Source organism: Pelodiscus sinensis, chromosome 14 (genome assembly GCF_052426305.1).
Source record: "Pelodiscus sinensis isolate ZL-2025 chromosome 14, ASM5242630v1, whole genome shotgun sequence".
Lineage (NCBI taxonomy): Eukaryota > Metazoa > Chordata > Testudines > Trionychidae > Pelodiscus > Pelodiscus sinensis.
The window spans coordinates 36251340-36395518 of record NC_143065.1 but is presented as its reverse complement, the minus strand read 5'-3'; positions in this window follow the sequence as shown (position 1 = coordinate 36395518).

Here is a 144179-nt window from a genome sequence, read left to right as displayed (position 1 = left end):
ACCTACAGTTTTCAGACACACATTTTTTCTTCTACCACTGCAACACATTTGTTTAAATAACTTAATCGTAGAAGGGTGGGCGATGAAATTTTTGGGTGTAAAAAGTACACATAAAACATAAAACAAAAATTCAGTTTTCTCCAAATTTCAGTTGTGTTGACATATTCCCCAGACTTCTCTCGAGTACCCGTACAGGTACTCATACCACTGGTTGAAAAAAAAAACTGACTTAGTCTACTGAAACTCTCTAAACCCTGTTTTCAGAGTCATAAATCAACTGTAGCATGCCTGGTTACTACAATGACAGGAGCACTGTCATGGAGCAAAAGGGAAAGTTGCCCTGGGACCCAGTGATTTTAAAAGGCCATACAGTCCCTTTAACTCACTGCTGGAATCCCACACAGCACAGTCCAGTGGTGCTGAGGACTGGCTGCCCTTAGCCCTGCCACTTCCAGGGGGTCCAGCGCCAGCCCCCTCAATTTCCCAGGGCCCAGTGAAGTCTATAGCCAACCCTATAAAATGGATTTGCCCTATCAAAATAAAGCATTTTTTGGGAAGAAAATGTGTTAGGGAAGGAGGGTAAAATTCTGTCCCCATTGAAGTAAATTGAAAAACTCTCCTTGGTTTCAATAGGGCAGGACTTCACCAGTGGTAAGTAGGCTCCTGGACCTGCAATGATATGCTCAGAGGCAGATTCCATGCATGCTTGAGTCTGCTCACCCATATCACTCTTCTGGATGGGGATCTAATACTAGCGATATAAAATGTTAGCTTTGTTCTTAGAAATTCCTGATTGCTGAGAGCTGAAGCAGAAAGAAAACAATATAGCCAGAAAAAGTGCATATTTAGGTCTTGGTGGCCAGAAAAGTCCTCACATTGACTTCTCTGTAGCATGCTATGAAGCTGATTAGTGCTCCAAATTTAACCAAACAAAGACATTGCACTGAATCATGTCCTGAAGATGTTAGTCTTGTTTTCCTGTTGGCAAAGTGCCACGTACAATCTGTTGAACTATATAGCAAATCGCAAAATGTCCAGCTGTAGATGAGGAGGTTGTGGGAAGGGCCTCTGGGTTATTCTGACAGGGTCCTCTTTAGGGTCATGCTGTGGCCCAGCTTTGTGGCATAAGGAGAAGCAAGGGTTGAGTATTTAGTAGCCATCCCTGAGAAAACAAGTGGGAAGTGGGGAGAGAGTAGGAGGAGAATAGTCGGCTATGTCTAGACTACGCCAAAGTGCCAAAAGAGGATATGCAAAATTCGGTGGGAATTTGCATATCTTCTTCCAATCTCACTTCCAAAAGCAGAGATTTCAAAAGTGAAAGTAGTCGGGATGCATTTTTTTCGGCACCCCCTCTCACCCCCCGTTGAAAAGCTGCTCTTCCTCAAAAAATGAGGTTTACGCGGCTTTTTTAAAAGGGGGGGATTGACGAAAAATGCATCCCGACTACTTTCGGAAGAAGATATGCAAATTCCGCAGGACCCACTAAATCCTACTAGACCCACTAAATCCTCTTTCGACACTTCGGCATAATCTAGACGAGCCCTAGGTAGAAACTTGACTCCATATCATCATATGCACACAAAACTATATGTAAATTTAGAATCTTACTTGGGCCAGGTCTACACTGGGGGGAAGTTAACTTAAGATACACAACTCCAGCTACGAGAATAGTATAGCTGGATTCGAGGTACCTTCATTCAAATTTCTGCAGCATCCCCACTGCGGGAACTCGAAGGGAGAAACTCTCCTATCAACTTCCCTTACTCCTTGTGACCCTGTAGAGTACTAGGGTTGATGGGGGCACCATTAGTGGTCAATTCAGCGGGTCCTTACTAGACCCACTAAATCAGACCATGGAAGATTGATCTCCAGAGTCAATCTCGGGGTAAGTATAGAAAAGATCTTAGGCTGGATGACAAAGTTCTTGACTATTTGACATCATCTTTCCACCCCCTGCAATAATTATGTTATTTTCCCATCTTTTTATATAAGCCTACCTCAATAAGTAATAAGATTTCCCTTTTAAAATCTCTTAGAACCTATTAACATTATGTACTTTGTTTCCTGTTTCAAGAAGTGCTTGGGATAAAGCCAAGCCTCTTATTATAAAATCCCCTGCAACGTGATTTAAAACAAGGCCTGAAAATCTCTCTCAAGAAACATCTACCCTCATGGACATATATTAACAATCAAGATGAGTCTGTTGCATGCTGCCAACAACAACTTCCCGTATTTATGAAGATTTTTTTGATTTATAATAACCACAGATTATGAAGCATTCCCACATAAAAATAAAATCAATACCCCCTATGAAAAATGGCATTGGAAAAACTTAAAAAGAATTATTTGGTCTACGTCCTTTTTTGTCCAAAGATGGAAAATGATTCTTTTTTTCTTTCTTTAAGTTATGGATTGTTTACTAGAAGAACATTTGTCTCTGTTGTTCATGGAAAGATAAAATGCTGGAAATGTACAGTGCACTTATTGGACAATTTAACATGCTAGGGTCAGACACACTAAGACTATATAGCAGCACAACAAGAGCAGATACTGAAGATGTTTGAAATCCAGATTATGGCTTTCAGAAGACATGGTGTATTGTTCACCCAGGTTGAAAGCAGACGTATGTTTATATGCTTTAATCTTGGCTCAGATGTGAGCTACCATGTTAACAATTTTGTTGCCCAGGCTGCCCTGGTTTGGGATTTAAATAAAAACAAATTACAGGTCTTAACAGTGATAGATGGACTTCTCTTACCTTGGTGTAGAGTATTTTTGCCTTAAGATTAAAGGCTTACGCATTTATCTGCATAAACTAACCCCTGGAGTAGGGTACTGCTGACATTTTCCAAGAAAAATGAATATCCTAACTTATTCCAAAGAGAAGACTTGGTATTTGTATGGCCAGAGTGACCTTTGCATGTGCCCTTTCAGATTAGGTGCACTACATGGAAAATTGTGCTCTTACAGTACTCCATAAATCATACCTACCAATTTTCTTTAAAGGGGTATGTAAATATCAGTGTACCAGGTGGGTAAACAACACTAACCTCGTACAAATGGCTTGAAAATTGAAGAAAAGCACCTTATTTTGCTGCTGAAATTGCTTTTGAAGCCCAGCATCGTGGCTTGGGTTGTAGAATGCATGAAATGATTTGTGCACTGGGAATAGAAAATGGGTTGATGATAACTACACTCGACACAGTTCCTGTGTTTCTGAGTTCTTTCGATGATCAAAGATATCATTGCTGTATATTACTTTTCTTTGCAGATCCCAAATGCATGTGAATTTCAAGTGACATACACATTATCTGCATGTTTCCAAAATGGTCAGATGGCTTTTTAGTTTGTATTTCTCATTTGAGCTGGTTAATGTTTCTGGTGCAGTTTTCAGTGTGTCTCCTTTCTCTAGACACATACCATTCCATTAAAAAGAAGAAATGAAGTTGCAGCCTTTGAAACTGCCAGAGTGTGATCTGATTAAGTATCAGCTATGAAACTGTGTTAATTGTTACTAAGACAGACGGGTTAATAGAGTAAGTTGTAAAAAAATAAAAAGGCCTGATTTTATACACACTAATTTTACACACATGTGATATATACATTATGCATATCAGATCACACTGGCGTAAATTCAGGAATCTATTTTAGAGATACTCCAGACATGATTTTGGTATAACTTATTTCCATTTGTAATTTCCATTAATTTTTGAAGGTCTCATTTTTCTATGCATGTGTTGTTGTTATTATTGTGTTTCTTGACTACACCATTATTCTGCCATACCCCAGAGGTTTTAGCATAAATCTCGAAAGAAAAAAGTGGGTAGCTCATTCTCACATAGATACTGAAAAGGCAGAATTCATATTGGACTCAGTTCAGCCTGAAGCCTGAGCTTAGCAGTAAGCATGTGAAGAACCCCAGTGGAACTACTAACATGCTTAACGTTATGCTTTGCTGAATTGGCACCAGAGATGATGCAAGTTTAAAAGCATATTACTGAAATTCCTAGGCATTTGAGTCCAGCAACTGTGTACATCTTTGGCTTGTTCATCCAAAGATTTAAGTACTTTATCAATATTAATTACTTTCAGGATCACCCCACATTCATGTAGGTAATAAGTATTGTGCCCCTTTTTACTGAGGGGTAAATTAAGGCATTGAATGGTTAAAGCAAAAATCTTTTAAAATAGCCATTATTTTTGGCTTCATTTTTAAGTGCTCAAATTGAGAGGCTTTTTGCCTAACTTGCAAGTCTCGAGCTGACTTTGGTAGCATATTTGCTGATGCTCAGACTCTCTAAATAAACTATTCACTGAGGCTTTGTCTACACTGCAGGGTTTTTGAGCAAGAACCTTTTGCAGAAGAGATCTTCCGCAAAAATTTTCTGCGCAAAAGTGCGTCCATATCTCAAAAGCACATTGCAAAAGCGATGCGCTTTTGTTCAAGAGAGCATCCACACCGCATGGACACTCTTGCTCAAGAAAGCTCTGATTGCCATTAACAGAATGGCCATCAGAGCACCTGTGCTTTTTCTGGTAGGCTCTTTTTGCGCAAGAAACCCCTGTGGAGCATCGTCACATGCCTTTTTGCGCAAGAGCTGTAGCTCAAAAAGAAGTTATTCCTTGCGGGGAGAGGAATAACTCTACCGGCAAAAGCCCTCTGTCCTATCAATTTACTGTATTCTTTTTTCTTTTTCTTTTTTTTTTTTCGCGCAAAAACATGCTTGAAGTGTGGACACTCTGCTGGTTTTTGCATAAAAACCTTTTAGTGTAGACATAGCCTGAGTGCTTTTGAAAGTGTGGACTGTAGTGATATGACTGAAGTCACATACCCAGAAAAGTAAAGAACAAAAGCCAGGATCTAAATCTCCACTTCCCCACACCACACTAATGTACGTACTTAGTTGAAAATTATAATCACCCATGGGGAAAAAAATAAAAGAATCCTTGTTCAGCATATGCATAAGCAGGTGCCTCAGAGTTACACTGAGTTAAACTGCATATGAACATTTCCAATGTCCTGCTTCAAAATCTGTAGCAGAAAATGCCTTTGGGGCACATAGCAGAAGTCTCTGAATTGCTTGAAGCAAAATATTTGAAGCATTTTTGAAAATAGATTTTATTTTTCACAAAAACCCAACAGATATCTTTCACCGCCTAAGGAAAAACAATGCTGGAGAGGTAAACAAACTCTGCAAGATTGGCAGAAGTTCCACAAACTCACATTCTCTCCTCACTGAAGGGGAGGAGGGCATGGCCTCTCTGAATCATCAACCTACAGGCCTGTGGAGAAATTAGGGTCTATCTCCAGAGATCTCAGGATTTCTGCACTGCCTCTTGGACCTCTTTCTCCCTCAGATTGCTGAGGAGTCCTGCTCCCACCTGCTGAGCCTGTGCAAGGGGGGCAAATGTGCAGAGCAGAATTTAAAGTGACAAGTGGCAATGTAGCACCAACCGGCAGACTGGAACCTGGGACCTCTGGAGCTTAGTGCATGAGCCGTTTGAGCTTAAAACCAGCTGGCTCTCAGCTAAGGCGGTAGAGCAAACTCATTCTTTCTCTCTCTGTAAGTGGTTTAAGTGTCACTAGATGGGAGAGTGAACCACACCCAGCAGGGGTGTGAGTTACAGTAATATTAACATACCTAGAGCTGTCCTCTGTGTGGCTGGAAGAGTAACCCAATGAAGTAGCTGTTCATACAGTAGTCTGTTCCATACACAGACTCTAGCCTGACATGCCCAACAATATGTCGTCAACCTGGAGTGAAAAGGAGAAGGATTTAACTTCCTTTCTGCCAGGATTTTGTCTTTTTGACTCCACTCCAAACCTTGCAATCAAAGGGAAACCATCGGTAGAGTATCAGGTTTTGGACTTGGAGGAGAAGACACTAGATGGGGACTCAGGAGATCTTGGTTCAAATATGACAATCTCTTACGTAATCTTGGGCAAGTCCATTCATCCCTCTGTGCTTCAAGAAGGGAGGAAATAATATAATTAACCCTGGGAACTCATTGCCACAAAGTGTCACTAAGACAGTGCTTAGCCAGATTCAAAAAAGAAAGAGACTTCTATATGGATAAGAAGAATGATCAAAGTTAAAGTAGTAAACATATTCAAATTAAATAAGCATGATCTCTGGAGGACTGTAAATTCTGAAGCTTCGGGCAAAAGCCAACGTACAAATTTGAGTGAGAATTTTTTTTCCTTGGGTACAGATTATTCTATAACTTCATAATGCAACGTTGCTTCCTCTGAAGTTGCTGCTACAGACTACAGTCAGGGCAAAATCGTGGTCTCCATGGAAATACTGGTCTGATGCAATTTTGCAATTGCTATGTTTATATGTTTTTAATTTCTTTTCCAGTAAATTGCTTAATATTTCAGTCCATGTGTTGCCTGCACAAATTTCTCTAACCCTTCCACATTGTAGGGACACACACCTTTACCCAGTTTCTAGGGCTCAAGGTGCAATCCTATTCATTTACACACCCACCCCTACCCAATTCCTAGGGCTCAGGGAGCATCTTCTTGCGGGTTTTGCAGGATCTTTAGCCACTGAAAGAGCCTCACACAGTAATATCCTTATCCTCTATTTATTGACAATTCCCAAACAAGCAAAATACACATGCTAAGCACAATGTCATGCTTGCCAATCCTGATAAAGTCTTCCCCTCTTGACCAGGCACGGTCAGTCTCTCTGGATCTTATCTGCTGCATGTCACAGTTGTGCAGGAGAGTCCTGGCAGCTCTTATCTTTGGCTGGGTCTTGGAGGTGAGTTCTTCTTCTTGGGGTTCCATGTTACCCACAATTATTTCCAGTTTGAGAATAACATATACCTCCAGATCAGTGGCACAACTTATACCTCCAGATCAGTACACGCATGGCCCCACAGTATGCTAACATCTTTATGGCTGACTTAGAACAACGTTTCCTCAGCTCCCGTCCCCTTTTACCTCTTCTCTACTTACGCTACATCGATGACATCTTTATGATCTGGACGCATGGCCAAGAAACACTGGAGATATTCCACAGAGATTTTAACAACCTACACCCCACCATCAATCTTAGCCTGGACCATTCTACATGAGAGATCCATTTCCTGGACACCACAGTACAAATCACCAATGGAAAATTAGACACCACTCTATACAGAAAACCCACCAACTCATACAGTTACCTACATGCCTCCAGCTCCCATCCAGAACACACCATATGATCCATCATCTATAGCCAAGCCTTTCGATATAACTGCATCTGCTCTAATCTCACTGAAAGAGACCAGAAACTTCAGGATCACTACCAAGCATTTATAAACCTCAACTACCCACCCGGAGAAATAAAATAAAATAAAATAAAATTGAAAGAGCCAGACGAATACCTAGAAACCATCTACTTCAAGACAGACCCAAGAAAGCCAACAATAGAACACCACTTGTCATCACCTACAGCCCCCAACTTAAACCTGTCCAACACATTATCAATAAACTACAACCTATACTGGAACAGGACACTAAACTCCGAGAGGCTCTGGGAGACAGACCCATAGTCTCCTATAGACAACCACCTAACCTCAAGATGATTCTTACCAACAACCACAGGACATACCACACTAATACCAACCCTGGAACCTTCCCTTGCAACAAACCCCGTTGCCAGCTTTGTCCACATATTCACTCTGCTGATACCATTATTGGACCTAACCAATTGAGTTATAAGATCAAGAACACATATTCCTGCTCATCCAGAAATATAATTTATGCTATCATGTGCCGAAAGTGTCCGACTGCTATGTACATTTGACAAACATCTCAGACACTTTTCCAAAGAATCAATGGTCACAAAACAGATATTAGACAGGATCACAAAGAAAAAACAGTTTCTTGCCATTTCAACCAGAAAGGGTATTGTCTCAATGACTTGATTACCTGCATCCTGCTTTAAAGACCTTTTCACACCAGACTTGAAAGAGAATCCTCTGAACTGTCATTCATGCTTAAATTCAACACTTTACGCCTCAGTCTAAACAAAGACATTAATTATCTTACCCATTACAAAGATAGCTTCCCCAATTATCACCTCTAATATCATTAGCTCACAGACATTTACCTTCCCCCCCCCCCCCCCCCCGCCAATCCCCTTTCTATTCTGAAATTTGATTTGTGCTTTTCATATGTGTTCATTTTTTTGATTGTATCCTTTGGTATAAATGGTTGTGCCAATTTTCTTCTACTATTTGATCTGAGGAAGTAGGTCTGGCCCACGAAAGCTCATCACCTAATAAACCATCTTGTTAGTCTTTAAAGTGCTACATAGTCCTGTTTTTGTTTCAGCTACACCAGACTAACGTGGCTACATTTCTATCACTTGTCTTCCTTTGGTCTTCTTCCAGCCTTTTGCTTCCTTCTTTCTGCTGCTGTAACTTCTGTTCTTCTTCTTCCTAATCTCCTTCTTGGACCCCAGTTTATATAATGAAACTTGAGTCTTGCTTAGCTATACCTTAACCAATTATTTTAGTATAATTTGACTAACCAATCATAACAAAATTACCTAACCAATCATACCCCACCACCTTAATTGATTTACACCTAGCAAAATTAATTATACAACAGACAGAAACAGTTACAAACCAGACAGAGATCACACAGACAAACAATAGGAAAGTGTAATGACAATGATCATAGAATGAGGATTCCACAATATTCTCTATTGATAAGCAGTTTCTTGCCAGACAGAATGCTGGCACTTAAGTTTTCTTTACCCATCTTGAGATCTGTTTCTTTATCTGGTGACAGTGGGGGAGCTATCAGGGCAAAGTCCCCTCCTCAGAGCCTGGTGTGACACTTTTTAATACAAAATAGATGGAATGTGAGTATGTGACTCCAGGTCTTACATTTAATGGCTGCAGCTCTTCAGTCTGGCTGCAGAAGGTGGCTTTGGCCTAGCACAGGCCTTCCAACATGGCTACAGAAAAGCCATATTGTTACACATGAGCATTATTCTAGGCAGACTAGATCGGTATGAAATATTAGAGAGGGCTCTGGAATAGGAATTTGGATGTCTAGACTCTATTCCTGGCTCTACTTTTAACTGTGGACAAATCATTTCACTCCTCTGTCTCTCTTTCCTCTGGAAACATTTGTCTATCTAGATTGTAAGCCCTTCAGACCAGGACTGTCTCCTATTACGTGTATTTACAGAAGAATGGATCCCTGATCTAAGTTAGGGCTTCTAGGCAATATGCAATAACAGTAATCTGCTTGTTCTAGATCTTTGTTAGTCCTCACAAGTCATGCTGAAGTGCTCATCTTTTCCAAAATCCTTATTCATCCACCAGAAATTTGCCCACTATGGCCACTTCCTTTCTTAAAAAGTTAAAAATGAGTATTTTAGAAATCAGAATGAGGGCTGAGACAGACCCAAACTGTCCCGGAAATTCTATTTGTGAGAACACCTAATGTATGTACCCCCTCTCTCATCTGGTAGGCCTGTCCATTAGTTTGGGAAGGGGGAGGTGAAACAGACTTGCCCAACTCTTTTTTAGCTTTCTGAAGAGGCACTTTCAATCCTCGGATGCTCAAAGACAAGACATACGGAAAAGTAACAAAAGTTGTAATCCTGACCTGGGCTGATACTGCAAGGGCCTCTACCTGCCTCAGCAGCTCATAGTTCATTGCCTTTCCATAGCATATGCAACCTCATCCGGCTCCTGATCCTCTCACCTGACACCCACTTACACATTGAGGTTCTCGCTTAAATTTTCCAGTGGGGAATCAGAGCCAGTCATCAGCTGCTGCTCAGCTGGTGCCCAATATCTGTCTCTTGGATTTCTCCTTAAGCCAGGACTTGTTACTCACATGGCTACGTTTACACTGGCGGCTTCTTGCGCAAGAACTCTTTTGCGGAAGAATTCTTGTGGAAAAAATCTTCCACAAGAGCACGTCCACACTGCCATGTGCTTTTGCACAAGAGCATTCATGGCAATGTGGATGCTCTCTTGTGCAAGAAAGCTCTGATGGCCATTTTAACCATAGGGGCTTCTTGCGCAAGAAATTCATATTGCCTGTCTACATTGCCCTCTTGTGGAAGAGCTCTTGCACAAGAGGGTTTATTCCTCCTGGCTCTGGAAGAAGCCCTGTTTTAGAACGCTATACTGTACATTTACTTGTGCAAGAACGCGCGTGCAGTGTAGACAACCGGCAAGTTTTCACGCAAGAACGGCTGTTCTTGTGCAAGAAGCTGCCAGTGTAGACATAGCCACAGACATTACAAGCCTTTAAAGAGGGAGTGGGGGGAACCTCAGGCCCAGATGTGGCCCATGGTTTGCTTGGATCCAGCCCCCAAGGCTCAGGGTCCCCTCCAGCATTGGGAGACCACACTGGTGCTCCACCCCCCACCATCCCACCATGGGTCTGGAGCACACAAAATCTACTAGCCTGGGCCCCCCTAGGCTCTGGTGTGGAAGGGGAATGTGGGGGTGCCTTTCTCTTTGGTAGGGAGCCACATCAGCGAGGTGTTTTTTCTTCTCATGTGTGTGCAGCCCCTAACTGATTTGTCTGTGGGGCAGCAGCCCAGAACCCCCAAAAGGTTCCCCACCCCCATTTGAAAGGAAGAGCCAGCTCTGTTACACTCCCCTTTTAAGTCTTGTTTTTGGATTCTTGCAGAAAATAAAACGACATCTTGTTTTATCAATAATGTTTGCCTTTTTTCACTGTGGTTTGATTGTCAGAGAAGGAAAAACAAGAACCTCTCACATGTGATCAGGCCCATGGATGTGGGGATGGGGGGGGAGAGGACAGCTGCCCCCCAGACCTGGTGATTTAAAAGGGCCCAGGACTCCCAGCTGCCACCACAGTTACTGTGGCAGTGGTGGCTGTAGTACCCAGGAGCTGTCAATCACTGCCAGAGCCCTAAGCAACGTGCTCCAGGTCACACTGAAGGGCTGGCTGGGGGAAGCTAGCTCCTCACCCTACCCCTTCTGCTCAAGGCCCCTCCCTTTCCTGGGGCATCGAGCTGCCCTCCCCATCTTGCCTAGGGGCCCAGTAAATCTGTCAGCTGTTCTGCACTTCCAATGCATTATCCTTCTATCAGAACCTAGAAGAGCTGTGTGTATATTTAATATTAATATTTCTAAGTTCTGTTTTTTCCTTTGTACAATTTTACGGGGTTGAGTCAAATCACCAAGAAATGGAAAATTCTGAATGATACAAAAGACACTGTGAACTGAAAAAAAACTTTAGAAGAACATTTTTTTTATCAACCGCAGTGAGCTGTTGAACCAAACTGGAAACCACTTCAAGCCTGGGGTTTCTGCAGCACTCACGCGTTCCAGTGCCTGTGAACAACCCTACTTATGGTTTAAATAAACAAGACATAAAAAGCAGTGGAAAGGAAAATAGAGGCAAAGAGAAATTAAGTGGCTTACCCGTGGTCACACAGTAAATAATTGGCAGAGCTATGAATGGAAAACTTGTCTCCTAAATCCCAGGGAAGTATCCTATGAACTAGACCATATTGCCTTTCTGATAATGAGTTGATTTCTTAACAAGAAATGATATTGAACTAAAATGGCAGATTAAAACTCTCACATTACTAACTCAATATTAAATAATGGCACTAAATTACAGTATAAAAAGGAGTAAACTTTAGATTTCCTTGTGGCTTTCTCAGTATACAGATGAACGAAGACGTTAGCAGATGAATCCAATGAACAAGTAAAAAAAGACATAATTACAATTAGGTAGCATTGTATTATAATTGATGCATATAGGGTCAGGTTTTTTTATATGAACCAAGTGGAAACGAAATCTATTTCAGATTTGTTGGTATTAAAATCCAGCTGATTACCAAATAATTTAAAAATTTCTCACATTTTACCTGAATTTATGTCTGAGAGAGGAAAAAAAAGGTTAAAATGAAGAAATAAAGAGAAATATAGCATCTTATAATGCAAATTTTTCTGCTTATATAGAAACACTGGAACGGCTGCTAAAGTTTCATGAAGGAATTTCACTTTATCCATTTTAAGATGACTTTCCTAGAAAATACTATAAAACACAAGCTAAATATAATACTAGGCCAAATGTAACTTCCAGTAATAAAGAAAGCTCTCAGAAAAGGTAAGAGCAAATAATATGGTCAAGTTCATTCATGATTCGTAATGCCAATTTTGTGAATGAGGACTTGCCACGCAAAAGTTGAACACCTGGCTTTCTTCTGTTTGGAGGCACACTATTTGATGGCCAGCTAGCATGTTTGAGTTTGTCTAATCTAAGAATATCATGAGGATGTAAATAATCTAATTGAAGTACTTATCCATAAATTTGAGCCAAAACTTGCACTTGAATCAAAGCAAACTATCTCATTTCCAAAAATGTTTCTGAAATGAAGATTTTGTCCAAATTTATAAGTAATACTTATAAGTCAAAATGATGCCTGGATGTAAATGCTAAATTACAGTAGCACCTTAAGGTCCCATCTCAAAATGGAAATCTATTGTTACAGGGGTGGCATATACATAATGTAAAAGACAATCCTTGCCTTTAAAAAGCTTTACAAAGTTGCCAGTCGTAGTAGAAAGATTGGTAAAGTTTCCATTTTACCTAGCAGTTTCTATGGTCCCAGGTTTCCTGTCATTTAAGATGCAATCACGTAAAAGTGCCCTACTAAAGGGGATATCACAGCCCTATTTTTTCTACTGTTAATTTGAGGGTTTTTTTTATGACAATAAACACAATTAATTTAAAGGAAAACACCTTTCATCTGCATGCCCCTCCCCCTTTTTTTAAAGAGAAATCCTATTGCTCATCAATGCCTTAGTATAGATACTGATTTAGGGTATGATCCAAAGCTAATTATAGTCAATAGAGAAACTCTTATTAGTTGTCATACCACAAACTCAAATAGAGTAGTAGCAAAGTTATTTTTCAAAACAGCTATTATTGAGCACCACTAAGGTCCGACTACAGCAGCTTTGACAATTCCTGTGGCAAAATATTCTATGACTTTAGAAGCCATGAGAAAAGATGTGAAAACCTTTGCATCATGGTACTAACTGTATTTTGGATAAGATTTCAAATAAATCATTTTGATTTAGGAAAATACATCCTCTTAAAAGTCAGTGGGTGCCTTGTGCTTCTAAGGCCTTGTCTATACTAACCCCCCCCCCCACCCCCATCAATCTATGCTATGCATCTTCAGCTATGCAAATAGAGTAGCTATTGTTGACATACTTGCCACAGTGTCTTCGACATAGTAAGGTCGGTAGGAGCTACTCTCCTGTCGACTCCGATACTCCACCAGGATGAGAGGAGTAGACAGAGTCAACGGGCGAGTGCCTCAAACCACTACATCGTGGAAGCCAGGCCAAAATCCCCTCGCTGCTTTTGAAAACCCCACTTTTAAAAAATTCCTTAAGTCTGTAGCTTCAAAGGAGTATATGGGGGTGAGGCAGACATGCTCATTTAATATGTCTACGCTGATCAAAAAACACCCGAACAAGTGGTGCTGGAAGCTTTCGGCAATAAAGTGCCACCAATACTGGTGCTTTTCAATTACTTATTAAAATAGCTCTTCTGAAAACTCCTTGGTATGACAAATGATGCAGTAGTCATACATACAAAGAATGCAACCAGACAGATCTAGGCATTGAAATCCATTTGTTGTTTCCTTAGATCTCACACCATCACATTACCATGCCTCTACCCTGCAGAATAGGAAAAAAATAAAAAAGTAGAATTGAATTTGACAGGCAGTGCTAATAATGAAAAGATTTTTAAATATAAGCTATAGCTGTGTACCAATCACTGCCTAATCAGGGTTATGCTTTTCAAATTATATTATGTCTAATTTTCACCTCCTTGCCTATTACGTGAAATAAAAAGAGAAGTTCTTAAGCAAATCCTCGATCTGTTCACATATATTTTTAATATTAATACAGCAGCGTGGCAGCAATGATGATATTAGGCAAATGACGGAATTCTCCCCCCAGCTGGACATGTTAATTGAGAAGCCAAGTTTTTGAGGCAAAGTTCACGTCTGTGCAGATGGCGGGACAATGGAGAATGGCAGACCTAGGTCAGTGTCAATCTCAAACCGTACTTTAATGGCTCACTTCTCTGATTTTTCAACATCAGCTGGTCCCTGTGGGGTGTATAAGTTGGGGAAGTCTGTCTCTGCATTTTTTTTCTACCCTTGACTCTGGTACAGTAATTTCATGTAAAGAAGATGTCCCTATGTGTGACCATAAAACCAGTACATTTCACTTGCTTGTTTAAACCAAAATACATGTGAAAGTCACATTTTCAGTTCTCTTTTCAGCTTTCAGTGCCACCTTAGTTACTTTAAAACCTTTATCTACCAGAGCATGATCCAAAGACACTTAAGTCAATGGAAATTTCTCCATTAAACTCCGTGGGATTTGGATCAGGTCCATCATGCTGGCCGGTAACCTATTTTTCTTCATTTAATCATTTTGGTCATTTTTGTTCAACATTATGGTCCTGATTCTCATTTATAGTAAAACTTCTTTACATTGGGCTAGCTGTAAACTGTCTGTTACACTCAATTTAAGATCCTTTACATGATCTGGATGGTATCTAGGAGCCTCGATTCAAATAGGAATCAGGCCTTGTATATTGTTTACATTTACGTAGCAAATATATCTGTGAATCAGAAGCTGACTATGAATCTATATAAAGAAAAAAAAAACATAGCTCTATGGCTCAGCATCATGAGAAGACTTTAATAGTTTCAGTTTCCTAAGTGATATAATTATTTATTATCGCTAATTAAAATGCAGAGTTGGCTGTCTCCATGAGACTAGATGAAAAGCCTTTTTAATGAAAAGAGCAACTGTGAGCTCTAAATTTCTTTATGGGAGAGATAACTTATGTAATCACTAGTAACCTTTTTCGAGAATATTATCTCACTATTTATAAAACAATGCCTTCTTTACTTTAGAAATCCCCATTTGCATATGAAAAAGAGCTTTATTTTTGATGCTTGTGACTGATGTATACTCCTCTTTTGGGTGTCCTCTTTTTCAAGATTTTCATATACAGTAGTGCCTAATTTTCTTTTGAAACTACTGAAAATAGTATTTTTACTATTGCTTTCCTCCTCCAACAATTAATGAGAAAACACAGGGCTTTTACACCTAAGCCCCTTTCCTAGTACAATTTCAAAGTTTAAAGACTGCAAGGTTTCATGTACAAGGAGTAATTCTGCAATAAAAAGAAAAGCTTTTCATTTTCTCTCTCAAACTTCTGAATGAACAGTTCTCTAGTTAATGTATGGAGTAAGCTATTTTATTCATTAAAAAATATAAGCAACCCCAAAAATGGAAATAAATGACTGTGAAACACACCCACAAATCAAACATTAAAAAATCAAATCAACAAATCAGTCATATGATTTGCCATTGACAACTTGCCATTCAAGACTATTTTTGTATCATCAATGGAATAAAAAGTGGATTAAAAACACCTGACAGCTTTATGGGCAGATTTTGCCATCCTTCATAGCTATGTAGTACTGCTGGCGCTACTGCTGGCTGAATCTGACTTGTAAATCTATCGAGTATTGTTGACACTGGCCAATAAGTGCACAACAAAAGATTCCAGTAAACAAGTTTTATATTAATAAAATATTAAGGCAGCTGTGTGTGACAGCATGAATTTATGTGTGGACAGTGTATTATGTGTGATTTATGTGGCCTGATCCAATGCCCATCAACGGAAATGAAAGACTCCCACTGATTTCAGTTTGCTTTGGATCAGGCCCGCATGCCATTTCTTGATCTGCATTCTTTAAGGAAAAGCACAATTGAACTTCAATGTGGCTGGTGTAACTGAGGGCAGAAAACGACTTCAGGGAAAGTGGCTTGTGTGTATTTGAGAACAATATTTGATCTAGTATTGATAGGCTGGTGAAGTTGTAGGAAAAAAGGCCTAAGTGATTTGCTAAATGGTTACAAGAAACTGCTTTTGAATTTCACTTGTTAATGGCTGCGTAAAGCAAGAGCATATAGTCTGATAAACCTCAGTGTTAAGTTTACTTTCTTTTTACAGCTCCTATCTTGTGATTCTTTATTACACATGATTAACTTTTACCTATGCTCTTCCTCCAACCAGTACCTCAATACATTGCTGTGAATGGCTCCAACCTCAGGGCTGGCCTTATCATGAGGCGAACTGAGGCGGCTGCCTCAGGTGCCAGACTGTAAAGCGGATGCCACTAGGCCCCAGAGAATTAAGACCTTTCAAAGTTTTGGCCCAAGTGAGGGGGCATAAGGGTGTCATTTGAGCTCCCCGCCTCAGGTGCCAAAATGTTGTGGGCCAGCCCTGTCCAACTTTCACTCTTCTTCTCGTTTACAGTAAATTCCATCTTACCTGGCACAGGGCCTAATAGTTAGACTCCTGAGCCAGGGTCTCCCAGTTATCTCTACTAGCTTTTCTCCAGCCACTTTGTAAAATATTTGTGAGCCATTCTGGACTACTATATTTAATCAGATGTAATCGACTAATACACGTATACGTTCTCTTTGTTCTTTACATTCAGCAGAGGTGATTCCTGCATGAATCTATGCCATCCTATGCATGTATATCCCCACCTCTGCCCGCAATCCAGAAGTACTAAAGATGAAAAATATTTCCCCTTACATAACCATTAACCATTTTCATAATTTTCTGCATGGTTGAGGCTTTAAAAAAAAAAAAAAAAAGGCTTTGCAGCACACAACTGTACAGTTACTCTTGTATGTGTCTAATTAACACAGGCAAATTCCCAATGGGAGTGTGCAAATAGAGTCTCTGCACACATATGTAGCAAGTTAGGTGAGCATCTCAAGATAGGTAACTGTAAATATATAGAAGCTTCAGGGGGTAGCTGAGTTAGTCTAGACGGGATAAACTTAAAAAACAACAAATGGCCTGGTAAATATATATTTTGGAGTGTATACATCTCATTTGAAAATCTGTTCCAGTAAGTCTGGAAAATGTATGCTGTTCAAATCGTTGTTTCATATGAATTGGCTGTATTTGTCTGATCATTTATAGTCTCCTACATTTTGTGTGTAAGGATTTAAATAATTTGTAACCAATTTACTTAAGAAGAATCAATACATTAGAGCTACTCAGGTTTGAGTTAATCTCAAATGATGCAGATTTACAACATCACATTACAAAAGCTTAGAGAGGAACAGGCAACACAAGGAAATCTGGAGAAATTCAGATCATTCTTTTCATGTGTCATTCAGATAACATTACACAGGCTTCAGTATTTGCCGTCACCAGATATTTTTTCAGCCTTTTTCATCCTAGTTACTCTTGGCAACTGTGTTAAGCACTAATGCAGTTTGCATGTTATTATCAACAGGAAATCCCTGGCATCAAAGGATTAATTTTAGTCTTTGTCTCTGTTTTAGTAACAGGAAATAAATGTTACCTAGTCATTGTCCTAGTCAAGTCAAATAAAAGAAACTATATCTGCTGACGAGCCATTATTATCACAGCCAACTAGATTAACATTGATTTACTGTAGGTAAGAGCTGTTGAGGGGTCCATTCTGTATATGTTCAGTAGCAGCATGATTATTTACTGTAAACCTACCCTCTGATTTTCTCCTTAGGCTGCTCTTGTTGTTATTACAGCTAATTCACATGAAATTATGGTAGCTCTCCAAGTCTACAGTTCTTGGTCAGAGACCTAAGCAGGTGTTTGCTTAATAATTTGGTCAAAGATCAGTGAGTTAAAGGTTAGGCCATGGGTAGTGAGAGTGGAAGGGTCAGAGCACTTGAAGGAGGGGGCTGAGACTTGATCTTCCTGAGTCTGGAACGGTCAAACCTCAAGGTCACCCATTAGTGATCCTGCTTTAACGGACTGCGAGATGTCGACCATAAATTCACCGTGCCAGCACCTTTAACCCTATTAATCCTGTTAATATTGGAAGTAAAACCAAGGATTCAGAAGGAACCTGCCCATGGAGAATTATTCACATAACGTGATCTTAATAAATGTATACAGTAAAGCTTGCAGCTGTTAATATAATGTTTCAAGGAAAGCTTGTCTTTACTTGTACCTCTTTGGAAAGAGGTTTCATGTATACAACCAGATTAGATTAGGATAGATAGATAGATTCCCTCCACATATAATATACATGTGCATGTATAAATGGATATGTATTTGTGTATATATTGATACACCTACACATATAATTGTAGGAGTATTAAAAATTGAGAGACCAGTCCTTCCCCAGGCTCCAAAATATTGTATGTGTATGTGTGCTCAAAGATTTACTGTTATGCAGAATTAACAGACAAATGTGATAATTCATTCTATCAAGCCATCATCTGCTGTCTGGTTACCAGGACGGGATCGATCAAACAGATGTGCTTTGTCCTTGTTCAAGTTAAGAGCTCTATTTTAGCGGTTAAGTATTTTAGCACATAAGAACATGTAATCAGAGGTTCTAAGATGTTTTTAAAGGCTGTTCTCATGCAGGAACAGTAAAGTAGGGCAGTAATAAATATGGAGCTAGAAGTCATGCTTTGCAAACCATTTTTCCCCATGTCAGTCTATGTCGGTTTGTACTCCCTACATTCATCTTGAGCTTTTGAGATTTGAAAAGTCATGAAAAATGGATACAAAATTAACCAGATCTAGAGATCTTAGAATAATTTGGAGGTCTTAACCAGGTGAAGCTGCTATATTTCACCATAAGCCAAAATTTCTCCCAGGGCATCTCCCACACCTGGGCTGCCCACATCTTTTGCTATCTTTGGAGGGAGAAGACCTTGGCTTCCTATAACTCTCGCCAACATTAACTTCAGTGGATGTTCACCTGGTTGTGCCCTCATTCATAGATTCAAACATGCCAGAAGAAGTCACTGTAGGTATGTCTACACTACCCCGCTAGTTCGAACTAGCGGGGGTAATGTAGTAATCCACACTTGCAAATGAAGCCCGGGATTTGAATTTCCCAGGCTTCATTTGCATGAAGCCGGCCGGTGCCATTTTTAAATGCCGGCTAGTTCAAACCCCGTGCCGCGTGGCTACACGCGGCACGGAGTAGCTAGTTCGGATTAGGCTTCCTAATCCGAACTAGCTGTACACCTCGTTCTGCCCTGGGACAAATTCAAATCCCGGGCTTCATTTGCAAGTGCAGATGACTACATTACCCCTGCTAGTTCGAACTAGCGGGGTAGTGTAGACATACCCTGTGATACTCTAATCTGGCTTCCTGAATATAGGGTTGCTAAACCTAAACACCTTGCCCACACCTTTCCTGAGGTCCCACCCCGCCCTGATCCTTCCCAGAGGCCCTGCCCCACACACTCCATCTCCCCTCTCTCTGTTGCTTGCTTTCCCTCATCTTCGCTCCCCTCCACCGAGATGGGGTAGGGTTTAGAGTACAGGAGGGGGTGTGGGCTCGGGGCTGGGACTGAGGGTTGGGAGTGTGGGAGGAGCTCCAGGATGAGCCTGGGGAAGGAAGTTGGGGTGCAAGAGGGGGTGCAGGGTGCAGACTTTAGGAGGGAGTGTGGGTGCAGAAGGGAGTCCAGAGCTGGGGAAGGGATTGGGATGGAGGTGGTGAGTGGTGCGGGCTCTGGCTGAATAATGCTTACCTCAGGAGGCTCTTTGTTGACAGCACATAAGGGAGAAAGGGCTTCTGTTCACTGTCTCCACCTGCAGGCACCAGCCACACAACTCCCATTGGCTGACATTCCCCATTTCTGACCAATGGGAGCTGCGGAATCAGCACTCAGGGAAGGGGCAGTGCATGGAGATTCCCTGCCACCTCCTCCCCTCATCCTGGGGACCATAGGGATGTGCCAACCACTTCTGGGAGCCACACACAGTCAGGACAGCAGGAAGCCTGCCTTAGCCTCGCAGTGCCACCAGACTTTTAGCAGGCAAAAGTTTCCCAGATTTACTGCACGAGCCTCTGGGAAATCAAGTCTGATTCCAGGAGTCTCCTGACGAAAGTGAGAGGACTGGCAATCCTAATAACACAGGGTGCAGAACTTTCCCCAACATAATTCCTAGGGCATATATTTTAGTCTTGTCTTTATTTCAGAAATGTCAGTGATGGAGACTCCACCACAGTCCTTTGTAAATTGTTCCAATGGTTCATCACCCTCACTTTCAAAAAGGTACACCTTATTTCCAGTCTGAATTTGTCTAGCTTCAACTTCCAGGCTTCAGAACATGGTTTCCCTTTCTCTGTTAGTCTGAAAAGCTCATTCTTAAATATTTGTTCCCCAAGTAGATACTTTTAGCCTCTAATCAACCCACCCCTTATCCTTCTCTTTGTTCCGCTAAATACATTGAGCTCCTTGAGTCTATCACTAAAAGGCATGTGTTCTAATCGTTTATTCATTCTTGTGACTTTTTTTCTCTGAACCCTCTCTAATTTATCAACATCCTCTTGAATCGGGGCACCAGAACTGGACACAGAATTCCAGCAGTGGTAAAACCATTGCCAAGTTCAAAGTAAAGTAATCTTTATACTCCTATTTGAGATTCTCCTGTTTACATACTTTGGGATCGCATTGGGTATTTTGGCCACAGCATCACATTGGGAACTCATGTTCATCTGAATGTCCACCATGACCTCACAAATCTTTTTCAGGTAAGGCCCCCATCCTATATTCTTTGTTCCTAGATTTATTCAGTTACACTTTGCCTTATTAATATGCATATTGTTTGTTTGTGTCCAGTTTGCCAAGCAATACAGATAGCTCTGAATTCGTGACCCTGCCTTCTTCATTATTTACCACTCCCCCAATTTTTGGGTCATCCACAAACTTTATCAGTGAAAATTTTATGTTTTCTTCCTGGTCATTAACAAAAATGTTTAATAACTTAGGATCTGGAGCTAATCCTTGTGAGACCCCCCTGAAAATACAACGGTTGGATTTTGATTTCCTGTTTGCAATTGCATTTTGAGATCTACCCTTTAGCTAGTTTTAATCCAATTAATTTTATATTGCTCTAGTTTTCTAATCAAAACATCATGTGATACCAAGTCACATGCCTTACAGCAGTCTATTATATCAACCAAGCTTGAAATCTCATTAAAAAAAGCTACTAAGTTAGTTTGAGGGGATCTATTTTCCATAAACCCGTGTTGATTGACAGTAATTATCTTACCCTCTTTTAATTCTTGTGACAGGATAAGGCTAGATGGTTACAGGAGAGTGGTCCTACTGTGGTCCGGGCCCCCAGCCTACAAGGAGGACCCAAAGAGCCCTAGATGCCAACCTATTCTGGGAGACAAATAAAGAGAAAACAGGAATAGGTGTGGAGGTGAAAGGGCTAAAATGAGGGAATTGGATGGGGACACTGAGCAAAGAGCCCCAGACAGCACCCACTGCCCCTTGAAGGCCTCAAGAAAGCCAGTGGATGCCATTCAGTGGATACAAGAATGTGGTAGAAGGCAGGTATATTAGTTGCAGATTACTTAGGTTTCTTTTCCCAGGGTAAAATTAAAAAGAGCTAATCTAGAACAATCAGGAACTTACCAGAATCAATTAGGGCACATAGACCAATTAAGACCCCTGAAGTCAATCACAAACTTTCCAGAACCAATTAAGACAAACTAATCAGGACACTTGGAGCTCATGAAAAACCCATGGTACTGGTTAAAAAGATTCCCCTTCTGTTAACTCACTGTGCACAAGGAGTTGGGGGTAAGAAGTTGCTGTGGAAAGTCTGGGAGGTCCAAATGCTATCAGGTGCCAAGAGCCTGCAGCAGAGGAGGTTGTGGGGAAAGCCGTGGGAAAGTAGCCCAGGAAATTGTAGCTGTCACATAGCTGATACTGGGGACGTTCTAGACAGCTGCTATTACAGGGTCGCTGGTCTGGAACCTGAAGTACAGGGCAGGCCTGGGTTTCCACATTTCCCAACTCCCTATTTGCCTTGAGAGAGTTGATCTGGACAGTGCGATTCACCATGAGGGAAGGATTAATTTGGAAAAGGGTCTGTCCTGTCCTTGAACCACTCAGAGGAGCAGCAAAGCTATAGGGTTTGGCCTCCGCTCTGTTCCGATGATGAGGGTGGCTAAATAAATAGAAAGCTTGTGCCCCTGGGGAAAGTGTCTAAGCCAAGGGCTACCATGAGCCTCTGAGGTGAACAAGTGCAGGACTTAGTTACCAAGGCGGGGAAGACACCTTGTGGCATTATTTATTAATCTGGACATTCAAGGAGACGTGAGTAACTTTGTCCCTGCATCATCCTCTTTGAAGAGTTGGCAAATAAAACACTCTGCCTTCCACCCCCACAATATCTTCTAAAATTTGCCTTCCCGATCCACCATTTGCTATCTGCAGGATGCAAGCAGATTCCACTGGGTTCCACATGCAACTTCTTACTCCACATAGTGCAATACGTGTGCAGGGCACTTCCCAGAATAGATAAAGCAAATGCCTTGCCAAGAACAACTGGCCATTAAGACTGGATCTACATTAGACAATAAGGCAGAGCATGGAAAGTGAAGGGAAAGGGTGAAGGCATGGATTACAAAAGACACTTGGGAGGTGAGGGTATGTGTCCAGACTTTTAAGAAGCATCTTAAAAGAGGGATGAAACATAGCACACAGGGTAAAGGAAGGCGTAATTGCTATTGTTTATTACCGTATTGTATGGGTACAAGGACCTTTACAGAAGACAAAACGACAATGCTCTGTGCAAAAGCATTTACAATCTAAGGTTCTGGCTATGCAATGGGGCCCAATGCAGGATTGGGGATTAAATGAGTTCCAGGCACTGGAGAAACATGAAGGAATGGGAGTGAGAAAACACAAAGCCTCCATCCTGATGACTCACTTGGGCTGAATGAAGAGGTCACAGTGGAGCACAAGGAGATAAAGGCAGGCATTACCTGCATGGTTAGGGAACCTGAGTGTTACAGAATCAGTAGCCCCATCTCAGCATGAATGAAATACTCAGACACACCACATATACTCAATAGTGTAAAGGGGAGAACAATTGGGGTTCTCTGAACCTCACAGAGTCACAACCTTTTTACCATTCCCTATTGTCACTCCTATCCCCGCATTTCTGAGGTTTAAGCCTAGGGGAATATGTTGTGAGGGAAAAAGCTGGAGACTTAAGCAGTAACCAAGCACTTACTGAAATCACAATAAAAAGAGCTGGTAGGGGAGAGCCCGTTTCAAGAGAAAAATAGCTTTTGCATGAATACAAATGTCATAGGGATTTCAAATTGCAGGCCTAATCCTGCCAGATGCTGTACCTACCTGGTACAGAGTCACCAAATGACATCAAAAGTTCTGGGCACCACTCAGCACCCAGCAGAAGTGAATCCTCAGTCCAGAACACTTGGCTTCAGTTCATATCACTTGAACTCATGTTGTTTGACTGGGATTAAATCTTTATACAAACTGTTTGCTCAATTGCATTGCATACCGTGCACGATGCTGTGTGCACCTGTTCGTTTTGATAGCAAGCACAATAGGATATTTTTGGGTTGAACTCATCAGTGGTAACAAACAATTTTTTTAATTGAGAATAATTCTGGAATTGAAGACACAAGGAGAATATGTACAAAAAAAATTCCTTCGAAAGGACTGAAAAGTAAAATGTGTCAAAATATTTGTAGACCCTCAAGATGTATTTTGGTGACATAAAGGCAGTTTTCAAATAGGGGTTCCTCTTCTTTTTGAATGGGCACATGCTTCTGTCTTTAAGATTACCTCTTCTGAGTCTGACTTAACTGAGATGCTAAACATATTTTCTGCTTTAAAAATAAAGAGAACATAGTTGTAAAACATAAATTGCATACTTATTGCACTGGATGTGCTGCCTTATAATTGAAATGGAATACATGAGAAAAAATCAGTAGGCCACAGCTCTGAGCCTTCTGCATGTGGAACGCCCACTAATTCCAAAAGGCTTCCAAAACCAAGTATAATAAGATGTCAATCCTGAAATGAACTCTACACCCTTTACAGGATTGTGGCCTACATTTTGGGTATACTAAAGAGCAGCTTTATTCATTTCTTTTTAAGGATGATTTGTTACAAATTGTTGCGGTTTTACGTTTAGACTTTTACTTGTGTATGGTAGAACCCTGCTTCATAAGGCTTCTCACAGTTTTCGAGGGGCGTATTTGAGGAGTAAAACATAGCCCTTAATGTTTGTAGAAGGCTTGGACAGTGTTTTGAAGATGTAAAGCACTTTAAAAGTTCTGAATAATAGGATGATGGATCATTGATGAGGATCCCTTTCTTTTTGGCTGATATGTAGAGCCCTGCAAATCTGCAGATATCTGCTGTATCTGTGCAGGGAGCTACTTATATGCCAGAAAATCAGAGGGGTCTACAAAAACTTCTTTGAAAAAGCCAGCAAGATCTGTTTGGTCTGCTCTAAGGTGAAATCCACTCCTGGCAAAGAGCCGGCTCAAGACACATCAGCAGAGCAGATTTAGCTCTCTGCTATGTCTACACTACAATGAACAGTTGGAAAAAGGTACGCAAATTGCACTCCGCAATTTGCATACCTTTTTTCGATAGTTTTTTAAGAAGAGGCTTTTCTGAAATTTGGCCTGTCTACACTGGACCAAATTTCGGAAAAGATTCCTTTTGGAAGAGCCCGTCTTCCTCGTGGGAGGGGGAAGACAGGGCTTCTGAAACAGCGTGTCTGCTCTTCCGCCAAAAAAAAAAAAAGCAGAAGAGCAGACACATTCCGTGGACGAAGTGGAGTTTTTCCAGGATACCAGAGGTAGCCTGAGGTACTTATATGGCCTCCATTACCATATCATCTGAGCACTTCAGAATCTTTAAACTTTAACTCCCGCCTCTCCACCCCCAAGTTCCCTGCAGGATAGGGAATTGCTATTATCCCCATTTTATTGGCAGACAACTGAAGCACAGAATGGTTAAACAACTTGCCCAAGGTCACACAAGACAGTGGTAGTAGAGAAGCAAATTGGACCAAAGTCTCCCAAAACCTAGGCAAGTGGCTTCCTAATAATTAATTCTAATAAATAAACCAGTACCTAAAACACCACTTTATTGCTTGTTAAGACAGCCCAGATTTTCAAGCAGACATGCATAGAAGTATGCATAGATATTTGCAAACATACCATTTAACAGTTCAGTCTGTATCTCCCCATCTCTGCTTCCTCCTCCCACATATTTAAAATAATAATCCTTTATCTCCTGTACAAGGCTGAACAGGGGCAAGTAGCCCCAGCCAAAAAGAGGACTTAACATCCTGAGCAAACCAAATTCCATAGAGGTCATCACGGAATGAAATACTGTAGCACTCTGCGGATAAGGGCCATTGACACCACATAATCCCTTCTAATAGCATAGTAGGAGGATCAGCCATAGTCTGGAATAGCCTTTCCAGATGGGGCTGCTGTTCTGTTGCCTTCTAAATTTCAGCTTCTTTCTCCACACAGGGAGACATGTGCCAATGAGGTTAACATGGCTCAATTCACTTCCAAGAAGAAAGTGAAGGCAACAAGAAGACCTGTGCCCCAAAGAAGCCCTCAAACTAGGATTTCACTGTGACTTCTGTGGTACACGGGCCTCATTCTGGCTCTCTGCCCAAGGGTGAATTCCATCCCCACAGAATACTCCGGTCACATGTCCTACATTGTTGTTGTACCAGGGAGCACAGCACTTCTCCTTTCCTGGGGAACCAAGGCACTTAGACATTGACCTGAGCTACTTCCTAGTTGGAAAAGAATAAATCAGCTGGACTTATTTTCATACAACCTAACAAACTAGACCCCAGAGAAAATATTTGTTCATCAAACAGTGGAAACTTGATTTTATCAAGTCTTGCGGCGTAGGAAACTATGTATTATGGGGGTGCCAGAACTCCTTGCCAGAGGATGTTGTGAAGACCAGTACTTTAACTGGGTTAAAAAAAGAACCTGATAAATTCATGAGGATAGGTTCATCAATGCTTATTAGCAGGAATGGTGTCCCTAGCCTCTGTCACAGGCTGCAAATGGGTGACATGGAAGAGATCACTTGATGATTACCTGTTCAGTTTATTCCCTCTGGGGCACCAGGCATTGGCCACAGTCAGAAGACAGAATACTGGGTTAGGTGGACCTTTGGTCTGACTCATTATGGCTGTTCTTTTGGTTTTATGTTCCTGTGCCAGTTCCATGATTTACTTTTTGGAGAACAGCAGACAGATTTTGTTCATGTTTTAAGTTTTATCTTCCATTTTCTAAATTTCTTCTCATATGAGTATACTTATATATGCCTACTAGTAAAGGAAGGGAGCATAAAGATTTATGCATGTGCTCAACTTTAGGCATGTGAGCAGCCTCAAAGATTTCTCAGGTGTGTAAAATGAAGCCTGTATAAATATTTGGTACATCAGGACTCAAGTTGCAGTGGCAGGGATGAAATAGAGTCTGATTAAACATTTCAGTACTTGTATTTCTATTTAAGAAATATGGTTTCAAGCACTGAATCTGTCTCTTTCATGACTGACTAGTCTTCCTTTGAGAGTTGTTTAGATTGCTTTCCGAGAGGCTTAGGGAAAGACAAGAAACAAAAGTTTAATGAATTGCAAAAATATTCATGTTGCAAGAGAAAAACACACATTTTGGACATCTCCCAGACTGAAATAGTCTGAGTGTATGAAAAGGGGGCATGGGGAAGAGGAGAAGCTTCTCATGTCTCAGAAAGATTTGTAAATCAGTAGTTACTATTATAAATTCTACCAGCAGATCTTTAAAGTGACCACAGGTGAGCTTCTTTGATATAGAAGGATAGAATCCCTAATTGCTGACAAGCTTGTTTAAAGAAACCTGACTAACACTTTATATTATTTAGGAAATCATTGAAAACTTGGAACCCAATTTCCTAAGTTGCTCTGAACTTCTTAGTATCAGGCTTGTTTTTAATCTGATGATATTTTATGCAAGATGTGCCTGATGATTATCACTCATTGTTATTTAGTTAGCAGATGGCTTCTAGATGCAGTACCATAAAAGTTCCTTCATTTATAAAATATGAAGTGGCTGGCCTATGTTAAACCAATTAGTAAGTTCTTTATCATTTTTTCCAGGTGCTTTCTTCATTATTAGATCTTGGTCAACTCCAGGGCAATAACAAGCTAGTTCTGGAATTTGTGGAATGCTCAAATCATCAATTCAAGGACATGCAGTTCAAATCTGAAATATTAGCCGTTGAAAATTCCATTAAGATGAATGTGAGATGTGTTGTTACAATATCCATATTGAAATGTGAAGCAATCAGTGACACCTTGGTATCAAAAGAAAATATTTCCTATTATTAGGATATTCAGATACAAAAGTCAAGTAGATTGCATTTAGTACGCAAGGTAAAATATTTTCATCTAGAAAATACTCCCTTTAGTTAGATCCTCCTCATTAACAGAATCCATATTACATTCTTACAGCTGTGCTGCATGTGGAAATGATAGCGAGAAAAGCTAAAGGAGGAAATGCAACATAACTGAGAAGGGATTCTTACTTAGCTAAAATCCACAACTATATTACTTGGGTTACTTCAGTGCTATAGGGTTATAAGAAGATAGAATGAGTGTGTTTTATTCATAGTATTGTTTTTAAAATGAAATTATGACTATGGGTCATACTCTTACCTGATGTAAACTGAGGTAACTCCATTATTTTAGATCTGGCTCCATGTATGTTTTTATGTAGACTTGTATTCTACTTGTATATATAGATCCTGTAAAACATACTGGTAATTACGTTAGAGTAGGACATGTATGTTGGAGCTTATTTACATTAAGTGGGGAAAAACCGGTGTTCGGGGTATATTTTCTGGATTTGGGACTATTTGGACCTGATTCTGCAAATTTTCACTCTCACATAAGGGTTTTACGCATTGGAAGGATCAAGCCAACTGTTCACAGGACGTGTTGATATAATAAAATTAGTGTTCTGGAAAAACGGCAGGTTAAAATGATAAATGTCAAATATTAGTAAAAGAGATATCTCCCATGACACTTCACCCTCCACCTGCTCTCCTCTACAGCTGGCAAGAAGGTGCACAGTAAAAGAAATTAAGATACTGTGTTGACAGGAGCTGGGAGACTCCAGTTTTCATCACTTCAGACAACAGGCATGACATCATGTCTCCTCAAACTGACACATTAATGAATTGAGCAACACCTGAACTTTTCTAGAAAAGAGAACCTTTTACATCAGCAAGTTGTTTGGTGTCAGTAATAATAGGATTCTGTTTCCTACCCCACTCCATATTTGATGGCAGAATTGCCTTTTGGGCCCTAACAAGTTGACAGGGGTTCATTTTGCTTCCTCTTTTAATGACATCTTCTTTGCAGGTGAACTGCAGATGTAATGACTTCCTCTTTTGCCTTCAAGTACTGCCGAAATGTCATTATGACCCAAGATGTCTCAATCTGGCTTAATGCAAATGGGAAGCAAAGGGTTTTTAAAGGTGAAACTGATCTTGCTAATGAAGAAGTATCACTCTTCATCTGGACAGGGAGCACAAAGCTTGTTAGATCAAGTTAAGTGAATGTCACAGGTTAAAGTTCAAGCATAACACCGAATTGTGACTGAAGATTTTATCATCTATTTGTATAAAGAATCTAATTGAGAGATACTCAGTCAAAACCAAAGGATATACGTCTATATTCTAAAATATACATCTAGGTATTTTGGAAAGACCCAGCAAGATATACAATGAGGCTTTACTTCAGAATTCAAGTATTGTCAGGACCATAATTATGACAAGTTTAAAAATATAATCTGCTCCTTTAGTCCTGTGAAGTGAACTGCCTGTTCATCGAGGCTAGAAAATAAATCCAATCTGGGTTTTGTGTTTAGCTACAACATGAAACAGTTTGTAAAAATTATTTTACTCTAGTCATTAGATGTACGTGAGTTTGCATTTAGATTATTCACCAGCTTTTTTGGTGCAAGGCAGCGCTACTCAGGAGGCTAAAATAATCAGAGATCTGTTCTTCACTGCAAATGGGAAGCAAAGTAATCTTAAATTTTGATATTTCACTTTCTAGATGGTTGAAATACCATGAAGAGACTACAAGTCACTTCATTTCTGACCCAACAAAGGCTCCCTAATGCTATGAAAAGTCCATGGAAAGCATACATTGAGATACTGAAATAGTCAGAGTTGCATTGGCACTTGAAAGCTTCACCCAGATTTAGTGCAAAAAGGACGCTATCGTTTTAAGAAACCTAATCTGATATAGTAAACATTAACTTGTGAAGGATCACAAACTGAAAAGAAATGGCACTGATCAACAAAATGTAATTTGCCGCTTTGTAGCTGTTTCCTACATGTTTAAATCATTCAGAAATACTTTGTTTACAATCCAGTCCCTAGTGATACTCTTCTATTAAAAGCAGCCCACTGTTTGTAAGATTGCAGAGATGCTTGAGATGCACACACTGTGTGAAGGAGTCCAGATTTAAGTTAATGTAAAAAATTCAGTGATTCACCAAAAAACAAAAAACTTTAAACACCCTACTAGATCCCAATGCCTGACTGATCCAGGGAACATTTCCAAAACATTACATGAATATTTTAAATGAAGGGGGGGAGGGGGCAGAGATTGGAAGATACAAGCTGAAATTTTCAAAGGAATGCTTGCAAATATATATGCATACTTCTGTATATTTGGGCTGTTTGAACAAGCAATAACTTTATGTTTTATGTACAGGTTCATTTTAACTATCTTTATTCAAACTTTTAAAAACTCTTTCATGGAAAAAGCAGAAATGCAACTCTACCGTATTTTGTGTCCAAAACTGGCGTATTCACTATTTATTTTACTTTCCATGCTTTTGGTTTACATTTGCTTTACTTAACATGCTTTGCAGAATTCATTAACACAGGAGGTCACAAAATAAACTCTGTTTAGGAGATGGATCTAAAAAGGGGAGAGATAATTTGATAATCAATTATATCTGTGGTTAAATGTGATAAGCAAGATTTATGTAGAAAATCAGTAGGTTATGCCAGAGATGTATTTTGTACAGTATCAAATCTCACAGTTCAAGATATCCATTTTATTGATATGGTTCAGATATACAGCATTGTTCTCAGGGCCAATTGCATTCCAAGCTAAAGGGATGTCAGATTTGATGGTCTTCTCATTTTATGCAAGGTCACAAACCCTGTATTTCCTGTGTTTCACAGGTAGTATAGTAATTGTCTGCTTAATTTTAGTCTAGGTACCTTTAAAGAAAAAGAATAAGTATTTGCAAATAAGTTAGAATGAATTCTCAATTAAAACATTTATATGAGTCACAGCCTCTTTGTCATTTTAGCAAAAACAAGCAATTACATTTGCTTCTAACAGGTAGAATAATGACTTTTTCACCTGACAACTGCCAGCTTAAAATTCCCACACATGTAGACCATTTCTGTTTCATCTTTTCTTTGAATTTCAGCTGCTTTGCTTTTCAATGCCTATGCTTTGCTGGTGTCTCCTTTGTGTCTGAAACTCTCACACTGAGTTCTGCCTTTTTGGTGCTGGGTTTTCTTTTCACTGTGACATTTCAACATAAACAGTCAATATTCATTACCTCAAAGGAGACTTCTCTCCTATTGCTGACCAATTAAATACCAGCTGAGCTAGGCAGACAAAGGTAAAGAAGCGGTAATACATGGCAGTCTTGGAGCATACTTTCTGTTCCCATAAAGAGAAAAGAAAGGTAATCAAAACAAAGAACTGAGGATATTGGGAAAATCCCAATAAGCCCAAGACAGTTTCTGTAAATGTAATATTCCTCTTCTTTATCTTGCATAGTCCTTTTCTAGTTTTATTTAATCTGTAATCAGGGATACAAAAGATTCATACTCATTTATATACAAAAAGACAGAGACAGTAACCCGGGTATACTTATGAAATCTCTTTTGACTTCAATGAGATTGCATAGCTGGTTAGGAAAATTTAGTTTAATGTTTGGTGCCAAGAAATATATATCTTTTTATTGTTGAAATAACAAATCTGATTAAGATGTGTTTTAATGTTCCTATATGGTACACAGACCAGTACAGCTTAATTCAACCATATCATGAGCCTGCCTCAATATGGGAGAAGTCCATCCAAATCAGTCAGAAGTGGGAGAAGGGTAAATTAACTTAAAGCTAGTGGAAATAAGTTCCATAGAGATTGACACAGAGGGTGATAAACCTCTGTTTAGTCCACGAAATAGTTATGCATGAGCTGCAGAGTTACACTCTGTCCTAAACCTGTAGGCATCATCTTGAGGCACAGTTCCATATGTGGCTTATACACAGTTCCAACATTCTCACAGGGGACTGAACCTTCAAAAGTCTCCACACACACATCAATACTGTCTAGGTACAGGCCCAGCTGATGTTTTAGCCCAGACTGCATTTCTAAATCTGTATAAATGTTTACTGAAGATTGTGGGCAACGAGGATGTTTTAAAAACAGTTACAAAAATACCATCCTTTGGTTTTTAATTTGATAGCATTACAGCAACTTACTTATCTGTGTTGGCGTATGTATCAGTAAAATGTCGGTGCAAAGAGAGCTAAGCATTTATGAGCAAAAAGTTATGCACAGCTTCAGGACGGCCCAGCTACAAACATGGCACTCACACAAAATCAGACTCTTTAGAAAATGCACGTACATATTAAGGACCTGATCTTCTAGTCCTGCTGAAGCCAAAATAGGCAAAGAGGTTGCTTAGCAGCTTTTCAGAAGCTGGTTTTATAGATATAGTCCACAAATGGGATATAAGTTGTAAGAACATATTTAAAATTCTCTGTTATGAAATAACTGTATTGTTTTTATATTGATATACAGCAACCTCTGCACTTAAAGGGTTCTTTTTTTCTCATTCAATTATCAAACAGATTTGTATGGTACAGTTGGGCCCAATCCTGACCTCCCTACTCAGTGGATGGTCTACCTAAGCAAGGAATGAGGGTTTTTTTTACAATTAGTATAAACATAATGCAAAGAATTGGTGACTATGCCTTATGTAAAGATAACTCCGATTCTCTGAAATAAAACATTTTTACTTATATGGATGTAACACTGCTAAGACTTTATCCTCATGAGTGATCTTTATTAGGCAGCGTATTTAACCTTAAAGATGAGGAGAATTTAATAATCACGGGGTTGGGTGTGTTTTGTTAGCTTTATTTTTTTTTTCCATTTGTGCAACCAGCAGCTAGAGGGCACAAAAGAATACTTTTACCTGATATTTTCTCATATGAAGGAGCTCTACAGACTGAAAAAACAAAAATTCAATACTAATTTTTTGTATATCATATATTTTGTTCAGGATGTTAATTTCTGTCCTAGTTTGCAACCAGCCGTGAAAATGTAGAAAGATAATGTGTTGCAAAAAGAACAGACTAATCAAACCACTAAAAATGTGTATTTAAGCTACAGAGCATAACAAGTAGTCAGCACATAACCACTCTGATTTTGGCCATTATTACTCGCCTTAGCTGTTTTGTAAAGCTTTTTGTTTAAAACTTACATAAACATATGTTTAACCTCCTCCACTCATACGTCTTAAAAAACTAATGCTGGCTGTGATTCTGCATTAATAGCAGCTATTATTTTTGCATTCATAAGAAGCTTACAAGGATAAACATGGAAGTCATAGTACAGTCTTCCTGTCAATTAAAAAGAAAGTCAGTTGTAGTGGCAGAGTGCTTTATCTTATCATTTCACTCAGGACATTTCCAGGTTCATGGATCTGATCTGACTGGCACCAGTGATAATAAATGTGTAAACAAACAGACAGCACTGTAGCAAGACAGCCACAAAGGAGGTTATCAGTGATTACCAATTTTGGAGTCTCCCCATCTTGGAAAGGGTATTATCACTAGTGACTAATACTCAGGAGCTAAAGTATTATATCAGGACCATTTATTTGAAAGCATAGTAGTTGAACATTTTTTTTTCTACTAAAAATCCTACTAACCTCAGAAGAGTCACATCTGTTGCTGTAGTACAAAATGGGTTGGACTGAAATATTATTATATATAACTCTCCCCAGCCCTGCCCCCACCTCCATGAACTGTATCAACCCCTTAGGCACGAATGAGTTGGATCTGGATAGAGTGCCATTTGCCAAATTGTAAATTGCCTACATTTATTTTGGGAATGCACTAAACAGAGTGCTAATTGCCTTGTTTAGCACTTTCCTGTCTTTCATTTGCACTGGTGTAAAATCTTAGTAAATTAACTTCAGGATTTTATTATGTAGGTAGCATGTGAACATCTCTGAATCAGTGAGAAAGCAGCATCAAAGGACTGATAAAAGAGGAGTTGACTCTACCCACAATGCCATTTATATTTCCCTGAAATTAAAAAGGATGAAATTAACTTTTAATCCTTCTGCTTTTCATATAGCTGATCTTAGTGTAACATGTATTACTCAGTCATTTTATTTGCATTTATTCATTTAAAACTGTTAATACCTATGGTTGCACACTGGCTCTAAGAGAATGTGAAGTTGCTTGTATTCATACATGTGTGAAGGATTCCATGGTAATTTTTTTGATTTGCAGCCAGGCACAGAATTGGGACTCCTGTTTATTGTCAAAGAGATCACTCCCATCAAGCAGATTTCATGTAGCTGTTTAGTGGCCTACAAGAAATTAGTTGGTGGTCTCAGACCAAATCCTAGTGGAATGGCATCTGTCCACATTACAAATAGCAGCACTAACTACTTTATCTGGGATATTGTACATTAAGTTTAAGGAGAAAAAGGACAGCATAAACTACCCAGCCAGTCCCATTTCTTAGAGGATCTGAGACGTGATTGCAGTTGGTAGTACTGAAAAGCATTCGCTGATACTACATTCACTAAATAGAGTATTTCACAGTAAAATCTTGGCCCCACTAAAATCAATGCCAAAATCCCAGTGAATTCAATAGGATTGGGGTGCCAATTCCAGTGAGGAATGCTGCCCAGTTATAAGCACAGCATTTTTTTTAAGCGACAAAAGACAGTTTTATGATTAAAGCATATATCTGCAGTCAGAAGAGCTGGATTCTGATCTGAACGCCACCACAGAATAACTTTGTGACTCTAGACTAATGCTTCCAAAAGCAGCCAGTGGTTTTAGGTGAGCATCTTGAGACACATTTGTTTTAAGAAGGTCTGACAGCTCACAACTTCAACTCATTTTAACAAGAATTTTAGGCACTCAGCACCATTCAAAAGAAGGTCCATGTGGTCCTAAAATAGAGGAACCCCCTAATCTCTGGCCTCCATTGAAAAATTTGGTCTTGCTCTCTTCCTTAGTTTCCTCATCTGCAAAACAGGAATAAGCATTCCACTACTCTTTCTCACATAAGAGGAATATGATATGTTCAAATGGAAGGTCCTTTACAAATTTTATCCAAAACAAAACAAATCAACATTTTTCAATGGACATATTTTCTGTTAGAACATATTTCAGTCAGCTCTAGCTATAATCATGGACATTAAAGATGGAAATTCTGCTATGTCACTGACAGTAGTGCATTTTGCCTGCCAACGCAAGATTGATCCATATGATATATTTGTTAGTTCATTGTCCTATCTGATTTCAACAGCTGTCAAATTTGCATATATAGTTTACAAGAATAAAAATAGACTGACTGAAGTTAAGAATGGCTGAAATAAGTCCTTTAATAAGGAATGGAGTATGGCTCTCTGTCTGATTCGAGCCAGGATTTAAAAAACAAAAACAAAAGAAAAATGCCAGAAAGCTCCCTGAAAATAGGAAACACGAGGAAATTAGAAATCAAAAGTTAATGGGAACTGTTTGCTTAATCTCCTTAGGCACCTTTGAAAACTCAGCCTAAATAAATAGTAAATAACGTGTTCATTTATAGGCCCCCTCAAACTTCACCTTAGGGTTCACTGAAAAATGGTACAAGGAAGCTCACAACAAAGCTGTGCTTTTTGAGATTCTGAATTCAGTTTCCAGATCAACGTGGCTTGGGTGAGTTCCAGATAAATATGTGAAATTTTGAGTGATTCTCTGAAATGAACTGCCAAACCTTTGCATGTGCCTGGATCATTATTTGATACCTGGCTGCACTGAAGTTGAACATTATGTAATGAAACAAGATACATTCTAGCATGTGTTAGCAGCTATTTGCCAGTGGAACAAAAGAGATATTTCCTAATAATCATCTGTAGATAAATTCCTGATTCATGGATAGAACCTGCCCCTAGCAAAGTTGATGGAAGAAAGAATGACTCTGTGGTCCAATGGTTAGGGTATAACTCACACACTTCTTGGGTGTGGTGTACCGTCCCATCTAGTGGTACTGAGACCACTTACTGAGGGTATGTCTACACTACCCTGCTAGTTCGAACTAGCGGGGTAATGTAGGCATACCGCAATTGCAAATGAAGCCCGGGATTTGAATTTCCCGGGCTTCATTTGCATAAGCGGGGCGCCGCAATTTTTAAATCCCCGCTCGTTCGAACCCCGTGCCGCGCGGCTACACGTGGCACGGGGTTCGAACGAGCGGGGACTTAAAAATGGCGGCGCCCCGCTTATGCAAATGAAGCCCGGGAAATTCAAATCCCGGGCTTCATTTGCAATTGCGGTATGCCTACATTACCCCGCTAGTTCGAACTAGCGGGGTAGTGTAGACATACCCTGAGAGAATAATGAGCCTGCTTTACAGCCTTAGCTGAGAGACAGCTGGCTTTTAGCTCATGTACACACCTCCAGAGGTCCCAGGTTGGGTTCTACCTGCCAGAACTACAAGGGAGGAAGGAAGAGGGAAATACCCAGTCCTACTTCATTCACTTTTTAATGAGTTAACCACAGCGGAAAAGCTTCATCAGGAAGAACTAAGGGAGCCTCAAATCAGAATATCCCCAAGTTTGATGGTTAACACAATATTCTAAGAAATTAGAAATCTCCCTGTTCACATCCTTTCTCCTTTTCTGGCAGAAAGGAGGTATGGGGCGTGGGGTACCACCACCACCTCTGTAAGATCCCACCAGATTTGGAATTAGATCTAGTCTGGTAGGTGTGCTCAGAGATAGGTTTCCAGACTGGTCCCTACCTGGAAAATAGGCAGCTGAACATCTGTTCTGGCCCAGTTCATGATTTCCTCTGAAGCTTAGCAGAATGATATGTTCCCATACATCTACACTACATGCTTCTTGCAAGAGCATGTCCACACATCAAAGTACATTGCAAAACCAATGTGCTTTTGCACAAGAGAGAATCCACACTGCATGGATGCTCTTGCGCAAGAAAGCTCTGATGGCCATTCAGAGAATGGCCATCAGAGTACCTTGCTTTTTCCCATAGGGGTTTCTTTCACAAGAAACCCCTCTGGAGCGTCCACACTTGCCTTTTGTGCAAGAACTCTTGTGCAAAAGGCTGTTATGCCTCGTAAAAGGAGGTTTAGCTAAGGCGGAAAAAACCCTCGGTTCTGCCATTTTATTCTTGATTTCCTTGCGCAAAAGTGCATTTGAGGTGTGGACACTCCTAGGCTATGTCTACATTGGCCCCTATTCCATAATAGGGATGCTAATGTAGCACTTTGGAATAGGCAAATCTGCGGGGGATTTAAATATCCCCTGCGGGATTTGCATTTTCATGGCTGCCGCTTTTTTCCGGCTTGTCGATAAGCCGGAGAAAAGCGCCAGTCTGAACACGATCCTCCGGAAAATAAGCTCTTTTCCGGAGGATCTCTTATTCCTACTTTCAAGAAATCCTCCGGAAAAGAGCTTATTTTCTGGAGGATCGCGTCCAGATTGGCGCTTTTCTCCGGCTTATCTACAAGCCGGAAAAAAGCAGCAGCCATGAAAATGCAAATCCCACGGGGGATATTTAAATCCCCCGCGGATTTGCCTATTCCAAAGTGCTACATTAGCATCCCTATTATGGAATAGGGGCCAATGTAGACGTAGCCCTAGGGTTTTTGCACAAAAACATTTGTTTTTGCGCAAAAACCTTGCAGTGTAGACGTAGCCCAAGAGAGTCAGCCATATATAGGCATAGACAGAACTCTCACCCTGAAAATGTAGGTGACATGAGAGTTTAGGTGCCTACAGAATTCGGTAAGAATTGTATGGATTGCAATGGAGACATAACTAGAACTTAGGTGCCTAAACCTGAGATTTAGGAAACCTTTGTGGATTCCACCCTTAATGCCCATCCACATTTGGCCCCTTTTGCCATGGAAGGTCAGGAACTTAGTTTTAAGAAACAAATCTGGTATAATAAAGCAAGCTGAACCAAACATCTGCTTATAATCCATTTATGTGTCATTATTTAAACACAAAAGATACCTGATACTAGGCAGAAAAATGCACATCCAAAGTGTCTATGAATGTAAACGAAGAGATTTTTTTTTTTAAAAAAAGCTTCCAATATAGTCCATGTCTCAGGCAAAATTAATGTCCCAGAGAATTTCTATGCAGCACATCAATAAAGGGCAGTTAGCTTCCATTAATGTTCCAGAACTATGCTGACCAGTCCCATCTTGTAACAGAAGGCCCAGGTTTATTTTAATTTATATTTTACTGGAAAGGTGCCAAACACTCTGTTCTGCAAGCACAAGTCCATGTAGAAGTACCGGAGTCTCTCCACCTCCATGAAGTATCTCAGAAATACACAAATGGATTTTATTTATATAATATACATATTAGAAATGTTTCAAAAAAACAAGAAATATCCAGAAAGAAACAAGCTAATTAAACATATTTATTGGAATAATAGTGTAAAACTGAGCCCCAGCAGGTGATGGTGTTTGCCATACATACATCCGGCAGAAACCGCCACACTGCACAGCCCATTGAATATGCATGCATTTGTGCCAATTAATAAATTAATTTTCAGAGTGAAAGCTGGGATTAGAACCTCAGTCTTCCTAAGCAAGTCCTTTGCTCATGTGAGCTAAAAGATCAGGTCCATTATGTGTTTCAGATAAAGTCACAAATTTCTCCTGGAATGTTTCCACAAATTCAAAGGTTGAATTATGGGAAATGATTAGGTATTTTAGAAGTTATGAGTGGCTTCCTGTGGATTAGTAATATTTATTATTTATATTTATTTCTTATTTATAAGTGTATCTACAGTTCTTACTATGGAATACCTATGTAGAGTATTATACAGTGTATGATTTGTATAATGTCATAGACTTTTGTGTGGTACTTTACAACTGTCCAGTATGCCAAACTGGAACATAATTTCTGCCCATAATTTCTTGACAAATGCTCTGATCTTGCAAACAGTTACACAAATGCTTAATTTTATGTCGATAAGACAACTCACATGCTCAAAAAGTAAAGCATGCATATAAGGCTGTGTCTAGACTACATGCCTCTGTCGACACATAGGCAAAGTCAAATGAAGCCGCGATTTAAATGATCGCGGCTTCATTTAAATTTACATGGCTGCCGCGCTGAGCCGACAAACAACAGATCAGCTGTTTGTCCGCTCAGCGCGCTAGTCTGGACGCTCCCCTGCCGACATCAAAGCCCTTTGTTGGCAGCCCCGTTATTCCTCGTGGGATGAGGTTTACCGGGGCTGCCGACAAACGACTTTGATGTCGGCAGGGGAGCGTCCAGACTAGCGCGCTGAGCGGACAAACAGCCGATCAGCTGTTTGTTGGCTCAGCGCGGCAGCCATGTAAATTTAAATGAAGCCGCGATCATTTAAATCGCGGCTTCATTTGACTTTGCCAAAACAACAAATCTACATGGCTCCGTCGACGGAGCCATGTAGTTTAGACGTACCCTAAGTGTTTGCACGATAGGTGGTAAAGTTTGACCCAAAGCCTACTGAAATCAACAGGAATCTTTTCATTGACTTCAGTGGGCTTTGGATCAGACTCTAAAGGCATGAGTATAATATGAAAAAACCCAACCTTGAACATGAACAAGTATCAGCTCAGATATCTGAGTGGGGCATGTAGTCATTGAAACTAGGGCAACTCACTTTTCTTCATAGGGAACTGCATGATTATGAAAATGTTAGACTATATGACTGGAAAGGATACTGGATACTGGGAAAACTCATTTTGGAGTCTAGGATTTGGCTAGAATTTGAATACTATAGAGTTCATATTTCTTACTCCCTGTGGAGATGGGGGAAAGGAGTAGAAAAAGTGAAGGCAGAGAATATTTCTAATAGAAAAGTGTATGTGTGTATATATGTGCATTTATAGGGTGTATGCACACACATAGGTATGTTTATAAACACTGTATTACATATATTAAAAGAATATTAAGGTTGCAAGGTCAAACATTCAACAATTGGGAAACCTCAGAATTAAAGAGGCCAATGAAAACTTAAATTTGGTCCCTATGTGTGCATGCAGTATGAGACAGCCAAAATTTTAGTTCCTGTTCAAGAGCATGATGGTGCTTCAGCTTCTCAGCAAAACTGCTGTGAGAATTTTTTAACATGGGTGAAACAACTTATTTATACCTGAGCTCATGCTCAGAGAAAGCCTAACGAGTTAGGTTGAAATTTTCCCAGAAAGAGTCAGCAGGATAGAAGAAAACGTGGAGCCGCAAACAGATCTGGATTAACCAATGAGTAATTGGTGCACTTGGTTGGGGCCCCAAAACACTGAACAAACAAAACCAAATCCAGAATGGTGCTGCAATCCTGTGTACCAGTTCTAATGTCATTCACTTAAAATGGGCACTGCCAACTCTCCTGTCACAATCAGTCCTGCCAACGGGGTGGGGGGAGCCAAAAGGGGCAGTTGCACCAGGGCCCAGTGATTCAAAGGAACCCTGGGCTCTCAGCCATTGCCTCAGCTACCACAGCAGCAGCAGCCAGAGCCCCAGGCCCTTTAAATTGCTGCTGGAGTGTTGTACTGTGTATTCTGGGCATCTCTATGGATTGGAGGCGCATGGTGTGGTCTGGCAAGGCCCTGTCCCTTCTGGGAGCACAGAGACACCCCCCCACCTCCTTGTCCAGGGGCCCGCGGAGGCTGTTGGCACTTCTGGTCACAATAGAGGGATGGTAGAAATCCAGTGCACCAGGTCACAATCATTCTCACTCAGTTTTGGCCTGACTGCCCCTATCATGATGGAGGGGAGGTTGTACCTATCCTGAGTGAGCGGTACTGCAGCCTGCCCACAACTTTCTACCCAAATTACCAAAGTATCACTAAGCTCTTCTCACTGCCCCCAGAAAACCTGGCGTGCTCTCCTGGGCGGGGGGGGGGGGGGAGAGAGACTTCCTGAGTAAGGAGGAGGGAGGCAGCATATTGAAATTTTGCCTAGGTGGTGATTTTTTATGTTTGTATATCATATGGTCTGTCTAGTTTAAGGAAGCTAGGAAACTTACCCATAACCTGCATAGTGCTCCAGAATTACTTTTTCTGGGGCTGGTCACAAGTTAGAGTCTTTGGGTGTGTCTAGACTACATGCCTCCTTCGACGGAGGCATGTAGATTAGCCAGATCGGAAGAGGGAAATGAAGCCGCGATTAAAATAATCGCGGCTTCATTTAAATTTAAATGGCTGCCCCGATCTGCCGATCAGCTGTTTGTCGGCAGATCGGGAGAGTCTGGACGCGATGCCCCGACAAAGAAGCCTTTCTTCATCGACACAGGTAAACCTGGTTTCACGAGGCTTACCTGTGTCGATGAAGAAAGGCTTCTTTGTCGGGGCATCGCGTCCAGACTCTCCCGATCTGCCGACAAACAGCTGATCGGCAGATCGGGGCAGCCATTTAAATTTAAATGAAGCCGCGATTATTTTAATCGCGGCTTCATTTCCCTCTTCCGATCTGGCTAATCTACATGCCTCCGTCGAAGGAGGCATGTAGTCTAGACACACCCTTTCTCAATAAAAAGAAGGAAAAGAACATCTGTAGGATCAGACTGACTTACGCAGAAGATGTGGCACACCTAATGCAAATACATACATAATAATAATGCAACATAATAATGGCTCTGAATTTGGCCATTATTACATTTTGTAACAACCTGCATGTATATTTAAAATGTTGCTACTTCCGACATTTTAAAAAGGGTACAAATAACTCTTTCTATCAGATATAGATAGGGTTGCCAACTCTCACTGAAGCTATTCTGGGAGATTTTTTTCTCTAATTTACGTATGTCATTTTCTTAAAATATACAATTAAAATATCCAGGACTGTGTTCAATAGTCACTGTGAGATTGATGCTGATTCCAGGAAACTCCCGGCCAAACCTGGAGAGTTGGCTACTCTAGATGTGGGACATATTCAGAATTCATGAGGTTGTGGGGTGGCACACAGATTTGATTTGCATTCATTTGAATCAAGCTGCATCACTCAGTTTTGGCTTCTTTTGCTTATAGGGAATATAACCTTATAACCTTTTGGCTTATAGGGAATGCTATTGATTAGCTGTCCAATTTTTGTATATGGATCCCAGCACCACATTATCAGAAAAAGTGACCTCTAATGCATTATATCCCTATACACTTATTACCCCATTTTAAAAAACCTACGGGACAAAAGCTTTCCAGTACAGAACTGGGGTGAAATCCTGACTTTATTAAAGTCAAAAGAAATTTTGCTACTTGATTTCAGTGGAGCCAGGATTTCACTTCTAAACTCTTCTCCATATAGGCTATTAGACGTTACAGATGGAAAATACATATTAGGACATTGTTTAGACAGGTTAGCACCCCAAAGAGAAGATTATAATGATACTTTTTCACTTGTATGGTGCCTCTCCTCTGAGACTCTCACTGCACTTTATAAAAAGTAACTCAGGCTCACAATTTGTCTCTGAGATTGGTTACTATGCTTTGCCCACATTACACACAGTAAAAGTTGGCAAAGTGATTAAGACACTTGCCTGATGCTACCCAACAAGTGAGTGGCAGAGCTAAAATGAGAAATCTAATCTCTTGACCTGTCCTGTGCTGACACAACATTGCCCTCCTGGTTAAAATGAGTCTTTATTTACTTATGCCAATACTTGTAGTTTTACAGATGTGAAATGGTTAAAAGAAATGTGATACTTCATTTCAATGGGCAGGGAAATTAAATCTGCAATGTGTGACTCCTAGGAAATTAAGTGTCTATTAGGAAAGGGTTAAAGAGAGATTATGTAAATAGGTATATTGTCATTTGTCCTATACGTGCCACTGTGTAGTGAAGTATGCTGGGATTTATTTTTTAAGTTTTTCTTTTCCACAAATTGAGAGATTAACCTGGTCCCAATTGAAATGGCAGCCCATATCATACCTTCCCTTGATCTCACAGCATGGCTAATAACAGCTGGGGCCTACCAAGCAGGCTTCTTTATTTTTCCTTTATTGTTCCAGGCCACACATCCGTGAACCTTCAGCATGTTATGTACTTAAGCATGGTCAGGTTGATGTCATTATTTTCTTATTGTTGTGGAGCTCCCTGGGTGTTTGCCCATATTCATAGAGAGGAGCTTGTGTGCTCTTTGTAGGTTAACCTTTTAAAAAGGAGATGCTCGACCACTTGCAAATTTAGCCTAGGGCTGTGACATTGCACTAGGCCGATTGGTACGCTTCAAAACACATATTAGCGCCACTTGTGCTATTTCATCTCTCTTTTTAATTTTAGCCTAGTCCTGTTAGATAAATCTTATCTGTGCCAGAAGCAAATGCTTGATAGAGCACATTTTTTAAGCCTTTGGGGGGAGGGGGATGCATGGTATGTCTGGGTCACTGTGTGCTTTGTCTAACTATAAGCATAGCTATTTGCCAGTTTATCTGTCCACCTGTCCCTCTGTCTATCTCTCTAGCTACCTTCCAGCAAACAAGCCATGAACATTAGCACTGAATTGGGAGATCTACGGGGGATAGTGCTTCTCTGCATGAACCATAGCTACATTTAGCTTTTACAATCCTATAAAAATTGGCCTACTTGATATCAGTTCAGACTGGAAATCAAGCAACAGCTCTCAATTGCCTCAGGCTTTGATGTAAGCACCCCAGAATATTGTGTTTAAACTATAGCAGATAGAAGACACCTATAAAAACATTAATTAGCTCCAGTTGACACCAGATGCAGTTAACATGCTGCATGCCAGCTCTGAAATACTGGAGTTTTTATTAGGTAAGCTAATGTTTATTGCAATCATTAATGTCTGAGTCATAAAACGCTGAACATAAGATGTTTTAGGTTGGTGTTATTCCCACTGCGTGTCAAATATGGGTTTGCTAAAATCCTACTTGCTGGGTTTATTTTTTTAAGATGTCAAATTGAAAATGCAAGTTTAAAAAAAATCACAAGGTTTTTTGTTACCTTCAGGCCATGGGCCAAATTCAAATGTGTGCATGGGTGCATCTCCATTGGTTTCAATGAATTTAAAAGCACTGTAGCTTTTAAATAGAGTAATTTCATTCAGTACCACAGATTAGACAATTTCTGAATCACAATGCGATTACAATTACACGAATTATGATAATGATAGTTCTAACAGCAATGTTTCCTTTACTATGTTTTGGAGGTTAATAGTTGGGACTGATCTGACACTAGCCCAAACTAGGGACAGATGTCTAGGTGCTAGGAGAAGGAACCACACACAGAAGGGCATCAGACTTACAAACCATTTTGATCACTGCCAGCTCCTTAGGATGTGAAACAGTGCTTTGTATGTTTGGGGGGATAGGTTTCAAGTCACCACCACTCTGTGTCCACAGATATCCCCATTTGCACAACTTGTGCTGTGTAGAAAGCATGAGAAACCAAAACATGCAGTAATTTTTCCAGGATAAGAATTGACCAGTTTGCACCTTTGATGATTTTTGTATACATAATGTGGTCTTCAAAAACCCCTTCATCCCTTGTATAGGATTGTATACTTGTTTTTCCTGCAATGATCAAAGGAAACACTAAGGGTACGTCTAAACTACATGGCTCCGTCGATGGAGCCATGTAGATTTGTTGTTTTGGCAAAGTCAAATGAAGCCGCGATTTAAATGATCACGGCTTCATTTAAATTTACATGGCTGCCGCACTGAGCCGACAAACAGCTGATCGGCTGTTTGTCTGCTCAGCGCGCTAGTCTGGACACTCCCCTGCCGACATCAAAGCCCTTTGTCGGCAGCCCCGGTAAACCTCATCCCACGAGGAATAACGAGGCTGCCGACAAAGGGCTTTGATGTCGGCAGGGGAGCATCCAGACTAGCGCGCTGAGCGGACAAACAGCCGATCAGCTGTTTGTTGGCTCAGCGCGGCAGCCATGTAAATTTAAATGAAGCCGTGATCATTTAAATCGCGGCTTCATTTGACTTTGCCTATGTGTCTAATCTACATGCCTCTAACGACAGAGGCATGTAGTCTAGACACAGCCTAAGAGACTACTGGACTTAAATTTCTTTTCTTGTTTATGAAGTCCTTATTTATGAGTGCTTTTCAAATATTTTTTATGCACAGACCATCAATGCTCCCTCTTGCATATTTCTCTGTGTGTGCACATTTGCAGAATGACAACAGTGACATTACATTTATTCATTGCAGTTTCACCTTTGCATTCTGATAAACTTTTGTGTTGGTTAAATATTCCCAGATTGTATTGACCTACAAAAAAAGTAGCAACCCATCTGACTTCAGTTTTATGTTGCCTTTGTAGCTTACAAATTTCTCCTCCACAACACAAGACAAAGTAAACTAAACAAACACATGCTCAGACACACTAGTTATTTTCTTTTTACCTACATAGAGTTGGCCCCATCTGCCTAAAATTGGAACTTTTTAATAATTTTCACAAAGTATTACTAAATAAAAATTGAAAATTCCTTGCTTTTGATTTTTTTCTGAACCTGATCTAATTTTAATGTGTATGGGCCAAATTCTGAAGATTTCCTCCTGCAAAATTATAATCAGAGTGAATGGGAGCTCAGTGATAACTGAGTAAAGACATGAAAATCTGGCGCTCTGTACATTTTACGGTGCATGCCAATAGACTGGAAATTATATGTATTATTGGAATGCTGCAATGAATTATTAATGCATTAAAACCTCATTAATCTGAACCCTGATTATCTTAAAGTAGGCCATGTTCCCTGAAGTGTAATAGCTGCATTTAAAAGTAGCCAAGCTTACCTGAAACCCCATTTATCCAAATTTACTTTCATCTTCCTCAGATAATCAAGGTTCAACTATACTAAGAGTATCTTGCATTTACATGGGATTTACAATAGTTTCAGCATAAACTGCAAAGTGTGATATATTTATGAATCCTCATCATGACTACTGCCCTTTGATATGTCATGTTAGGGCAAAATTTAGGCTCAGGTTTGCCTGAATTATTAGGTATATATAATTACAAAACCCCCTCTAGTAATCCAATGAGTTACTCTAAGGTCTCTTCTTCAAAAAAATATTCTTCGTTTTCAATAGTTTGCAGCTAAGACAACATCCTGATTTTATTCAAAAGCTTCTCTTGACCCTTTATGAGGCCTTCTGGTTCCCTCAAAATCCAACAAACACAATAAAATTGGCACACTTTTCCCTCTAAAAGGCCATTATAATCTCTGATGTGGTGGCCCCTATATGCAAAATATGTCTTCTATGTGACACTCTTTCATGCTGTCCATGCATAAGTTTTATGGTTACATAAGATCCTTATGTATTTTAAATGATATTCAGAAATATGCTTATAGATTTTTTTAAAGAAGATCCTATTTTCTTCTCTGAACTCTTTTAACAACAGTATTATGCTAAGTATAAAAGCTGTTCAATTTTTCCAACCTTTTGCTTTGCTCTAAACCACAGTCATTTTGCTAGACATTGAAAATGTCTTGATTTAGTTGTCTTGCTATTTTGGGCCTGTCCTGCCCCCTGCAGTGGTAATAAGGATGGGGTTTCCTGCTGGGCCCTGAAGAATACCATTTCACGGCCGCCACATAGCTGGCGGCTTTTATTTATGGAGCCAAGAAAATGAATGGGTATTAGTGTCCAAACATTTCAACATGCTCCTGCGGCCATGCACAAAAGGGACTGATTTGCAGCAAATTTCCACTTATTTTCCAAAAGTATTTACCTTGCAGAAGCTTGGCTGATCGTTATAATGGCATAGCTGAGGGGAAAAATGACCATTTCAGAACCAATTTTTATATATGTTTCTGAACCTTAAAAGAGCTATACTTCTTTCGAATAAAGATAATAACCTTGGTTGCTAGACTTGCATGGCTATATGGATAAAGCGAGGCCTTTTTATTTTATTTTACTTGTTTTATTATTATTATCTTTACTACACATGACATAGGCATTACCTAAAAGCAGAAACCTCTCTTTGCAATGCAAACTATGAGAATATTTTTGAAAGAGATTCTGGAGATTCCAATGCCATAGTTTGGGTGCCTTTAGGCATAGGGAGTACACAGTGGCATAACAAACAAACAGAGGTACAGGTGTCAGAAATACCGATTCTATTACCTGTTGAGGGCAATGCAGTGTTTATTTTCTATGTTTCCTAGAACATCCTCTTCAGAATTTTGGAGGAGATTTTCAAATCATGCACAACTTTGCAAGCATTCAAAATCACACTGCAGCATAGCACCTACAAACAAACGCACCTCCACCAAGATTTGCACAAGCCCTTTAAATCATATGAATATGCATACGTAGCTACGATTTGCCCTGTAGGAATCCACCTGGTGGTATCTACAACATGTGGAGTTCAGGTGCACAATTCAAACACCTACACACTAGTAGAGTTCAAATGTTGAAGATCACCTCTTAGCACAGGCTGGGCAATACATTTTGATGGGGGGGCACTCCAAGATTTTGGAAAGTGTTTGAGGGCCTCCCTCTTTGATGATATTAATAGAGGAGGTGGAGAGTCTGGGGTGGAGGCTGGGTGAAGAAGGGAGCTTAGGCTACAGGATTGGGCTACAGGAGGGGGTGTAGTATCTGGGAGAGAGTTTGGGTGAAGGAGACAGTTGTGACCTGGAGCACTGGAGAAGGTGCAGGGATTTGGGTTCTGACTTAGGGCAGGGACCTGGGGTGCAGGACGCAATGCAGGGGTTTGGGTTGTGACTCTGGACAATGGATTGGAGTGCGGGGTCTGGGAGGGAGTATGAGTTCAGGAGGGGGACAAAGAGTTTGGCTTATGTGGGGTGGAGGGGGCAGGAGGCTGGGGGGGAGAGAGGGACTGGGGTGTCAGAGGCAGACTGACTGAGAGACTTGCCTGGGTGACAGCTGATCAACAGCCCAGCAGGGTTGTCAGGTAGCTTCCTTGCCTGTCCCCCCTCCCCCCACCGCACAGGCTGCAGATTCATGTGTGTTGGTAACTAAGGGTACAAGGGTACTCCTCCTGCAATGAGGTATAACAGTTAATCCGAACTAAGGACTTAGTTTGGATTAACTTCTCACTGCCGCATGTAGCCGCGGTAGTCAGTTTGAACTAAGGGGATTTAAAAATGGAGCCCTCCCGGGAACATGCAAATGAAACCCGGGATATTTAAATCCTGGGCTTCATTTGCAAATTCAAATGCCTACATTAGCCACCCTACTTCGAACTAGGGGGCTAGTGTAGACATACCCTAAGAGCCTGAGGGAATGGGGGCAGGGTGCTTTCATGCTGCCTGTACTTCAAACAGGCAGCTCCCATTGTCCAGAAATTGACCAATGGGATTGTGTAGGGGGCAGGACAGCCCACAAAGCACAATTCCACACTCTCTGGGCTCATAGCTGAGAAAGAGAAACGGCTGTGGCAGCCACTTTTCTGAGTGGGATGAGTGCATGCGTGCGCGGTGGGGGAAAGCAAGCAGGGAGTCTTCCTGGGGTTTCCTAGTGTGTCTGTGGGCCACATCAGGTGGCTTGGTGGGCCAGATCCAGCCCCAGGGCCGTATTTTGCCCAGACCTGTCTTAGCATTTATAAGAAAGCCATAACACAAAGAGAAAAGCTGCACCACTTACATTATACTATCATTTCTTGGCAGTTCCCTGCAGGTAAGATGTGAATTCTAGCTAATCAAAACATAACACCACAATAGCTTCTATTGTATAAGTTCATGTAGGCCATGCCATATATTGCAGTCTGCAACCCTTTCAAGGTAAGACTCATATTATATATGAATTTGGCAGGGCCAATGAACTTGTAATCCATCCATTTTGTGCAATAAAATATTTTAGATATAAACTACATCTCTTTGCTCTTTATAGTTGGTTTACCTACTCTGCAATAAGAAATACATGTGCTGTTATAAATGGATTCAGTGCTTGCCTAGTTTCACACTAATATTTTTATCTACCATTGTTGCCTTTACTAGAATGCTATTTGGCATAATGCTTTAGCATAAAAGACTCCATTCCTTTTTATAGGAGGAGGCCATGCACTAAAGGGAGAAAGCTTTGTCCCTGCACACCTGGGAAAGCAAATAGATTCCACAAGGAAAAGCTTGAATCCTAGACAATTGTACTGCAGTGGAGTTACTCTCCACTTGGCATTTGCTCCATGCCTCCTATTAGGTTTTTTAGTCCATTTGAGCTAGGACTTAAAGGCACCCACCTGCAAGTTGGCATGAACGAGGCCTGCTGAAGCTGGCTGTCTTCTTCATGTGACCATCCTGCACCCATCCCCAGGCATGCCATTGCTCCACTATGTGCCTACAAAAGGGGGAAAGTTGGATTAGCCATTTATAGTTCTGAGGAAACATGATGGTGATAGAGAGAGATCATCTGTCTTCCCACTTCTTCACCTTCCAGGAAGTCCGTGGAGGGTGCAAGGAGAAAAGGAGAGCAGGGTGCAGGGCAAATTCATCCCTTTTCTTACGCCAGTTATTTGAGGATTGCAGCAAGTTTGGCTTTCCTCCACTTTACATGGTAGTAAAAGCTTGCTGATTTTTGAGTTGCAAAGAGGAAGTCTGATGAACAGAAGGAGAACACGGAGCTGACAGCAGGCGTTCTAATCTAGGCTCTGTCACTGACTTGCAGAATGGTTTGTTTCTCTGCCTCAGTTTCCCCTGCTGTAGAATGGTGTAACCATGATAGTGTACCTATGGACAGAGGTGGTGTGAGAATTATTACCACAAAACTTTGAACAAGTAAAACACTAAATAATAATATTTTTAAAAAAATCCTTTCAAATCCTACTCCTTTCTTAGTTGCTGATAATATTTGTTGAAAACCTAGAAAGAGCCTTAGAAATCATCTGCTATTGGGTAGTCTGTGTGACAATTTAGCTTTCAGAAGCACCCTAGGCCTATTAAACATCAAGCACTAATGGCCCTTTTGAACAGCTAGGCTGATTTAAACAAATACCTCAGAATTTGCTTGGGTATCTTTTTAACATCACAATGTGCTATTTATTTTCCTGGCTCTCAACAGTATAATTAAGATTGTGAGTTTGTGAATACGTTCTTTAAAAAAATCCAATAAAGAATATACTACCCTGAAAACTCTTGTGGAAGGTACAGTAGATAAAAGCTTGTTCTTCCCACTAAGAAATTCTGACTTGCTTTCATTCAGTTGTAATGAAGCAAGAGAACTTTAACAAAAATGAATACCCTGTGGTCTCTTTTGTTCCCTTTTTTAATACATCTTGGTTTAGTCAATGATTGAGGAAGTCTATCAAGCTCTGCTCAAGATTCTTTTTTCAATCATTAGAAGTGAATCATCTTTAACCCCCCCACACATACTTATTAAAAATGTTCAATCTTGTCAGTTTAGCAAAAAAAAAAGTAAATTTTGCTTTCTTTTTCCTGGGGTTAAGAATTACTTTTATCTGACAATGGCTTTGCATGTTACAGCGTTAATTTTGCAATAAATTACAGTGCAGGTAGGTGGAATTTCTCACATGGCTTGACCAAAGTGTCTGACCTAGACAGACCTCTGATTGATGAATACTTTTTCATTTTGTTCTGCTAGTCCTATCAGACAAAATCGAAAAACTGGGTGAAAAAGATCCTATTTTATGTAATAGCATTTTGTTATATATCATTAGCACTTAATTCTGTCACCAGCACTAGGTTTGTGTTCACTAGGTCTTTCAACTTAATCTTTTCACGCCTCCATGTGACATCTATTGTGGGAAACTGATGTCCCAACATTATTGGTCCCAAAGAGTGAAATAATTCATAGGCTGTTACTGAGTGACTCAGTCCACACCCTCTGAGAGAAGAAGCTCATGGATTGTGTTACTTTCATTCAGAGCTCTTTACAGTGTGTCCAGTAGGCTTATGGTGAATCTCACAGAATGCTACTAAACCAATTGAGAGTTTCTGATATAGACAAATATTTTGTATTGATACAAGACTTGTTATTTAAAGTGCTCAGGTTTGGTAAACATTAGCATCCCAATATTGCAGTGACACAGAAGAGTATTATTAAACCCATTTCAAATCTAGGTCAAATTCAAGGAAGAATGAAACTCATACCATCATAAAGTGCCATGTATAGAGGGCTTATGTGGAACTTAGATAATGCACAGGTTTTTCTGCATTCATTTTGAAAAAAAAAAAGTATGGCAAAATTTTCATCAACCTGATCTCCATTTTGCAGGCTGAATTTTGTGGCTGAAAATCCTACACATTGGTGGGAGTTAATCAACTAGTATAAACTCAGGGTATGTCTACACTAGCCCCATAGTTCGATCGAGGGAGGCTAATGAGGATGACCGAAATTGCAAATGAAGCACGGGATTTAAATATCCCGTGCTTCATTAGCATGTTCCCTGCCGGTCACCATTTTAGAAATTGACTAGCCCGAAGTAACTGCCCGTGTCTATACGTGGCAGTGAAACGGGATTCCGAATTAAAGCCCTAACTCAAATTATCTGGTAAACCTCATTGCAGGAAGAATAATAGCTAATTCGAGTTAGGGCTTTAATTCGGAATCCCATTTCACTGCCGCGTGTAGACGCGGGCAGTTACTTCGGGCTAGTCAATTTCTAAAACAGCGACCAGCCGGGAACATGCTAATGAAGTGCGAGATATTTAAATCCCACACTTCATTTGCAATTTTGGTCGCCCTCATTAGCCTCCCTAGGTCAAACTAGGTGGCTACTGTAGACATACCCTCACAGAGTTTTGCACAGAATTTCAGCAGATGGTCAGCCAATTAAACAAAAAAAAGGAGTTTTGTGGAAAATCTGTATATTTTTATTACATTTCCAACAGCACAAAATAGACCATTTTTTCCTTTTTTTAAAAATTCATTAAATTGATGTTTTAATGACAAAATATTGTCAAAACACTTAAACATTTTTGTAATCAAAAGCCAGGTTACCAGAAATCAAAAGCCACTAATAATTTTGCTCGCATTAGCAACCCATCATGTTTTCCATTAACACTTTGATGACCATTGGGATTTAAAAGGTGATACTATTTTGCAACAAAAACAAAACATTTTGGCATTTTTACAAGCAATCATAAGAAATTTCATTTATGAAAACTTGGCTTTTTTATTAAAACATTTTAGAAAATGTTGACCATTTCTAGAAGGAGGAAATTATGTACCTCTGTGACTCCATTCCCTGCCTACTTTCCTTGCAGAAACAAGTTCACTCCTGTTATCTCTGGAAAAAAAATGCGGGAGGGGGCTGGGGAAGAGAGTAAAATGGATTCTCTTCTGCTTCTTCAGCAAAACTGCGAATTCTTTTTTTTGATTGTAGGCTCATTACAACTGGCAACGGTGTAAGAGAAAGGAACTACACAGTGGAATTTCCAGGTCCTGGACTGACTTTGCAGCACTGGAAGTTGGAAGGACAAATAATCCTCACCTAGAGGTTACAAGCTTGATGTAGAAAGCATCGGATTAAATTCTATAGTCTGTGTTATGTGGAACATCAGCTTAGATGGTCCTTTTTTGGCCTTAAAAATCAATCTGCATCTTTTTGATCCATAAACTGACAATATTTGCTACAAAATTAAGGGGAAAATGAATATGCAATGCTTGGATGCCAGAAATGTCTAATTTAATAGCTTTTCCCAGAGCAAATGTAAGTAATGAGGTTTGTATTCAGCTATCACAGGTACATTTTTCTATATTTTCCTAAAAACCTACATTTTCCACATTGCAGTTTTCATGCATACTGTAAATAACACTACATTCCATTTCCCTATCTGTTAGATGATACGTATTCTACACTACCTCGCAATTAAATTTTCCCCTGTACGTGGAATACCTTCCAAAAACAGTGAATCAAATCATAATTATCTCTCATTCAAATCTATATGCAAGACTCATTTTTATAATGGCTCCTTTAAAAAAGTGAATCAACAAAATAATTTCTCTCTAAATTTCACTGTTTTGGACTCTTATCCTGCAACTATTTCCATGTGGGTGAAGTCAGCGGGGGTTTGTGTGAGTACAAAGGACCACTTGCATGTTCCTGATTGCTGGATTGGGTCCATAGTTATAAGACAACATTTACTGACTTGTTTATATTTTTAGCTACAACAAAAATCAGCCATGCTTTGAGCATGCCATTGCTGAGTAACCATTGACCACTTTTTGTCTTTCCCTAACTCCAGCCAAACCTATTAGGAGTCATACATTGAATCCCAAGCAATTTGGATATATGCAATTTGGTCTATATGCTCTTTATCTTGAACAAATTAGGTTCCCGTAAACTAATTTTAAAAGTCAATAACTGATATCACACAACTTCATATTTTTGTGTCCAGTTTTCTACATATAATAATTATCAACAATGATAAAGATTCTTGGTATCATGACCATCCTCACGGACTATGTTTATACACATGGCATCTTCCTGGTGTCTGTTCAGTCTGTATTGCAACCTGTAGGGATGGATTCTTCTCTCAGTCATTCCAGTGATGTCAGTGGCGTTACTTCATATATACACCAGTGTAGACAAGATGAAAAATCTGGCCTCTGATGTGAAAAAGGCTATTTATGCACTTTCACAAAGGACAGAAATCTGATAAGTTTGTGTCTACCCCAAAACGAGACACAAATATGTTAGTGAAAAGCCCCAAGTTTTCTAAATGTAGATGAGCACAGATTAAGAAAGCAGTAATTAATTTCCTTTGACCTCAAGCTGAAATTCCTTTCTAAAGCTGTCATAAAGAGAAAGAGGCCAGAGAGAAGAAGTGAAACTGTGTAACAATGCAATTAAACCCTTGTAATGAGGTCAGCCATTGGACTTGTTGCAACTGATATCATTATAGCAATGAGGAGGCATTATACGGATGGCCTGATTTTTTACTTGATTCATTTTTCCCCTTTAACTCTTTAACAGTTGGATATGTAGTTTATAGTGTTATACAAAATAATTGTGGTTTGGCATCAGACTGGCTTTCTGATCTTAGTAACACTTTTCCAGGAATATTGATGACTGAAGTAACAAATTTGGGGATATTAGAAAATAGTATAGTTCTGCCATGGATAAGGCTTCCTCCAGATAATATTTTTGCTGAACAGCTGTCAGAATGGAGTGTAAAAAACTGGGCATAGAGTCAGTTTGAACTCTGACATTTCTGAGGCTGACAACTGAAAATCTTTCTTTGTTATATTGGGAGCCTGATTTTCAGTGCAACTTCTGTCTAGCCTTTGCTCGCATGCACACATTCGACGCACTGACATCTGACAGTATTCATCACCTGTGTTCCCAAATAGTAGAGCACCTATATTCACGTACCAATGAAAAGTGGAAGCTATCCGCTAAAAATCAGGCCTTTAAATATTAGTGATGGGAAGCTCTGACTTGCATGGGAGTTCTGGATGTTCAAGGAAAGCAAAATGAAATCTTAACAGCTGATTTCAATTTGAAAGAACCCTGAATACTGATCTGAAACTTTTTTTAATGGGGCTAAAATATGATGGGTCATGCTACAATATTGTTCATTGATTTCATCTGGTCTAGAAACACTGCAGTTTCACCTGTCTGGTTAGGGTAGAAATCAGGAAATGAATAAAAAGCTTGTAAAGGAAAAAAATGATGCTGTAAACCTCAGGAAATATTTACTTATTGCAGTTCAAGAACTGAATGAAGCTCTGAATCAGCCCTTATTTTAATCCCAACTGATCTGCCCATGTGGTTTAAGGTAAGATCTCTGGACTCAGGGTCATAAGGAGCCTGGATGGAGCAGTGAGTTAAAAGAAGAGTGCCACTATTGGGGTGAATTGTGCTTTCTCACATAGGAGGAAGAAACAAGGACTAAAAGTGAGAGGAGGAGAGAAGTCCATCTGAGGTCCTGGGCTAGGAGAAAAAAATACATCAAGTGGGCCATGAAGATTTTGTGGTCTTAGAAGGCTGGTAGATTGCAATTCTATTTACCCTTAACCTATCCCCGTTTATTCTTCATAAGAATGCAGTGAACCTTAGAGAATTTCAGAGTAATTGGTATCTGTGCCCACAAATTCAGATGCCTTGAACTTAACTATTAGAACTTCCTGTAGGGCCTGATCCAAAGTGCACTGAAGCCATGAGAGTCTTTTCACTAACTTTGGTGAGGTTTGGCAGTTTCTTCATTTCTGTTTAAGCTCTGGTTGGAAATAAAGCAAGAATTGCTTCCTACATGGGATTTATGTCCTTCTGGTCCCAGACAGAGTCAATGCATTAGAAACAGCACCTCCAAAAAAAATGCAAAAGGTGAAACTTGAACATTTTCAAATTAAAACAAAAAAAAGATTCAGTTCAGGTTCAGTTTGAGCCAAAGACAAAGCTTTGGGTAAGTTCCCGTTTCATCCGAACCCTAAAACAGTTCATCCCTGTATGAGCATCATTGTAAGATAGCCTTTTAACTAGAAATAATGGAAGGCAGAAATGGTCTGGCAATTAGAGCACAGGGACTGTGTGATCTGCGCAGATGCTAACTCTGCCACACACTCAGTGTGACCGTGACCTTAGAAAAGTCACTTAACATCTCCATACCTCAGTTTCTCCTCTATGAACTACTACTTAGCAACCTTTGCAAGTGCTCTAAGCTTGGGAGAAGAAAGGCAGCACATAAGTGCAAAGTGGTAATGTTTTAAGGATATTTTAAAAAGAGGCAGTTGAATGATGTCCTATAAATTTTGTCATCTTTCTCTCCAAATGGACTACAATATAATATTTCCTCCAGGAATGCATTTATTATTTAACACTTTTCCGTGAAAGGTTTCTTTTACATTGCAAATGCTAAGAGTTCCTTCATAGGTCTTAGTCTATTGACCCTTTACCTTAAAACAAGCTATTAATGCTTAACACTGCTATTAGTATTCAGGGAAGTAATGATTGGTACTGAAATGTAAATGTGCAGTAAAAACAGATTCTATTTTGTAAAATAATTATGTAGCCTAATAATTATTTCATATGACTCTTTTTGATTGATGGGGAAAGGGCACCAAGTAGTTTGGAATTGTGATGCTTTTTGGTCTAAATTCAAATAGCAACGACCAACCATTATTTCAGATACAGTTACTTTTTTATAGAAACTGCGACAGGATGATCCCTGAATCTTGTTTCATCAGGTTACATTAGATATGGTATTTTTAATTAAACTTTTTTTTTGAACGGCAAGGAATTATTATTCTATAAAGGGCAATACCAACTCTTGCAATCTCCAAGTAAGTCATTAGAACCCTGAAGGTCAAACATAGTTCAAGTCTGCAGTGAAGTGAGACTTTCTCTTTCTGCTCTGCTGCCATTGTGCCTGACCCTAACCTGGTAAAAGCATCCCCAGTGGTGCCAAAGAGGCCTTTCCATTCTCAGTGTACTAGCTACACAGGTCTTTCACATTTGAGGCTGCCAGATAAATGTCAAATTGCAATATTTGTATGATGTTTAATGGGCGCTGGGCAGAGAGTGCTTCAACCTGTATCACTTTGGAGAAGTTTTTGTCATTCTGACTTAGATGGAAAACAAGTCACAGATCAATAATGTACATAAATGAAAGGAATTCACCATGATGGGCTTCCCTACCTGAGTCACAACTTCTAGAAAAACTGGAAAACCTATCTAGCCATATCTACATTTGTTAGTCATTAACAGGCCTTTTTCCATTCTGTTTTAAAGCCGTTTATTTTATATCTATAGTTTCTTGAATGAATAATATTACAAACTAGCATAGTTTTCATTGCAAATGTTCAGGTTTCATGTCAGTCATGACTGGGCTTATATGGGTACATATTTATATTTAAATTTATCTACCTATCCTTGTAATTTTATTTTTTTACCAAATTGAGATTTTTTTTACAGGTTTAATTCCAATGTTTTAAATTAGAAAACAATAAAATATTACATTGGTTTATTACCTGTGATAATATACAAATTGATTGTGAATGAATGGAAAATTATAGATAAAAATGAATCAATTACACATGCGTGAATATAAATTAGGAGAATAGGAAAGATTGGTACTTAGTGATATCTTAGAATATACTTGGCAGAGCCATTACCATAACCAAGATAACGTAAACAATAGCTGCCCTCTTGCCACACACCTTCACCTACTCCAATCAAAGTTTTCTATAACTAGAGAAGGAAGAAGAGCCAAAGCCTTTGTGAAGTTCACTAAGGACCTGTCTATATTAATCATTTTAACCTTGGAGAGGCGCAGGTATTGTAGTGATTGACACAAGTGCATAACTCAAATTGCTAGATTTACCTTGATTACATTCTACCATGCAGGGAAGCAAAGATAAGTTGTCAAATAACATCATCTTAACTGCCTAACACAACTAGATTTTAGGTCTAGTCCGGTCTGGAATACAACCGTTGCTCTCATGATACTTCTTTCTGTGAGAAAGAGGGGCGGGGAGGAGAGACAGGGAGTGGATAGGCCTGTAGCTGGCTAGACCCAAGAAGAAAGCAAGCTGTACCCTTTGAAGGGGTAAACAGCAGAGCGGAAACAGGACTGTGTACATGACTATGTAAGTCAGATTGTCTTTTGGAGGATGATCCTGGGGTGGGTCACCTATACATTACCCTTTACTCTGGCCCTATGACAGAAAGAGAGAAAAGAGAACTACCGTATAAGGGTTATATATTACTTGTAAGCATGGCTTATTTATTGATAATTATCCAATAACTATTCTAGAACAATGACTTGAATGCTATGATATGTTTTATAAATAATTACTTACCCAACTGAATAACTGGAACACTGGGAAGTATTTACTTCACTGGAATATGATATAAGTTGTTAGGTGATGTTAGAGCACTAAGTTATAACCAAGAGATTTTATTGGAAATTGGGGGAAAAAATTAAATTTTTAATTTATCCCTTCCCCCTCTATATAGAAGAAAATGTAGCTTTTGACAAGTTATACAGATGACACAAAATGGGACACATTTTTCATAGAAAGTTTGTCCGATATTTCTTTGCCAAAAAAAAAATCAGAATTTCAATTTTTTTCAACCAATTCTAAGATACATAAAAGTTATGTAGAGAAGAACTATCGTGACCACCTACTGTGATTTCCTGTATAGCACAGACCATAGAAGCTCACCCCATAAATTCTGCATCAAGTCATTCCTTCTGTTTGAGCTATAGCATATCTATTAGGAAGATAGCAGGCTTGATGTAAAAATGGCAAGTGAAGGAGAATATCCATTCTGTTTGTAGTTGTGCCGTAGATTAATTACCCTCACAGTCTAAAAAAAAAGTGTGCTTCATTTGTAGTATAAATATGACTAGCTTCATCTTCCAATCCTTAGTTCTCATTATGCCTTTTCCAATGAGTTTAAATGTCCTTCTACCCACAGAAACTTATTGACCAGGATAAAGTCACCTTTTAACCTCTTTTGGGATAAACTATATAGAATGAACTTCTTTAGTATGACTAGAAAGTATGTTTTCTGGAGCTCAAATATTTCTCGTCGATCTTTTCTGAATCCATCCAATTTTTCAACATCGTTTTTGAAATGTGAATATCTTACTTGACACAATATTTCATTATTGGTCTCATCAATGCCATTCACAGAGGTTATACCATTTCCCACTTGATATTCCTTTGGTTATATATCCAAGGACTGTGTTTACCATCTTAGCTACAACATTGCACTTGGTGTTACCTGCCAAAATGCCTAAATCCTTTTCAGAGCCACTACTTTTCAACAGATAGTGTCCATTTTATATATATGATATATGTTCTTTGCTACTGGATATGTGACCTTGTATTTGACTATATTAAAATGTATGTTGCTCAGATGAGCTCACCTTCCCAAGTGATTTGCCTCATCTGAATAGTTGACCTGTTCCCATTATTATTTACCACTCCACCAGTTTTTGTGTCAACTGCAAATTTTACCAGCAATGATTTTATATTGTCTTCCAGATCATTGATAAAAACGCTGAATAGCATTGGGCTAAGAATATTTCACTGTGACACCACTACCCCACACTTCACATTTACTATTATTTTGAGATTTATCAGTTAGCCAGTTTTTAATCAATTTAGTATGAATTAAATTGATTTTGCTGCTTTAAAAAATATCAGAATGCTGTGCAGGACTAAGTTATATTCACTATGGAAATCGATGGCAACATGGTTATCTTTATTAACTAAGCTTGTAATTTCATCAAAAAAGTGATATTCAGTGATTAATTTAGGAACTGATTACTTCTCCTTCCAACTGTTATCATAGACATAGCGGCTACATCTACACTGGCATGATTTTCTGGAAATGCTTTTAACGGAAAAGTTTTTTGCTCGAACGGGAGCAGCATAGTATTTCCGCAAGAACACTGACAATCTTACATGAGAGCATCAGTGTTCTTGTGGAAATTCAAGCGGCCAGTGTAGACAGCTGGCAAGTTTTTCCGCAAAAGCAGATGATTTTGTGGAAAAACTAGCCAGTCTAGACACAGCCAGCTAGTATAACCTTTAGCTTGGTTAATTGTATCCTCTCACTCCCTCTTCTATTTTGCATTATGAAAATAGAAATATGTGTGGTACTAGCAGTAACAATGGATCCTCTATAGATAGTGTATACAGAAAGTAGAGAAAGGCTGCCTGTTAGAGTACTGGAGACTAAACCCATTATTTCACAGCTAATTTTAATTTTAAATCTTTTTCTACTGATGCTAAGACTGAGTGAGTAAGGTTCCAGCTTGACTGGCCAAGAGACTGAATGACTGGACTCTTCATTTTACTAGGGATAGTAAGCAACACAAAAAGTCCTTAAAGCTGTCACAGGTGTATAACAGAAGATTCCCTATAGGAGGGTTCTCCATTGGTTTGAAACTGAAACCCCCCCCCCCCCCAGTAAAGGGCATGTTTGGAGTATTCCAGGGGTGAGGCCAGGGTAGGAGGAGGATGGTTATGGTGGGATAGAACTACACTCGCCACAAGTTAGGCCTTCTCTTAGGATGCCAGGTAGTTCTAAACCTTTAAACATCTGTAGCTGCCTATATCCAATAGGCAGGCTGGATGTGATGGACAGTCAGGGCTTGGCGTCCTTTATTTATCCCTGCAAATGGTACATCACAAGCAACAACCTGTCATCCATCCTTTTATCTAATCTATGAAATTTTAAGGTGCCAGTTGCTTAGTTATCTAAAAGCCGATATGCCTCAATCCTGACTGGAACACGATTATCTTCAAAGATTAAAGTGTAGTTTGTCTCTGTGATCCATTTGTTCGCTGACTGCTCTATTTAGAATGCCAAACAGTGGTGGTGTTGGGTTTTGGCCAAACTCTTTTCAGGTAGATTACTAACCTGTCAAATAGTGAACACTTTTGTTCATTGGTGACCCAGACTGATTTGAATGTATAGATTTACTGAAGAGATTAAAGTCTCTCTCACACTTTATTGCTTCCCCTCCCTATTCTTCTATCATTATGGAATGATAAACAGCATGTTCTCAGGAAAGATATTATTTTTCCTTGGTTAGTAATATGATGACTTACTGCTATTTAGTTTATCTGGTAAACAAAAGTAAATCTTTTCAGAACACTTGTTCTCATGAGCTTGCCAGGGACTTTTGTTTAAAATCAGTTGATTCATTCAAAGATCCTTTGCATAAGCCTCTTAACTTTGAAACTACATTCAGATTAGCACCCAGAGCTTCTCAACCTTTGGCAATGCACCCAGTCACTAACTGCTTGATCATGTCTGTAACAGGTGTGTAGTCATGGCTGTGGTGCCTTCTGCTGTCCAGTCTTGGGAATTAGTTCTCTTCCAACCTGGAGCACCCCCTTCTGGATGGTATCTCCTGCCTTTACCCACTTCTCCAAAAATCTTCACCACCACACACTGTCAGAACCAGCATCTCTCCTGGACTACAGTGCCTCCATTCCCTGAGCACTGCCCTACTACAGAATCCACATTCTAGGATCCTCCCTTCCCAGGGAACCCAGTTGCCCCTAATCCCACTCTTTGCTTCAGTGATCAACTGCCATCCTTCCTCTAGCCCTTTCCCTCAGGGACAAACTACAGTCAAACTTGGCTATGCTCATCACTGGCAAAGGGGGGTGGGAGAAGTGAGGTCTGGACCTCCTTCCGATTTCTACCCTAGCTGTCTCTCTGCAGCCCTAGTATCTCCTCAGGCCCTTGAAACAAAGCCTCAGCCTGGGAGTTCACCAGGCCAAAGCTTCCCAACTCTTCCTGCCCTTCCCCAGCCCTGTTCTGTCCAAGGTACCCCTTCTCTGTATAAACTTAAAAAACAACAAATAGTCTCGTAGCACTTTAAAGACTAACAAAACATATAGATGGTATCATGAGCTTTCGTGGGCACAACCCACTTCTTCAGATGACCGGAGTGCTGGAAGTCCAGATCCAAGAATAAATAAGGGAAGGAGGGAGGCAGGGAGAAGGAAAAAAAAATGTGAAGAGGAGGAAGAAAAAAAGACAGTGAGTAGATAAGCTTCAGAGGGATTGCTGAGTGAGTCTGTAACAGGAAAAACTTAAACAGTTAGTCTAGTAGCATCTCAAAGACTAAACAGTTACAAGAGGCTGATAAGAACCATTAGTTTGCACTTGGAAAGGAAGATGACCTTTCTGTATAGTCAGTGAATCCTCTCTTCCAAACTGGAGAGACACTGGATTCCCTCTGTGCTGCAGCCCTTTTAACAAGGCCTAGCCTGGCCCTGGTTGGCTGCCTTATTCCCTCTTCTTATAGGCTTCTGATACAGCTCTCTCCCGGGGCTGATTTTAACCTTTTATGTTCCAGTGTGAAATGACTGCTGTATCACAACAGATAATAGATAAGCCTATTTACTTTGCTAGGCAGAATGAGAAAGAAGACTTCTAGATCACTTAAGCCAAATTCTCACTAGTCTCCTGCTTAGATGCCTCAGTTGCTTTGCTCTTATACAATACAGACTTGAAATACATCCTTATTATTTATATGCCAAGTTCCCTTCATCTCCCCTTCCCACAATGTTCTAAAGCACCCCCTAATTCTATAAAGCATTCCCTAATTCTATAAAGCATTCCAGTGATAATGACCATAGTCCTCTCAGTTACTCCATTGTATTCATTTGTCCTACTGCATTTAATCTTTTTGAGGCAGGGCCCTGATAATTCTTTATTATGGATCACAACAACATTTTGGTGTTTGAAATCAGTGGAAAGACTTACCAGTTACTTCAGTGGGGGCTGAATTGACTCCTTTGGGCACTTAAGATACATCATCAACTTGTTTCTCCTTATTGTGGCTCTTCTTACAGGATTTTAAGCTTTTCCCAGTATAAACTGATTGTGTGGCATATTTATGCACAGACCCACTTTTCTTAGGGAAGGTTCATCAAAGATGTGAGGTACAATTTTAAAATATGCTAGTCATCTCTTAAACAAGCAACCAGAATCCCTGCCAAGTTATACCATTGTGATTCTGTTACTCTGAGGACTAAGCTGGGCAGAACTATAACCACAATAGAATCACTCTTAGTTTTGTCATGCTTTCATTGACATCAGTGGGGCTTCTACAACTAAACATTGGGGTTTTGTATGTTTGTATATTACAATTATTTTTAGGAGTTTATTTTTAAAAATGGTTTCTAAAAAGGATGAAAAAGAAAAGAGATGTTACTGTTTAATATTTCTCTTTCGTGAATGTGCATGTCTGATTTTCCCAAATGAAAGAAAAAAATGGTGTAAGAATTTTGGTCTTGTTAATTTTGTTAATAATGCTGTTCTGAGTCTTGTCTGGATGCTTTATAACTGGGGATTGGCTTTTTCTTCCCCCCTTCCACCTCCAGCAAGCCCCACTCTCATACTCTTGCCAAGGATATCATTATGCCATTCTGTAGTAACAAGCATTCTTCTGTTCACATTTATATCAATTTGTTTGGGATAGTAATTCAATCGGACGGCCCACTGGATTTTGAAAGACTTGCAGCCATGTCAAAGTGGCGACCTTTTTCCTCAGCTTTCAGCCAAAAGCCATTTTTTTTAACAAGGAGCTCTTGAAAAGAAATGCCACTTTGATAATTAGTTATTGATCACTGACAATGTGGTGACGAATACCATCGGACTATCCAGACGCCAGTGGGTCGCGACACTAGAACTTCCTTATCGCAATAATCTATAGAAAGAAATGTACAAGAAAGGTCATTAAGGCTGGTCTTTGGGGAATAGTGTCCAGATAAACTAACTTCCTTATTAAAAAGAAAAAATATAAAAGCATTTTGGACATGTAAAGTTCTGTAATAATCCTGTTAAAAAGCCATCAGAGAAGGACCTTTTTGGAAATAGAGAATTTGCTTTGAGACAAAAACGTGCTAAGTTATTTTGATAATTAACCCTGCTTTGGCCAGTAGTTTTGCCTCAGCAGAAGACCATTAACCCTCCTGCCCTGAAATGTCCATTAGAAACAATTTGGGATCTGAGTACAAGAAGACCATAAAAATTATAGACTTAAAAGTATAATTGACTTTTTTTGAGGGCTAATTTAGACCGCACTTTGGGAGTTGCATAAAATTGCTGCATAGGAGCCATTTAATGGAGAAAAAAATGGAAAGAATAATTCTATTGAATTTAAAGAGGGGAAAAAAGCTTTCCATTAGTTGTAGTTTCTTTCTAAGACTACTAATGTAAAGCATCTCTGCAAAAACTGACAAGGATCTAAAACTATCTATGCAATAACTTTGTTAGTGTGGGGGTACAGTACCTAAAATACTACTATCAACAGAACAATTTTTTGAGAGGGGCGCTCACTAAAGTCCTTTTCTAATTGAATTGTTTTGATACAGTAAGTGATAATAATACATTGTATGGCTTCATGGTGCATTGAATTGATAGGCTACAGAGTCTTTTACTTCTAAATCACTGCTTCAAATTAAATTCAGAGCACTGTTATTTTATTTGCAGCTGTATCTGTGATGCTTATTTTTTTAGCTTCACAGCAACCCTATGAGGTAAAGTAATGTCATTATGCTGTGGAAACTGAAGCACAGAGGGATTCAATGACTTGTCTAAGGTCATACAGGTAGTCAGAAGTCAACAAACTTGAAAACAAACTGACAATACCACCTTTGGAATCCTTCTTGGCTGTTGCAGCCTAGTCTAATGTATATGGAGTCTAGAAGCACCCTTACCCCAAAAGGTGGTCCCTTCAGGTAAGTTTGATGTTATATTATTGGGGAAGCATGCAGTACCTGCTTTGTGGATAAAAGTCCTCAAATTATTAGGTTGGTTAATCAACCTCCAGCATGAGTTAGGATTTTTGTAGTCTTTATTGCTTTTATAAATAACTTTCTTTACTTATTGGAATTTTATTATTTTATATTGTGTCATACAATTTATTTCTGGTGGAATTCCTTTGAGTTAAAGAGCTTCCAAAGATATATTCTTGGTATTATTATGTGCATGGAAACTATTCTAAAATATGGATGAGGTAAAATGTAAAGTTACAATTTATAACAGTATCCCATTATCTTTGGTAAAAATAAACTACTTGAATGTGTTTCCACTTAAGTTACTTCACTGTGTTGTTAAGACTGCATGACATTTAGTTTTGAAAAGGAAACTAAGAGCTAGTTAAAATCTGGGGGGAAATAGGACTATCAAGCAAATGTTAAATGACATACTATATGAATAGGAAAGGGTCTACAGTGAGAAAATGAGAACATAAGTTCTCTAGAAGGCATAAGTTTCTTAGTTCTAATCTCTGAGCTACCACTGAGTTACTTGGGAAATGTAAAAGCGACAAGGAGTCCTGTGGCACCTTATAGACTAACAAATGTATTGGAGCATAAGCTTTCGTAGGCAAAGACCCACTTCATCAGATGCATCTATAAGGTGCCACAGGACTCCTTGTCACTTTTGCAGATCCAGAATAACACGGCTACCCCTCTGATATTTGGAAATGTAGAACTAGAAGGGACCTTTTCAGGTTATGTAGTTCAGTTCCCTGCACTGAGGCAGGACTATATATTATTATGCCATCCCTAACAGATATTTGTCTAATCCAGTGGTGGACAACCTATGGCACATAAAGGTGTAAACTGCAGGTGGGTCACGAGACAGGTTGTTTATCTTGCATCTGGAGGTACAGCTGCCCACAGCTCCTAATGACCACCGCTCACCAGCAGCTTATCCTGATGAGCCGTGTATGGCCCATGGGCTGCAGGTTGCCAACCACTGGTCTAACCTGTTCTGAAAAACCTACCACAACTGAGATTCTATGTCACATGGTCATTTTGTTCCAGTGTTTAACTACTCTCAGAGTTAGGAAGTTTTCATAATGGCTAAGCTAAATTTCTCTTGCTGCAATTTAAACCCATTACTACTTGTCCTGCCTCTTTCTTCGTAAGTCATGTTTTCTTAATCTTTAGTAATTTTTGTTACTGTTTTCTGGATTTTCTCCAATTTGTCCACAACTTTCCTGAAGTGTGGTACTCAGAACTGGACACAGTACTCTGCTTGAGTAGAATGCTGAGTAGAATGGAAGAATTACTCCTCTTGTCTTTTGTTTACAACACTCCTGCTAATACATCTTGGATTGTATGCACAGTAGTACATTGTTGGCTCATCTTTAATTTGTGATTCTCTATAAACTGAAGATCAGTTGAATTCTAATATTGTCCTCCAAAGCACTGGAAACTCCTCCCATGGTAGCAACCTCTGCAAACTTGATAAGTGTACTCGGTTGGACATAAACAAACTCCTTTATGAAGCTATTGAAAAGACCTGGACCCAGGGCACATCCTTGTGGGACCCCACTCAATATGTCTTTTCAGCTTGACTGTGAACACTGATATTTACTTTCTGAGGGTATATCTATACTTATGAGAAGACCAACACTCTGGTATATAGACCGTATAGACCTGTAAATCGAATGCTGAGGGCAGCCCCTACTGGTGTCCCTTCCTCCTCCTTCTGTGAGGAGTAAGTGAAGATGGTGGGTGTGTTTGCTCCCATTGGCCTCCTGGAAGCCAGTATGGCTCAGCCGAATCCACCTACACGTTGAGGTGAGCCGAATCCAGCTACACATTTTGTGTAGTTTGAGTTGCGTTCCTTAAGCCGACCTTCCTGGTCTAGTATAGTCCAGACCTGAGTATGGTTTTCCAAACATTTGTGTACTTCTTCAATTCCCCCATCTGTCAAATGTCGACTATATTATTTCTGCAATGCTAAGATCACAAATAGAATAATTCCACAACTCTGTTTTGAAATGCTACTGTGGAAATCTAGTATTCTAAATGTCAACATCATATGTATATTCTGGATACCCCTGGAATCTTCATTTCTCTTTGGCGTCCAAATGTCTTGATTGGCTAGCAATGCTTTTCACCAGGAGGCTGCCTTCCTTTCTAACCCCAGTGAGCCACATATTCATCATATCCCAGTGCAGCCACTGAAATATATTATCACTATTTTTGGCCTGGACCCAGAATATTTTAGAAACTACCACCCTTGCTGTAGCTGTCATCTACCATGACAGTTTTGCACCTCAGGGACAGTGATGTTGCCTTTGTCTAAGGGCAAACTCACAAATGTAGCATGGCATTGACATTTTTGCCCATTGTTTCCAACCTCTGGCAATTCCTTCTGCAAGATATTAGAATGAACACAGCAGATCTTACCCTCTTCAGAACAAAATATAAGATCCTTCTGTTTTTCTGTGCTTTCCCCAAATAGCATATCACCGAGCATGGTCTCTTACTGTATCTTGAGACAACAGCAAGAATATAATCCTTCCGACCAATTGTTTGAGCAGATACCATGGTGATGGGTGCACAATGAGATAACATAGTTTATTTTTACAATAGCATAATAATCCTTACCTATCTACTTTCCAGGGTGCTGTGAGGACTAATCAGTTAGTGTTTGCAGAAGTCTATAAAAGGCTATATAAGTGTGAAGTATTATTATTATTACCTTATTATGATATTGACTTTGCCTTGTCAAACTGTAGTACTTTCCCCTACTTAAGATGTAATATCACCATGAAGTGTTTATATTCCTGTAATGTAAATGTTTCCCTTCGAAAGTGAGTTTACTGGCACGTTGCTACACATGACCAAAACATGATTTATTTGCATGATCCAGGAGATTCAGGTGACTACAAAAAACACTATCAGACATTTCCGGTTAAACCTCCTTATGCTTTTATAATTGTAGTTTGTCCTCCACCATGTTTGTTGACACGCATTTAAAAAAAAATCTGTTTGACCAATCCATACAGCCCTCTAGGGCCCTGTGTTTTGCTGCATGAATAGGTATGCTGTCATTAATTTGGCACGGAGATACTGCCGACTCTAGGAAGAGGGGCTCTGTTTTCCTGGTAGCCTGATTTGGAAGTGTTTAGCTTTGGTCTGAGAGCAAAGAATTAACAGTTGTATAGAATCAAGCCCACTATCCTTCTCACTGTGATTAGCTCTTCACCACACATCAAAAAAAAAAAAAAAAAAAAAAAAAAAAAACCCCCACAAAGCCACCTGATCTGTCAAGTCTATCCTTAGTATCCCTATGCCACGCTGACAGATATTTACGCCCTCCTCTCCCCTCTACATCTGGATGAATAGGGACAGGTTCTCCACCCCTCAGAAGATTCACTTACATTAAGTGGTGAGGTGGAAGCAGTGAATGAACAATAGACGGCTGTCAGGCTCGACAGCAGGGCATGGATGTATGAGCGCAGAGCTGACAGCGAGGGCCTCAGAGGGTAAACTGCTTTGCTGGAACTAATTAAACAGATGAAATTATTACATGAATATGCAGATGTTGTTTACATTTTACCATATGGTATTATTTCAGGTAATAACTCGCAGGAGGATCCCTTCCTCTCATCAAGAGGAAATGGGTTGAAAAAGAGGCTCCATGTGTCACCTTTCAGTTGCTAGGCAGACATTGATATGGCAGGCTTCTCTCATAGTCACCACTCCCTGTGACTCTTCTTATAACCACACTACACTGGAGAGATCCGCGTTCTCCTTACCAGGCAATGTAGGAAGAGATTACCCTTTAATAAGCTCCAATGTTTATGGTTGCTAATTTTTTTTCAATTAAGTGAGTAAGCCAGTCACGTTTCCGAGAATGACCCACAGCATGCACTTTATAATTGAGAAGGTGCCAATCCATAGTCCATAGGTAAGAATTGACAGATCTGTCCAAATATGTAGAGGCTAGGAGCATGACATTTCCACAGAGAGTCTGACATGCTGCCGAGTTTGTTAGCATTTACTGCATTGCCAATGTGAAATGTTGATAACAGAGACACTCCTTTTCAATAAGTTTCCATTCATCATATTGAAAAGGTTGCTCTCTAGAATTATAGAGGCAAAGGATTATCACAGACAACAATATAAAGAATCATTAATAACAGGCATTTAGGGTGGGCAGTCAGTTAGACACTGACACCACACAATTACTGTACATCCTAGGCAAGGATACATAGCAAGGCTAAGCAACTTAACAAACATTTTTAAAGGGTGTTTACTTTAAAATCATGATATAGTGACAGACCCTAGCATGCACAGTGCTGGCATAATCTGCTTTGGGGGCTATTTAGCATAGCATAATTCCAGGCAGGGTAAAGGAAGTGATGTAACCATGCTGTATATATCTAGTCTCAGGTGAAGAATGGACATAACCTGTCAGATCAATTAATTTGGATGTAGCTGTCTCATATGTAAATCCAGGGGCAAGACTAAAATAGGAATTTAACTGGAATATAAATGATGCTACAGCTTTGCCAGATTCTTAGAACTGGACAAATGATTGTCTAGCCCAGAGGTTCTCTAACTGTGGTCCATGAGCTTCATTCAGGTGGTCCACAGATACTTCTTTCTAAGGGTGCCTTTATATTGCACCGTAGGTTAAAATAAGACACGCAATTTGAGCTATGAAAATTGCATATCTTATTATGATGTTATTTCAAAATAGCTTCTTTCAAAACTTGGTTCTGTCTACACAGCACTTATTTTGAAATAAATCGCTATTCCAAAACACCCCTTACTCCTCATGGAATGAGTTTTGCAGGGATGTCTGTGAAGAGGAGGCTGAGAGGAGGCTGTTAAGGTTAGGACTATAATAGAGTTTAAAGAGAAGCTGGATAAATTCATGGAGGTTAGGTCCATAAAAGGCTATTAGCCAGGGGATAAAATGGTGTCCTTGGCCTCTGTTTGTCAGAGGCTGGAGAGGGATGGCAGGAGACAAATCGCTTGATCATTGTCTTCGGTCCACCCTCTCTGGGGCACCTGGTGTTGGCCACTGTCGGTAGACAGGATACTGGGCTAGATGGACCTTTGGTCTGACCCAGTACGGCCGTTCTTATGTTCTTATGTTATGATGTCGGAATAGTGAACCCATTACATTTCAAAATAATGGGCATGCACAAAAGACATGGAATAGCTATTTTGGGATACCTCCAGTATCCTGAAATAGCACTGCAGTGTAGATGTAGCCTAAGGTTCCAACACTGGAAGATTTTCTGTCTGAAAAAGAAATGGTTCTTGATGAAAAATTTAAAAAGATATCTCGTTGCTCTTAAGCAACAGTTTGAAGATTACTTTCCAGTAGAATCTGAACCAAACAACTGTATACATAATCTTTTTGGAATTCAAATCCGTGACCTGCCCCTGTGGTTGGTCCAATTAGGCAGAAGAGTGATGAAACGTTATGGTCAGAATGTAAAAGGCATACAGTAACTGAGTTTTTGATCCAAAGAACTGGAGAGTACCCAGAACTTACAGACAAAGCAGTGCATTTTTGATGCCATTTGCTACTACGTACCTGTGTGAGACAGGATTTTCATAATTTATTGCACTCAAGTCCACATACAAAAGCAGGATGAATGCTGAACCTGACCTAAGGCTGAAGCTGACAAGCATTATATCAGACTTCCCTGAACTTTGCTCACAAAAACAGGCACATCCATAGCATTAGAAAGGTAAGACTGCTGATATTAAAATATGAGTTGTGTGCTTTTATTTGTAGAACAAAAAGGTTAATTATGAAGGTTTTTTTTATATAGCACAAAGTGCTTTATAATAGCTAGATAACAGTAGAAACAAAGATTTTGGAAAGATCATTAAGTGGTCTGGCAAGACGCTCAACAATTTTCAATTGGTCCATGAACAAAAAAGTTTGAGAACCACTGGTCTACTTGTCTGCTATTAGAATATTGAAAACTCATCATAGCTTGATACTAACGCAGGTAGTACCTCTACCATACTGTTTTAACATCTCATTTCTATCCAGGTCACTTTCACATTCTCCCATGCTATCACTGACATCATCTTTACAATCAGATACATAATACACCTTTCTTTTGTTCTGATCATTCTCTCTCCATGTCCTCAGGTCTAGTATGTGGACTGATCATGGCAATTAGTCCCTGAAAGCACATGTATTTAATACATTTCCATAACACTTTAGCAAAGGATGCTGCCCAGTTGTGCCATCAATACATTGGCAGATTGGTTGAATACAAATGCTGAGACATTTGGCTACTAAATGTCCTGTCATATCTACATCACCCTCACAGATATTTTAGGTCACCGATGACCTATGACATCTGAAATGCACAAGCATGATTTAGAGGTAACAAAGATGCAAGAGATGGCCTAGATTCTTACCCTTGTGCAATATCTCAGAGAGACCAAGAGAACTCTGTTTTGTGCCATATCTTCTGAAAATTTCAGTTGGACAGCAAGCAAGATAGCCTTCACTCGCTCTGAGTAACTCACCAAGAAAAAACAACAAATGGTCTGATAGTACTTTATAGACTAACGAAACATGTAGATGGCATCATGAGCTTTCGCAGGCATAGCCCACAGAGTCATCTGAAGAAGTGGGCTATGCCCACGAAAGCTCATGATACCATCTACATGTTTCGTTAGCCTATAAAGGGCTACCAGACCATTTGATGTTTTTTCTGTAACAGACTAACTCGGCGACCCCCTGAATCACCAGGAAAAGCCAACCAAGTTTGAAGCAAATTTTACACTCTCTCATAAATCAGAGTGTCTATGTGGAGTTTAGGGGCAGGTCCAAGATTGCAGAAGGAGCTGCCATAGACACTAAGGCCTGGTCTACACTAGGCCAGGAAGGTCATCTTATGGTACGCAACTCCAGCTATGTAAAATGCATAGCTGGAATCGACTTACCTTAAACTAAGTCTTGGCAGCGTCCCGACTGAGGGAGACTGATGGGAGCACTTCCCTTACTCCTTGCAAAAGGAGGAGTACCGGACATTGGCAGAGCTGCCCTCAGCATTTGATATACAGGTCTATAATAGACCCATTAAATAAAACGTCAGATGATCAACCTCTGGAGCATCGATCTTCTGGTAAGTATTTATGTGTCCTAAGGGCTGTGGCAAACTTCACCACCTTCTGCTCTAGGTGCTAGGAAATTTATTTTGACCTTGTCTTTTAACACAAACATATTTATATTATAAAAAATCCAAACCAAAAACCACGTGACTGCATATACATTTTCCCCTGGAGGAGGTTGACAGAACAAACATGACAGAGGTTAGTCATATTGCTTATAGCACTACTGGAAGGTGATCAGGGACTATGGTGATAAATGTGGAATAAGAACCTATATAGAATAGAGGTTGTTCCTCTTACCTATATAGAATAGAATTGCTCTTCTTACCAGATAAGAAGTGTCTGTTTTCTCTGTTCACTGATGACTGAGATAATCTATATCCTGTTAAGGAGGGTCCCTTACCATCCAGTCACTGTGGATATACACTTCAATCTTAATTTAAGAAGCCAAATCACAAAACAGATGATCTTGACAACTACTTTCCTTTCTCCAACTTTCCCTTCTTGGTCAGCATTGTTAAGAATTCAGTGATGGCAAAGTTACAATAGCTTTTCATGTCAGTCATGTGGAGAACTGAATTCTCAACCATAAAGAAGACTATTAGGGTATATCTACACTGCATCCCTAGTTCGAACTAGGGATGCAAATGGAGACAATCGAAGTAGTTAACGAAGCGGGGATTTAAATATCCCGCGCTCCATTAACATGATCTCGCCGGCGTGCTAGTTCGAATCACAGCTGATTCGAACCAGGAAGTGCGCCGGCGAGATCATGTTAATGGAGCGCGGGATATTTAAATCCCCGCTTCATTAACTACTTCGATTGTCTTCATTTGCATCCCTAGTTCGAACTAGGGATGCAGTGTAGATATACCCTTTTACCTTCTAAGTATGAAAATCCCCATGGATTATTTTTCTAAGGGTCATTTTTGTGTTGTAATAATATTAGGAATAAAATATTTAAGGAGTATCCCTGTAAAATTTCACTTGAAATTTTGTTTTGAAAAAGCATTTATTGTAAATTTCAAAGTAATCTTGGTAAATGACAGAAATGATGTTTTGTATGGCCCTGTGAAAAGAACATCAAGCAGGAGGATCATCTATCTCCGCCCATCCTGTGACCCACCGTGAGTCGAAAACCAACTCTTCTCTGCTTTTTATCACTCCAGGTTGTAGATTTTTGGTTATGAAACTCTCTGGATTCCTGCAATATATTGAAACTGTGAGAAACAGTTTGGAGGGAAAAGGCAACAGCTGGGAAATAAATTCAAGAACTTGAATAGGATGAGAAGAGAATGGACAGAGGGTATGTCTACACTACAAAGTTAATTCGAACTAACAGACGTTAGTTCGAATTAACTTTGATAGGTGCTACACTAGCAAACCGCTAGTTCAAACTTAATTCGAACTAGCGGAGCGCTTAATTCAAACTAGTAAACCTCATTCCACGAGGACTAATGCCTAGTCCGAATTAAGTAGTTCGAATTAAGGGCTGTGCAGCCACTTAATTCAACCTAGTGGGAGGCTACCCTCCCCAGCTTGCCCTGGTGGCCACTTTGGGCACCACCAGGGAAACTCGTCTGCCCCCCTCCCTGCCCCGGAACCCTTAAAGGGGCACGGTCTGGCTACGGTGCCCATGCCAGGTGCAAACCTGCCAGCACCCAGCCAACAGACCCTGCACCTGGCATGGGATGAGCCAGCCACCCGCTGTCACCCAGCCCTCCACCTCTGCCCAGGACCAGGCTGGCGGCTCCCGGGAGCCTGCCCGAGGCCGCAAGAGGTGGGCTCCCGCCTGGTCTAGTGCGGACATCGTGGACCTCATCCAGGTTTGGGGGGAAGCCTCCAACGTCCACGACCTCCGCACTAGGCACAGGAAAGTGGCCGTCTAGGGCACGATAGTGGCCACATGTGAACCCAGGAGCAGGTTTGCATGAAAATCAAGGTGGTCGAGTGAGACCCCCGACCCTGAACCCTGAGATTAGAACATAAAAATATAAGAATGGCCGAACTGGGGCAGAACAAAGGTCCATCTAGCCCAGTAGCCAGTCTGCTGACAGTGGCCAACATTAGGTACCCTGGAGGGGATGGACCAAAGACAATGACCAAGCCATTTGTCTCTTGCCATCCATCTCCAGCCTTATACAAACAGAGGCCAGGGACACCATTCCTACCCCCTGGCTAATAGCACTCCATGGACCCAACCTCCATGACTTTATCTAACTTCTCTTTAAACTCTGTTATAGTTCTAGCTTTCACAGACTCCTGCAGCAAGGAGTTCCACAGGCTGACTATTTGCTTTGTGAAGAAGAACTTTCTATTATTAGTTTGAAGCCTGCTATCCATTCATTTCATTTGGTGTCCTCTAGTCCTTATATTATGGGAACTAATAAAGAACTTTTCTTTATGCACCCTCTCTACCCCACTCGTGCTTTTATAGACCTCTATCATATCCCCCCTCAGTCTCCTCTTTTCTAAGCTGAAAAGTCCCAGTCTCTTTAGCCTCTCTTCATATGGGATCTGTTCCAAACCCCTGATCATTTTAGTTGCCCTCCCCTCTCCCACCCTCTCTCTTCCCCTCTCCCACCTCCTTTTCACAGTCTCCCCCAGTTTTGTTAAATAAAGAGAGTTTCTATTTTTGACCACACGTGTCCTTTATTTTGTACATCAGGAAGTGGGGCTAGGGATGGGTAAGTGGAAGAAGGTGAGGGAGGAATGGGGTACAAGCCCCCGATGAAGAGGACTGGGGTGGCTCTGCGGGCTCCTCGGGGTGGAAACTGTCCTGCAGCCCCCCGATTGACCCCTCCCCCCCCGGATGGAAGCCTGCGGCAAGTGCAGCCGGTCTGATGGCCGAGTGCTGTGATGTGCCGAGTGTGGGCACTCAGGGCACTCCAAGACAGGACTGCTTTGCAAGCGGGGAACCCCTGAGAACTGTCTGTCTGGGGTGGGGGTCGGGTCCCTTTAAGCACAGCCCTCGCTAGCCTGAGACAGCAGCTCCACGCTCTACGTCCTAATCTGATGCCCTGCCAGCACTGCTTCCGGCCATCGTTAACCTCGATTCAGGGTCCACTCAATGTGGACATGCTAGTTCGAATTAGCAAAATGCTAATTCGAACTAGTTTTTAGGTCTAGATGCACTAGTTTGAATTAGCTTAGTTCGAATTAACTAATTCGAATTAAGTTAGTTCAAATTAGTGCTGTAGTGTAGACATACCCTGAGATATCAGAACTAGGAGAGAGATGAGAGGAGAAATGGATGAGAGTTTAACTGAAATGAGAGTGCCCAAGGCAACAGCGGGAGCTCAAAAAAAATCCCCTTAATGGCTCTTTATTTTGGAGGGTTGAATTTATAGGTGTGCACAAAGACCACTGGCTAAGCACAGCATAAAGATTACCATTGCTGAGCCATAATCATGATATAGATGTTATTAATAACAATATAATAGTGCTTGGAGTCTTCTCAGCAGTCTTATGAGTATCATTTCAGTAAGACTGGAGAGGATTGTAGGAGAGTTCAGTTCTATTCCATTCCTACAATTACTCATGGAATTCTTGAAGCCCTATGACTTGGTCTGCTATCATATCTCTAAAATCCATCCTTTCCTCTCTCTTTCTTTTATCATAGCACTTGTTGTTCATTACCTGATAATTTCCCTCTAACTCCGATAACATCTTTCCTGGGCCTCTCACTTCACCAATCTGTCTAAACCAACACAGGTAAACCATCTTACTTTTGTGACACACTTTGAGTAACCCGACACATTTCATCCCTCTCCTTTTTCTGGATGCCTGCCTTTAAACTGCAAGTTTTCCTGGACAAAGACGACTACTTTTTTATGTAGAAAGTGCCTAGCACATTGTGGATGATACTGGAAATAATTAAAAATATAATAACAAAAGAGTAAACTGTCCCTACCTCCATACTCTTTACATCATATGTTCCAAATGAGTAGGCACGTCCCTGCGTACATATATTTTATTTAAAATACTTGAAGATTTACCCAGTGTTGCCTGGGTCCTTAACTCAATTAATTTTTATTATTCTTAATTTAAATCATTACTCTGGGGTGGAGCTAAGGATGAGGTGTTGAGTATTCAGGCTTCCTTGGGGAGAAAGGACTACTCCAGCCCTCTCTCACCACAGCAGCTTGGGGCCAGGTGAGAACTACCGTTCCATGGCCACTGCAGGTTCAGTGGGCACAGCAGAGAGAGGGGTGCATGTCCCCCTGCACTTCCCAGCCAGATTGAAGAATGGATCAAACTGTGTGCTTTCCCCACATTCCCTGATGAAGGGGGAAAGCCAACAATGTTCCCGTATAAATGGGGGAGGGAGGAGAGCTGCAACCCTCCCACCCTCCCTGAAAGGCATTTGGGGGAGTGGAAGTCTTGTGGTGAGACAATCCCAGATGGGGCAGGGGGCTACCCAGGAGCCAGCCCCTTTCACATGCCTGGTGATTCGATCTCTTTTCTGTATGGTTTTATGCATCAGGGAGGGAACTTCACCCCTCTTCCCACACACACACACACTCCTGCACAACCAAACACTTACCTTGCTTTAAGTTATAAGGGGAAGCTGCATACAACATTTGGTGGTCATGGCTCTTACAGTTTAGGAGGAGTTTTGGAACAAACGGATGGACAGACAGACAGACTTGCCTGCTCACAGAAACAAGCAAACAGAGACAAACAAAAGTCTTTCAAATATATACTAGAGATGCAATTTAAAATAAGAAATCAAACAGTTAAAAATAACAATAATCTGTTCATTAACCACCTATATGAATCACTGCACAAAACTAGGATAAGAAGTGTCCTTCTGATTTCACTCGATAGGCCCACTGTGCTAAGGGCAGCAAAATGTCTGTTAGCTTTTTAGTAGCAGATAGTATTTCAGTGACTCATGCCTCAACATTTTGCAGTCTCTGGTTCAAATTTATCTCTGGGGAAATGCCAGCTGAAATCAATGGAGTTACACTCATGATATATTTGGTCCCAGTGTCTCTTGGATGCAGGCCCAAAATCTGAGTGTAGAAACCATTTACAACTTTACATTCAAAGTAAGGAGATATAAAGGAACTCATGTGCTCCTGACATGGAGGAGCCAAAACTGTATAACATTACATTAGTCCAAATTACACTATGATCTGTGCTAAAGAGCAGAAAACTTGACCCTGACCTGGAGTTTTGCCATGTAGAATTCCACTGTGCTAGCACCAGTTTACCACATAGGTCATGTCAGGTTCCTAGGTTTTTTCAGCACTCAAGTGTCTACATAGCACTTTTGTGAATAAAAACTGTGGTAAAATGTCCTTGCATTAATGCATGTCATATATTATCTAGAATTTATGAGTATATCCGTGCAATTTTAGAGGTTTTTAATTAAACAGAAACTGTTCTCACTATCTAATGCTATTTCCAGAATTTTCAATCTTTACAGAACTACATGTTGTTCTTTCATGGGTGATAACAGCCAGAAGTAATTTCCTACACTGTTTTATTGTAGGTGTTTCTGCTGAGATTATGTGGAATCAATGGCTCGCAGAAAAGAATCTGCAGGCAAGTTCAAGAAAAATATTTTAAAATATTTTATTTAAAAAAATATATTTTAGGGCCAGGATTTCAAGCACCAGTCTCTGCTTGAGCACTTTCAAATAATTGCCACAAATAATTATGGGACCACTTTAAAGTCTGGATCCCATCTGAGCAGATTCCTGTACCTCTACCTAGCTCCTCTGAAGATAATGGCTCTGCAAGGGCACAGGAATCAACCCTGGAGAGTTAATTTCAGTAATGGAGACAAATGGTGTGTCTAGACTACAGAGTTTTGTCGACAAAAGTGGACTTTTGTTCTCAAAACTATACCTGCGTCTACACTACTGCTGAGTTCTGTCGACATAACGTCGACAGAACTCAGCAGTTTTGTCGACGCTGGTAAACCTCATTTTACGAGGCATAACACCTTCTGTCGACAGAGTTCTGTCGACAGAAGGTGTTATTGCCTGTAGGGTTGCGTCTAGACTACAGGGTTTTGTCGACAAAGCAGCTTGCTTTGTCGACAGAACTGAATGTGTCTAGACGCTGTTTGTCGACAGAAGTTTTGTCGACAGATACTGTTGACAAAACTCTGTAGTCTAGACGTACCCTAAGACATTTAGGGCTTAATCTTGTAAGGAACTAAACTCTTTTGTAAGATGCTGTGCACCATCAACTCCCATTGACTTTGATGTATGTGCACGTCCCAAAATTTCACAGCAGCTCATAGGGTCATGGTTTTATATGTCAAAATATCTGATTTGTGGGTGCAATCAGATATTTAGATGCATAAGTATAAATACAAACATTTCCTTAAATTAAATAGCTGTAGCAAAACGATGTCTCAAAAAATGGTTGAAAATGTGGGTCCTTAAGTTTAAGGTTCCAGTTCTATATTAGAATCCATCCAGATACACATCTCTTTCATACTGCTGAAATTTTATGTTTTAGTAACATTTCATAAAACCTGTATTTTGTTAAGAAAACATGGAGAGTCATAATACTTCATGTCATTACAGAACAGAAACAATTTGGCTGGAAAGGGACCTGTTTTTGATTAAACTAATATTTCACCAAATTTTGTAAAATTGAATTCACTGAGAAAAATACTCACACATTTCATACTTTTCTGATTACTTCCAGTAACTTAGCATATTGATTGTACAGCTAGATGCACATTCTGTAAGCAAATGCTTTTCTTCTGTTTCTTGTTTTTGCACAGTAAGGTCATGTTAGAATTGAAATAACACGTACTCCATTTGGGGCCTGAAAATACGAATTGCATCTTTACATGGCATGAAAAATGAAATAGTGTTTGTGAGCAAGTTGCCGTTAGAACAAAAAATGGGCTTTCTTGGTAGTTTTAATAACTGAAAAGGGATTAGAGGGCTTTCACACAGTCTCTGAAGGCTAACTTAAAGGGAAGAACTAATATTCTTCCAGATCTAGAGCTAATCATTTGTGGGTCTAGCTCCTTTCAAGAGGAGTGAAGGAGGAAAGGGATCTCTACAGAAGTGTTTTCCTGTCAGAGATAAATGGTTCATTAGAATGACTCATATGCATTTTTGGTTAACTCCACCTCACTCCAGTTGCCTCGTTAAATAGTTTCTTGCTAAAGCTCTGGATTGTTGGAGTTGTGACAACACTAAAGTAAGGGGGCACCATGTAGTTTCACTGCCCAAAGAGCAGGCCCAGGGCCATATTGTGATTTAAATTTGAGGTTTCCCCTGCTGCAGGAGCAAGGTAACCTGCACCAGCCCTGTAAATGGCATAGCTCGCAATTTTCTCTGCTGTGCTGGTGAGACTAAATCAAGGGTACATGCCACCCTCCACAAGAAGGGGAACAGCAGCCCCCACGCTCTTCTCTCCTCCAGCACTGGGGCCAGAAAAGGAGCGGAGGATGCTTTACCTCCTCTTTGTTCCCCTATGTTTGGATAGATTGTTTTGGAGAAGAAAACCTCCTTGCAGGAGGCATAAGGGTTCTGTCGAAAAAGGCTTTCTTTCTTGACAGATCCCCCTCTAGACTGCCACTTTTTGCTGACAAAGTGCTGAGTCGGAAAAATGCGGAAGCCATTTTATGCAAATTAGGCACGGGATATTTAAATCCCTGACTCGTTTGCAATGTCGACCTGCCTAATCTGCATCCCTCTGCCAACAGAGAGATGCAGTCTAGACATACCCTTTGTGTATAACAGGTACAGATCAGTATACTGGTGTACAGTATATTTTAAAAATGAATTTATTTTTGAATAAAAATAAATGGTTATGTTATTGCCTGATGGAATCTGGAAAGAGATTTGGTAGCACTGAGGCCTGAATCCGGAAATACCTTTAAGCATGTACTGAACTTGCAGTAACTTTAATGGGTCTACTTGCATTCTTAAAGTTTAGTATGTGCTTAATGGCTTTGCTGGATCAAGATCTTAGTTCTCAAAATGTATCAGGATGAAAATCTTAATGAGGGCCTTGGAAGGAGGGTTTGTTTATTTCTTAGGAATTGCTCTTATGAAAAAATTCTATAGAATTTAAAATAAAATACTGTCCTTCATATGGATTTTTCTGAACAATCCTAACTAACTGAATTTAGAATTCTATCCCTACTCCAGGATCACATAAGATAGTTAAAAATGCTACTAAGTTCTATAGATTGGTTACAGTTATTTTTATTGAAACTATTGTCTTCACCCCTATTAAATTTAAAAAAAAAAGTGGGTTTGATTTTGCTCCGTTCAGAGGAAGGCGATTATGTTAAGTTTCTACTAGAGTATAAGCAAAAGTATCATGGCTTTTTCATTGAAAGTATTTTAAATGAAGACAAAAAAATAGCAGAAGCAACTGGTTTCATATTAGATTACATTTTGGCAGTTCAAACAAAAGACATTCTGACAAAAATTAAATTGAGGAGCAAATGATGTGATTAAGACCATTTATATCTGTAACAGTTGTGAATGGTGGCATCAGTGCTTGCTAATCCTTTGATAAATTCATGTTACCTTTCATTTCCCAAATGTATGTATGTAGGTATGCAGCATATTGGAGGCAGATGCTGCAGCAGACGAAAGAGTCTGCCAAATACCACTCTTTTTTTTTAATCTAAGTGTTCTTAAACAATACAGTTAAGTGCACTAAGTAGTTCTTACTTCTGGCAAAGCATATGCAGTATACACAATGACACTAGCAAATACTGGTATCTGTCTTTTTGCCTTTCTAGTCCTTGATCTCACAGCCTTTACTCACACATGTAATCTCGCTAACTTCAGTGGCACAAATCATGTGAGTAAAGGATACTGTGTCAGGCCAGAGTGATCTGAAGAGCACTATCACCTTTGATCCACTTCACAACAAAGCTTCTGTCTTAACCTTGACATGTCATGGGGGAATATACTAAAATGGAAGCAAAATTGATTACAGTATAATTAAATGGAAGCTAGTGTTTCCATCGCAGGAGCTAACAGCAGTGCAAACACTGCTCGCTTGTTTTATTTGGAACACTTCACAACACCACTTCAAAAACTATCCTGCCTGATTGGGAGAAGATGCTTTAGACACTAAACATCATGTCTTTCTATATGTTTTTTCACTGCTGCCCATCACTGTACTGTCTGAGCTCCTTCAATGTAACACTGAGAGCAATAGTTGTGTCTCTTGCCAATTTACAGTCTAAAAGCTCTTCTTGGAATAGGGTTTCTGGTTTTGGTTTTTAGATTACGTCCATTTACTTGTTGTTTTAGGTTGATGCATTTCAAGGGGTTTTACAGTTTTTTGGTCGGAGGGGAGAGAAGTTTGGTTTCTTTGGTAGGTTGGAGTCTATGAGGGAAAAAACAGGTGTCAGGACAAATTATCCTCCGTCATGCCTTTCTTCAAGGGATGGTGTGTGTTTGTGTGTGTGTCTGTGTGCGTGTATGAGCGCGTGTGTCTGTGTGTGTCATAAAACAGACTGGGAAGGTTTGGGAGCTTAAAAGCAATATCTTTCCCCACTAAACTGCTTTATTACTGCTATTCCCCTCCCTCTTGGGCATGCATTCAGCTGAGACTAGCCCAAATTGGCAGTCATTTTCAAAGTGCTTGGCAGGCCCATGATCCCTAGGAGTTTTCAGCTGACATCTCTCTCTCAACCAGTCTATGCAAGGGTCAGTAGAAGACCTGACTCCCAGGTCCTGGTTTGCTTGGGCTGCGTCATGAGTCAGGACCAATATAAATTAAAATCTTACATCCATACTGTGAAAGCATTCTTTACCCCCAGAGGTATATTTTCCCCATGACAGTTCTCCTTTCGACTGGATTCTTATTTTTATATTCTCAGAGACTGCAGCAGCAAGCACATTCTCAGAGATGGAAATAGGGCTGATATCTGGCTAAGACAGGGTTAAAGTGACACCAAATTTTTAATACCTTTGGTCAATTTGTTGACATTCGATAAGCAGCAGTGAAATAACAATAATACTTGGGGCCGCTTATCACTTACAAACAATAGTCCAATGACAATGTTCACACTGACGGAAAAAATGGGAGCAGGAATTAATAGTGACAGTCCTGCAGGAAACAAGGGAGAAATTGGATACTGAGTTATAAAATACAGACTAACCCAATAGGCACATGCTGCTGTTATTATATTAATATTGTTAAAAATATCAAAGCAGTTTAAAAATGGAATTGTACTGTAGGTAGATGGACAGTATTATTTCCTCCCCTCGACTTTCGTTTAAATAGAATTTTTCACTCCTTGTTTGGCTTGGAGGCACGGATCTAATTTGTTGCTCAAAACTAGGCACTGAGATCTGTGAAAATAAGTCTGAGGATTAAAGTCTCTCATCTGAAGGACAGAATGAGGCTATACACAAAGTTCTCTCTCTTACAGACAAAACCCTCCGAGTCATTGTGGTTATGAATTTCATTGATGTTGTACAAAAGTTAGGGAAAGGGTTGGTTTTTTTATTATTATTATTCCTGAAGACAAGAATATAAGAGAAAAACAAATTAACACCTGCAATAGGAGAACTAAATATATTTATATAGGCGTTATTCATCAAGAGGCTCCGTTCTTGCAGTTCCATTTATCCTACTGAAGTCACAGAACTACTACTTCATGTGACTACAATTTGCAGGATGAGTCTCTGGCACATGTAGGGAAATGCCACATCATTACTATGAGCATAACTGAAAGCACCGTAAACTCTGAGGGGCAGGGACTGTTTCTGGACAGGGCCGAGCACAATGTGGTGCTTGGTCTATTTCTGAGGCTCCTGGGTGCTACCAGGGAGGCCGACAGCTTCTGTGGGGCCACAGGCAAGGTGTGAGGACAGACCAGCTCCATGCCTCTGGAAGGGGCGGAACCTTAGACAGCAGAGGTGGGGCCAGTCAGCCCATCCTCAACACTGCCCAGACCGTGGTGCTGAACTCCCAGCCCTGAGCGCCACGCAAAGCACCCAGTGGGATGCTCCGGAAGCAATATAAAGGGGCCCGGGCTCTAGCCACTGCCACTGCCACGGTAGCCGTGAGGGCAGCCATAGCTCCAGGCCCCTTTGAATGGCTGGGCCCTGGGGCAACTTCCTTCTCCCCCCATTGGCAGTCCTGGATACTATCATGATAATAATAAAATAATAAATAATAATAGTACCAAACACTTAATGTATTTTCATCAGTACTATGGGGATGAGGTGCTTTCAGATGGGTGCTTTAAACAAAAGAAGTACAAAGAGCTTCCTTTCCTGGTACCTTCCCACGGGGCAGATGACGTCTGCTGGTTTTGTGTTTCCTGTGCATAAAAAAGTCTATGTGAGGCTAGTCCATACAGCAATGGGTAGCCCCACAGCTGGTCTCCCTCAGCATTCAAGGTGCATGATTTGTAATGAAAAGGGTGCTGAGGCTCAAACATAGGTTTTATATTCATAACTGAGGCAGCCTCAAGCCCACAGGTGCCAGGGACATAAACCATCAAGTCTCATGGTACAAATTAAGCCCTTTGCATACCCATGAGTGGAAACAGGGGGTGTTCCCCTGTCACTCCTGGTGGAATTGTGTCTGCTTGAGGCACAATGTCTCCTGGATATCCCGATGTGGGAATGCAACTCTTTGTAGCCCCCAATGCAGGGCTGTGCCTTAGAGGCACACTCAAGTCCTTATTAAACAAATACACCACATGTTCCAAAGCCTTGTTTTAGTGAGGTCCCCCCTCTCCGTACATTGTAAATAAAAATACTTGACCTAGTGTAAAACTGACTATTGTCTTTCCTTCAAGATAGGATAAATGCAAATAATTGAGTTCTCTGGCTTTACTAACCACACGTTTCTTTCCTCTTCAGCTTTCTTTTAATGCTCCCCGACACGGACCTTCATTTTCTGCAAGACATTGAGACTTGACTTAATGGGCAGCAGGGGTAACATATACAGGCTTTTTACACGTAGGGTAGCCTGAGGTACATACAAGCCTGGTTCTAAGATATGATGAAGTAATCTACAGTCAGGCCCAGCCTGCCAGTTCAGGCCTAAAGGGATTTGAGTCAGTGTCAGAACCTTTGGCTCATGAGGTCACTCTGTCTTCTTGCTTTTCTTATAACAAAAGCAAAAGGGTTTTTTGTTTTGTTTCTTTCTCTCTCTGTTTTCCCCCTCCCCTCCGCACCCCCCATCTTGTGAATTCATCAACTGCTGTTTGTTGCACTGGGCATTTATTCCAGCCTACTGAAACGTTTTCATTAGATGGAGGCCTCTGAAGTATGCTAGAGGCTGGGACTGTGTGAGTAAAAAAATCTTAGGCCTCTCCAGAAGCAGGCTGATTGAAATCAGCACTGTGTCAGGGGCTGTCATATCTCAGACAAGACATAAAACACACGGAAACATCAATAAGCAACAAGCCTCTGACAGCTCTGAGACATTCCAGCTGACAAGAAGAGAAAAGGGGTAAGGTTAGGGCTCATGGGGGATATTTAAAATGCCTAACAGCCAGTCGAAGTGTTGGCAGGCTTCAGGGAGGCCTAGAAAAGACAAGATAAAGTCTATCAGGTTATCACCTGGTTCGAGACGGATCCCTCACAGCAAGGCCACAGGGATGAGACAATGACACAACTGCTTTTTTTATTATTATTCTTTTATTATTTATTTTAAAGGTATCAGAGGAATAGGCTGTTTTTACACCGACGTTACCCAGACAACGTTTATGCTGGAGAAGATTAAAAAAAAATAAAGAAGAAGGAGAAGAAGAAGAAATGTAAAAGAGGGGCTGGAAGAGAGGAGAATTCTGCGAATTAAAGAATTCTGCTTCTAGCTACCATGTACAGAAATCAAAAAGGATTAACAAGTTTTTTTTTCATTTAATTTCCTGTACACCAGCCGCTTTTGTTAAAAGATCAGAGATATTGCTATTTACTGAATTTTTAATATGATCTTTATTAAAAGGCAGCACACATGTTTGGTTTTCTTTTTCTTTCTTTTTTTTTTTAAACATGCATGGATATAAAAATCAAAGCTCAGGAATGAGCCACAGTTGTTTGATATTGGTCCCTTTATATTAAGTTATGATGATTCAGATTCTTATTTAAATTTAAAAATATAAAATAAAAACCCCACCACCGCCACATATGTATGGCTCTCATCCTCCTCTAGCTCTAATTTATCCTTTACTCCACTTTAATCTCCACAGAAGCAAGCTAACCAATCAGATAATAAGTCCTAAATGTCTTCACAGCAACACAATAAGACTCACCAATCAAACTATGAGGAACACAGAGTTGTGTGTATGGAGCTGTGTGTAATTATTTTACAGTTCTACGTTGCAAATTAACAGCAGTTTTAAGGATCAAAATCTCGCCCTGTCCCCATAGGTTTTTAATAATGATTAGAATCATAATCATGGAAATGAAGTACTGGAAACTAATCTGGTCCAAGCCCCTGCACTTAAGACAGGACTGTTTAATAACTAAATCATTCCTGACAAATGTTCTTAAAAACCTTCAATGGAAGAGATTCCACAGCCTCTGTAGCTAATTTGTTCTCCAGCTAAACTAAGACAAGAAGCAATGGGCTTAAACTGCAGCAAGGGAGGTTTAGGTTCTACATTAGGAAAAACTTTCTGCCTGTCAGAGTGGTTAAATTGCCTAGGGAGGTTGTGGAATCTCCATCTCTGAAGGTATTTAAGAGCAGGTTAGATAGACATCTATCAGGGATGATCTAGACCTGTGGCTCTCAACTGGTGGTCCATGGACTGGTGGTCCGTGGTGACTTTTTCAGTGGTCCATGGGAACATTGTCCAAAGTCACATAGTGTGAGCAGGCCCCACCGTTAGGCTGTTTAATACCGTGTTCACAAGCACGCGGCGCGTCATCCATAGCATCACCTAGGACACAACCACGTTGTGTTGCCAGTAACTTCCATCTGAGGCTCTGAGCGTCAGTGTAGCTGCCACTGTCGTGCTGAGAGGTTGCTGTGTCATTCATCCTGTGCTACATGTGCTGTTTTACAGGTGTGGTGTAGTTTGCTTATAATGGCAACAACAGGAAGAAATGTCAAGCACAAGTATTCGAAGGGCTACATCAAATTCGGCTTCACTTGTCAAGAAAAAGAAGGTCTCCATTGTTTGCCATACAATTGGATGAATTGACCGATGTCGCATTGTGCTCTCAGCTACTGATGTTTGCACGATACATGGTTGAGAGAAACTTCAAAGATGAGTTTCTTTTTTGTAAGACTCTTGATACCACCACAAAGGCTGAGGATGTGATGGAAATTGTTAACGATTTCTTTGAAGTACATGGTCTGGATTGGGTAAATCTTATGGCTGTCACCACCGATGGTGCACCTGCCATGATGGGCTCAAGATCGGGCTTCCAAACACTGGTGAAACAGTGTACTCCAATGGTAACTGGAGTTCTTTGCTTCATTCATATGGAAGCTTTGGTGTCAAAAACATTGCCTGATCAACTGAATTCCATTTTCAAAGGGTTGGTGAAAGTGGTGAATCACATCAAATCATCGGCTCTGAACACCAGGTTGTTCAAAAGATTTTGCTGGGACATGGGTTCCGACTTTGATGTGTTCCTGTTCTACACTTCTGTACGGTGGTTGTCAGCAAGGAACATACCCAACAGAATTTTTCAATTGAGAGAGGAGTTGGATTTATTTCTCCAGGATCAAGGGAAAGAGGAATTCCGAAATGTGCTGATCCAGTCAAATGTAGAACTTGCTTATCTTGTCGATATTTTTGGAATCTTGAACAAACTGAATCTTCAGCTGCAAGGGAAAGGTGCAAATCTGTTCTTTCACCAAAGCATCATCAAGGCTTTTCTTGACAAATTGAAACTCTGGATCATAAGAGTCGAAGGTAATCATTTGGTTCAATTTCCAAATGTGGATGCCATGCTTGGGGAAAAGGAAGCCATTTGGACACAAATTATTGATCATTTACGGATGCTACAAGACAAATTCCAATGATACTTTCTGCAGGTGGACAGGACAAGGGATGGATTATCTTTCATCAGGAATCCATTTACAACAGAAGTTAATAGTGTTCCAGAAGATCTGCAGGAGGAATTCTTGGATCTGAAAAATGATTTTGTGGCTTAAGATGTGTACCAGCAGTCTACCATAGAGAAATTTTGGGCCAGCGTGGTCAACGAAAATTTGATTACCCTGGTGGTCCGTGGACTGAAACAAGTTGAGAACCACTGGTCTAGACGGTGCTTGGTCCTGCTGTGGGGGAAGGGGACTGGACCCAATGACCTCTCAAGGTCCCTTCCAGTTCTAGTGTTCTAGGATCCTATGCTGAAGTTTTAAACTTCCATCAGAATCCTTGCTGCAATTTAAGCCCATTCCTTCCTATTGTATCTTGGCTAATTATCACAGATGATAATGGGGGATAGCTTATAACTTGGACTACAAATCTACATACATGAATATGAACTCTTTCACAGAGCACATTTGTATCTTGGGTTCAGGTGAAGTGGCATATATAGAACTAGTGCTTGTTTACTCCTTCCTCAGAAGAGGTAGTTGGAGATATGGACAAAGCCACATTTCTCTCCTTAATGGCCAGTGCAGAAGAGCCAGGACAGTAATATAGGCTGGCAGTACATTTCTACTTTCTGGGAATGAGGAAGGAAACAGGGAAGAGAATTTCCTTTTCTGGGTGGCTTCTGCTATAACACCACTGCATGGCAGGTCGTCGTACAAACTGTGTCTTTACGACAAAATCTAGATCTAGGAAAATAATGAAAAAGTAGCTGAACTGGCAAGCAGAAGTATTCTCTCCTATCTATCCATCCACGGGCCCACTACAATACCCATTACTATATTATGCAAACACTTCCCAAGTACATTCGATCTTTTTTGCTAAATTGCCAGCAAATTCCATGCAACTTTTTGCTCATTTCCCTAATCCTCCTCTTGTCAGTAGATAACTGACTTCAGCAGGATCAAGATCAAAACATCATAAGTCAGTTACCTTCAAAGACAAACTTCCCATTGACACCAAGGGCTGCAAGATCAGACAACAGTCCTGCAGCAGGGAATTGTGGTGCCACTTGGAGTGATGGGCTGGAGGTCATACCTGTGAACATCCCTGCTCACACATAGTAAGGACCTGTTCATCCCAGAACAAAAGCTTCAGCAGATGAAGATTGCTGGCACAGGATAGGGTCAGGCAGGCCAGTCACTCCTCTAAATATAACTCAGAGGGGAATAGAATTACCAGTTGCTTTAAAAAAAGAAGCAGGGGGAGGGAGGAGGGAGCCAGCTATCTACTCCAAAAAGAAATATGGAAAATGTTGTCATCACACTGCTGGTACCTGGTAAGGAGGAAGACGCTCTCTGGGACAAGGGATACAGAGGAGTGGACCTGTGAAATATGGTTACATGGAATAGCTTTGTACATAATTAGCAATTGAAAAATAACAGTAATTAAGTCAGTAATTCCTACGAGTGAGAGAAGGGAAGATGGGGAAGTGAGTAAGAGAGGCTTCCTTTGAAATACAATCACATCCTTCACTGTGGTGTGCTTTGTTTTCCAAGATGGCCCACTTTGTTATTCAGTGGGCCATCTATTGCACATCATTATGGTTCTCTTCACCCCCACCCTAGAGCCATAGAGGAGACCCAAAGGCGTCTCTGGACCAGCAGCTGAGAAGGAGATGCTTTCCTAGCTGGGCTGCAGGCATTCCTTGACAGAACAGGTTATTTCTGCCCATGGCAATAACCATGGACCATGGAACTCTGCGTGGATCTGTGCCCACTCTCATAAAACAATTGACTCCAGGATAAATGCGCTGTCCTGGAAAGTATTATCAGCTCTGTATATGGGAGCAATTGCTCCTTTTATGATGCTTGTGGCTCACATACTCTACTCACACTTGTCTAATATTTTCCACTGACAAAAAGAGTATAGTACTATCTGATCCCCCTCCCCCCAACCATCCCCATCATGTGAAGGCTGGAACAATTTCTAGTGTCTGTAGTGAATATACAGGATATAATTTTTACCCACATGCATCAATTTAGGGAAAATTTATTTTAAAAAGCACAATGTTAGCACAATCAAAGATTAGGAGTTTCCAAAATAAGGCAAGAACCTTGAGTCTGCAGACAAACACTTTTCATATAAATAACTTGTAGGATGGGGAATCTGAAAGTGCTGAAGAGATGTAAAATTATAAGGGACATTTAAAGTATAATTTTATGTACCACAAGCTTGCAGCTACCACAGTCATTTCGATCCTCTAGTGAGGTGTGTCTACTTTGAACTACTCTGCTAGCACAATGTGGCCATAAAACTGGTTTCACTTATTCATGAAGGATCACCCTAATGTGAGTGTGATGGGCCTGGTATAGACATGTGCCACTCCCAGATGGACATGGATAAAAAGGCATAGAGAGGATGTCCCTTTGGAGCTAATGTAAGTTAGAACAGGCCTGAGACAAATGTGAGCTTTAAATGAACTGTGCATATATCTCTTCCTGTCTGGAGACCGGCCATACCCAAGAATTTGGCCAAAATCTTGAAAATGTGATATTCATTTTTTTCCTAAATAAGATGTTCTAGGAAAGAGAATATTCCAAAACAGATGGTCAGAACTATTCTCTAAAGGGTTCCTCTCTCTACAAGCAGTCAAAAAGAATTAGCAAAAGCGGCAAGGAGTCCTATGGCAACTTATAGACTAACAAAGTGTTGGAGTATAAGCTTTCATGGGCAAAGACGAAGTGGGTCTGACGAAGTGGGTCTTTGCCCACAAAAGCTTATGCTCCAACACTTCAGTTAGTCTATAAGGTGCCTCAGGACTCCTCGCTGCTTTTGCAGATTCAGACTAACACGGCTACCCCCCTGAAAAAGAATTAGATATTCAATTGTCTTTAAGTGGTGGAGAAACCATATTTTAAGCTGCAGAATTCAAAGTAAAAGGGTGATGGTCTTTGGTTGAGGAAATTAAAAATGGGTTATTGCATTTTCCTCCTTTCTCTCCCTCTCTCTCCCATACTCTCTCAGTACCCAACTTCTGAAAGACAAAGATCAAACATGTGAATCTGTTCCCCACACCACCTTAAAAAGAAAGAAAAAGGTACCAGAAAACCTTCTCTTTACTTCTTAAAAGAATTCCACAAGGTAAACCATACATTTTTCTGTTTTTCTGCATAATAATCAGTCTGTGCAAATTACACACAAAACTTGCTTAAGAACTTGCAACATTTGTCAGTCAAGTTCACTGATCACTTCCTTTTAAGTTTATCTGTCAATCAGTGCTATTTTTAAGAGTGATTTCAGAATCAGTTAGCAAACTGTTTTCTTCTTAGCCTGAGGTACACAAAATCCCTTATTATGAAACGGTCCGTGTTATGAGGTATTGAGTGGTCCTGACTAAACTCATTAAAGTCTTTGGAGCCACTTGATTCTTGTAATCTCAAGTACAGTGGCTCAATGTTAGCTTGTAGAGGCAATCCAACCTACAGCTGATTCACAAAACACATTGGTTTTACAAAGTAATGCATTGAAAAAGCAAAGCTTTTAATGATGATGCTTGCAATAATAGTTTACACAACCACAGCAAAAAAAATCCAGTCTGACCGCTTACATTGACTTGACTTAAGCATGTTTAAATACTATGATTCCTGAGTAGGAATAGACTAAGATACATGCTTAAATTTAAGCATATTCTTAATTGCTATCAATTGGAGAAAGAAGTGGTATGTAATTTATCATGAGCACTGCAGGGACATTTTAAACTTTCATCAGTAGCTGGACTGAATGTGGTTTTAGGGATTACAAATGGACTGTCTGACAGTATGGAAAAGGCTCAGTGTTACTCAGTTGCCAGCGAAGTGGCTGTCATTAGAGGTTACCAACAATATTGAGTTGATGAAGATTATCAATATCAATTGTGATTGTTTATGTATTTAGCACAATATGGTTAATCACTCTTCCTCCTCTGATCACTGGAATGGAACCATATAGGGTATGTTTTCATTCCATGGTTAGCATGGGTGATAAGCACCTATCTTAGCCAAACTCAATTTGAGCAGCCAGACTGAAAAGCTCTATTTGAGTTACTGAATCCTCATTGGTGCTGCCTGACCCTGTGTTGATAGGATGGCAGAGGGGCCAGAAAGCTGGTCTGCTCTACCATTCCCAGTGGGGAACTTGTCTGCCCACCTGGGCATGCATAGGGAATTGTGGCAGGCACTGGAGGACTGTCAGAACTTGAGCGATTTAGCCTGGATCCTCAATGCAAAGTGGGTACGATACCAGCCCCAGCAAAAGCAGAACATGGCCTAAAACCCATCCACCCACAGCCAGCCCAGGTTGAAAGCACCACTAAATTCAGGTGAAAGGTTTGTGTATGTGGATGACTGGGCTGTGAGGCAATACCAGGGTAAAAGCCCAGGCTAATTCTGCACTTAATAGATACCCCTAGTACATATGCTGCCACAGCACCAGGAACTAGTAGGGGTTAGGAAGGAACCAAAACAGAGTTTATCCCATTAAAATTGGATAGGCAGATTGTACATTAAGCAACCATGTTGGAATTCATCAGGGCATTTGAATTTTCTTGCCGTAAATGTCATGGCCAGAGTTTCAGTTTTATAGTTCATGGCAATGATCTCCTGACTTTGGTACTGAAAACAGAAGCGCTTGTGATATGTCCACATTGAAAAAAAAAATTTAAAAAATCCAGCAGCAATGAATCTCAAAGCCTGAGTCAACTGACTCGGGCTCATGCTACAGCACTAAAATTAGCAGTGTAAACGTTCCTGCTTGGAGTCCCAAAGTGTGTCTAGACTGCAGGGTTTTTTTCAGAAAAACCACCATTTTTCCGAAATAACTTCACTTATGTCCACACTGCTATTGCATTCTTTTGAAAGAAAATCAAAAGAACGCAGAGGTTTTTCCGACATTGGTAAACCTCATTCTACGAGGAAGAATGCCTTTTCCAAAAGAGCTCTTTTGGAAAAAAAAGGCGTGCATGGACACGGAAGAAGGAGGTTTTTTTGAAAGGAGAGGAAAGAGGAAAAAGCACAAGTGCACTGGTGGCCACTCTGTCCATAGTAATCACAGCTTAAATGCGAGATAGCATCCATTCAGTGTGGATGCTATCTTTCGAAAAAGCAGATGGCTTTTTCTATTCACTTTGGCCGTGTGGATGCTCTCTTTCAGAAGAAGTTTTTTCAGAAGATCTCTTCCAGAAAAGAAGCCTGCCGTCTAGACGTACGCCCCCTGCTGCTTGCCTTGCCACACCCTGCCCCAGGCAGAAGAACAGAATAGAAGTCCTCCAAGGAGACTAGATAGCTGCTCTCCAGCAGCGAATGAGGACCCAGCAAGCGGATATAAAAGAAGCTGCTGGGCCAGGGCCAGGCAGTTGCTCAGTGGAGCACGAACCAGCCAGACCTAGGCTCTGACTGGGAGGACATCAGTACCTTGGACAGCTCCACGTGCAAGCTGAATTTTAGACCTGGTTAAGACACCCAAGTCCAGAGGCCAAAGACTGGCCACAGAACCCAGGACATTGAGAGACTGGCCTCCAAGCCCTGAGAGACAGAGCTGGACAGAGCAGCATCTTGGGAAAGTAGCTCAGAGTACTATTGGACGTACTATTGGACGTATTGGAGTAGTATTGGACGTTAGTTCAAATTAACTTTGATAGGCGCTACACTAGCGCTCCGCTAGTTCGAACTTAATTCGAACTAGCGGAGTGCTTAGTTCGAACTAGGTAAACCTCATTCCACGAGGACTAAGCCTAGTTCGAACTTACTAGTTCGAATTAAGGGCTGTGTAGCCCCTTAATTCGAACTAGTGGGAGACTAGCCCTCCCCAGCTTTCCCGTGCCAGCCACCCAATGACCCCCAGCCCTCCCCCTCTTCCCGGGACCAGGCTGGCGGCTCCCGGGACCTTGCCCAGGACCGCAAGAGGCGGGCACCCGCCTGGTCCAGTGCAGACATCGTGGACCTCATCCACGACCTCCACACTAGGCACAGGAAAGCGGCCATATAGAGCAGGAGAGCTGCCAGCCTGGCCACCCAGGAGCAGGTTTGCATGAAAATCAAGGTGGTCCACTGAGAGCCCCGACCCTGAGCCCTGAGCTTAGAATGGCCGTACTGGGTCAGACCAAAGGTCCATCTAGCCCAGTAGCCTGTCTGCCGACAGCGGCCAACCCTAGGGACCCTGGAGGGGATGGACCAAAGACAGTGACCAAGCCATTTGTCTCGTGCCATCCCTCTCCAGCCTTACACAAACTTCGGGCAGGGACAGCACTCCTACCCCCTGGCTAATACCACTCCATGGACCCAACCTCCATGAATTGATCTCACTTCTCTTTAAACTCTGTTCTAGTTCTAGCCTTCACAGCCTCCTGCAGCAAGGAGTTCCACAGGCTGACTATTTGCTTTGTGAAGAAGAACTTTCTGTTACTAGTTTGAAGCCTGCTACCCATTCCTTTCCTTTGGTGTCCTCTAGTCCTTCTATTATGGGAACTAATAAAGAACATTTCTGTATGCACCTGCTCCACCCCACTAGTGCTTTTATAGACCTCTATCATATCCCCCCTCCATCTCCTCTTTTCTAAGCTGAAAAGTCCCAGTCTCTTTAGCCTCTCTTCATATGGGACCTGTTCCAGTTGCCCTCCCCTCTCCCACCCTCTCTCTTCCCCTCTCCCACCTCCTTTTTACAGTCTCCCCCAGTTTTATTCAATAAATAGAGATTCTATTTTTGAACACAATTGTCCTTTATTTTGTACATCAGGAAGGGGGGCTAGGGATGGGTAAGTGGAAGGAGGTGAGGGAGGAATGGGGTACGAACCCCCGATGGGGAGGACTGGGCTGGCTCTGCGGGCTTCTGGGGGTGGAACCTCTCCTGCAGCCCCCCAATTGCCCCCTCTCCCCAGATGGCAGCCTGCGGCAAGTGCAGCCGGTCTGATGGCCGAGTGCTGTGATGTGCCCAGTGTGGGTACTCCGGGCAATCCAAGCCAGGACTGCTTTGCAAGCAGGGCACCCCTGAGAACTGTCTGTCTGGGGTGGGGGTCGGGTCCCTTTAAGCACAGCCTTCGGCTAGCCTGAGACAGCAGCTCCACGCTCTAAGTCCTCATCTGATGCCCTGCCGGCACTGCTTCCGGCCATCCTTAACCCCGGGTCAGGGTCCACTCTGTGTGGACATGCTAGTTCGAATTAGCAAAACGCTAATTCGAACTAGTTTTTTTAGTCTGGATGCATTAGTTCAAATTAGCTTAGTTCGAATTAGCGCTGTAGTGTAGACATACCCTCAGGGAGAAAGGTAGTAGCAGACACTAGCGACTCTTAGTAGGCAACTGCTACTTATAGGGTCCTTGGGCCAGAACCCAGAGGACTGGGTGGGCATGGGATCCCCCCTCCAGCCCTGAGCAGCTTCAGCAAGAGGGCATGAAGATGCCTGGTCCCAGGCAATGGACCTGAAACCCTTCAGGTACATCTCCACTCACGGAGAACAGCTGAGCCGAAAATTGCAAATGTGCCCTCGGCCAGAAAGGGGAGCTCGCAGGAGAGTGACTCCTTTACAGACCCACTGCACTCCAGCCTGAGGAATACCCACCCTGCTATTTCTATCCCTGTAATATATGTCCTGCAAGCCCAAGTCAGTCCCAGGTTCTGAGATTGCTGCCTCAGGGTTTGCGAGTTTGCCTTTTTTTTTTGGGGGGGGGGGGGGAGTGTACATATACCCTTGAATTGCCATCTCTAATACGGAGAGTGCACTTTACTAGGGCATAAAGTGTTTAAGATGAAGACTGAACTTCAATGAGTTCAGTGGCAATGAAAGTCCAACTGAGTGTCATGTTTATAAGGATCTGAGTTCATTTGATATAGAGAAAGTGAATAGAGAAGAGTTATTTATCCTCTCATATAATTCAAGAACTAGGGATCACCCAATGAAATTAACAGGCAGCAGGTTTAAAACAACAAAAAAAAGGAAGTACTTTGAAACCTGTGGGAATCCATTGTCATGGGAGGATATGAAGGCCAAAAACATAAATGGGTTTGAAAGCAAATTAGATACATTCATGAAGGATAGGTCTATCAACAGCTGTTATCCAAGATGGTCAGGGATGCAATGCCACGATCCAAAGGTTGCTAAACCTCCAGCTACTAGAAGCTGAATCTGCAAAACAGGGGAATCACGCAAAGTTGCCTTATTCTGTTCATTCCCTCTGAATGATCTGGCACTGGCAATTATCAGAGGCAGGATACTGGACTAGATGGTCCCAGCACATCCATTCTTATGTTCTTGTGTAGTGCAGTGTGCAGAAAGAACAATGGAAAAATGTTTTCTAACATGTGCACTGGTAAATTCATTTTCATAAGAGGATTACCTGTTTCATCATAAACAACCTACATTTCACCACTGCAGCAATTCTCTCATCAAGGACTGTAATGGCACTATATAGAAGGCCAAATTCTGTTATCCCCAACCTCTATGCAACCCAACTGAAAACAAATAACATAGCGGGGTTGACCTTTGGCAGGATGCATTGGACACTAGTGCTATCAAAATTACCTCTGATACCCACCGTGCATACCCCCAAAGAATCCAGGTGCCACCAAATATCACCATTTAAAGAAACCTGTCGGGTTAGTACCAAAAAAGACTGCTCATCAAGTAGTGTGACTGTCACAATTTGTGAGCTGTGCTCCAGACTTTGATTTAAGAGCATTATGAAACTATGTAATTTTGGTGTCGTCTTTTTATTCCCATAGTAATTTATGTGTATGGGTAAGCATTTTATTTTATCAGAGCCATGGTGCTAGAGTTATTTTCTGAAGCTCTTGAGTTTCTCTTTGATGCCACTGAAATTAAAACCACAGCCGCAGATAGTACCCATGCTGTTCGTCACAGAGTCAGAGGTTAGAATGCATTTGCTGCAATTTATTGTGACTCATCCGCTGCTGTAGTGCTGTAGCTCTTCACAAGGGCAATACTGAAATATTAAAATCATAGGCACCAAAACATTCAAGAATATAAATGTCTACTTAACATAATAGTCTTATGTTATTTATACTGGGAAACTTTAAAAGAAAATTTAAAGCTTAAATAATACTTTCTTTAAGATTTATCTTAGTCAATGACTTGTATTTCTAAAAAGAAAACATAAGCAGTATTTCTGACTGCTAAAATATTTATCATATTTAAATCTTGTTGTAGCATGTACATTGCCCACTATTGCTAATAAAATTAAATACACAGAAATATATTTATATCAGTGGCTTTAAAAAAATTTTGAGATCCAGTTGGAGAAAATTGTCTATGTTCGTGACCCAACATAATTATATCTTTTGACTAGAGGGCAGGCTCCAGGGTGGGGACTTGGCTCAGGACTTGGGCATGGTCTTATCTCTGGTGGATCCCATGCGATGGCACAGCAGAGGTGCTAAGGAAGGTTTCCTGCCTGTCCTGGAACTGTGGTATGCACTGTGCCTTGGAAGTGGCTGACAGCAGGTCCATCTCCTAGGTGGAGGTGTGTAAGAGGCTCTGCAAGCTGTTCTTACCTGCAAGCTTTGCCTCCCCACCCCCACCAGCTTTCATTGGCTCCCATGCCCAAACTCTGCTGCTGGCCATTTCCAGAGTGCAGCACAAACCGCAGTGCCAGGACAGGCAGAAAGCCTGCCTTATAACCCTCGCTGGTCACCTGGCCACCTTACAGCAAAGTGAACCAGTGCCTGGCATTTTGCAAGCCAGTACTGGGTCGCGACCTGTAGTTTGAAAACCATGGATTCATATACATCCAGAGTGGTCCCTGAGGGAGTGCAGGGCACAGGGTGGAAGTGACAGATACATCACTTCTGGGATCAACCCATCACCTCCAGGTCTGACCAGTTGTGCCAGCTCTTGGACTCCCCACAAACTATTGGACCAGAGCAGATGACTTGATTTGCCATAACCTAGGGAGAGCTTTCTACATCCACGATAGCTAGATAGCAGCAGAATATACTTTTACACTTTGGGCTGACTCAATATGGCCAGTATTATGTTCTCAACAGCACAAAGTATCTAATCTTCTAAGAGATGCCAATGCCAGGTACCCCAAAGGGAAAGAACACAACAGGTAATCATCAAGTGATCCCTTCCGTTGCCTCTCTGCCAAATAGAAGCTAGGCACACAATCCCTGCTTGTCGTGGCTAAAAGCCAATGATAGACCTGTCCTCCACAAATCATTTTTTTAACCCTATTATAGTCTTGGCCATGACAAAATCCTCTGGCAAGTAGTTCCACAGGTTGACTGTGTGTTTTGTGAAGAAATACTTCCTTGTGTTTGTTTAAATTAACTTGGTGATCCCTCATTCTTGCATATGACATGCATACACATATTTTAAAGAAGGAGCTCTAGGCAGCAGTGAATTATAGACAGTAGTATTTTCTTAAATCTCTTTTGTTGTATTTTATTGTACTTTGCCCTGCTCCACAAAAGTTACAAATCCAAATAGTCTGATATTAAGTTTTAGAATTCTAGAAATGAAAACAAACAGATTAGTCACCTACCCAAAATTATTGTGCTTTGCATGCAAAAGTAAATTATAATTCAAAACTAATTTTAATATTGACTTTTTTTTTAAATGAAGCTGGTGTCAGAAATAGCCTCCAAGTTCAATGGGTGTGCTATGCCAAACTCTAGTGTAATTGCAGAATGAAACAGGGCAAAGCATAAATGCAAACAGAGCATGATATAAAAGAGAGAGCCAAGCAGATCGGGGGCATCGTCCACTAGGGGACCTGAGCCCAGCATCAACATAGTGCCCATTACACTTGGCTGCTCAGGAGCTGGTCCTGGTAGCCATGATCCCAGCACCCATTCCTCACTTCCTTTCTGTCTGCCGATGGGCAGTGGGAGAGGGAAAAGGAGCAACTGCCCCAGAGCCCAGCAATTCAAAGGGACTCGGGGCTCCCAGCCACTGCTATTGCTACTGCAGCAGCCTCAGGCCCTTGTGTCATGTGCTCTGGGCAGTGATAAGGGTTTGTGGGGTGGAGCCCTGAAGGCCAGCATAGTGTGCTCCAGGCTGCACTGAGGGCTACCCAAAGGCTGGTGTCCTGCATTCTGGGTGATGCCATGGCACCACCCCTTCCATCTGAGGCCCCGCCCGTTCCAGGAATAGGAGCCAATCAACCTCCACCTTGCCCAGGGGCCCACAGAAGCTCCTGCTTCCCGACAACCAGGATATCTAGGGTCATTGCCCCATATCCACTCCTCCCCCTGTGGTGTTCCTTCTGGCAGATTTTGCCATTCCAGGCTTCACAGCAGCTAGGTTTGCCAACTCTGATTGAAGCTATTCCTGGAGGGTTTTTTTCCCCAACATAATGTCATTTTCTTAAAACATCCTATTAAAATCTCCAGAATTGCTTTCCATGGTCACCCAGAAATTGCTACCCATTCTGGGAGATTGCCAGCCAATCCTGGAGGGTTGGCAACCCTAACAGCAGCACAGCACTCGGACATCATCACACATCGATGTGGCTGGGAGCTGCAGGGCTCAAGCTAGGGAGCCATACACAGCTTCTTATGCAAAAGAGCAAATGTGGGTTCCGGCCCCCTGCCTCCCATATATGGTGGTTTTGCACCTTTTGGTTTCATGATTTCAGTGGATGCAATTGAACACAAACACCAGCTAATGCTATCACTAAGCTTGGTCCTTAATACACATGCCACATCCCAATACCTCTGAACTTTGTAAAAATCAAGTCTGTATCCTCATCTGAAACCGGGCAAGATATAGGGGGGAGAGGAGGATGGGAGAGGGGACAGAAGAAACGGTGGCACTTTTTCAAGTTTCAGACACAAGCTTCACCCATATGCATTACCAAGATAAAACTCCACTCACTATAAAGTGTACACATATTCAAAATACACGTGTCCTCTGAACTCCTTTGAGTGCCATGAGCTGACTCTGTCAATATGTCCATGGGCTTTACCGGGCTCTTCAGGTGTGGTTACTTCTTTTTTGAGAAGGAAAAGAAAGGGTGGTATCTACCCTGCATCGTTATTTCGAGATAACTAGCGTTATTTCAAAATAACACGAGCATCTACACAGCCATTCCATTATTTCAAAATAATTTTGAAATAACAGACAGCTTATTCTGAAATCTGTAAACCTCATTCTAAGAGGAATAACGCCTATTGCGAAATAGCTATTTCAAAATAAGGCGGGTGTAGATGCTCCTCTGCTGCTATTTCGAAATAGACCCTCACCTGGGCTATTCTAAGTTATTCCTCCCCAGTAGGGCTCTAAATCAAGATGGCACATTTACATTAGGAAAGCCTGCCTCAGACTAATTTTGAGACTTCCCTGCGGTGTAGATGTGCTATTTTGAAATAAGTTGTTTCAGAATAACTATTCCGGGAATAGCTTATTTCGAAATAAGCATGCAATGTAGATATACCCTAAAAGAACACCCAGGCTATTTGCAGCAAAAACTTGGATTCACGGCAAACTGTGCAGTTCTGTGAGCCTTATTCTCCTCTTTTACATAAGGAAGGAAATGGTTAATAACATTGTCATTTAAATGTTGTCATTAATGGACATCTGAGTTACCCTTTCCTGGAATGAATGGGTCAGTTCCTAGATCTTTCCAGGCACAGTTACACACATTTCACAAAGCATAAAAACTAGAGATTTCCTGTTTTATGGGGGTTTGAGGAGGTTGTGGTTTGTAATAAAAGCAGAGATTCTGGAGAACAAGATAGCAACTTTAAAGACATGCCATTACGACATATGGGTGTGTCCCACCTCTTTACAAACCTGTCTCTGGATTTTGTAAACTCAGCTATTTCTATTGTGAAAATTAATGAAAAGCAAACTTCCACAGGTTCAGAGATTGGGTTCAGTTCCAATAAGCAGCCAAAAATGTGGATGCTTATTTGAGCTTCCAAAACTCTAGTCTATGACAAGGAAACCTTACAAGGCTATCCATCTTGACTAGAGGCAAGAAGGAATAGGAAAACATTCTGAACATATCTTAACCTTCAGAAGATTTGGTTACAGTTTGGGGTTGAAAACAAAAAGGAGGTGAAAGAGTGGAGAGTGGGGAAAAGTCAATATATTTTGAGCAACTCAGTGGTCCCCATCTCAGCTGAATGTCTTGGCAGCCAACAGAGTTGAGAGCAGACTGCTCTAAAGTACCCTAGGAAAATGAAAAACACCTTCCCAAGTCCAGTCATGCACTGTACACAGCTCAGCCAGAAAACATCTCACCAATAAACTGATAGAAAAATATGCATGCATTTTAGAAAATTCAAAAATTTAAGCAAATTTAAAAACAATATGAAATCAACTCTTTTTAATTATTGCTGATAGATAAATGTAATCAGAGTTCAACAGAATAAGAAGCTTTATTCAGTTTACATGAATTTACTCATTCATGAACTCTCTTTAATGATTCCATGTTACAGTAGGTTTCTTTTATCCAAAGTTTAGCACACTCCTATGAATACAATAGTTATCCAAACTACCAACATCTGTGAAATCCTGATAAATCTTATGGAATTAACTTATTAAAGGGAGAAAAAGTGACTTGGTTAGTTGCCACATGTTTCATTTGCACCTACAATTCAGCTACGGGTAAGAAGTAGCCAGATTGCTCTGTCTTTTAAGAAAGGAGAGAGAGGAAAAATATATGTATGGAGAACATCACCCTAGAAATCTTGTAGCTTTAGCAAGGATACACTGTTTGCAGTAAATCTGCTTTACACATGGTCTCATTTTGTTGCTTTTAATCATCTAAAACATCCAAACTAGGAGATTCTTCTGGATTCTGTTGTCTTTTCCACTTAATCCTGAATACAAATTCAGAAGCAGGATCTTGTAATCAACCCTCATCCTGAAGAAAAAAAGGCTGCACCTACCAGTATTGTTTGAAAGAACTTAATACCAATCATGAATCAAGATATATTACACTGCAGCATAAAGAACAATACTGGGCCCCATTCCTTAGCTGTGATACCTGATAGTGAAAAATTCACTTTAGCTTAATTTGACCAATGCAGAAATGTATATTTAATATGCAGCGTTTTGTGCATAATATTATACAGTATATTTAATGTAATGTATTTATATATCCTCTGATCTCTGGCTAAATGTTATAACAAAGAGAACTGAAATACAATTTTTCTCATGGCCTCTCTTTAATTTTTTGCTTTGAAAACTACATCTTAGGAAAAACTCCAAAGCAAGAGTCAGTTGCCCATATATTTTTTTTCCAATCTTGCATTAGATATATATCGATTGCCTTGAAGCAGAGAATAGATACTAGGAAACCACCCTGATTAAAAAATAATTCTAGAAACTCCTTTCACATATTTTTGATCCTCTGTAACAGTTCTTAATTTAGTGAGCTCAGCAAATAATTAAGATATAGCTAACCTGGTAAATAGCATTAAAATCTTTATAAGAAAATTTGTGTTTAGTACCTGAACTGTTTCTGACCTATGATATTTTCATAAATAGACTGAAGTGAATAACTATTCCACGCATTCCAAAAGACAAATTTCTTTGTTACAAAAATGCCTAAAATGATGATGGCTAATTTTGCCTATACTTTGGCCAACAACGTAAGTCCAACATAACAATAGCATGCCATTATACTAACATGATTTCATTATATCCCCATATTTGCTACAACCAAACATTAATGTTCAACTTTTGTAAGGTTATTATAAAGACTTAATTTAATCTTGCCATATGCACAACATGTGTATGGTTACTGACTGATAACAAAACTAGTAGCATTCATTAAGTATTGCTATAAATCTCCTACTGAAATAGCAATAATATCGCCTTCCAGCAACCACAATAAATGTAATGCTTAATCTTCCTCTGTGATATTGTATAACTCTAGCCTGCAGCTAGTCTTGCACTGTAGGTGGTACTGTAAAGGATGAGTCTGCAATGACAGCACATGATGTGTTCCTCTTTTCCAGCATATGGTAGTTCCTGAATCTGAAAAAACTCTGTATTTTTCCTTGCCAAAAGACAGGATTAAGAGTGGGATAAGAAAGTAAAGAGAATAAACATGTTTTAAGGAGGTGCAGTATTGCTCTCAGTAGCTATCCTATGCATTTCTAAAACTTTTATCTAAGTGCTTATTTCATCTGTGATCTTTGTAACATCACCCCACTCTTATATCTGCTGCTCTTTGTTTTAGCTTCTCCAACCCAACACTGAGGATGATATAACTACACTCAATAGAGTGGAGAGAGACAAGGGGGGAGGGAAGGGAGGTAACATATTTTATTGGACCAAAAGTAGATTGTGTGGGAATTCAGGATTGCACATTCAGTACTTGTTTTGGTTAAGGAAATACCAAAATACCCATATATAAATTTCATAAAAGTTTTCAAACCCAATTTTTACCCCTAAAGCTCTGTGTACCTTCAGAAAAGCAGCTAAACCTCCAGATGCTCTCCAAACAAATGCCTTCATTTTTGGGGGGAGGGGGCTCACTTTTACTAGTGTATCTTCCATTTCTCAAAATTAGAAGCTTAAAGCTCCAGTCAAGGAGGATATTTGGAGCCGTTTGACCCCCTGCCCATGTATTTGCATGCATGGTATCTGACAGCTTCTGTGGGCCTCTGGACACAGTAGCTATGTCTAGACTAGACCTCTCTGTCAGCAGAGAGATGTAGATTAGGCACATCGAAATTGCTAATGAAGCGGGGATTTAAATATCCTGTGCTTCATTAGTGTGAACATGGCCGGCGCTTTTTTTCGAAATGGAGCTTTTTTAAAAAAAAAAATGGCAGTCTAGATGCGGATCTTTCGAAAAAGGGTTGATTTTTCGAAAGATCCGCGTCTAGACTGCCATTCTTTTCAAAAAAGCTCCGTTTTGAAAAAAAGCGGCGGCCATGTTTACGCTAATGAAGCGCGGGATATTTAAATCCCCGCTTCATTAGCAATTTTGACGGGCCTAATCTACATCTCTCTGTCGACAGAGAAGTCTAGTCTAGATGTACCCAGTGTGTGCAGAGGGGGGCGTGGCTCTCTGCCTTGCAAGAGGTGGGACTTAGGTGGAAGGGGTGGAGTTGGGGCAGCCAGCCCTCCCTACTCCACCCCACTCCACCCCACCCTAGCCCTCAGAGCCACGCAGAGCATGATGTGTGGTGCTCTGGCAGTGATTTAAAGGTCCAGAGTTCCAGCCACCATTGCTGCTACAGCAGCAGCAGCGACAGCTACAAGCCTCAGGCCCCTTTGAATTGCCTAGCCTTGGGACAACTGCCACCTTTCTCCCTCCCTCCCTCCACCTGCCTCCCTTCTCCCATTGGCAGGCCTATGCACAGGAGTCATCCCAGTGAATCCCATGCAACTTTGTGGGTGTACAGGCCAGCAGGAGTGCAGGAGTTCCTATGTGCAGCAGCTCACAGGATCAAAGCCTAAACAAGGAAGCTGTTCCCCAAATGCCGCATCAGAGTACAAAAAAGAGCTCCCATTGCAAACGAAGGCTGAATTCTGCCACGCTCCCTTCCTTGTGGGATGAGGTAGGGAGGCAGGGGAGAAACGGAGCGTGGTATTATGCATCCATTTATACAAAAGAGATCCTGCTTGTGTAGGCCTCGCAGCCACACCGCACAGAGTATGTATGAACTCTCTCTCCTTTGAAAAGCAGCAGCATTCACCCCAGGCTAGTGCTTATTGCAGACTGAAGCATGTGTGACAGCCAGCTGGGGACCTGTCCAAGGCCTCTAGCTGGCAGATCATGCCCTCTCAGAGCTCTGGTTGTCACAGTAGCCTGTTCCCCTCCTCCCTCATGCTCTCTTGAATGTCAGGTTGTGATCTTGCCCTTCTGTTGCATGTGCTGGGGAAAAAAGCCTCCAACTGCCTGTTCTGCCGCTGGCACAGGTATGCAATATAGGGCATATTTCAGCCTACATTTATTTTTTCTGTGCCCTACAGAATATTTAGGCACCTGTTCAGCAAAGCTCTTAGGCACATGCTTACTTTTAAGCACATGCTCAAAAGCTTTATCGTGGCCTTGGCTCTTCAAAACACAAATCAAAGGCACAGTCCCAGTTTGAAATCCTGAGGCCCTGATTCAGTCAAAATGTACCTGTTTATCTGTACTTAAGTCTCACTGAAATTAAATGTTTACTATAAACTACATGGGAAAGGGTTGGCTGGATTAAGGCCTAAACTAAAATTCAGAATCTAATCTAGATTAATTAATTTTGTTAGTATAGAACAAGGGGATATTAGAGGAATTACACTCATAGATGCCAAAAAAATGACACCTTTCTGCAATCTCTTTTCATATGTGTGTTTATAGTTTCTTAATTCAAATAATTTTAAAGGAGAATCTTTAAAGGTAAACTAAAATAAATATGGGCAATTCACATGCAACACAAAAGGCACTAATTACAGCAAAATGCATCCATGGTCACTGTACACCCACATATTCAATTTAAAGATTACTATTTTAAAGTGTGTATGGTATCCTTATCTAACTTGTCCAGTTGGTGCAGTTATTTGTAGAACTTGTTCTACAGTTCTGCAGGAATTTTTCTGTTTGCCTCTGCTGTGATTTTCTTCTGCCTAAACATCCTCTAAAATATTTTTGATGCTTCCCAGAATTACTGGCACTCTGATTACAATATCCTGTTGGATGGATACCATGAAAGCTGCTCGCTTAGGTAACTATGTAAAAGCAGTTTGAGAGAGAAAGAGAGAGAGAACTTTAAACCAATCACAATTTGAAAGGGGCCTGCTTATCATATTTTCCTTTCCTATTACTTCCCTCACTTATGGTATTTATAATACTTAACAGAAATGCGATATCACACACACACACACTTTTATATTGCTAGTAATTAGAAATCGTTGCATTTCATAAGGTTTGTCTCAGATGGGATAAACTACTTCCATACTTTATTAATTTTGATGTAAATCATAGCTAAAAAAGATGCCTTTCCACAGCTCTAGCCCCCTAACACACTATTAACAATATAATTAAATTGCAGCAGCTGTGATCAAATGATCACTTCAGCAGGAACCCAGCCAAACAGCCACCTACAAAACATTTTTTCTTCCCCTTCCTCATCTAGGAAGCATAAGCTCAGCCTTTTTCAGAAATCCTATCCAAGGTGTATCAGTTGCAGTATGCCTGGAAAATCACCAGATTTCAATTCTTTTTTGGACCAAGGGCAAGCAGTAAGTTCCACAGTCCTGGAGGCCTCACGAAGAATGCCCACCAGCCTAAGCACTAGGAGAAAAAAAAAAAAGATAGCAACCTTGGAAGCCGTCTACTTCCCCAGTATTTCATGAGCAATAAATGATTCAGTAAGCAGGCAGAATCCAGAACCTCTGGAGTCCACACCAAAGAAGGTCCCCCTCTTGAAACCTGACCCTCTTTTTGCAGTTCCACTCATCACAGTAGGGAATGAGACCCTTTTCTTTTTCTAACCAGTGATGAAATACACTCCTGTGCAGAAACACAGCATGGGGGCTTGAACCTCCAGCCCTTCTGTTGAAAGCTGATATAAGACAAAAATGGAGCATAGCCTGTACACTGTCCCTTTGCAAAGAGGTGAATCTCATTCTTGGAATGTCCAGCAAGTATCCTAATCTCTTTGGGGCTTGCTGCTGCTTTTTGCATAAGTGCCTTCCAAAAGAGCATCAGGTATCTTGAGTGCCCTGGAGTCTGTAAATTGCCATGGCTCTGGCCAAGAAAACTGGTGCAATATTGTTTACGGTAGCCAAAGCAACACTAAATTCAAATAGAGAATGAACAGCAAGAATGACAGAGAAGCTGTGGTCTCCTGACATCTACTGCTGCCGGGGTAGAGCTGAAGGAAATGGAGACTTCTGAAGAGCCTCATGACTATTTCCCCCTTGAAGGCATTGCCTGAAGAAAGGGCTTTAGGACTTTCCAACTCTTTTGACGTTCCTGGTGGGAGAGGGAGCTGGGCTATTACTTACCCTGAAGGTGCGTCTGTCACTTATGCACTGACATTTCCATGGTAGCGGCTTTATTTTTATTTTATTATTTTCTTTAAATACCCTTGGAACTGAGTCAATCCAACTTACACCAGACACAACTATGTAGCACTTTAAAGACTAACAAGTGCTACATAGTTCTGTCTTTTGTTTCAGCTAGTCCAGATTAACACGGCTGCATCTCTATCACTATTGTTACTTACACGAGTTTCATACAAGTGTTACTACACCCACATCAGCGGGTTTATTTTGATTTACGGTGGTTATGGGAAGGTCAGCTGCATTGACTTCAATGGCCTATGGATCAGTCCACACATTTAAATCTTCCCTGCTTACAATACTGTTGCGTGCTTTAACTATACAATAGTCTAGTATACTGCCCATCAGTGTAGTATCAGTTAACCTATACAGAGTTATTGAAGAGGCATTCCGCCATCTTTTATCAATTCATGTCAGGGCTTGCTGCTATGGGAAGTTATGCCCCCTTAAATGAACTCCATAGTATACAAAAGGCCTGAAAAACCATTGCTCTATTCCAGCATTACACCCTTCAACCCCATTGAGTTCAAAGTTACACTGGGGTAAAAGTGGAACAAAGCAATGGAGAATCAGGAGCAAAGTTTCGAAACAAAGTTGTTAAAAGAGTGAGTGCAAATTATTGCATTCTTTTAAGTTTTTTCAAATTCTTGTTAAAAAAAGACCTACTTTTTTTGTGATTTTCCCCTTCAAAATACTGCAACAGACTTCGACAATATCTCTGGCACAAAAGGAAAACTCCTTGAACCTTGACTTTCTGTCCTACTACAGATAATGAGACAACTACTTAAACTGCATTTAAAAAGTGCTGAGTAGTTGGACTTGATGCCTAATGATGTTACTCAGCTAGTCAGCATCTGATTGACACTAAAAGTAATAAATTAGAACAGAAAATGATTTTACAAGATCCCTGGGATGACAGACAGGCTAAGTATAATATCTTCTATTACAGTTGTCACTGGATTTTGTAGAGTTCAGATCTGAACAGCGCCGTCTGGAAAGTGGTACAATTTCAAGGACCATTTTCTCTGTGGTGTAAAACAGTCTAGATCCATTGAAATCAAAGGAGCTATACTGATTTACACCTGCTAGGGATCTGGTTCCATATTTTTATATCAGCTTCTGTTCAAGTGTAGGAAATTAATTGGTGCAAATTTGAGCAGATAAAGGCAGAGATCCTAAAAGCGAGAACTGTTAAAGCCTGATGTCTTAGTTGTATTGTTTCTTTCATCTTTTTTATTTTTTAAAGATAGAAAACAGTATTTAAACCTTAATATCATGGATTTTCTTTAGTCTTCATTTCAGGAACTCTAACCGTGCATCTACAGCTCTGCGAAAGCACCATTAGTTTTCATTGTTAGAATCATTCGTAAAAGAAAAAGACAAAAGGCAAATAATGCATATTTCACCAGTCTCAAAGAGACTTTAATTTTTGGGATTGGCTGCAAAGAAGAAATTAATGTCTATATTTGAGATTTATTTATTTGCAAACAATTACCATGGTTTGGATTTTTTTTTTTAATGATAAACTTCCATCAGTAAAAGTTTTCTTTTTTGGATAAAACAAGCCCCAATATGAAGTCCCTTTCATATAAGGTTTATTTGAGGCTTAAGAATCAATGTAGATGATTTTAATTCTGATTCATTCAATGAGCTCTTCTAATGCAATGATTTTCTCCATGGAGGACCTTAACCACAGTGGCCATTTGCAGCTGATGATTTTTTTTGTATAAATAATTTATAAAGCCACTGCACACTTATATTTTTACACTGAGAAAGAGAGAGGGAGCGCGAATAGAATTGCATCTTAAACTCTATTTACAAATTTACTTTGGCAGGCCCTCTTGCTTCCAGTAGGAAACCATGTTGCATATTTAATTTGCTCTTTTGTTACGATGGGGCTTAGGTTAGTTAATTTCAATTTTCGATTTCAAAAGCTATCAAATATGGCTCAGATGAGAAATCAATTTTTCTCAGCTGCCTCTGTTTTTGTGATGGGGAGGTTTCTCATTGGTTGAAGGTTAGCCATGTGACATAGCAAGAGATTAGTTCACTAGACCCCGTGTTTCAGCCACCTCAATTACTGGCTGCCTCTTGTAATTTAGCCTTATAACACCTAATTTCAAGATAGAACTCATATTTAATTCATGAAAGCTTCCACAAGAGTAATTGTGAAATAAATTGCCATAGAAAATATCCATTTGTGACTCATTTTAATTTTGTATGCTGGTAGCATGCTATTTGTTCTACTTGTTTAACACTTTAGCACAAACATTTTTATACTGAACTTTATGGACTGCTAATAGGTTTTTTTTCACTACCCCACTCTCCCCCACACACCATTAAATATCCCTCTCCTTTGCAAAACTCTGAGGCTAGTAACATTTTAATAGGTTGCTAAATCACAGGAACTTATAATCCCCTAATAATTGAATGGATTGTTATGATCTGCTCATAACTTTAAAAGTAGCAGATGAAATCACAAGTGATGGCTTGTAAATGGTAGTTAGATGACAAGGATCACTTGAAGGGCCAAGGAATAAATATAGTTTAATTTCTGTAATGTTTTAAACAAAGCCATTCATTACACATATTGACATTTCATGATAACATTGGTATATATTTTAAGTTCTTTAACCAAAATAAATGTTTCCACTGTATACACACCACTTTGTCCTTTTCCTCCCTGTTGCTATGACAACAAGGTGGGTGAGGCCTCCTCAACTGCCAAACTCAGCTGTCATCCCTTCACCCTAAAAGCCTTATAATTGCTTTTATTTGCATACGACAATTAGGCAGGATGGCTCACAGCAAGAAAACCAACCTTTCTCTCCCCCAGTGCACACAACGCCAGCCTGTAATTTATAAAAGATACACGCCATGTGGTGGAGCACTAAAATAGAGTGATGAGTCCTTTCATCTGATTGTAAGCCATTAACAAAAGAAAACATCCCCTTTCAGGCTGTAAAAAATGCCTATCTGGTGTGAACCTGCAAAAAAAAAAAAAAAACCACAAAGTTTTTCCTCCTTCATACAGACCCTTCACATTCATTATCACATTGAACTCAGCAAACGAGTTCTATTGAAAGAGTTACATTTTGGGGCTTGATGAATAATGGAGCGCAAATACAACTGACGACAGGGCAAAACTGGATCCAGGTTTTTGTCTGTGCATTACGTCACATGCTGAGATGCCAAGCTGTGATGGTCACTGCTACCCGCCTTGCTGAAATGATTGCAAGAGGAGTCTCGATTTTTCTTCATTCATATCCTGTAACATTCTCTGAAGCTGGATGCTTAGGCCCTGAAACTCTGTATGGCTCTAGTTCAGGAAAATCTCCTTATTCAGCAAAGCACATGGCACGTGCTTAAAGTTAAAGAAGTGTGCTTAAGTATTTAACAGAATTGGGGCCTACATGTCTACCTAGATTAATGGCATGACATATCAAAATCCATAGAACATTTTATACATGATTTACTTTTGATGAGATACCATTTTTACCTGTCAGAATTGAACTCTATTCTTCTGTATACTGCATGTATACAGCATTCTAAGGCAACCCATCAAGCAACATCTGTCCAAGGAATTGTACCCTTATTTCTTCTCTATTAGGGTTACCATATTTGAACTTTCAAAAAAGAGGACACCCCTGTATCTGTATTTATGTGTTTACATTAATATAAAATTATTATTATATAATATAACACATTAACACAACGTGAGTTGGTAGATACTGATACAGATACAGATACAGGGGTGTCCTCTTTTTTGAAAGTTCAGATATGGTAACCCTATTCCCTATACCTTATTTAAAGAACCTGAAGATATTCAGAATATTCTTCACCTGCTATATATTTTAGAAGTTTGCCTATTTGATCAAGAACTCCTATTAAAAGTAAGAGCTAGGATCACCAAATTTGGTATACCGCTTCCTCTGACCACAACTTAAAGCAACTTAGGGATTTGATTGTGCCAGGAAAACGGGATGTGCCTTGATTGGGTTTGCTTTTCATAAACCAAACAGAAAAGAGACAGAATCACCAAATGAAGTATTGTCCTTAAAAACTGACATAACTGAGTGAATGTTGAAAGAGGTTGAACCAAGATGAGCCAGAAAAATAGGATGAACCTGTAATAGGATTGCTTCTTAATAAACCGTGCGAAAAAAAAGATAAAGGGAAGAAATTTGGAGTAGTGCGCTATTTTGGCACAACTAAATCTAATGCTTAATGTTTGAAAACTAAAGAAAATGTTATTGGAAACCAAACTGAAAAATAGCCCCTTTTTATTAAAATGGAGAATGATACGAGTTAATAGGGATGAAAAAAATACACTTGATGGAACTGCCATTTAAAAAATTTACTAACTTTTTTTTAAACTGTAACAATCCCTTTTTAAAAGAAATCTGAAATAAAAATTAACTTCATAAAAACAGCACTGCATTTTTTTAAAATACAATCATTTATATAAAGCATGTGTATTTTCCTTTTATTTAAAAAAAACTTAATTGAGTTATGGACCCAAGCAAAGCCAGGTAAACCTGCTTGTTTAACGTATGTAATACTTGAGCTCCTTCTCTTAATAAATGTCCCTTTTCTGACAGTAAACAACAACTTGCCTGTGGCATAATCGCCATCTACAACCAGGAGCAAGCTTGTCAGTGAAAATAGAGCCGCTCAAAATTATGAAGGCAAATAAGACACTTCTTTGGGGAGCCAGGAAAAGGAAGATTTACTACCAGACAAATGAGCAAGCAATAAATAGCTGTGTGTTAGTCATCTGCTGTTAATGTAGACAATTCTATCTAAAAATAAATCAACTAATACTACACTGTAGTATCACAGCAGGCAAACTTTTAAGCCTAATTCACATGAATAAGAAATCAAATTGCAGCAATGAAAGAGACTAGTTAGGCAGTAAAGCAAGCAGAATTAAGCTTCTCTAACTTGCATTTGGGACTGAGTCAGACTTCAGCCACCTTCAGGATCAGAGTGGGGGCAGGCAGTTGGGGTGGGGAGAGAAGGGAAGAAAATAAGGGAGGAGGAGGAGGAGTTTCAGAAAGGTGGCTTGGAGACACCTGTACCTCAGTCGCCTTGCACTCAAGTTGCCCCAAACTCTGCTGTGGTGCAATGAGAATTTATCTCTATTTTCTAATCTAGTCTTCTAGAAATCTAGGGGGTTTTGCTGTATTCTTGTAACCTTTACAATTAACTGCTCTATATTACACCTGCCAGCCAGCCAAAGAGAACCAGACAGAAGTGCCAGCAAGGAACTGGACCTGGGAATGTAATCTGAAGTCTATAAAATCTCTCAATACTAAGTAGGATTACCAATTATGACAATCCTAGAATCTGTATAGGAACTATAGCCTTGTGATTTCAGCTGGGTTCAATTCACGGCTATGCCTTTGATTCAAGGTCAAATCACAACCTTATTGTGCCTCAGTTTACGTAGCTGCTGAAAAAATATTTCACTTCCTCACTGAGTCAGTATGAGTGTCAATTAATACAGAAACAGGAATTAATTAGAAACAGGAAACCACCTAATAGAACACACAATCAATTTCGCTGTCAGCACAAAATTGTTGTCTACTGCAGAGTTGCTAAAGTTTTATCCATTCTAGTTATAAAAGTGGCAAACAGTGGGTGTATCCATTGTTTTCCCTGGAAGGGTATTCCACGGTCTATTGCTAACTGCCTACGGACTGTCCAGGATAAATTTCAGTCCATTACTCTTCCTTCAAACCCCATATTTCACCCTCAATATTTTCCCAGTCCTTGTTGGTGACCTTTCCTCATTCTCAACACTTACAAAGCATTTGAGATCCCTGAATAATCCATTATAAAAGTGCAAATTATCATCTTTCTCCCAGATATTTTTCAATTGAAAAATAAGAGAACCTGTTCCTGTTTTTTCCCCTGAACTCAAGGCAAAAAAAACCCCCATTGATTTCAATGAGATAAATAGATTGCACAATACTGAAACAAGTTTTCTTGTGTATTTTATCTGAAAAACATACTGTTGCTGAGCTTTTAAAAATACTTTGGATAAGCAAGTTCAACAGCCATTCCCACGGTAGCTGGGCCTGCAAGTTCCAAGCCTGAATTTGTTGACTTGCCAATCCCCAACCCACTGTGCACTACTTTTGACGTTTTCATATATTTGTTTCCAGGAAAGTCTGATTTTTTTTGCTGTGTACTTAATAATCTAAAGTACCCAGAAAATAATGCATTGTTCTAAACAGAGAAAGGATCAAAACAAGTGGCAAAAAGAGGGTTATTTATTTATCTACTTTTCTTAGTACATTATTTTCCCTGTGCAAAATTCACAAACCCAGAGGGAGGCCGGGTTAGGAGCAAACCATAAACAATTAGGCAAAGTTTATAAGATGAAGCTTCCTGAGGATGGCCCTAACATGCACTCTTACCATTTACATGGATTTTATGTCACTATTGGCTGTAGTACTCAATAAAAACACTTACAGTACAACCACAGCAACATGGCACTGTTCATCACATATATATATATAAGAATCAGGGATTAATAAGTGCCCACTCCCTGGAAATGCCATGAGCTAAATTTTCCACTTATTTCCACAGGTGCAAATTTAGAGAAGCTGCCGTGAGGCTATTTCAAATGTATATCAACATTCATGGCAGAATTTGTCTCAATGTATACAATGCATAAAATGGGATCTACAGAGTTATCTCTAGCTGCCTGTGAGTTTTTAGCATTTCTAACATTAGATTTTTGAGAATAAGTTGTTCTGCTGTGCATACTTTTCCCTTTCCCCTTCTAGAAATTAACCAATATCTGAGAGAGAGTAAATATATGAAAGATCAACATAAGGGGAAAAGGATTGTGCAGTTGCATGGGGCAGTTGCACTTTCCTTAATTGTGAAATTCAGTTGTCAATGGGGCAACATGGCACAAAGGAGGGATAAATATTACTTTGCTGTCCTACATTTTTTGGCTTGATTTTCATCCTGGCCTTATGTGGGCCTCTTTTTCTGAAGGCTCAAAATTGTTAACATAAGCAGTTGAAGGCAAAATGTGAACCAGCAATTATTTGCAGCCACTGTTTAGATGTGCTGGTAGTTCAGTATATAAACAAGCATGCGGGCACACATACATCAGCTCGGGTACTTTTTATATCTACCGAACTCTGAGAGCACTCTTAATATTATAGTTCACACATTTCTCTTACAGGTAGAAGAAACTGATTCCGTTTAAAACAAAGGGACTTGATCTGTTCCCTTCGATTTGACTGGAGACAGGAGAGTGCCATCCAATTACACTTATGTTTTTATGCTGATTTTGAGATGTAGCATTTAGTGGGAGAAAAATAACCTGTTAACCAATCTTGTACATACAGTACAACTGTTGCACCGAATCTCTCTCTTTCGATATGCAGATTTTTTTTCTTTATTTCCAATAAAAGGCATATATACCAGGCATGAACTCTGCATTTTAAATGAAGCCTCATGTGGGCTAATATTAGAGAGACATTAATAATAAAGTTGGAAGCAGGAAAGTCTAAGCTGATTTGTGACTTGGGTTTTGTACCACAGACACTGGAACTTGAACTGCAGAGTTTGACACTGACACTTTTTAGGGAACAAAGTCTCTCTACTACTACCTCATCCGTCCTCCAATTCAAATCTCATCTGAGAAGTGCTGAAATGAAGCTGTCATTCAGGCCTGCTAAGGGACCTGTCAGCAAAACATTGAGCCTTTTCATTTTGATGGGTCAGCCTGCAATCCCCTTGAAAGAGAAGTCCGTGCCACTGTGGTTTTTCTTTCCACAGGAATTCTGAATTCTAATGAAACACCAAATCGCTCAATAAAGGCAGGGGCACGGGGAAGTAATCCAACCCAGATCGGAGTGAAATTTGTATTTTATCTTCTTTTTTTTCCCCTCAAGCCCATTATTCTAATAGCTTAGGTGGTTCACAAAAGGGTTTTTTTTTTCAGGGCAGACGCTAGCGGAATGAGGTGTCCTTTGTCTTGATGCTACACTGAGATTAGGTAGCGGCTCTCTGAAAATGAAAGGGCATGGCTCAAATTTTCTTCGGTAAATATCCATCCACCTATTGCAGTTTGCACCTACAGCGCTACATCCATCTCTAATGTGTGACTGTGCTAAGAGAAAGAAAAAAAATCACATTACTATTCCTTTTTTATCCAAAAGAGACAATCTTTCATTAACACTGTATAAATCTTCTGCAAGCCAAAAAGAGAAACCTTACCACCCCACAACTTTTCCACCCAATATTAGTCTCTACTTATGGGTGATTTAGGAAGAAAAAAGGGGGGGGGACACACAGAGTAGGAGAGAATCATAATTTATATGATATGTTGATGTTTTCTCTTTAAAGTGGTTTTATTATTGCATATGTTTCATGTTTTTAAAATATGTATGAATTCACCAGCCCTTTTATGTTTGCGGCCATTGAAGACTTTGTTTATTTTAATAAGGAGATAATTGTATTTTGCTGTTTAAATTAAAATCATTAAAGAAAATATAGGCAGTTTGAACAGTAACAGGATCTATAGATTTGCATTTTGTTTCTAGTATACTGGTTAACTAAAAAAGAGTGACCCTAATAATTTTATTTATACTGTCTTCACCTTTCCACTGCGGTGCATAATAATGTAAAATACAATTAAGTACACAATAAAATATATTAAAAAGCCAAATATTTTGATAATAAGTAAAAGTGCAGAGTTCTTTCCTGTGGAATCCTATGAATGGAAAATATATGAAAATAGAACCTGTGGTCTATGTATACAACATGATATGGAGCTAAAGAATAATAATGCATATGGGAGTAAATTGAGAGTTTTAAATATGGAAACACACACACTAGTGTGCCCAGTTAAATATATCAATTAATCAGTATATCACTGCTAATGGCACAGTGACAAGTGTTACCTAACTCTTTTCATCTTCTGGTTAACCTGCAAGTGTGTCCGATCAGTAACATTCCATCAATGCTACAGCATTGCTCCCACCCTATAATTATGTTTATGCTATTCAGTCTTGCAGAATCACCATTTTCAGAATCTCACCCTTCCTCTGGGAGACATGACCCCAAACATCTCATCTTCTTTGACTCTGTCTGTCCAAAGAGAATCCAATATAACCTCAGGTGATGAAAACCCCAGATATTATTATACAGTATGCTATAGAAAAATGTGTGGATGTGTGTGCATGCACACATGTGCACATATGTATATACCTTCTTGAAAAAATGTATGCCAGCACAAAAATAAAAATAAGTTTCCTTCTGGGATATTTTTCTCCTCTTGAACAGGCATACATCTCCATAGGGAGTCATTGTAGTAGACCTTTAACTGTCTACCTAAATTGACAGAGTATGCTAATTCTGCTCTTCACTCATCTAACTATACCTTAGTATTTCTCAATGGGTGGCATATATGATCATCTCGTATTCTGAAGGTGGGTTATATCTGGACCTTTGGTTATGAATTAAGACAGTGGTAGATTCTGCTTTATTTCCTTTGTCAGACTATTAATATCACTGCCCCGCATCCTTTCTTATTATTAAATCCACTGCTTTCTTTCCAAGTAAGAATGGTGCCAACAGTAAACAATTTTCCCATAGCTATTAAGACCTATATAGATGCTTATTTCAATTAAATATTTAAATGCATTTAAAATTCTCCAGTTCAGTAGGTACTGTGCTTTCTCAAAATGTATGCACCACAAACATGGCCTTTGGCATTATCATGGCTATTTTGTTGTGTTTTCTAAACAGTGAGCTATATGGCCTTATAAATGAAGGGAGGTTGCATAATCATTTTTACCTTTCCATTCCATTCACAGCTCACAAAGCAAATGTTTCTCATTCATTGTCAAGTAATTAATGTCCAGAAATTTTCCTTTCAGTGTGTATCAGCAAATATTTGCCCTCACATACAGAATAGTATAACCATCCATCTTGGCAACTTATATTAATTAAAATGTTTGAAGTAGACTAGGGTATTGTTTCAGTACTTGTAGCTTGCCAGTGCCTTGTTCTCGTACTGGAGAACCCACCCTTACAAGGACAGAAGGTACATTTTTGTGTGTGGCATTTTAGGGCTTCCTCCAAGGCCTTACAGATTGATAAGGACTGGCAAACATTCCTCATTCCATTTTGAGTTGAAGGACATCTGTTAAATTCATTTCAGTTGCCCAGACTGAGTGTTTGTCTACACGCACAGTGCTGCAACGTGGTTGTAGCACGTTAGTGAAGACACAATCACGCCAATGGGAGAGCTGATGGAGTTAGGTTGTCCACCATGGCAGTAACCATGTTGATGGGAGAAGCAGGGTGTAAGTTTAGATTTTTCATAAACCTGAGCAGTGTAGTTATACCGATGTATAGATCTCCCCGGTGCTATCTTTGCCACTCTGAGTCCATTTCATTCCTGTAGTAGCTCCACCAACTTCAGGAGTTGCTCCTGCTTGAGCAGGGGCAATTTTTGTCCATTACATATTGCAAAGAACTTTGGTGGTGTTTGTCACAAATTAAAAAATCAGGGTATGTCTACACTACCCTCCTAGTTCGAACTAGGAGGGTAATGTAGGCATACCGCACTTGCAAATGAAGCCCGGGATTTGAATTTCCCGGGCTTCATTTGCATAAGCGGGGAGCTGCCATTTTAAAACCCCGCTGGTTCGAACCCCGTGCAGCGCGGCTACATGGGGCTCGAACTAGGTAGTTCGGACTAGGCTTCCTATTCCGAACTACCGGTACACCTCAGAATAGGTGTACCGGTAGTTCGGAATAGGAAGCCTAGTCCGAACTACCTAGTTCGAGCCCCGTGTAGCCGCGCTGCACGGGGTTCGAACCAGCGGGGTTTTAAAAATGGCGGCTCCCCGCTTATGCAAATGAAGCCCGGGAAATTCAAATCCCGGGCTTCATTTGCAAGTGCGATATGCCTACATTACCCCACTAGTTCGAACTAGCAGGGTAGTGTAGACATACCCTCAGAGGGCAGGGTAGGGAGTATGCAGAAGTCAGAGGGTTCAATTGTGAGATTGGCATATACCGAGGGTGCAGAAGATCCTCTTGTCCCAGAGGGAGCTTTGAGAATCATTTTCACCCATAGGGTGTTTACCTACTGATACACATCATAAGGATTCTGAGCATGCCTCCTCCTTCAAACTCCTACAATTTTTGCCTTTGCTAGCCAGGAACAACCTCGCCTTTAATGTAAGGACTACCGGCTATGTCTTATTCTCTCATGGATAAATTTACAATTTAATAAAACATGAACCCTGAATTCTGGAGTTAGCAATCGTAGAGCTACAGTGGCATTATACCCATAAATTGGAGTAGCTGGAGGAGGGGAAGAGGAATCAGGTGTAGATTACCAGAGAGCTATTGCTTTTCCCATCACCTTGAGAGGAATTACTGCTGATGTGGATTATAGAAGCTAAGATGCATTTTAGAAATACTTGAATGGATTTTTAATACTCGAGCTGTAATAGATTTTAACACCTTTTACCATCTTCTCTCTCACCATTTGCACCTAATTTACAATCTGCAATAATCCACAACCTGATCTCACAAGACGCCCAGTTCAATTTTCAAATCAAAGGAATTTAAACAAGCTACTCACAAACACATCCCGGAATATTTGGGGGTACACCTTCCGTGGGTATGAGCAAGCACCAAGCTTTGGCCAATATATTCCTTACCTTCCCTGTGCTCCATGCGCCTATTTCTATAACTTTGACTGACTAGTCAAATGGAGTAGCAGTTACTTAAATGGGATTCTGCATGACCGGCTACTACTCAGTGTGAGTGAGGATTGAAGAATCAGATCCCAAATGACATGCATCATACATTTCAACTGGCTTAATTCACCTCTAAGCTAACTGCTATCATTGCAGGTTTTGAAAAACGACACTGCAAACTCAGTAGCACTCTTAAGAACCTTTAGTATAATTATCATTCTGAATCTCCCAGGAGCCTAGTATTAATTTCCATGATAGTCAAGGCTGAGTTTGTGCCACTGGCTACTTTTCTGAGTAAACAAAACTACACTTTTTATCATTTGCAACGTTACGGTAAAACGACAACCAGAGTTGTTTTATGAGTCAGTGAGATACACTAAAGGAAAATGATATTGCCAAACAAAGATTTAAAGCCCATTGTCTGTTTCAGTTCCCAAGAATAAGATCTGCATCTTGCAGGTCTTTATGATGTTTACCAGTGAAGTCAGACACAAATACACTTGTTTTATTCTTGATCTTGAAACAAATAAAAAACAAGTCGATCCAGCCCCTGCCAGACATTAACCACAAAAATCATACGCCCATGAAACACTCCAGAGACATCTACAGTAGCTAGAGACTTGTTCCTCATGCTCTCAACCTTCTAGTAATTGGTTACGATGTTCAATATAAGGGATAAATCAGTGCCCCTTTCCTGCCTGCTCACAGTATGCCATAAAGTACTGAAAGGGTTAAGTGGTATTTTAAGAAAAGGTAATTGTAAAGCATAACTGCTGGGGTTATCCCCAGAATTGGGAGGTGGTGATGTCTAGGTCTCCCACCCACTGGAGCCTCTCACATCTTGAAGAGTACACTGAAGACAAAAGCAGTGCCACTGCTGTTTCTTGATTTTCACTTTCAGCTGTAGCTGCTAACCCCCAATGTGCTCTTTTGAGTTTACTACACCAAGCTAGTACTTAAAGCAGAGTGCCTTGCACTGTGTCCTGACTGTAAAATGACATCAGCATTGTAAGCATAAATATAAATCACTGGGTGATCTTTTTTAAATCATTCCTATTCTACGGCCAGATCTATTGGTTGTGAAAGAGCAGCCTGGAGTGAGTACTCTACAGGTTGGAGACATATTTATTCATTGATTCATTTGTTAAAAAAAATTTTATTGAATAAAATGTAGAACCTAGTATAGAAATGAAGTACTTGAAAAGCCAAATTGAATCTGTATAAACTCCCACTGTAGCAATTGATGTACCAGATCGGAAACTGTTCGTTTTTAGTAGATGCTTGCAACATTATGGTCCTCCATAAACAAAGTCTATTATGCTGACATCTTTCAATTGCATAGTGAAACATAGTTTTTCCCTGATATAATTTTAATCGCATTCCAGTATAGACTTGTACTTAAGGAAAGTGAGTTGTGTCTTAGCACAAACAAACAGGTTAAGAAGACATAGGAGAGACAACCAGTTACACTTCCTCTGGCTTCCACTCTTTGTGGATATCGGGGGGGAATTACCCATTTTCACAGTAGGTTTTGTTTTTTATTTAACTTACTGTGGCCAGACTTTTCTGTTGACTCCTAAATTATTTGAACGTGGGAGCCTAGCTTTAGTCACCCAGGTTTGCGAAAGTTAGGTTTACTATTCCAGGATACATTTTTCTTCCAAATAAATTTATCTCAGTCCCCCAAAAGAGGCAGTTTCATTCATTCACAGCTAGATTTTTTTACCCTTATAAACACTGATTAGCCCCTTACTTCATGACTGCTTCCACTGAAATCAATGTGACTACCTGCAAGCTACAGGATTGCTCAGTATGCAGAACTGATCTTGTAAATTGGGCAACCTTTTCTCACCTTGGAGAGGACTCATCACTGATAGAAGTCATTCAGACTGCAGGCAGGTCTACACTACAGTTGAAGATCGGCTTAAGGTACACAATTCCATCTACATAAATAACGTAGCTGGAGTCGATGTACTTTAAGTCCTCACAGTGAGAGGCTGACAGGATAAATGCTCCCATCAACTTCCCTTATTCTTCATGACAGTACTGGTCCTGCTAGGAGTGCTCTCAGTATTCGATTGAGTGGGTACATACTAGACCTGCTAAAGCAAATGCCAGATGATCGACTGCTGCAGCGTCAATCTTCTTGCATGTATAGATGTCTCCTGCTTGTGCAAAGGCTCATCAGTGTAGGGAAGGGCCAAGAAACCTGGCCATTGGTAAAAATCTTGAAACTTTGTTTTCCAAAAGTGATCCTTTAGATTGAGCGTTGCCCTCTCACTCTAGTAACTTCTCTTTGCTGTCTCTTTTTCTGTCCTTTTCCTGAACCTGAGTCCTCTCCCAATCATTTTTATTCCTCTCTCATTTGAAGAGGGTATCAATTCGGTGGGGGGAATAATATTTTTTACTGTTCTATCATGTTTTAATTAGCTTGTGCCATGTCCCCTACAGATGGGCAGTTACTTCTCATACCCTTTGTGTTTAAGAAATTTCCATTGTATTTATATTATGGATAATTTGCTCCCACATAAATGCATCTGCTCCAGATACAATGAGATTGAGGTTGATTTTCTGCCATCATGCAAAGGCATAGGACTGAATCAGGACTTCCACCAAAATCCACAATCCACATGAGGGCTGAGCCTAATTGCACCTCAGGATTTGTAGCTGATCTCCAGTTGTTTACCCTCTCCAAGCAACTGGGCAGAGAGTGGGCAGGGAAGGGGCATAGCTCTGTCCCTCTACATGGTGGCCAGAGGACTGTGTGCACAGATGTCAGCATGCTCTGACTTTTGAAAGGTTGTAGTAAATGACATCATCTCCCAATAATTCAGAGCTCAAGGAGACACTGAGACTCATAGACTCCGAGAAGATTAGGGATAAAAGAGATCTCAGGAGGTCATCTAGTCCAACTTTCTACTCAAAGGAGGACCAATCCTACCTAAATTATCCAGCCAGGGCTTTGTCAAGCCAGGCCTTAAAAACCTCTAGGGATGGAGATTCCATCACCTCCTTAGGTAACCCATTCCAGTGCTTCACTCTTATACTCCCTTAGACATCATAACTCCTTGCCAGTGCAGTGCTCATATACTGCCTCTGATTAGGGGCTAACAACACAGTCTAACACCCTGTAATATTTAAAGTAGTGTTATGCTCTCAATAACTCCATTCTATATTGTAATATGAATATACAATGGGAAATTTTTGACGCTGTAACTTTTTGGGTGTCAGTATAAGCTAGGAGGGAGCCATTTATACCCCCCAATGGACACTGCTTTCAAAGTATTCCGTTGTGTTCCTCTAAAAGGTATTTTGTCAGCATGAGAGCACATCTCCTAGATTCCTTCCCCTTTGTCTTCTGCATCTTCACTTCTTTGGGAGAATGCCTAATGTAATATAATTGAAACCATTTTATTGTCTCCAGCTATTCATTCTAATGTTTCAGTGACAGAAAATACTGGTCAATTTGACAAGTTAATATTACTTTAGTGGTCATTTGAACACCTTTAAACCACTGAGCATTAAAATTGCTCATCATCTCCCTTCACCTGCAAACTGAATACAACTGATACTTGGAGAAGGCAAAAGGAGTGGTGGGGAGGGAATTTCTCCAGTGAAAATATTTTATGGAATGGGCAACCACCAATTTTTTCCTAACTTAGAGGAAACTGTCCCTTCTTATCAACAGTACGGAATTACTGAGGGTCACCACGTAGCACTCCTAACTGGTGTCTATCCTAAAACCCTGAAACTTTAGCTTTTACTTTATCAACACTGACTGATTATGCTTAAATACAGAACAGGTTACACAGGCATCTGAGTTTCTCCTTTGCATAAGTTAGGATACATTACAAAATACAAACCACGCAATTTTTGTTGTTGTTATTTTAGATGCCTCTAGCCCAACAAGTGCATTTCAAGCTTACAGTATCATTTTTTATCTTAACTGAACTAGACCTTTGGGGTATACCACAAATTCTGGAAGGATCTTTAAAAAGAAAAAAAAATTAAGAAAGTGCCCACAGAACTCATTGTCACTGGATTTTAATTAAGCCAATAGCTTAATTGTTTTTAAAAAAGGACTCAACTTTTGTATAAACAGCAAGAACATCTCAGAGAGATATGATAACAATAATTTTATAAGGGAAATAAACATTCCTTTTTGAGTTAAATGTAAATATAAGTATTTATTACTATGCACATTCAAATGTTGTAAAGTACCTGATCCTGTTCCCACAGACATGTCCATGGCATCCCATATACATTTTTTACTCTAGATTTTTTTAATTACACTTTTCCCTCTATAGATTATATATACCCTGCGCTTTCAAAACATCAATCATGGTTCCCACTGATTTACAGAAGCAACTACAAGGGAAGGTACTGTGGTTAGTTCCTGCCAAGAGGTCACTCTGGGATGTTTCTGATAAATCAATGGGAGCTTTATGAACTGGTTTTATCCTCCCTTCCAGGAACAAATGCTTGCACAGTCACTGTCTGGAAACTTGTTTCTCTGCAATGACCTAAGTAACGGCACCAAGACTAATTCATCAGTTTGCTGAGACAGACCATTCTGATCTGCTTCATGTTTCCCTTGTAAACCTTACATTTTGGTCAGTATCCTTGAAAAATAAGACTTAGCTAATATGAAGAAATAAATATTCTAAATGTGTTCAGGGTCTGTGTATCACTCACCCCGTACTTTGGGTCAATTTTCAAATCACATAACTCCCATTGATTTTAATGGGATCCACATAAGTAAAATCCCACATGACACTTTGCTAAGGTTTGTATTTACAGTAGCAATCTTTCAAACAGATACTCAATAACATAATAATCCCGTTAACAGGATAATACCCCCGATTTTAAATAGAGAAACACCACAGTGATTATCAAGCATGTTGAATAACTCTGCTGTGAACCTATAACAGCAGAAATTCATGCTTACAAAATGCTCCCCCACATAAACACATTTATAAAAGAAGAAGAATGGAATAGAGCTGGGAAAACATATGGTAGCCACTTTTATTTAAATAGAAATGTATAGTACAGCAGTCTAAACTGATATTACTGTATTTTAACATAACAGTCCAAAACACTGACACATATATTAATTCTGCAGTTTTGGGGCTATTATTGTATTTTATATGGGTTTGTGTTTAAGGGTAGTTAATATTCACTGTGATGATTAAAACATAATCGGCTTGATTCTTGGACTGGCATCACCATAGATTTCCTTTTAGTGCCTGCAGTGTTGCAGATGCAAATAAGTGTGAGTGCAATTTTGCATCTGTAGTTGTCAGCAGGTACTTTTCATGATCCTTCAGTATTTAACTACCCAACCACATTACAGGTAGTTAGACAAATACATCACATTAGTTATGCTTGCAATTTGCAGCTGCAAAAATAGAGGTGGTGTTTTTAAAATGTAGCCCAATAAGTGCATATTGAACACAGGCATTTGAGGTATGTGGGGTTTTCAAAGCTCTGGACAAAGGGATTTCTATTAGTTGGACTAAAGTAGCATATGCAATATTTATCTGAACTGGACTCACATTGTTGTGACCACTTACTGTATTGTATTTGGGGGTGCTGGATTTTTGGAATATTGAAAAAGATAACTTGGAGATAGGCATGCCAAAAGCTGTTCTCTGGAACAGAAGGTGGCCTAATTATTAAAAAGAAATGGCTTCCATCTTTGTGATGGTCTGACTGTGGATAAAATCCTACAACTGTGAAGGGCCTTGTGCACTGCAAGAGGGGAAAAAAAGGAGAGAGAGAGAAAAAAAATCAAAGTGTTTAGCAGCCATACATCAGAGAGACTATATAAGAAGGGTATCATATTTTTAGAGCCCCCAGAATTCCTGACCAAAGTAGTAGTTAGTACCAGGTCGACATCAAAAGAAAACAACATTCTGTGTCATTGCTGGCCTCCTCTCTGATGTTTTGCCCTCAGCTTCATAATAATCAAAAAGTCATGGTTAAAATAAAAAAAAAAGACAGACTGTCCCTTTAAAATTAGATCATCCATTTATTAATATGCAGAATGAGTTGTCAATTGACCAAGCAACAAATGTACATCCTCATATCCTCATTTTCACTTCTATCTATGAATATTTTAAAACCCTAATGTGCGCTTGGCCATTTGGGTTTTAAGCAAAGACTTATCACAGTGTAAAACCCCTCATTTTTATCCCTTAGCTGAGGGCTTCTTTTTCCCTTTTCCAGGGTGTCATTAAAAATCTGATGCCAAGAGCTGGGACTTGGCAGGGTTTGCAATATAATTTGCAATCTGCAGTGTTTGCTGGCTAGCCCCCACCTACCCCCCCCCCTTTTTTTTTAAACCAGCCTGCCTGCTAGAGTCAATAGGGGGCATCCCTCATCTGTCTAAAAGAAAAATAGCAGCATACTAATTAGAATTCTATTTGCCAGAAGCCTCAGAGTTGCTGTGCTTATAGATTTCAAGCTTCTTTTGTTTGAATTAAATTGCCAACTTTCCCCCCCCCTTCCTTCTTTGCACTAGGCATGAGAGCGCGGGTGCCTTATTTGATTGAAAGGTGGTGGTGGAGGGGGGAGCCTTAGCTATGGAAATGCTGAGGAAATGTCAGGGTTTTGTTTAAAAATGCCTGGTATGCTTTTCAGTGTGTGACTCCTGTCTTTATAGCAGGGTTGTTGAGGGGAGGAAAGGGAGGTTGGCATTAAGTAAAGGCACTCTGCCCCCTTTCCCTGACACTGAAATTCTGGGGGATAGCTGACATGCTTTTACCCAGCTCAAAGCCAGATGGTTCAGGCTTGGATAAAACCTTAAGGATGAGATCACAAAGCTTGTTCATAACGGAACACACAACATCTCTGTTTTTCCGTTAATACCTCCTTTTGTATGCGTTGTGTGTGGGGGTGCGACCAAGGGATATGTCATAAATCCAAAGAAAAATGTCATATTTAACATTAATTTGTTTTCATAACCCTGTAAAAGAATTCAAGCTTTCCCTATTAACATGTCACAATTAACTATCAAGAAGTTTTACGATTTTATTTTATTTTATTTTTTTAGCTCCTGGATAGCTGAGTGAAATGTATGTTGGAAAGTTTCTCAGCGCACTGAAACTCCAGAATGATTTATGAGTAGGGAAACAGTGCTGAAGAGTGAGCTTCCATTCAAGCACAATGGCATTTATGTCATCTTTCGAAAGGCAGGTAGCTAAATAAAATACAGGCTAAACTCACCTTTCTAGTTCACAAATTATGCTCATCATTGATTATATTCACCTCTCTTACAGGCGGGCGAAGGTCCAGAAAGAGACCACAATTATTTTCAATTTTATTCATCATCAAAAAAAAGTTACTTGATATTTTTTATGAATTTCCTTTCCTTTTCAGCTTGTTATTTGCGCTTCCTCTCTTAGCTGTGATTGGCCACTATCATACAACTGCTATAGTTTCTATTCCCTAACTGGCTGAGCTTATTATTATTACTCTTATTATTTGGTTTGGGGCATGAAAGTTCCAACGAAGTGAATTTAAAATGGTTTGAAAGTGTTCAAGCTTAAACTTTGCTTTATTTATTAGCATTACATGGAGCAAATAAAACTCAACTGCATAAATTATCATAGGAAGGGAACACTTTTTATTCATGGACATGAGCATGGTTAGAGAAAATCCATTTAAAAGTCCAAATAAATATTCACAGGAACATTTTTTGCAATATTTGTCTGGTTCTCCTCTGAACCTATCTAAAATATGTGATTTCTGAGGCCAAATGTCAATCTGGTGTAGCCTGGGCCTGATTTTAGCAATGTATAAAAAAATGTCAAAGTTGTCAAGTCCGGGTGTGTGTGTGTGTGTGTGTGTGTGTGTGTGTGTGTGTGTGTGTGTGTGTGTGTGTGTGTGTAGAGAGAGAGAGAGACTTTTTATATCTCAGTTAATGTGTGTGTGGGGGGGGGGGGGTTGTACAACGTTTAAACAATTTCATGAATGAAAAGAGCTAAAATATCAGCTAACCAGTGCATTTTTATGTGGGTCTTTTGTGCATTAAAGATAAAATCTTCAAGGGAAGTGGGAAAATATGGACATTAGTAACTCTTACATATACTTCTTGGAGCTATTATATTTTAATTAGCACAATCTGAAGACTATAACCTTTCCTGGGCCTACATTGTGCATGAATATTTTATTTGCATTAGTATAAAGTAAAAAATAATTTGATTATCATTTGTACTATTTACGATTACATGTTTTTAGACACGCACAGTGTCCCTATTTATAGCCTACTTTAAAGTTCTTAAACAGCATAGAGTGCTGACAAGCAAAGTATTGATGTTTACAGTATCATGCAAACCCTGAAGCCAGCCATGCTCACATCTCTTTGAATTACTTTTCCAATTCCAAGCCTCTAAGAATCCAGTCCTCCTTTATCTTTTCTCGTTATAAAAAGTGGCAGGAGGCAGAGTGGCAGAATGACCCACAAGATGGCACCTGTCACCAGTGGGATTTCTCCTGCATTCTGCAGGCCAAATTTTGTTTGAACTCACTGTGGCCTCTGTCATATCCTCATTTTCCCTTCCACTCTTGGCTCTCCTTCTTAATCCCTTTCGTGCAGGCTGAGGCTCTGTTTACCCAGCGTCCAAAACCTTTTTCTGCAAGAAGCCAAAGTAAAACTTTAATTTGAAAGCTGGGCTCAGAATTAAGCAGCAAAACACTGTACTGGAAGCAGATAGCTGCAGCAGCTGCATCCTTTCTCTGGGTTTACTTGAAGCCTGGTGATTCTATGGGGGGGAAGGGATGTCTTTGTTTTATACATGTGCATCTGAAATATATGATTACTTTAAGTCTCAAAGGTGAAGAAGTTGATTAGCACTCTAATGAAGCCCTTTGTTATTTCTTAAAGGGAAGGTACATAACAATAGATGAAATGTACAGTAAATAAGCTTCCTTAGGCTTGTCCTATTGTATTTTAACCCTGATTTGGTTGCATCCTGTACAGGTTGCTATGCATATTAAATGATTATTTTACTCTGTAATAAAGTTATGGGTGTTTTTTAAACCCTTCTAATACCAGGCAGAAAGGAAAGGAAATAGGGAGATATCCTGGGAAATAAACTGGCTAATTCATCTATTACAAATTGTTTTATATTTTGTCCAACACGTGGGAAATTTTTCACTGGTCAGTTAGGAACAAATATATAGAGAAAGTACTGATGAGTATCCCTTTTCCGACTTTTAATACGTGATGGGCCAAATCCAAAAGACCCTTACAAGTAACTCAGTATCCACACAAGAAAACCCCACAAGCTCATAAAGATTCCCTCTTTCAGTTCTGCTGGCTACAAAGCAGGGTTGCTCCTTCATAGAATAGGACACAGGACTCATCCCTAGGCATAGACCATCTGGGACTAGCCTGGGCTCCTCCTTGCAGAGATTTCTCCTGGTAGTGTCATGCCTGGGACCAGCCTGGGACTATATGACATTCTCCCACTGATCTCCACATGACTGGAGACTGACCAATATGTACCCTCCTCAGCTCTCACCTTATCCTTTCCTTATCTTCACCCACAGCAGCTTGCAAGATCTGTAGCATATCAAGGGCATGAGTGCATGAGGTGTTCATTGGACGTCATGGGAGAGAGAATGGTTCTGTGGAAGGTAACTAAACCCCTACTCCCATCACTGAAGAGGGGAGATCCACATGCAGTCCTTAATTCTCATCCAGAGAAACTTCCTCTGAAGTCAACGGAAAGCAGCCTGGGTACACATTCAGGCTGTGTCTACACTGGCACAATCTTGTGCAAAAGCAGCCTCTTTTGCGCAAAAACTTGTTGCCTGTCTACACTGGCCGCGAGTTCTTGCGCAAGTTCACTGACGTTCTAATGTATGAAATCAGGGCTTCTTGCGCAAGAACCCTGATGCTCCCGCTCAGGAATAAGCCCTCTTGTGCAACTGTTCTTGCGCAAGAGGCCAGTGTAGACAGGCAACATGAATTTCTTGCGCAAGAAAGCCCTATGGTTAAAATGGCCATCAGAGCTTTCTTGCGCAAGAGAGTGTCTACACTGGCATGAATGCTCTTGCACAAAAGCACACCTCTTGAGCAAACACACATGCCAGTGCAGACACTCTCTTCTGAAAGAGTTTTTGCACAAGAACACTTCCGCAAAAGAGTTCTTGCGCAAGATCATGCCAGTGTAGACTTAGCCTCAGTTAGGACCTTACTGCTTGGCCTGAAGTTATGTGAGAGCAATGGGGGGTGACAGAATTTCCAAGCTTCTGGGCAAGAAGGGGGTGGCTCCCTGCTCCTGTAAGGGTTGGGACCTCAGCTGGAAGGGGGAAGGCTAGGGGCAGCCATCCCTCAGCACTGCCTAGACCTTGCCGCACCTTTCCATAGCTAGTCTAAAGTGTCTCCTGGAATGTCCTGTCTAGAGCTTCCAGCCACCGCCACTGAAGTTGGGAGCCTCGGGCCATTTTGAATCACTGGGCCCCAGGGTAGTTGTCCCTTTTGCCTCCCCATGTTCGTGGGCCTGGAGAACATGAACGGGTATATAACACAACGTATGTATTCTAATTCAACCAAACTTTGTAAACACTGTATAGTTATACTTAGATGCAGGAATTAAATCTACTATTAATTATTATCATTAAAGCCTTCAGAATGCTAAGATGCTCACATTGATTAAGGATATCCCTTTCATAGCACTCTCTGCAATTAACTCAAACAGCAGAGGAGGTTTTTTTGCTTTCCACATAAGCCAATTTCACTGATGCTATCAACAGCTCTAAAGCAAACAATCAGGTCATAAATGCATATGTTGCAGAAAGGCCCCAAATCCTGGTAAATTGGTATAAATATGAAGCAGCAGGCTCTATGATGGTGCTCTTCTAACTGGGCAATAGAGGTAGGAATTAGAAGAAAAATCTTTGATAAAACCTTTTTTTTATTTGGAGAACGCAGTTCTGTTGAATTTCAATTATTGACATAATCATATATATAGTAGCCCAATGTCTGTGAGTCTGTAACTCTGAAATGCTGGATGTTCCCTCTGGGCAGCGCTGTTGCCTGAAATGCTGGCTGTTCCCTCTGGGCGACCCGTGCTGCATGGGGAGTGTGGAGCCCAAACGGCTGCTTGCTCCCCTGCGGCGGCCCGGCTGAATGGTGCAGAAGTCAGCCGAGCACCACGGCAGGAGGCGAAGGGGTGTGGGGTGGTGACGTGCGGCATGACAGCAACTCCAGGCCCCAACCCCTAGCTGTGAACGTCACCTCCCCGCCCCCTTTTGCCTCCTGCCATTTAGGCTCCACGGTCCACCAAGTGAGAGGCAGGAGGGGGAGGAGAAGAGAAAGAGAGAGACAGAGAGAGAGGCAGTAGGCGGAGGAGAACTGAGAGAGAGGGGGGAGAGGTAGGAGGAGGAGGAGAGAGAAAGAAAGAGAGAGAGAGAGAGAGACCGGATGCTCAGGAGAGAAGACTGATGTGGAGGAGAGACCTGAAAATCCCTTCTTATGACAGGCTAATTGGCTAGTAATTACATAAGAACCCAAGAACAATCATATTGTGTCAGACCAAAAGTCCATCTAACCTAGTATCCTATCTTCTTACAGTGGCCAATGTCATGTGTCCCTGAGGGACTGGACACAAGAGGCAATCATTAAGTGATCCTTCCTCTTCACCCATTCCTAGGTTAGGGCAAACACTGACTAGGGACAACATCCCTGCCCATCTTGGTTCACATGAAATTGTGTTAATTTTGCTGAAAAATCACTTTGGAGAAAAAGCAAGGGGGAAAGTTACAATGTTGAACTGTCCCATTTGACCATTTTCAGAACAAAAAGTTAGAATTTTTCAAGATATTTAAGTTTAGTTTTTAATGAGTTTGTATTCTATGATACATCACATAAAAATACCAACATTGAAACAGAAATATTCCTACTGGCCTGAAACAAACAAAACTAGAATTTTCCTTCAGGGAAAATGTTAGTGTTTTCCTATTTTATTTCAATTGGAAAATAAGTCAAATTTTACAAGTTCAATGGCCTTCACAAACTGGAATTTCTGTCCTTCACACATGTCTAGGTGAAATCTCTTATAGGCCTCAGTGTATACATCTATGCTGCGATGTTATTTTGGGATAATGGACGTTATCCCGAAATAGCATTCTGCGTGTTTTAGCACACCCGTTATTTTAAAATACATCTGAAATAATAGGCTTTTTACTCTGGCTTCCTGTAAAACCTCGTTGCATGAGGAATAAGGAAGATGCTGGAATAGCGGTTTATTTTGAAATAAGCTATGCAATTTGCATAGGTCAAATTGTGTAGCTAATATTGAGGTACGTTCTACTATCTAAGAACTATTTAGAAAACCTAGACATACACAAATCAATGGGTCCATATTTAATGCATCCAAGGATACTGAGGGAGTTGGCAAATGTCACTGCAGAGTCTTTGGTCATTATCTTTGAAAACTCATGGAGATTGGGAGAGATCCCATATGATTGGAAAAAGGCAAATGTAGTGCCTATCTTTTAAAATAGGAAGGACAATCCAGGCAACTACAGACCAGTCAGCTGTACCTCAGTCCCGAGAAAAATCATGGAAGAGATCCTCAAGGAATCCATTCCGAAGCACTTGGAACAGGGGAAAGTGATCAGGAATAGTCAACATGGATTCACGAAGGGCAAGTAATGCCTGTCCAAACAGATTAGCTTCTATGATGATGTAATTGGCTCTGTGGACATGGGAAAGTCAGTGGATGTGATATATCTTGACTTTAGCAAAGCTTTTGATACCATCTCCCACAATATTCTTGCCAGCAAGTTAAGGAAGTGTGGATTGGATAAATGGACTGTAAGGTGGACAGAAAGCTGGCTAGATTGTCAGGCCCAACGGGTAGTGATCAACAGCTCAATGTCAGGTTGGCAGACAGTTTCAAGTGGAGTGCCCCAAGGATCAGTTCTAGGGCCGGTTTTGTTCAACATCTTTATTAATGACCTGACTGAGGGGATGGATTGCACCCTCAGCTAGGGGGAGGGATAGAGTTCAGAGTGACCTAGACAGATTAGAGGAGTGGGTCAAAAGAAATCTGATGAGGTTCAACAAGGTCAAGTGCAGAGTCCTGCACTTGGGACAGAAGAATCCCAAGCATTGTTACAGGTTGGGGACCGACTGGCTAAGTAGCAGTTTGGCAGAGAAGGAACTGGGAATTACAGTGGCTGAGAAGCTGGATATGAGTCAACAGTGTGACCTGGTAGCCAAGAAGGCGAATGGAATATTAGGTTGCATTAGGAGGAGCATTGCCAGCAGATCTAGAAAAATGATTATTTCTCTTTATTCGGCACTGGTGAAGCTACATCAGGAGTATTGCGTCCAGTTCTGCCCCCCCCCCCCCCCCACTACAGAAAGCATGTAGACGCACTGGAGAGGGTCCAGCAGAGGCAACCAAAATGATTAAAGGGCTGGAGCACATGACCTATGAGGAGAGGCTGAAGAATTTGGGCTTATTTAGTCTGCAGAAGAGAAGAGTGAGGGGGGATTTGAGAGCAGCCTTCAACTCCCTGAAGGGAGGTTCCAAAGAGGCTGGAGCGAGGCTGTTCTGAGTAGTGACGGATGGCAGAACAAGGAGCAATGGTCTCAAATTACAATGGGGGAGATCTAGATTGGATATTAGGAAAAACTATTTCACTAGGAGGGTGGTGAAGTACTGGAATGGGTCATAAGGTGGTGGAATCTCTATCCCTAGAGGTTTTTAAGGCTCATCTTGACAAAGCCCTGGCTGGGATGATTTAGTTGGGATTAAGAACATAAGAACGGCCGTACTGGGTCAGACCAAAGGTCCATCTAGCCCAGTAGCCTGTCTGCCGACAGTGGCCAGCACCAGGTGCCCCAGAGAGGGTGGACTGAAGTCAATGATCAAGCTATTTGTCTCCTGCTATCCTTCTCCAGCCTCTGACAAACAGAGGCCAAGGACACCATTTTATCCCCTGGCTAATAGCATTTTATGGACCTAACCTCCATGAAATTATCCTAGCTTCTCTTTAAACTCTGTTGTAGTCCTAGCCTTCACAGCCCTCCTCTGGCAAGGAGTTCCACAGGTTGACCACACGCTGTGTGAGGAACTTTCTTTTATTAGTTTTAAACCTGCTACTCATTAATTTCATTTGGTGTCCTCTAAGTTCTTCTATTATGGGAACTAATAAATAACTTTTCTTTATCCACTTTTCTTTATCTGAATTGTCAAAATGAGTCTCCATCTGGAAAAGGTTGGGAACCTCTGCTCCATTGACGTCTCACAGTTTCCCATTGTGTGATCACCAGCAGGTTGCAGACTGGTGCTTTCACACACCCCTCCCACCTGTTTCTGTACCACAAGGGATGGATATGCAAGCCCTGGTCTACACTAGGGAGTCAGTTCAGAATAACCCCCTTTATTTTGAAATAATAAGTGGAGCATCCACACTACCAAGCCCATTATTTTGAAATAATGGGCTAATTATTTCAAAATTCTATACTCTTGCTTTCCTTGGGGAATAACGCTTATTTCAGAATAGTTATTTCAAAATAGTGGTAGTGTGGATGTTCTGCTGCTGCTTTTTCAAAATAACGACTTTGAAGTAATTACTAGCCAGTGCTTCCTGGGGCTCTAAGTCGAGGTAGCATGTCCACAATAATGGAGCCTGCCTTAGACTAATTTTGAGGCTCCCCTATAGTGGGAACACGCTATTTTGATTTTGTCATTTTGGGAGTTATTGTTTTGAACTGAGTTATTTTGAAATCATTACCTAGTGTAGACATGCCCTAAGAGGGCTATCAATATAGTTGTGTTTGACTGACTTGCTTGTGCTTTTCAGAAATGCCTCCAAAAATGATTTGGGTTTTGAAGCATTGTAATTAAACTCATCTACAGCTGGTGTAATGAAACAAATAACAGAAATTCTTTGCATGTCAAGGACAGCTATCATTTGTGCTTCTTTTTATCACTGTTGTTTTGCAGCATTTCCTGTGTGAGCTCCATTACTTCTGCTTCTTTTAACTACCATCCTGCTCACTTGGGAGTCATATTTAAGGTCATCCAGTCTAACATTAATCCTGCCTGGAGTAAAAATTTACTCCTCACACTGGAAATGACAGGCCTGTACAACAACACATGAAAAAAAGTCATTCATTATTTATTTAAAAAGCCAAAGTAATGGGCTTTTTCTTACATTACATACGTCCTGTATGAAAACTCTAAACTGTATGTTATTATAAAAGCTCTATTCCCTGTAATATCTCTTTGATTTTGTAATTATTTTAGGCTTTCCACTCAGGAGCAATAAAAAGAGCTTATCTTCTCAGCACTCAGATGAAATAACTTTGAAATCATGCCTCCTAGTTTGCTTTATGCTTTCTAGTTCTCTATAGTATAATTTATCTCAAGATGTCAATCCCCCTCCACATATGACAGTTTCTTTGATGGGACCAGGGGAAAATAATAAAAAGCATATTTTGGTTTTAATTTAGCCACTCCCTTCCCCCAAAAACAAGATCACAAAAAAATCTAACACCACAGCAAAATATAATCCTCCACCAATAAATTTATCAAGAGCAAATTTGCTGCAGACTTACTAAACAGTCATAGGGGATACGAGGTAGGGATCAAATATACCGTTGAGTAAGGAAACAGAGAGCACCAACTTTGTCCTTAGCTCGGGGACAATGATGCTCAAAGATTAACCTACCCTCTCAATTAACACCTCACATGAAAATCCCAGCAAGGTCATGGGATCTTTGCTGCGACTCGCTCAATCAGCATTGCCTGCCTCCATACAAACCAAGATCGAATGCAGAATTAACACTGGTCCCCCAAGCCTTCACTCGCAGACTCACGTCAGATTAAGCCCTTGCATGGAGGAGATATGAAAAGCATTTCTAATTAGGGTCTGAGGTTACTGGTTAAAATGCAGTCGAGCAGTCTACCAACCATTCTTCTCCTTTTTTATATAATTTTAATTAAACTCAGATACTATTTAATTCCTACCTGCATATATTTAGTACTACTTGAATACAAACCTGATAAAGAATACTCCTGATCCCCACTTAGCTGCCACAAGGACTTATTAAAGGGAGGGTGACTGTCTTCAAGATCTTTCATGGGTCCTTTTGCAATAATTACTTTTGCTATCAAATGAAAAGCATAATATTTTTCAGTAAATATTTTCCCCCCTTGTAAAACCTCGACACACTTTCTCTCATGGCAAATTTATAATTATAACTTGATTGGAGAGGCAGTTTAACCTACTATGCATTTATTCCACATGCATTCTGTCCCTCTTTTTCTTCTAGCTTATAGAATTCTGAAAATCAACAGTGGGGCATTTTTTGCACCCCTTTTTTCTGCATGGTACTGATGCTAAAGCTCTTGTGTTCTGAAAATGATACATGTTGGCATTCACCAGGTCCTGTTAAATTATTAGCAAGTCTGTGGTGCTGTTCAACATTCCTGACATTGCGCGATTAGCAATCTAGATCCCCTGTACCAATTTTTAATATTTGAAATGACCCTGGAAGCCTTAAAAGCACATCTTCAGCATACTAAAGCCTCGCTATTCCAAATTGTGGCTTTGAATAATTCAGAAATTGTAACAGCAGCTCTGTAGTTATTAAAGCATTGGGAAAACTTTGGCACTCTAATATCTACAGGGCTCTCTATTGTTATTCTGATGGTAAAGATGCTTTTATATGCAATATTGCTATTCAACACACCTCCAGAATACTGTTTATGAGGAGTTAAGAAATGATCCAAACAAGCACGAGTACTAAGCAATAGCACCTGCGAGGTGTCATTTTCATTCAATAAATTGAAGCTTTCATGGAAGTTGGGGAGATGATACAGTGATCTGCTACTTCCCAACAAGTTATGTTACAGCAAAGCAAACAAAATAATCTACATACAGAACTTGGAAGAGTTGGTTTTGTTGGGATTTTATTATTCTTATTATTATTAGGCTGTGTCCAGACTCAGGGTTTTTTTCGAAAAAAGTAGCCTTTTTTCGAAAAAACTTCACCTGCGTCTAGACTGCAGCCGCATTCTTTCGAAATTATATCGAAAGAACGCGGCTTTTCTTTCGATGGTGGTAAACCTCATTTCACGAGGAAGAACGCCTTTTTTCGAAAGTGCTCTTTCGAAAAAAGGCATTCTTGATGCCAACAGGGCTTTTTAGAAAGAGAGCATCCAGACTCACTCGCTGCTTTATTTCGAAAAAGCGATTTGCTTTTTCGAAAGTACTGCTTGCAGTCTAGACGCTCTTTTTCGAAAGAGGCTTTTTCGAAAGATACTTTCGAAAAAGCCTCTTTCGAAAGAGGCTTGCAGTCTAGACATAGCCCTACTGTCACTAATCCATAAAGACAAAAAATTCATTTATCTGTTTTAACAACATATCTTGTCCATGCAAATTCCAGGTAAACAGGTATCATAGACCTCCCTGACAAGGCAGATCTTAAAAGAAGCTTTCACAGAGATGAATTTTCATAGAAGTTTTATAAGGTCCACAGACTATCCTCAACAAAACCCTGGCTGCAAGCCATACAGTACTAAAATCCAAAAAAGTCTTTATCTTTAACATAAGCAGAAAGCCTATGTCAGTTCCACAAAGAAACATCAAGCAAGAAACAAACCAACCTTAAATAGAAACTCGGATTTTAATATCCCCAAGGAAGGATGTCATACTCAAGTAGTTTTGGTTAGATATAAAAATGTGGGCATTATCATACTAGAATAAATCACTGGAGCTCTCTTACTATATAGATGAAAATATCCAAAATAGACCTAGTTAATTGTATGGTGTTTTAGTAGCTAAATTGTTGAGATCCTTAGCAAAGCTCATGAAACCAGTTTCATGTCCAATCTGTTGAGAGAGTACCAGTTTCTGAGCATGTGAGTACTCACATCCATGCTGAATATCCTCAATCATGTTGTCATGTAGAGCTCGCTATGAAAAAGGATGTTCAAAATCTACGTGAATTTAGAGCCCAAAGCATACCCAGTGCCTACGAAGTTTGTGGATGCCTCAGGAGGTTGTAGAATCTCCATCACTGGAGATATTTAAGAGCAATTTAGACAGACACATATCAGGGATGATCTAGCTAGTACTAGGTCCTACCGTGAGGGCAGGGGACTGGACTTGATGACCTCTCAAGGTCCCTTCCAGTTCTAGTAGTCTATGATTCTAATAGTATAATGAGCTTTTGAGGGCACAAACTACTTCTTCAGATGAAATTGAATTGAGATGATTCATCTGAAGAAGTGGGTTGTGACCACAAAAGCTCGTGATACCATCTACCTGTTTTGTTAGTCTTTAAGGTTGTGACGGGGTGCCGAGACCACGCACCCGACACCCAGGACTCTGCGCCCTTGCAGAAGGGCAGCAGAGCAGATACCGGCGGTGCGCCGGTTGTTCCCGCGCCGCAGCTCAGCTGAGCGGCGCCGTGGCTCAGCTGGAGGAACGCCGTGGCGCAGCTGAGTCAGCCCCAGCCCCGATGGTCAGACGAGGCACAATGACGCGCCGCGGCAGACGTCAGGGGGGCAGGGCGCATAAATCCCTCCCGGGTCGGCGGGAACTTTAAAAGCCTGCCAGCCACCGGAGAGGGGGGGGGGGGGGACACAGAGAGGACCAGGATTCCCTGAGGAGTGGAGAGACCTGGACGCACTCGGGACAATCTCCCGGAGGGGGGGAGCCGACCCCGTGAGTAAAAGGCATCCCGAAGACAAAGTGGGGGAGGAAGGAAGCAGCCCAGGGCAGGGTGGTGAAGTAGCCTGTGGGCTGGTGCGTTTAGGGGCACGACCCCGCCAGTCGGACCGAGACTGGTGCGCAGTCTCTGTCCTTAGGGCCCTGGGCTGGGGCCCGTGAGTGAGGGCGGGCCTGGGCCCTCTTTCCTTCACCCAACCAAGGAAAAGGGAAACGTAGTTGGATTCGACACACAGAGATAAAATTAATTGGATTGGAGACGGCTGACCACACCCCGGACCAGACCGAGGGAGGGGGCACGGTCACAAAGGTGCTGCAAGACTATTTGTTGTTTTTTACGTTTTTCCAGTTACTTACTAACTCAGCTATCCCTTGGAAGCTTATGATTCTAGTGTTCGCCCTGTCGTCACTTTATGGGAAACATCTGAAGGGACGATATGATGTGATTACAGAGGTTAAGGGAGATACCTCCACAATGTCCCAACATTTTGTGAAATATCCAAAACCCATGGGAGAGAAAACTAGTCCAACTTACTAAAATGGCTCAGTTAAAATAAAGGAAATACCCTAACGTGACCTCATTCATGCTATCTGGTTTAGCGCAGGTGATAAGGTTTTATTTACAACCACGCTCATGATATCTGGTTTGAAGCAGACGATAAAGTTTTATTATTGCTGCATACTTTGAAAAGCAAATTACTTTCCAGGTGGCAAAGCAGTACATCAGACATAACCTAGTTTGTCTGTGAAATCCGTCTGCTCAGGAAAAGGAGGAATAAAAGTTCCCCTATGCTAATAAAGGTATAATGGGCAGGCAGTGAAAATTCTCTATTTGAATGCCACCTTAATGTGAATATAAACACTTGGCACTTTCACTGAAAGGTTTTATGGTACTTTGAAGTACAGGAAGAAACAGAAACATATTCTTGTCTAGACTTCCATTCACTCACCAATGCACCACACTGATGTCCTCTCTCAAGCATGAGTTTATTCTGAGGGTGTTGTTACTATAGAACTAGAAGAAGCTAAAACAAGCAAAAAGAATTTGAACTATTTTATGGAATTTTTCCAATCCCCGTTTATGATTAATGCAAATTGACAATGGCTTATAACTTCTTTAAACTAATGCAACTGCAAATGGTATTCCTAGTCTCTTCATGAATTCTTAGAAGGAGACTTTTCTGCCCTTGTAAGAACTTTCCCGTAATTCACCCTTGCCATATAGATCTTAAATCTCTCTCTCTCTTTTGGGTCCTCAACTTTGTTGCTGTATTCTTTCAATTTTATGGGGAATTTGGAAGTAAATGTATATGAAAAGCTGTAAATGAATAAAAGTAGTATTAAAGAAGGGTTTAATGCATCTTTAAAGCTGGACAAACTGTTTGTCTCAAAACTGCTTCAGGAAGAAGTGGGGGAGACAGGGAAATGTTGAAAATGTGCAAGTGTAATGCCAGAAAAGTTATTTTATAAGGCTAATCCTCTAGGGCTGAACACTCTGAGAAGGAATTTAGTACCCTTGACTTCCACTGACTTCCTACTCCTGCAAGGTGCCAAGGAGTCCTGCAATATATTGAGTGTCCTGATCTAACCATGAAGTCAGTGGGAGTTGAGGAAACTCCCAGAGGGTTCCTCCGTACCATATACAATGGAGTCTAGCATGCTGTTTCCGAAACGTTTACCCACCATCACAGCCATCTAGATTTTTGTCTCTTCATATGTATCCTGTGCTGAAATTATATGTAGCCAATGCTTCCTTTAATGAGCTTATCACAAATTTAGGACCAAATTTTCAAACAATAGCAACTTATCTACCTATGCAGTGCAGAACATCAATGTGTAGACAGGTAATTAAGTGTTCCCTGACAAATATTCTTCTTTGTTAAAAGTGTCATTATTTTCAATAACTTGTATATTGTCATTGCAAATCATCATATTATTATGCTGGCCCCTTGTTTCTATCCATCTGTTTGACACCCACAGGGCTATATTTGCCCTTGAACATACACAAAGATCTCCCTTGGAGGGCAGTGGCAACCACATAGACCCACTAATGCTTGGATCCCCTGCTCCAGCTACCTAGTCTTGCTTTTGTTTCAATTCTTTGGATGAAATCCACCATTATGCAACATCTTAAATGCAATTTTGAAGATTTAAGTGGCACATAAGCCTTGTGTTGGCTCTCAATACAGAAATGTTTGATACCAAACCATATAAACCAAATTCTGAAACCTATTTTTCCCACTTGATGTCTGATTCACAGACACTCTTCTTTGTATATATATTGGTCTCTTTCAGGAGACCAGGCCTTCTTTTCAATGCCTTAATAAACAGAAAATATGCACAAGGTAACATACTGAAAGTATAATAATGAGACCAATGATAATATAATAATGATAGTTAAATCTCTATCAAACATGTAATTAATATTTTAATTATAGTTCTCTGGTATATCTGCATCCCACTGTGAAAAATAACTTGGTCTACTAATTTTCAAGGAAGATGACAAGATTACTATTCCTAATGTTCCAAGGTACAAGTATTTATTTTTTAATGTTATTAATGTTACTAATTATGATGAATAAGATTATTTAGAGTCATTATGTGGTAGAAGAGTTTGATGATCCATTCAGGTGCCTATATACCAATAATTTACTCTGGAAAATTAAAAGCACTGCTCTAACTGTATTGTTATAAACATAAGCAGAAGTTAAAATTATTTTTTAAAAGAACTAACAGAAAATATCCAAATTTACAGATTGCTCTGTTAACTAAGGATGTGTCTACAGAGCAGGGCTTAACTCGAAATAAGCTACGCAAATTGAGTTAATTGCATAGCATATTTCAAAATAGCTTATTTCTAAATTGGGAGCATTTATACAGCATTCATTTTGAAACAGAGCATTCTTCTTTTGACTTCTCTCACTCATCGTACAATGAGGGTTACAGGAAATGGAGTAAGAAGTCGTCCAGCTTGACGGTATTTCAACATTATTTTGAAATAACTAGTGTTATTTGAAAATAACTTAGTCCACATCTACATAGCAGGCAGTTATTTTGAAATAATGTAGCTGCGTAGACGTACTCTAACAGAGCTTGTGTCTGCAGGGTGATAAGAAATGCAATCTAAAAAGAAAATAATAGACGTACCAAAAAGAAATAATGGCTTTTTTTTCCAAAAGGGAGAGAAGGCTTTCCATGGCTTCCTCCAATAAGCAGCCTTCCTCAGATGAGTGGTACAATTATAGATCAGGAACCTTGTGCTAGGTTCTGTACATATACCCAGTACATGCTTAAGAGCTAAAGCGCCTACATGCTAAATAGATAAAACAGACAAAGGAAGTCTTACACCATGTCTATTTTGCAGAAGGGGAACCGAAATGGAGGCGGCATTTTCAAGCTCACACACGCTCCTTGCTAGAGGCAGAAATTGAACTCAGATCTTTTGAGATCTAAGCCAGGGCTTTAAGTACTAGATGTCGTTTCTAGCAGTTTGACTGGTCTCCACAGAGCTACTTGCATGAACGAGGTAAGGCTCTGAATACCTGAGCCAAATATTGCTCCGCTGCATTGGCCTGAAGAGGAATTCAGTGAAATCAGCACCTTGAAGCACTGGTCCCATAGAGTTTGTAGCCATCTTAAACTGCCCATTTATTATGCACAGCTGTCTCTGCTACAACTATATCCCTGATGTCACACACTGAGAAAGGGCAGAACCATGATTAACTAGTTAAACCTGATAAATACAGACTCTCCAAAAAGGACAGGAAGAAGTGAGCATTTTAGCTTTGTGATGTATTTACATCAGTGACTGGCACTCTATTAGGACTGGTATCAAAGGGGGTGGGGTGCTGGTGTCTTTTGCATTTGGGACTTTACATCATCTGATTGATGGAACTGAAAGGTTTCTGCGTGTAAAGCAGTCACCCCGCACAGCTGTCTCTTGCTTCAGTCCTCCTTTCCACTGCAGTTTATGCTGCTCTGATTTCATGTATCAGCCCCCTTGAATAGCAACATTCTTACTGTGGGAGTAAAGCCCTGTATTAAGGAGGATGCTTTGCAATTTGCATGCATGCTCTGCATTGCCAAGCACTGAATGGGGACTAACTTGCCAAGGGACATGCAGCAATGTATATTCTCCATCTCCCCCATTTTTCTGGTTTCTTAAATGATGTGTGTTTTACTTCTCTTTCATGTTCAAAGCAGAGCAAATGTATTTGATATATTTCGAATGCAAAAGCATGCCAATGACATCAATCAAACTACAGACTACTGGGAACACCTCTGTAGAGTAATCAGAATTGGCCATACATTATAAATATCTATTGTCTCATGAGTCTTTTGGCTGCTCTGCAAACTTTTATCATTAGCACTGATCAATGATCATGAGGGATAAAATGGTTCTATGATATAATGGCATATATGTTTTAGAGCCAAAGCTATGAACGACCGGTTCTTGACTAGATCTGCTTTGTAGCATTCATTTTATATAGCAGACTTTTATTTTAACCCTAGTGAATAAGTTGCAGAATACTACAGTAGAATCAGAATAGGCACAGACATATGCTTATTTCAGTATGTTTTGTGTTTGCATTCCATATAACATAGACCTTATAACAGCACAAAGGTGACTCACTCATACAATATTCCTCATTTTTCCTGATAGGTCACAAAGTGCGCGTGAAACTAGATTAAAGCCTTTTCATTGTTTTCTCCTTTTAAATGAATTGGGCCTTTCCACTCTTAAAGACATGAGCAATCAAGCATTCCAGAGGTGTTGCCCCCACCGAAGACCTGGACACAGAATGCTTGTAGAACCAGGCCCCAGTTCTCATCCAATACTTATTTGTACTTTATCCATCCTTCAATTAGCCTCCTAGTGAACGTATCATTGTGTTCTTCTCACAGACGGGTACAAAATCCTACTTGCTGCCTCAACCCAACCCTGTCCTTCTGGTTGAAAATGGATAAATAGGCTGTGATTATGTGTTTCTCTTGTCACCGGTGCCGCTCTCTAGTGTTGAGTCTGCGTTCTGCACTTGTACGACACCACCACTAGCGTCACCTTGGCTCTTGAGGGCCAAATGTGAATTATTTTTCCCACTTGGGATGAGGGGGTAGTCCATTATTGGGCTCCAGAAAAAGTATAGCTAGGGTCAAACAAGAATTAAACAAGTTTGGAGGATAGAGTCATCAATGGCTTGTAGCTGAGACCATCAGGGACACAGCTTCCTGCTCTGGGTATCCCTAAGTCTCTGAAAGTCAGATGATGGGACTGGATCACTTGATAACTGCTCTGTTCTGTGCATTCCCTCTGAAACACCCGGCATTGGCCACTCTCCAAAGATAGGTTACTGGGCTAGATGAACCATTGATCTGACTCAGGCTATGTCTACACTACAGAGCTTTTTTTGGAAAAAAACAGCCATTTTTCAGAAAAAATTTCACTTACATCCACACTGCAATCGCGTTCTTTCGAAAGTAAATCGAAAGAACCGAGGGGTTGTTCCGACATTTGTAATCCTCATTCTATGAGGAAGAAGCCTTTTTCCAAAAGAGCTCTTTCGGAAAAAGGCATGTGTGGATGGAGAAAAGGGAGTTCTTGCGAAAGAAGAGGACAGAGGTAAAAGCACAGGTGCACCGGAGGCCACTCTATCCATAGCAATCACAGCTGAAATGTGAGATAGTGTCCATTCAGTGTGGACACTATCTTTCAAAAAAGGAGATCACTTTTTCGATGCACTTTGGCAGGGTGGATGCTCTCTTTCGGAAGATGTTTTTCCAGAAGATCTCTTCCCGAAAAGCTTCTTCTGAAAGAAGCCTGCAGTCTAGACAAAGCCTCAGTATGGCCATTCTGTGTTCTACTGTGAATGAACCAGCATGAGTAATTAAAGAACAAGAGAAAAGAAATCATCTTTAGCAAGGTTTATTTAAAAATACAAGGCCCAAACCCTAGCATTCTCAATTTTTACTCAGGAAAATTCCCAGCAAGATTAGAGTTTTGACTGATCGTGGCTTTTTCCCCACATGCTAGCGCAGAGGAGTATTTAAAACAGATACAGCACTATTACATGATCTTTAAAAGCATGTGTGATCAATGATAGGCCATTCATTCTAATTTCAATGGTGCATATTTTCTCCAGAAGTGGTATATTTTACACAATTGTACACACCACTTGACTGCTCGCCACAGGAGTGTGGACTAAACCCTTAGCGAGAGGTCAAACATTTAAATGAACCCCAGAGGATATGACTTCATCCTCTGCTGCTAGAGTTGCACACAGATAGGCAGTTACTTTATGCAGAAGTGATGACAATAAGTTAAATGTAATCTCAATGCACAGCCAGTAATCTTACAGTAACCTAAATTTCTAGGAACGGTGCCCTGATGAATGAATGTATGGCCCAGAAAGGAAAAGGATTTAAATGTTCTAAAATTCATCTCCCAGAGAGAGTCAGAGGTTTTCCTCTGAACTATAAAGGTTTTGCTCATTCAGCCAGGAATTGGAAACAATATCTGCTGATTTACATGGCCAATCACAATGAATGCAGCTCAGAACTGATAATAAACAAACTCTTCATGGTTAATGTCTACAGTTATGACAAAAAGAAATACCGGATATATACACACACGCGCGCATGCACACACACACACACACACACACACAATCTTAATAATGATTAAATTACAGGACACCGTCTCATCAGACAGAGAGGCCATATTTGTGTCAGATGTTATTCACTGTGAATTTTTCACTCTGATCTCTAAATAATCCTTTGAAATTCTATAAAAAACTTTATGTTCAAAGTTCTGAAGCATTCATTTATTAGTGAATTAAGATTACCATAACAGATTATTAGCCCCATCTTACAGATAGGAAACCAAGACAGAAAGAAGGCAAGTGATTTTCCCAAAGTCATACAGGAAGGCCGAAGCACAACTAAGAATAGAGCTCGTGTCTCCAGAGTCATGGTTCAGTAACTTAGCTGTAAAACTTTCCCACTACCATGGGGAAATTATTCACTGAGAGGAGTTTTAATTTCCAGATATTCTTGTCTTGTTCTTTCCTGTGTCCCTCTCACTGCCTGGAAGTCACTGAAATTCTTGATAAACTTAAAAAACAACAAATGGTCTGGTAGCACTTTATAGACTAACAAAACATGTAGACGGTATCATGAGCTTTTGTGGGCTCAGCCCACTTCTTCAGATGGCCCGAGTTTTTCTTGAATTAATGAAGAAAATCATGTAATTAAGTTCTTCCTGTGACAGATTTAAACCAACTGATTCATGCATAGGCATTTCACTCCAGGTTAGAACAAATTGTCTTCCAAAGTAACACTGTTAAATTGAGTGGAATTAGCGCCCTCCAAGTTCCAAGGTACATAATACATATTATGAACTTGTCTAACTTGGCACTGATTTGACAGCCTCCATCTGAGAGGGAAGAGAATGAAAATGAGTTTTAGGCATCAGCTATGTACAGGCACAGTATCCACTTATGTACGCTCCTTCAGCTGATTGCCCTGTTGGGCTATACACTTTGGGCAGGTCTATACTGCAAAAATAGGTCAATTTAAGCTACGCAATTTGAGTTATGTTCGTAAAGTAACTCAAATCGACATAGCTTAGATCTACTTACCTCAGAGTCCACACGGAAGGGGGTGGGACCAACAGAAAAAATTCTCCTGTCCAATCCCCTTATTCATCTCATTCTGCTGGAGAAGGCTAGGACTATAACAGAGTTTAAAGAGAAGCTAGATAAGTTCATGGATGTTAGGTCCATAAAAGGCTATTAGCCAGCGGATAGAAGTGGTGTCCCTGCCCTCTGTTTGTCAGAGGCTGGAGAAGGATGGCAGGAGACAAATCGCTGATCATTGTCTTCAGTCCACCCTCTCTGGGGCACCTGGTGCTGGCCACTGTCGGCAGACAGGCTACTGGGCTAGATGGACCTTTGGTCTGACCCAGTACGGCCGTTCTTATGAGTACCAGAGTTGATAGGAGAGTGATCAACAGTCGACTTAGTGAGTCTACTCACTAAAGCAACCTGTAGTAGACTGATCGCTGTAGTGTTGATGCACCCTGTAGTAGGACAAGCCCTTGGATAAAACATCAGTGCTGTGGTTTGGTCATAGAGCCCCCAACCATCCAGAATTTCCCAAGATAAATTCTCCCATAGCCCATTTTTCCTTATTCAAAAGTCTCCTGCCATTTTTTCATCAGACCCTAGAGACAAACAGACAAATCCTGCCTCACCTGTGTAAATCTACAGGAACTGAAAAGGCCTGTAGCACAAGGTGAGTCATTAACTGACTACAGAGAAGGCTGCCAGGACACAACTTTTGTGGAAAGCATTGGACCAATCCATATATGAAGCCTGGGACATAATGTTGAGTGTTCAGTCAATGAGTTTTCATTTCAGATGTGATTCACTATAGTAGTTGATTATTTTCTTTAAAAAGATTTCCCATGAAAAACAGATTATCAGCCAAACTAAAAGTTTCCATTTTAAAAGAAAAAAAACCCAAAGTTCTTAAAATTGTGTTTTAGTAGGGAAAAATCCCACTATTCTCCACTCCCCCCATTGGAAAATGGGAAGGCAGGAAACAAAAGTGAGAGAAAATTGAAATGGCCATTGACAACAATTATTTTTCTTGAAAGTTTTTGAATGAAACAAAAGCACTTCATTTTCCTCTGGAATATTTCACCTTTTTCCCCCCAACCAGCCCAAAAAAATCACTCCATGCAAAGGGCCAGCATGAGGTCTACATACCATAAGAACAGCCATATTGGGTCAGACCAAAGATCCATCTAGCCTGGTATCCTGTCTTCTGACAGTGGCCAATGCCAAGTGTCCCAGAGGGAATGAACATAACAGGTAATCATCAAGTGATCCATCCTCTGTTGCCCATACCCAGCTTCTGACAAACAGGCTAGGGACACCATTCCTGGCTAATACATTGTGAGTATGTCTAGACAACATGGCTCCATCAACGGAGCCATGTAAATTAGTTTACTAGACATAGGGAAATAAAGCAGTGATTTAAATAATCGCTGCTTCATTTACATAAAATGGCTGCCGCGCTGTGCTGACCAACTGTTTGGCGGCACAGCGCGGTAGTCTGGACGCTCCGCCATCGACAACGGAAGCCCTTGTTCACCGCCCCGTTATGCCTCGTGGAATGATGATTACTGTGTCGACTGTGGAG